This window comes from Triturus cristatus, chromosome 3_2, assembly GCF_964204655.1.
Source record: "Triturus cristatus chromosome 3_2, aTriCri1.1, whole genome shotgun sequence".
NCBI classification, from domain to species: Eukaryota; Metazoa; Chordata; class Amphibia; order Caudata; family Salamandridae; genus Triturus; species Triturus cristatus.
In genome coordinates this window covers 306,025,635-306,169,813 of record NC_140584.1, presented here as the reverse complement: position 1 = coordinate 306,169,813, position 144,179 = coordinate 306,025,635, and the positions used below count along the sequence as shown (strand labels likewise).

At 46.6% G+C, this 144,179-nt stretch overlaps 1 protein-coding gene across 2 annotated transcripts; it reads left to right on the top strand.

The window, feature by feature from the left end:
• The first annotated feature begins 34,777 nt into the window (after positions 1 to 34,777).
• On the top strand, positions 34,778 to 121,719 carry PIGV (phosphatidylinositol glycan anchor biosynthesis class V). Of its 2 annotated transcripts, none has more exons than XM_085647727.1 (4): positions 34,778 to 34,905; positions 60,645 to 60,807; positions 78,101 to 79,261; positions 117,848 to 121,719. In XM_085647727.1, exons 2-4 carry the CDS (start codon positions 60,727 to 60,729, stop codon positions 118,148 to 118,150), a joined length of 1,545 nt encoding a protein of 514 aa, XP_085503853.1. In that variant the 5' UTR covers positions 34,778 to 34,905; positions 60,645 to 60,726; the 3' UTR covers positions 118,151 to 121,719. The 2 variants fall into 2 exon arrangements, with proteins under 2 accessions (XP_085503853.1, XP_085503852.1); XM_085647726.1 differs by lacking the exon at positions 34,778 to 34,905 and adding an exon at positions 42,502 to 42,598.
• The last annotated feature ends 22,460 nt before the right edge of the window (positions 121,720 to 144,179 follow it).

Here is a 144,179-nt window from a genome sequence, read left to right as displayed (position 1 = left end):
CCCCTTGTCGCCGCTCCTGTTTGCACTGGCCTTGGAGCCCTTGGCGGAGTGGCTACGGTGGCACCCTTCTATCCGTGGTCTCCGCTGGACCCCCGAGCATGAGGACCGCGTGTCCCTCTACGCCGATGATATCCTTTTGTATCTCGCCTCCCCGCGTAAATCGCTGATTGTCCTGGTTGATGTTTTGCGCTCCTTCGGTCGTAACTCAGGCCTCGTCATCAACTGGGCGAAATCCTGCGTATATGTGCTTTCCGGGGAGGCTCCGGCCCTACCACGGGACTGCCCGATCCAGATTGCCTCCCAGGGGTTCCGGTACCTGGGTATATATATTACTCTAGACCCGGAGGCCCGCTATGAGCGGAACTTGCTACCCCCCCTCCAGCGCTTGAAGGAGGACGTTGCGCGTTGGCGGCGTCTTCCGCTTTCGCCGCTTGGCCGAGCGGCCTTGTTTAAGATGATGTCCTTGCCGCGCTTTCTGTACGCCCTCCAGAACACTATGGACTTGGTTCCGGCGCGCTACTTCCGTGAGGTGGAGAGCCTCCAGCGGCGCCTGTTCTGGGACGGGAGGCCGCGCATTGCTCTGGCTAAATTGACGCTCCCGTGGTACGATGGGGGGGTCGCCCTCCCGGACGTTAAACGGTATTACTGGGCCTCCCAACTAGCTGCAATTAATCATGGCCTTTACGGGCCCGCCTTGAACCCGGCATTTGAAATGGACAAGATGCTCCTGCCCGGTGGCGATTACAATCGAGCGCTCTACTCTGGCGCGCCCGACTCCCGTCTGACGGGACCGACGCGTGTCATGGTGCGTGTCTGGCACGCGGCTAATGCAGCTATGGGGTGGAAGGACCGTTTGACCCGGGCGTCACCGCTATATGCGTCTGAGAGGTTGGGCTCCCTGTGGACATCGAAGGGCTTCGAGAAGTGGGACACGATCGGAATCAGCACGGTGGGAGATCTCTGGACGAGGGGGGGATTCAAAACTTTTGAGACGCTGCAGACGGAGTTTCAGCTGCAAGTCAGTGAGTACTTTCGGTACCTACAAGTCCGCCACGCGCTGGGCTCCGTCTTTCCGGATGTCGCGTCCATTCCGGAGTCTTCCCCCCTGGAGGACAGAGTGCTGGATGGCCATGTCCCAGACAGCACAATCTCCCTGATATATAAAAAACTGATCAACGACAGATCGTGCCTGCTGACTAGTCTCCGCGAGGCCTGGGTGGCCGACGGGCTGGAACTGGACGACGAGGATTGGATTTCCGCGGTGGCCTCTCCGAAGGAGGTGGCCATCCCGGCTCGCCTTCGCTTCGTCCAGCTTAAGATCCTTCACCGGGTTTACGTGACGGGGCCAAGGCTTCTACGTATGGGCTTTGCTGGTGACGGATTGTGTAAGCGTGGCTGTGGTGCTTTGGCAACCTTCATGCACATACTGTGGGAGTGCCCAAAGGTGGAGCGATTCTGGCGTGGTGTGCATGAGGTTCTGCGTGTGGTTACGCGTGTCGCGCTGTTGCCTGAAGCGAGGAGATGCTTGCTGAATGTGTGGGAACCAAATGACTATTCGGTCCCGCAGACGCGGTGGGTGACTCTGGGATACATGATAGCTAAGCGGGATATTGCTCAATTGTGGGGATCCCAGAGGCCCCCGGCGGTGTTGGCCTGGAAAGAACATATGGATTGGTGCATGTTTCGTGAAAAGGTGGTGTATGTGGCGAGGGGTAAGCCTGGGGCGTGGGTGAAAATCTGGGGCCCCTGGAACGCCTACCGTGGGAATATTTGTGAGCCGCCACTGCTACCGGCTGCCTCGCCAGCTCCGTCCCCCTAGCCGACCCCCCTCTCTCAGCCGTGGGCACGTGGTTCCCTAGTCCCTGATCTACTCCCATTCCCCTCTTCAGAGTTTTGCTGCTGGTTGGGATCCCCCACTTACGGAGCACGTGCCGTCACTTTGGATTGCGGGTTGCCTTGCGGGTGTGGTTTTTTGTGTTGTTCTGTTTTGATAAAAGGAAACCGTATTGTGGGCTTGGGGTTATGCGGCATGCGCTATTGATGTCTCCTGCTTTACCAATCTGCACCGCCAAGAGACTCTTCCTGTATGTATGTCATATGCTTTTGTCACTCTAGCGGCCGGCCGGGTGGTTGTAGGCCCATAACTGTAACTTTTTCAAAATGCAATAAACGGTTTCAAAAAAAAAAAAAAAAAAAAAAAAAAGATATACATTGCAAGTAACAAAAGGATGCCTCTTTTAAACCGCTGACCTATTCACATCATACGCATTCTGAAATCTACTTGGCACACGTTCTTTGCAGCGGGCATATTAACCCTCTGCACTAACTACACCGAAGTCAAATCCTCCACTATACAATTCCTGATCTCTCTCCCGGAAGATAACGAAGCACCCGAGTTATCATAACATTTAAGTGAGGCCTGGAATTGCAGCGGAACGAAACGCAGCTTCCGGTGCTTCAAAGCATAATAAACATCCAATCCGGCAGGAGGAGACGGCAGGGAACCGCGACAGAGGACAAGATAGTGGAACATGGTGGCAAGTCAAGAAAAAACAGAGATCGGAGGTGAGCCCCTGAAAGGAATAACTGTCTTATGGGCGCAGCGCCTGCTAGGTGTGAGGGAAGTGTGCAGCCTGCCCTCAAAAGGATCCTGTCAGAACAGTGTGGAGTGGGTTAGAAGTCACGTATGGAAGGGTGGACCCATTACAGCGAGGTACACTCAGCGGCACCGGGGCAGTGACGTAAGCGGGGTTTGGTTCTCCTCTACTCACCAGGGGTAGCACTGACAAGGGGAGAGGGCCCGAAAAATTGACCCTTGAACAGGGTCATAGGGACTGACCGTGAGCCAGAAGAAGCAACCCTTTCTATGATAATGACGGGTTCCTGACCCCCCCGCACCCTCATAACGGCGTAATCTCAGCAGGGTTTGTACTTCATCATTCAAAGGCCGATAACATTGGTACCATCACGTTGCGAAACAAAAGCAGCTATTTTAAGAGCCAAGCGTCATTTTAGTTTACGCTCTACATCATTTCATTGTTTATCAAAAACCACTTTTGATTATTGCTTCGACGTTGCTTATTCCTGAACTAATCGTAGGCCGGATAAAGAGATTGGTAAGTGACGGAGGGACTAGGGCCATAGCATTTTCGCCCACGGCTACATTACATATTACAAATACAGGTACTACGCGGATGTTTCCCATTCCCATCATCTGGCAAAGCAATTGTGTAGCGGTGTGAACTACAATGCAGATCAAAACCGGAAAGTTTACATTTAGCCACTTCTAACAATCACCGCAGAGCTGCGCGGTGAAGTGTTGACAGCTGGACAGGACAGGTACACGTGTAGGTGGGGACAGAGAAAAGCAGGGATGACGCACTCAGTGTGACAGGTAAAGCCCTGGTGGCTCCCAGTAGCGGGTTGCGCCCAAAACGTTGCAACGTCGTTTAACCGGAGACATGCCGACTGGGCCCCCCTGTGACGAGACAACTTACCAGCAGTCCTACAATAAAGAACATTGCAGCAAAATGTTATAACCATCACGCGGCGAGCGCGGGAAAATTTAAAGAACGCTTGCCGCCAGAAAGCCAGGTGGAAAACCACCCATGAGCAATTACGGGATGTGCCATGCGCTGGACCACATTCACTTATTTATGCATTCTTTTGCCTGCCATACAAACGGAATTGGAAACCAGTGTAGGAGCTATAAATCATAGCGCCATTGCCTCCAGGCTAAGCTTAATTTATAACCATAGCGCAAGGCAATATAACCCGATAGCCTCTTACAGCTAAGCATTATCAGGAGACGGTTAGTATTGTATAGAAGAGTATTGCTGCAATTATAACCGTCACGTGGCGAGCGAGGCAAACCTGTAAGGAACGCTCGCCGCCAGCAAGCCAGGTGGAAAACAAACCATGAGCAAATTACGGGACGTGCCATGGCCAACGGAAGTGGAATTATTTAAAAACATGTCGGACAACGGCCGCCAACAGCATGAGCCACGAAGAACGCTTGCCGCCAGAAAGCCAGGTGGAAAACCAACCACAAAGCGCCCAGCTGGTTGTATTTATTCAGTGTAGCGCTTTACACTGCCGTTATGTCTGCCCTCACTATGCACCATACGTGTTCGCTGTGCTCGCATATATTACCCGCGCGCACAACTGATCCCAAGGTGGTAAATTCAAAAACCCGCTCGACTGATGGCGCCGGTAAACTTTTTTCAGCGCTGTTGCCTAACTCCCCAACGCAACTCTGCTCCGGCTGCCGCGCCTAACACCTAGCACCCGCTGGTCCCTAGATGCAGTCGGAAGAATGGCCCGAGCCCCCGAGCAGCTTCTCAGGCAACCCCCGAGGATCGACTGCGCACTACCCAAGTAAGGATTTCTGGGTCAAAATTCGCACGCTCCAACCCACGGGGGCCGCCAACAGACCCGCCCGAGCCCCGACACCTCACCACCGTCCACACGGGGACCAGACTGCTATCCCCAGCACCGCACGGCTCTTCTCCCGGGCTGACTACGCGAGGTCCCGCGGCGCGTCTTGTCCTTTTGCACCAACGCGATGTGCGCGAAATCCTGTCGACGCTGTCCTACGGAAATGCTGTTCTCAAAATGGCGACGTCAGCAACCAAAAAGTTAACAAACAGCGCACGGCCAGGAGCGTACCCAGGAAGCAGAGGGCGATCTACAGGGGCGGGAGGCTTAAATAGGGCCTGGCCCCGCCCAGCCCAGTGGCCCGCCTCCCCCAGCAATGCCTATTGGGGCCTCCCCCCCCAAGGCGCGGCCTCTCGAGAGAGATGGACCAGGGAGGGGGGTGGGGGGGAGGCTTCGACGGGTGGCCACTAGAGAGCTGCCCTGCTGATGTCCCCCTGCGTGGGACGCGGGCAGCGGCCTTCCAACCGGCAGAATCGCAGCCAGCGGGTGTGGATCCGCCTCAGACTTGGTATATGGTATCCTAGCATCCGGGTGGTACCAATGTCCGGCATAACTGCACTGAGCCACCAGCTAGTAGATACAGAAATCTGGAACCCCCGAAACCCCCTCGTTCGTATAGAAGGGTCAAAGTGTCCCAGCTAACCATTGGTTGTCCCCCCCCCCCCCCCCCCCCTCACACTAGACAGATTAATAATGTACGGACTGTGGCGATAAATGCCTTAGTTAGTGGGATCGAGATGTTGGTATATAGATACAAGAACCGGGGCAATATTACCATTTTGATAATGGCTATCCTTCCCGCCATGCCCAGCGGCAGCTTTAACCATCGCTCTATCCGGGTCGTTCGTTTTTCTAGCGCTGTCCACATTTAAGCCGTAGTATTTGATCGGATTCTTTATGATCCTAGACATGCTGACGCACTGCACTGCTAGTGTTGTTTTTTGTCATGCTTAATGTTGCTGTGCGCTCTACGTCCAAATGAGTGCACATTAACTAAACTCTGAGTCACATCAATGACACTGCAATTGGATGTTTATGCAACAGTATGTTATGAGATGTTATGTATATGCACGGTCATCTCTCGTTTTCCTCCCAATGTACTTTGTTTTAACAAAAACTTATAAATAAAAAAAGAAAGAATAAATCCACACATGTGAAAGAACATCAATCACTTCTATCGATGCTCAGATATGTCTTATTGTCAGTCGTGTGAGGGGGCGATGATGGATTGTCTTTAGCATGTTTTTAATGTATGAGTTTCACAGTTTTGGAAATCCACAATCATAGAGAACCTGAGAAGAGCCGACTACAATATGGCATATGGAACATTTAGAGACTGCAGCTTCTTCTTGATTAACTGAAGTTCTTTGGGCCTCCTGCACAGTGGCTGTAAAGTCTGGGAATAATGTGAGGGCTGCACCTGCATAGTTAAGAGGATGCCTTTCACAAGCACATTTCAGGGCTGTATGTCGATGACTTTAATGCAAGAGTTGGGCGATTGTGGGCTGTGACGGCACAGGCCTAGATGCCAGAGACCTGCGTGCATATTCAGGCCTCAGAATAATATATTCGTCCTGACTAATGCTTTTGGCCCATAAACTGGTCTCAAATTGTGTGATCCTTGGATAATATTTTATTTGCCTAGCTGCCTTTGTCTTCATTATTACATATGAGAGCAGCTTCAAATATGCGTATTCAGCATGTCTGATGTAAAAAACAACTTGTTTGTTGGATGTAATAAACTAAAGCTTTTCTCCAAATATAATACAAACGCAGTCACATTTAGGGTACACCTGACCTGAATCTTAGTTCACGAACAGCATTCTCATCAGGGCAGGAATGTTTATCAGTTCATGGTTAAAAACTCTCACTTATCTGGCAGTGCACTTTATTTACAGTCAGCACATTTTCCAATAATATGGACACAAAATTACCCACTGACATGCAGTACAGCAAACAAACGATAATGTTTGCAAATCTGGTTTCTGTACATCAAGTAAAGTTTTCTGATTTGTTTTGATCCTATTAAAATCTTCTGAATTACAAAAAGGGCTTTCCTAACTGCTGATATATTTAGGAATATTTGTACTGGTATTTTACAAACTAGACCTGTATGTTGGTAGTGGATCACCACTTGCCTGCCCCAGTCGCACTCAGCATACGAACCAACAGGTTCCGCCTCAAAACTCTTTTAGAAAATTCAATAAAACTCTTCCAACATTAATGTTCAAGTCTTTGTGTTGTTCATTCACAACAATCCTGTATACCTTCTTTATAGACAAACTCTTTATGAGGATTTCAGTATTGATGTTTGTTAATTCATCAAACATATCCAATAAATCCAAACATATGAATGCCCATTACCCAATGCATTTCGGGACGGATGACCCTTCTTCAGGGGTCTATAAGAAATGAAAAGATTAAATCTGTCAGCACCGGAGACAGTCTTTTTACTCTGTTCATTAAGATCTGAAGTGAACTCACTGGGTGTTCAAAAAAATCCAAAACTTGTCCACAAAAGTGCAGCTTTTTAAACCGTCCAATGTAGTGCTCCGTGTTAAAAGCAGAATCTTCTTGATATAAGCACATACATTGTCCTGGTCTCTGGGAAAATGTGCACGCCCTTTCTATACGCTTGTACACTATGTGGTACCCACAAGGGTTTTTACGTGGTCACTTCAGAAATGTAGCACGCATCTTTTTTGTGTTTTTTGCACATTGGTCGGTTTCTAAACGAATTTTGAAGCAGAACCTGTTGGTTCGTATGCTAAGTGCGACCAGGGCGGGCAAGTGGTGATCCACTACCAGCATACAGGTCTAGGAATTCGGGGTGCAATATTGGAGGTATTGCACATTCCTGGTCAGCACAGGTGAAAAACTGGAACATTTACATAATTAAAAAATCATAGAGTGTATGTTTGGGGCATAGTCCAGTTAGAAAACAAACTGACATCCTACTACCTTTCGCTTCACGCTTCCTGTACTTCAATACTATTGTAAAACAGTTCACTTAACAAAATCCTCTACCTTTGCAGGCAAAGAAACAAAAGTAAACACCAGTCTCCAGGATAAAATAAGCAGCAATTTGTAAGAAGGTATAAGCTGACATTTGGTCCTCTGTCTTTGAACCACAGCAAATGTAACAAGATACAAACCAGATTTAAAGGCATCTCTATTGCTCATTCTCTTTTTGAATGACCAGAACACCTGCTCTTTGCCAGTGAGCTCTCTTGCCAGAATGGGCAGGTGGGCCTTAAATATAGTTCACGCTGATAAAACCTGACACGCCAAAGCGAGTAAATTTGTTAGGCCCGAGACTCAACAATAAAGACAGGTGAGAAACTATCCATGACACACAAGTTAGACAGATGCCAGATATATCAGGTTTATACTTCCAGAGCTTTGTTTTTAGTCTTTATGACCCCAAGGACTTGTTACATTTTAAGACACTTTCCATTGTGTGTGGGCATGTTATTTCCGATGTCAGAGATGTGGTGTTCAACAAGGTCTATTCAGAAAGCCTTCTTGTCAAGGTGCTCAGACATGTGGTCCATATGTGTTGTTAAGGTGTTGTTTTCTCCTTTGATTTATCCAAACTGTGCCCCATGTCCCGAAGGATACTCTTAATGTCCTAGTCTTCCAGGGAGGGAGATGACCAAGAGCCACCACCCTCCAAGTGAGCCCTGATCCTTTTCAGCTGACCTGGCAGAGCACCTAGAGTTAAACGAGAGCTTAACCTGCATGGGACCAATTTGCTCCTTGCCCCATCAACAGCACCACAGAGACAGATAAAAAGCCAGCGAGCACAAGAACTGCGGACAACCAGGCCCGAGCATTCAGGGCCCTGCAGCAGCTCAGTCATGCAAGTAGCCACCGGGGAGCAGCCAAACAAGGTCCCCTATAGTACGCAAGGCGTTACGACACCGTCAATACAATGCTATCCTATACTCAGCAAGCAGAATGTAACCCCTATGTCACCGGTCAGTTCACTTGCCCGTAACGCTCCCACCACTGGACATCACCCGCCTAGCCAGCAGTCTCCGTCAAACAGGTGCCACCATGTACCGAGCCTGCACCAGGAGAGCAGCGCCTCAGCCACAGTCAGCAGCAGTAAGGTCATAGAATCACAAGTGCTGCAGAGACTCCACTCATGCCCGCATGAAGCAGGCAGCCACTACACAGCTCAGTGCCAGCCAAGATCCAGACACCACACTTGTCCACGATGTCAAAGTAGGCAGCGTTTCACTGCTCCCTTAGGGTGGCCGTCACAACTGCAGTAGGATCCTCGGCTGGCAGCAGGAGCCCACTCGGGGAGCCACCACTCACCTCATCCAAACAGAGCTGAGCACCGTCAGCCACACACGCAGGCCCCACTGAGCTCAATATTTAGCCACTGGAGTACCAGGAGACACCCAACACTGCCAGGAACAGGAAGCGCACGCACGCAGAGCATCAACAGTCGCAAAAATCCAATGCACCAAGACAGACGACTCAGACCCCAGCCAGGGAATGCTCCATCTGCCTAGCCCCCGCAAATCTCCTCCCAAGGGGGCAAAAAGTCACTGGCAACACATCGGTCAAGTTGGTCACCAGTTTATGCCTGCGATGGCCTCTCATACTGCTCCTAGCTGCAGGATATTGACAGCAGCCAAAGGTGCCATACTACTGTCCGTCCATCTTCAAACACACCCAGCTCCACGTCCCCAGCAATACCACTGCCCCTTCAGCCCTCAGTGCTCCTCCCCTCAAATATGGAGGCAAACAGGAATAAGTGGAGGACTTTGAACTTGCACTGAGGAACTTATCTCGCACTTGCGGGTTTGGAGAGCAGACGGATTCTTTTATGAGGGATCAATTTGTTTGCTGCACCAACAATCCTAAGGTGCCGGGAGAGGTACTGGCAAAGAATCCTAGTTTGATACAAGCTATAACTATTGCTAAGAGTATGTAACAGAGAGCTGTGTGTGTATGTGAAGAAAAGTAACTGAAAAGTAACTGATATTTCAGAAACAGGACATTCCTGTGAGGGAATATTCTAGGTCAAAATCAGGAAGTGAAAGGAAAGTGAGAAGTTTTAAATGTGGGAACGTGGGCTAAACATCAAATAATGCAATTTGTTTTATGAGTAGCACAGCGTCTAGAAACTGCGGGAAGTAACGACAATATACCAGAATAAATACAGTTCTTCTGGTAAAAGGGGAAAATAATCAGGGGGAGAAGTCTGTTCAGTTCAGTCACAAACTTTAAATAGTTTTTTTGATGAACCATAGAAGTCACATATACACACAAAGATGCCAAGTATTTAAAAAAACAAGTGAAAGACATAAAACCAACCATCAGCAGCTAACCCAGGTAAACACATAAAAAAACGTTATCAGTTATCAATTTTCAAGACACCGGGCCTCAGCAATAAAAACAGTTGTTTTTCAAAGTGCATAGTGCCATTTTTTGTGCAAACTCTTAACAAGACAACAGTGAGTGAGCTAGAGCTTGTAAACGGTACATAAAAGTGAATAATACATTTCCACTGAATCTACAGGTTTCAAACATTAGATAAAGTGTATGGTGGCTTTCCACTGAGGCTGACAGGTTTCAATCAAAAATAATTCATTTTCTTAATGGTAATGGCTTTCAGGAAAAATTTAAAATGCAGCCCATGGATAAATGCTGGCTTGAAATCAGTCATTCATTAAAGTGCAATAATGCTTAATTAACAAAACCAGAACGATCAATAATTACAATGTAGAAATCTTCCCTACGTGTAGATGATCAATTTGAAAAAACAAAACAGTCTCAGAGGATAACAGATAAAACATGATCTCAAGTAAAAAAGATCCCTTATTTTCCAACTAACCTCCTTAAGCGAATAGCAGCAGCAATGAATCTGTATATCATTTCGCAAATGTATTCTGATTGGAGTAGTCGGAGATAAAACAACGCTGGCCTGCATTTTTTGAAATTCAAGACCCTCAAAAGTGGTAGAATGTATTCCCTGCGTGGTTTAGTATATAATTTGCAGAAGAAAAGAAAGAGCAGCATGTTTTGGCCTGATTTACAATCACAAGGGCAAGGATCCAGAAGGGCCTCGTGGTATGTTTGGCTCGGGTACAAGACCAATAGGCGAGCAGAGCCAAATCTAAATCTTGTAGGGTAACACATTTTAGAATGACTAAAAGGATACAAAAGAAATGGCTCAATTCCTTCGGTCATGATCAGGGATAAGTACTCGGCTACCTGCTTTTTGCTGCGCTGCTTATATTCTCTGTGATCTCTTAGAATATTCAAAAAATCTCTTATTAGTTGTGATTTTGTAACAGAGATAATAAGCTGGGGGTTTTCAAAGACATCCTGCCTCCCCACCAGAGAAGTCAAAAGGTTCTTTTGCAGGTGAAACCATTAAAAAAATCATCCGATTTTTGTGAAGCTGCATGTGGCCCATCATTAATTTCTATAAGAGGTCCGCATGCTCTTGTACAAGAGGTAAAATTTGCTAGCAACTGTAGGAGAGTAGGGTCTGCTTTCTATGTTCACCCCCACTTTTTGCTTTTGCTTTACTGGTTTTCGACTTAGATGTGGCTGTGGGCCTGCTAATCAGACCCACAGCCCTGCTGTTCTCTCTCTAAATTAATACTATGTACTTTAGGTGCATAACCCATTTGGATAGGATCACCTTATTGGCCCCTGTACAGTGTACCCTAGGTACCCAGGGCATAGGTGTACCCTAGGCCTACCAGGGGCTGCAGCATGTATTATGCCACCCCTGGCCTGGCCTTCCATTTTGACACAACTGGCTGATCACTCAGCTGGGGCAAGGTCGTGTAATCACCCCTTGCTTAGGTGTAGTATTCCTATACCTAACTTACATATAGACACATGTGTACCTATCAGTCACTCCTATGGCAGGCCTTGACAATCCTGGAGGCAGAGTGCTTGGTAACATGTGAGATGGTGCTCTAGCAGGAGCTGAGCCTGTCTGCAGCTTTCGGAACCTTGTCCTTATAGCTGTTCTATGATATAGCCTACCATATACTCTTAAAGTGCCTTATAATCTTAGACGGTTATGGTAACTATGGTTTGGCTTTATCAAAACATGTCGTGTAAGGTGTCTAACACTAGGGAATAATACCCCCATGCCATTTCTGGACATGAGAATATTATTCCCCCCTTCTAGAGGGAAAGACATGTTAAAATCATACTTCAACTGTTAGCCTCTGACCAAAGCCTCAGCATCACAAAATGGATGCTGCTGCCACGACACAAGTCTGACCTCCTGCAGCTGGGAGTGATCCCAGCCAGGGAGGCCTGGACAATAGGTTTCCTGCTTGGGGAGGTGCTAGCACCTCCCCAGACAGCCTTTAGTGTATTGGGGCAGGGTGGGCTGAAAGGAATGAGACATGCCTGGGGCACACAAGGTGTTCCTTGCATAGTCCAGTTCAAACCGGCGCTGGGGCACTCCAGCCCCAGCTCTGGCGCGAAACTGGACAAAGGGAAGTGGGTGTAACCACCCCCTCCCAGGTCCCACCCATAAGGCGTGACCTAGCAGGTATCCCAGCCCCCCAGATTAGTATAAGAGTGGGAGTTGGGCCTCAAGACTTTAGATTATCCTGAACCTGCAAAACTGAACAGAAACTCTGGACCTTCGACATTCGACGAAAGAAGAAGACTGAAGAATCTCCCTTGTAGCCAAGGAGTGGCTACCCTGTGCAAACAGGCACCATCAAGAGACTACCCTTTGCTTTGCGACCGTTCTACGAGGAACCGACTGCAGAGCCCGACCAGAGCCTTGACTTCCAGACTTCTCCGACCCTCATCCACATCTGCAGCAGAGCTGAGATCCGTGGAGGCGACGAGCGACGTGGGACCGGCTACCAGGGAAAAGTGGCTAGTAACTTACAGCGCAGCTTCTGAGGTACCCTCGAAGTTGTGCACCGGGGATTGAGAAGCCCCAACCCCAAGCACCATCTGCACCGAAGATCAGCCCCCCACACTCCACGAGTCCTGCGTGGGGCCCTTCAGCATTTTCCTGCTTGCCGTGTCTGTCCGGTTGCTTGCCCGCTGGCTAGTGGCCTCTGTGACGACGCACCCTGAAATCTTCTGCGCTGGTTTGGCTCCTCCAGACTGGCTCCCGCTTCTCTGCAAAGAAGAAGCACCCCAGACCTTCCTGGTCTGCACCAGAAGCAAGTCCTTTGTTCTTCGTGGGTTCCGCTTGCCAAGGCTTGGTGAGTCCTAGTCCAACTTCGACGCCGCCGACAGCAAGAGCCTTCGTGGGACAGCTCGCCTCCTGGTCCTGGTCGTCCTTGACGCTTCCTGGTCCTCCTGGCTGCAGCGACAAGCTTCACCTTCACCTGCAACTCTTCACGACATCGCCTGGTTCCTTCCTGGTTCCACGTGGTCACTGGCTAGTGACCTTGACTCTGTCCCTTCTGCTTGCAGGTTTCTTCTCTTCTTGATCCCAGCCTTGGGATCCACCGGACACTCTTCACTGACTGCCTGTCAGCATCTTTCTTCAGGCATCCATAGGAGTCGACGACGAAAACGACGCAGCTTCACCCCTATGCACCCGCAGCCTGTGGGCTAGGTAACTTGGGTACTCCGGTGCTCATCAGGATAGTGACTATCCTAGTGTCTAGTTTTCAAGTCTCAACTTCCTAGCTACTCCGGAAGTGTCCTAAATCTACCGTTTTCTAAACTGTACTATTGCTATTGACTTTTACGCATTACGCGTGAGTGTTTCCACTCTGCACACGAATCCCGTGGGCCTCCCACTTCCTAACTAACGCTAGTGTAGTGCAGCCCCAGCGATTCCCTAGGCCTAGGCCTATTCTATTTCCGTGACAGTGGTTCTTATACCACTTACTTAGTATATGGTTTGCGTGGCCCCTAGGGCCTAACTGTATTACTTACCTGTGTGACTTACTGTATGCATTAATAAGACTGTGTTGTACTTACCTCTAATCTCATAAAGAGTGCTGAGGGTTTGCTTAGAATAAATACACTTTATTTTATATATATATCTGTTGTGGTGTCCTTTCATTTGGTATTCAAGGGATTATATATGGTATCACAGCTGGCTTCACATGCCATTCAGAGTTTAGCCTAAGACTGCTCTTGTCCATGCTACCACTAGGATAGCTGGTCTATAAGGTTGACTTTACAACCAATCACCATAAGGGTATTTGGACTGATATAAGGTGTCCACTATAACTAGTGACATCATACATCAGGCCAACTTCTCACAGTGGTGAGCAGCGGTTGGGATCTGAGCTTGCTGTTGTAATACCATTGTAATCTTGAGATACTAAATTGAAAGATCACACAGATATTGTCTAGGTACATATAACATAGATTATTATACTTAAGTCCTACTGGACTCTGTAGTTGTAGGTTGAAGGGAGTAACACACCCTGACTACAACTACTAGAGAGGTTTAGTAGATACAACTAGTGTAGGTAGGTGCACACACCACACCCTCACTAGATCATGTCTCTGAGAGTAGATCAAGTAGATGCTCTCTCAGGAAGATCAGGTCTGCAAAAGATCCCCTCTAGATATGATACCTTAACATTCCAGGAGATGAGACACTTGTGTACCTCCAGAGGAATAAAACAGGGTGCAAACCCTACCCTCCTTCAGTTAAGACAACTCCTAGAGGAGTATGATGCTCATAGGGCATCTCAGGCAGGTGCCCTAGGCACAGAGGAGGGTCTACCCACCACAGAGGAGTCAGATGGGGCTTCAGATGGGGAGGTAGACAGCCAGAGCCAAGTAAGGAGACTTAGCCAGGCTAACCTAAGTTTACATGGGAGTTTGCATGGGGTCCCCCCATACAGACCCCCAAGTAGGCATTCAAAGAGAAGCAGGAGGGACCGATCCCCTTCAAGGGAATCCATCCACTCCCATGTCTCTAGCATCTCTAATGCTTCCTCTCACAGGGGAATGACTTCACCTGAGAGAAAGGAGCATGCAGCCAGAATGAGGGAGGCTAATCTGAGGATTCAGAGGGAAGAACTTGCCCTTGCCAAAGAGAAGCTTGCTCTGGCTAGAGAGCAAACGTTAAGTGGGTTAGAACCCACTGGTGGCAGCAACATTCCTAGAGATAGAGACAGGCACTATGATAATAGAAACCTGAGCAAGATTGTCCCTCCCTACAAGTGTGGGGATGACATCCACAAATGGATAACTGCTTTGGAGAGAGCTTGCAAAGTACAGCAGGTACCCCAAAGTCAGTGGGCAGCTATCTTGTGGCTCTCCTTCTCTGAGAAAGGAAGAGACAAGCTCCTCACAGTTAGTGATGAGGATGCAGATAATTACACTGTCCTGAAGAGTGCTCTGATTGATGGGTTTGGCCTAACCACTGAACAATACAGGTTGTTGTTCAGGGATACCCAGAAGACACAGACTCAGGACTGGACTGACTTTGTAGATTGTGCCACTAAGGCTCTGGAAGGCTGGCTAATGGGAAGTAAGGTTAAGGACTATACAGGATTGTATAATTTGATCATGAGAGAGCAAATACTTAACAACTGTCAAAACCAGCTATTGCATCAACACCTGATTGATTCTGATCTGACTTCTCTCCAAGAATTGGGAAAGAAGGCAGATAGATGGGTCAGGACTAGAGTTAAGCAGAAAAACCAGAACCAGGGCGGTGATCAGAAAAAGGCAGACCAGAAGGGTAATGAGCAGAAACAAAAAGACCAGAAGTCTTCACCAGGCCCCCAAAAGGCTCAGGGGGAGGGTGGTTCCAAAAAGGATAAGAAGAAAGATGGCCAAAAGAAACCATGGTGCAACTATTGTAAGTCCAACTCACATTGGTTTAGTGAGTGCACCAAAAAGGATAAGCCCCCAGCCACCATTGCCCCTAAGGCAACTGTACCCCCTAGTTCAGCTGTAAGTGGTGGTTCCCAGCAAAAGGGTGTAGTAGGGTTAACCCTGGGAACTGAGGAGGATTCTGGCCTAGTCAGAGTACCTACTCAGGCTGTTCTGATCTGTGATGGGGACTTAGCTTTGTCCTCTACTGTAGGCCCCAGTAACCTGGGCAAGTACAGACAGACACCTTTTATCAACCAAAGAATGGTTCAGGCCTACAGGGACACTGGGGCTAGTGTCACAATGGTGACACCTGCTTTTGTGGACCCTGGACAGATCATACTAGGTGAGAATTACCTAGTGACCAACGCTAGCAATGCCACTACCTCCCATAGTGTGGCTATTGTTAACTTCTCCTGGGGAGGGGTAACTGGCCTCAAGAAAGTTGTTGTTAGTTCAGACCTTCCTGTAGAGTGTTTACTGGGCAATGATCTTGAAACTTCAGTTTGGTCTGAAGTGGAGTATAGGACCCATGCAGAAATGCTGGGGATAGATGCACATGTCCTTGCTGTGACCAGGTCACAGGCCAAAAAGTGCAACACTGAACAAGTGCTGGATCCTGAAACTATGGACCAGTCACAACCCAAGAGAAAGAGCAGTAGGGTTAAGGCTGTGCCTTCCCCCCTGCCTCAGGTGGTGGATCAGCCCTCCCAGGAGGATGATTCTGAGAGTCCTGAAGGAACTGTCCTAGAAGAACTTGAACCTGATCAGGTTGAGTTTCTTGGGACAGGGGGACCTTCCAGGGCAGATCTGAGGCAGGCTCAATTAGACTGCCCCTCTCTTGAACCCCTCAGACAGCTGGCTGCTGCTGAGGCTGCAGGGAATGCTCAAGGTACCCATAGAGTGTATTGGGATGAAGGGCTACTGTACTCAGAGGCTAGAGACCCCAAGCCTGGTGCATCCAGGAGGTTGGTCATACCACTGAAGTTCAGAGGCTTCCTTCTAACCTTGGCCCATGATATTCCCCTTGCAGGACATTTAGGCCAGAACAAGACTTGGGACAGGCTTGTCCCTCACTTTCACTGGCCCCATATGTCAGAAGATACTAAGGAGTTTTGTCGCTCCTGTGTCACCTGCCAAGCCAGTGGCAAATCAGGTGGCACCACAAAGGCCCCCCTCATACCACTACCTGTGGTGGGGGTCCCCTTTGAAAGAGTGGGCATAGATATTGTAGGACCAATGGACCCACAAACAGCATCTGAGCACAGATTCATACTGGTGATAGTGGACCATGCCACCAGGTACCCAGAAGCAATTCCCCTGAGGACCACAACAGCTCCTGTTGTGGCAAGGGCCCTGCTTGGAGTATTCTCCAGAGTGGGCTTTCCAAAGGAGGTCATTTCTGACAGAGGTGCCAACTTTATGTCAGGATACTTGACTGCAATGTGGAAGGAGTGTGGTGTTAACTATAAGTTCACCACACCCTATCACCCACAGTGCAATGGGCTTGTTGAGAGATTCAACAAGACGCTAAAGGGAATGATAAAAGGATTACCAGACAAGCTTAGGCGAAGATGGGACATCCTTTTACCCTGCCTTCTGTTTGCTTACAGAGAGGTCCCACAAAAGGGGGTTGGCTACAGCCCTTTTGAGCTTTTGTTTGGGCATCCTGTAAGAGGACCCCTGTGTTTGGTGAAGGAAGGATGGGAGAGACCTCTCAGACAACCCAAACTAGACATAGTGGATTATGTACTTGGTCTCCGCTCCAGGATGGCAGAGTATAGGAAGGCGGCTTCTAAAAACCTTGAGGCAAGCCAAGAACTCCAAAAAGCTTGGCATGACCAAAAGGCTGTACTGACTGTTTACCAGCCAGGACAGAAAGTGTGGGTGTTGGAGCCAGTGGCCCCAGCAGCACTCCAAGACAAATGGTCTGGACCCCACACTATTGTTGAGAAAAAGGGAGAAGTCACCTACTTGGTGGACCTTGGGACTCCCAGAAGCCCCCACAGGGTGCTTCATGTCAACAGATTGAAGGCATATGTTGACAGGGCAGACATGGGGCTACTCATGGCTACAGATGAGGGGCAGGAGGAAGAGAGTGACCCTCTCCCAGACCTGTTGACTCAGAACCCTGATGATGGCTCAGTTGATGGTGTGGTCTTTTCTGACAGCCTCACTGTCCATCAGCAACAGGACTGCAGACAAGTTCTGCAAGCCTACAGACATATGTTCTCTCTGACCCCAAGTCAGACAAACTGGTGCACCCATGAGGTGGACACTGGTGACAGTCTGCCTGTGAAGAGTAAAATCTACAGGCAACCTGACCATGTCAGGGACTGCATAAAAGTTGAGGTACAAAAGATGTTGGAGCTGGGAGTCATTGAACCTTCAGAGAGCCTTTGGGCTAGTCCTGTAGTCCTTGTGCCAAAGCCTCACACCCAAGATGGTAAGAGAGAGATGAGGTTTTGCGTGGATTACAGAGGTCTCAATGCTGTCACTAGGACAGATGCCCACCCAATACCTAGGGCAGATGAGCTCATTGACAGACTGGCAGCTGCTAAGTTTTTGAGCACATTTGACCTAACAGCAGGCTACTGGCAAATCAGACTAGCTGAGAGTGCAAAGGCCAAAACTGCTTTCTCGGCCCCAGGAGGACATTATCAATTTGTGGTAAAGCCCTTTGGTTTGAAGAATGCACCTGCCACTTTCCAAAGGTTGGTGAATGAAGTCCTTACTGGGTTGGATGATTACTGTGCAGCTTATCTTGATGATAGTGCTGTCTTTAGCTCCACCTGGGAGGATCACCTGGTCCACCTGAGGAATGTTTTAGAGGCCCTGCAAAAGGCAGGCCTCACTATCAAGGCCACTAAGTGCCAGATAGGGCAGAGCAAGGTTGTATACCTGGGCCACCTAGTTGGTGGGGGGCAGGTTCAACCACTGGAGAGCAAGATCCAGACCATAAAGGACTGGGCTCCTCCAACTACCCAGACTCAGGTCAGAGCTTTCTTGGGCCTGACTGGGTACTACAGAAAGTTTGTTAAGAACTATGGGTCCATAGTGACACCACTTAATGACTTGACCTCCAAGAAGATGCCAAAGAAAGTTCAGTGGACAGTAAGCTGTCAAAAAGCATTTGATGACCTGAAGCAGGCCATGTGCAGTGCACCTATTCTGAAAAGTCCAGACTACTCCAAAGAGTTCATTGTCCAGACAGATGCTTCTGAGTTAGGTGTGGGAGCTGTTCTTTCACAACTGAATGTAGATGGTCAAGACCAGCCCATTGCTTTTATAAGTAGAAGGCTGACCCCTAGAGAGAAACGTTGGTCAGCTATTGAGAGGGAGGCCTTTGCTGTGGTTTGGGCCCTGAAGAAGCTGAGGCCATACTTGTTTGGCACTCACTTCAAGATTCAGACAGACCATAAGCCCCTCTTGTGGCTAAATCAGATGAAGGGTGAAAATCCCAAACTTCTTAGGTGGTCCATTTCCCTACAGGGGATGGACTTCACAGTGGAACATAGACCTGGGACTGACCATGCCAATGCAGATGGACTCTCCAGATATTTCCACTTAGAACATGAAGACTCAACTGGTCAAGGTTAGTTTAATGTCCCTAAGTTTGGGGGGGGGGGGGTTGTGTAGAAGAGTAGGGTCTGCTTTCTATGTTCACCCCCACTTTTTGCTTTTGCTTTACTGGTTTTCGACTTAGATGTGGCTGTGGGCCTGCTAATCAGACCCACAGCCCTGCTGTTCTCTCTCTAAATTAATACTATGTACTTTAGGTGCATAACCCATTTGGATAGGATCACCTTATTGGCCCCTGTACAGTGTACCCTAGGTACCCAGGGCATAGGTGTACCCTAGGCCTACCAGGGGCTGCAGCATGTATTATGCCACCCCTGGCCTGGCCTTCCATTTTGACACAACTGGCTGATCACTCAGCTGGGGCAAGGTCGTGTAATCACCCCTTGCTTAGGTGTAGTATTCCTATACCTAACTTACATATAGACACATGTGTACCTATCAGTCACTCCTATGGCAGGCCTTGACAATCCTGGAGGCAGAGTGCTTGGTAACATGTGAGATGGTGCTCTAGCAGGAGCTGAGCCTGTCTGCAGCTTTCGGAACCTTGTCCTTATAGCTGTTCTATGATATAGCCTACCATATACTCTTAAAGTGCCTTATAATCTTAGACGGTTATGGTAACTATGGTTTGGCTTAATCAAAACATGTCGTGTAAGGTGTCTAACACTAGGGAATAATACCCCCATGCCATTTCTGGACATGAGAATATTATTCCCCCCTTCTAGAGGGAAAGACATGTTAAAATCATACTTCAACTGTTAGCCTCTGACCAAAGCCTCAGCATCACAAAATGGATGCTGCTGCCACGACACAAGTCTGACCTCCTGCAGCTGGGAGTGATCCCAGCCAGGGAGGCCTGGACAATAGGTTTCCTGCTTGGGGAGGTGCTAGCACCTCCCCAGACAGCCTTTAGTGTATTGGGGCAGGGTGGGCTGAAAGGAATGAGACATGCCTGGGGCACACAAGGTGTTCCTTGCATAGTCCAGTTCAAACCGGCGCTGGGGCACTCCAGCCCCAGCTCTGGCGCGAAACTGGACAAAGGGAAGTGGGTGTAACCACCCCCTCCCAGGTCCCACCCATAAGGCGTGACCTAGCAGGTATCCCAGCCCCCCAGATTAGTATAAGAGTGGGAGTTGGGCCTCAAGACTTTAGATTATCCTGAACCTGCAAAACTGAACAGAAACTCTGGACCTTCGACATTCGACGAAAGAAGAAGACTGAAGAATCTCCCTTGTAGCCAAGGAGTGGCTACCCTGTGCAAACAGGCACCATCAAGAGACTACCCTTTGCTTTGCGACCGTTCTACGAGGAACCGACTGCAGAGCCCGACCAGAGCCTTGACTTCCAGACTTCTCCGACCCTCATCCACATCTGCAGCAGAGCTGAGATCCGTGGAGGCGACGAGCGACGTGGGACCGGCTACCTGGGAAAAGTGGCTAGTAACTTACAGCGCAGCTTCTGAGGTACCCTCGAAGTTGTGCACCGGGGATTGAGAAGCCCCAACCCCAAGCACCATCTGCACCGAAGATCAGCCCCCCACACTCCACGAGTCCTGCGTGGGGCCCTTCAGCATTTTCCTGCTTGCCGCGTCTGTCCGGTTGCTTGCCCGCTGGCTAGTGGCCTCTGTGACGACGCACCCTGAAATCTTCTGGCTCCTCCAGACTGGCTCCCGCTTCTCTGCAAAGAAGAAGCACCCCAGACCTTCCTGGTCTGCACCAGAAGCAAGTCCTTTGTTCTTCGTGGGTTCCGCTTGCCAAGGCTTGGTGAGTCCTAGTCCAACTTCGACGCCGCCGACAGCAAGAGCCTTCGTGGGACAGCTCGCCTCCTGGTCCTGGTCGTCCTCGACGCTTCCTGGTCCTCCTGGCTGCAGCGACAAGCTTCACCTTCACCTGCAACTCTTCACGACATCGCCTGGTTCCTTCCTGGTTCCACGTGGTCACTGGCTAGTGACCTTGACTCTGTCCCTTCTGCTTGCAGGTTTCTTCTCTTCTTGATCCCAGCCTTGGGATCCACCGGACACTCTTCACTGACTGCCTGTCAGCATCTTTCTTCAGGCATCCATAGGAGTCGACGACGAAAACGACGCAGCTTCACCCCTATGCACCCGCAGCCTGTGGGCTAGGTAACTTGGGTACTCCGGTGCTCATCAGGATAGTGACTATCCTAGTGTCTAGTTTTCAAGTCTCAACTTCCTAGCTACTCCGGAAGTGTCCTAAATCTACCGTTTTCTAAACTGTACTATTGCTATTGACTTTTACGCATTACGCGTGAGTGTTTCCACTCTGCACACGAATCCCGTGGGCCTCCCACTTCCTAACTAACGCTAGTGTAGTGCAGCCCCAGCGATTCCCTAGGCCTAGGCCTATTCTATTTCCGTGACAGTGGTTCTTATACCACTTACTTAGTATATGGTTTGCGTGGCCCCTAGGGCCTGACTGTATTACTTACCTGTGTGACTTACTGTATGCATTAATAAGACTGTGTTGTACTTACCTCTAATCTCATAAAGAGTGCTGAGGGTTTGCTTAGAATAAATACACTTTATTTTATATATATATCTGTTGTGGTGTCCTTTCATTTGGTATTCAAGGGATTATATATGGTATCACAGCTGGCTTCACATGCCATTCAGAGTTTAGCCTAAGACTGCTCTTGTCCATGCTACCACTAGGATAGCTGGTCTATAAGGTTGACTTTACAACCAATCACCATAAGGGTATTTGGACTGATATAAGGTGTACACTATAACTAGTGACATCATACATCAGGCCAACTTCTCACAGCAACTAGCAGTATTTAGGCAGCAATTGTCTTTATAGTACAGTTTCTCTTTCAGTGAGAAGGAAAGGAGCTTGGTAGCAGACTCCTTGATGGATGGCTCAGCAGACATTTAAAGCTAGCCCAGGATGTTAACAGGCTCCTGGTGCTGAAGTTCTTGCTTAATATATGAAAAATTCTAATGCAACAGATGATGGACGGGATGCTGAATAAATCAAACCTTCACCCCCAGCCAAAAGATATGGGTTAAATCCATTGTTCTTTTTCTCACTAAGCCACCCCAGTTTGGACCTAGCCATATGCAAATCAGTCTTGACCCTGCTCCTCATGGGACCAGTCCAGCCCAAACTGCTAAGCCAGGTCCTCCCTGGACCAGAAACAAGCATCCTGGGACCGGGTTCAGGGTATCACCCCTCATCATCCAGGCTAGCTTGAATCCAGTGGCACCTCAAATGTGGGTCCCACCCTGGAACAGACTTGTGACGCCCTCATTCAATACCCGGGGCTGCACTGCCGACGAGCTGGGCGGGCTGGGTGACGCGCTATGTGGGGCCCGGGTCCAAGCTGGGCTGTCTCCACCTGTGGCACACTGGGCGGGGGGGGAGGGGGGGCAACTTTGCGAATCCACCGGTGTGGGCCCTCAGGCACTGCAGATGTTCTGATTGCGGCTCCTGGCAAATTAACATAATTTCTGCCTAAATTCTACTGAAGGATATTGGGCCATCACTAAAGAGCGACACTCTGCTGCTCCTCTCTAGGCACAGTGGACGAGATTCGCTAAACTCTTGAACACTTGAGGTGCAGGCTGCTTTCGTGTCTGCTTTTAGAGTCCCAGTACAGCCCTGACCTGCTATGAGCTCATTATACGCTGTGAATGCAGGTTACGGACTCCACATACTCTTCTTGTCTTGAACCCTGGTGGCAGGCCTTTCCCTCTGCTTGGGAGACCTGGAGCTGCCCGACCCTCGTGCCTTATTTATAAGGTATAAGGGACCCTAGTGATTGCTTCTACCTTTCTTTCCTGCACAGAGTGGTGCTGGGGGAGACGCCATTGCGGAATTACCACCGCCTTACAGTTTGCCGGACTCCCTTGCCTAGCGAAGCAGAGGGTCCTCTGATTATGCCTAATGTTGAGTGGGCTGTGTGTTATCATTTACCTGCCCTGCCTGGGCCTGTAGGCATCACAAGACTTGCTAGATCCACACTGGGCTAGGGCTACCCCCCCCAAAGAAAGATGGCACATTGAAAGACTTATTCTCAAAGGCACCAGTGAAGAAAGAGGACCAACCTAGTGAGACTCACCCCGCTCGTATTCAAGATCAAGTGGCAGGGGACGCTCCTGTGACGTGCTCATTTTTAGAGCAGCTCTTTAGGAACCCTTAGAGAAGGCACTGCTGCCCTGAAACATGATATTACATCAGAGGTCAAGGAGCTTAGAAAGGATATCGGAGAACCGGGCCAGAGGGTGGATTCCCTCAAGCGATCCCGCAATACACGTAAAGAAGAAATGGACTGTCATCGTTAAACTCCTGGAGACAAGAATTTGGAATTGCAAACCCAGCTTGAAGACTTTGAAAAACGCTCATGACGCTCCAACATCCGAATAAAGGGGTTCCCATAGCGAGCGGTCACCGGGAGTCTTGAGGAATTTACTGTACATCTCTTTCGCCACGTCGCACCTGAGCTAGATGAACAGATCATCCTTGAACGTGTCCATAGGGCTGGTCGCCCATCGGACTCGCATATTCAATCACAGAACATTCTTAACTGTTTACATTACTACAAGCAGAGGGTGTCCATTTGGCGTTGGTTTGCGATAAACATGTTATTGACTTTGTAGCTTCAAACTAAGCCTCTAGCGGGATCTTTCACAGCTAACATTACAACAACGCTGCGCTCTCAGACCCTTGACAAGCATCCTCCATGAGAACGGTATTCAATATAGATAGGGCCACCCCTTTCGCTTCCATTTTGTCTGGATCAACAAAACTTGGATTGTCCGCTCACTGGATGAAGCACAGCTCCTACCGGGCATGCCTAATTTTCTGGAACTTTCTCAGGCCCAGAATTCCTCACGGTTCCTCAGCTCACCATCTGCTGGCCCTCAATGCTCTACACGCCAGAAAAAGGCTAAGGTGCGTGGTCCCTTGGAAGTGGAAAGCTGTAGAGAACGAGCCACACTATTGCGACAACTACAACGCAAAGACAGCACTTCTGAAGCAGACAGTGATCATTGATGCATGAACTCTTTGATATTGCCAGATGTGAAGGATCCTGAATCTGTGGTATCAGTGTGCAAAGTTGCTTTCCCCTAGTCCACTAACTTTACTTATAAAGAACACCACTCCCCTTCATAGCGGATTCTCCCCTGGTAGCTCCACTCCACTCCCCCCCCCCCCCCCCCCCACCTCTCACCCGGGGACACCATGTCACCAGAAATGTTCTGAGTAAATCACATGAATCTATACAACTTCTCTGGTTAGATTCCCACGCGGGAATCATTCTGTTTTACTATTTCTGTTTTTTCATCCTTCCTCTCTTCTTAATGCGGACTGTCTGGGCTCTATCCCATTGCAAGGGTATCTGTTGAGTCTTTTGTTTCAGGGGGGATCTGTGGGCTAAATGTTAGAGACACAGATGATATGACTAATGATTAACGTTGTTAGTCTTAATATAAGAGGTTTAAAAGAGCCTGTGAAGCAGCTGGTACTACTCCCTCTTCTCAGAGAGGTTACATGTGATATCTGCTTGCTGCAAGAAACCCACTTGCTTAAAGAGGATTAGAAGAGGTTGGGATCCCGGTGGACCGACCAACAGTTCTCCTCCTCAGGCCCTCACAAGGTGGGGGTGGCAATACTCTTGGGGACACACTTCCTTGGCAAGGTGACACAAACTCATGCAAACATACCAGCTAGCCTCCGATTGTTACGTATCAATATAAAGAGATACAGATTTATATTGGCCACGGTGTATGGCCCTAATGACCAAAACTAATCCTTTTTTAAAGAATATCTGGGGAGTGTCCTCACCACCCCCGATACAGAAGTGATTGTGGGAGGAGATCTCAATATAGTAAGAGAAAGATACACTAGCGGGCAGGTTCGGTTCCGACTGGCGCAGTGACTGTTGGTTTTAAGCAGCGGCTACATGATGTCGGTCTCTCTGACATCTGGAGATAAACCCGTACTACTATTCATAATTTTACCTTTTTTTCAGCAGCACACCAGTCATATGCTGGTCTAGATTCATTTCATCAGCCACAGCAACAGTGGATATTGGAGTGGCCACCTTAACCGATCACTCGCCCCTCACAATACGATTCAGCACACCCAGTTTCACTGGTGTCTAGTAACTAGCGCCTTAACTCTAAACTTCTTACCTATGTCTCTACGCTTACTGAGATTAAGGATGCTCTAGATTCTTTCCTCGCTGAATGACACCAGACACCCCCCCATTGCATTGTTGTGGGACACATTGAAGGCTGTGGTGTGGGTCACTTTATGGCCATAGCAGTGAGATTTAATTATTAATTCTGATAGACTAAATAAGTGACTGAAACTAGTGGCTGCTTTTACGGAGCTTGAAGTCACCCACAAGCTTACAGGTTCGCTGGCATTCCAGCGCAAAATCACAGTGGCCAGTAAACAGCTAACAGGACTTGATTTTGATAGAGCAGAATATGCTCTATTACGAGTCAAACAAAAGTATTATGCGGGAGACAAGAAGGCGGGGCGTCTCGTAGCCCAGCGACTTCGCGCTCAAGCAGTCCACCAGAGAGTGACTGAGCTATTGAACACTGAGGGTACTTTGATCTCTCATGATGATTTAATCGCCAAAGAATTTGAGAGGTTTTACACAAAGCTATACTCAGCAGAGGCCCTTACTGAGGAGAACATCCAGACATATCTGGATGGTGTCACCCTGGCCCAGATTCCCGCCAAAGATGCTAAGGAGCTAGATAAGGACATAACTCCCACTGAGGTCCTTAAGGCAATTGAACGCTTGCAAACTGGTTTAAGGCACCAGTCTGTGATGGGTTTAGCGCAGAGTTCTATAAAGTTTTTGGAACATCCCTGGCTCCTATTCTGGCCCGACTTACAATGCATTTAGCTCTACAGGTTCCCTTACATCTACCATGCCATTAGCCACAATTACCCTCATCCCTGAACCTGGAAAGGATGCTAGGCTCTGCTCCTCACATAGGCCCATCTCTTTATTGAATATAGACGCCATCATCTTTACTGGTACACTGGCAAATAGGTTAGTCCCCTATCTGCAGGGTTTGGTGGATTCAGATCGGGCAGAATTTATACCTGAAAGGTGTTGCGGAGATAACACTAAGAGATATTGTGATCTTCTTGACAAGGCACAGCATTCACACATCCCCGCCTTGCTCCTCACCGTAGATGCGGAAAAAGTGTTTCATAAAGTACATTGGGCCTATCTCCAAGCAGTAGGAAAACTTTTTGGCCTTAGACCCCGGTTTTACCGCTGGGTTCAGAGTAGCTGCGCCTCCCCTAAGGCGATGGTGAGGGTTAATGGGCTTCTATCCCAAACTTTTCCGGTCGAGAGGGGCACCCGTCAGGGTTGCCTTTTATCACCTTTATTATTTGCTTTATATATGGAGCCCCTCGCTGAATGCATTCATAGTAACCCACAAACCTCTGGCATTCACATGAGAGGTCGGTCCCATAAGGTAGCGCTCTACGCAGACAATGTAATGTTTACATTGACAGATCCACACACATCTCTAACCGCAATCAGGGCAAAACTTTAACTTTTTGGTACAGCTTCTGGGTTTAAAACTAATCTTCAAAAATCATCCATTCTCAATCTTACCATCCCTGTGGCGAGCAAATCTTGGTAATGGATAGTGGACTGCCTGGGGCTGCGAATATACCCCATTCCTGCAGCTACGGCTGAAAGCGACTACTCTATGTTGATAAGACGGGCCCGCTCTGAGCTAACTCAGTGGCGAAGGTATGGTCTCTCATGGTTGGGTGATCTGTCGGCCAAACAATTGACGGTGCTACCGATCATATTGTACATTATGCAAACGTTGCCGCTAGAGCCTCCACCGAGAGCTTTGGACACACTGCAGGCCCTTATCCGGGAGTTTATTTGGAATGGGAGAAAGGCGAGGATGGGAAAAGCGCAGGTTACCTACTCCAAGCAGAGGGAGGGTTTGAAATTCCCCACTTAGTGAACTATTCTCAAGCGGCCAAGTTAAGGTACATGGTAGAATGGTCTCGCCCCCATTCGAAAGAGCACTGGTGTTTTATCAGCAGGAATCCACATTTGGAAAATACCCTGATTACCTAGGCAGGGCTCAAAAAATCCACTAGCAGGGTCGCATTTGCGAGCCAGATTCAATTAGGGCCAGCTATTTTTAGGTCCTACTCGCCCTTTCTGGCATGTAGGAAGGAAGACTGACGTTTGACCTCTGTCTCTGAAAGAAGAGCAAATATGACAAGATAGCAAGATTTAAAGGCATCTGTATTGCTCACAGTGAATGAGCAATACAAATACCTTTAAATATTGTTAACTTGACAGATTTGCTCCGCTTCCAGAAACTGAGGTCAAGTGCATTTTTTCGTTTACTAGACCTGCAGGCCTAGTAAAAATTAAATAATTTTTCAAGCCCTGCTAGGGCATATCGCCATCCGAGAGTTTACATCTCGCCGGTGCTCCGAGCTACATTTGGGGTCTGGGACAAAGTCCAGGTGTGAAAGGGACTGTTTACTCCCATATCTCCTCAAACTCCACTGCTGAGGTACCCTCATTTCCCACCTGCATTACTTGGTTCCTTTTATAATGATTGGCAGACAGCTAACTCAAGAGACTGGAAAACCTCTGATATTGGGGGGCTTATGGATTTCTCTTGGCTGCAGCAAGCCTTTGTTCTCCCATCTAAAACCCTCTGGCAATACATTACACTAAGTCACTAGGTCTCCCAGCCTTTGCACGGCTCCATGCCAGTAGACCGCTTACACCATTTGAGAAATGGATTCTTAGTCGCTCTTCCGACAAGCGCTTGCTTTCAGATATATATGCCTTCCTCATTATACCCTGGAAGGAACTAAAAACATCTGCACAACATAGATGAGAGATAGAGTGTGCGGCCGCTCTTTTACAGATAAAAAGTGGCGGACATATTTCACTGGGCCCGCGCTTCTGCACGTAATACCTCCAGCAAAGAGATGTTCTTGAAGGTTGCACTTTACTGATTTTATACTTCAACAAGACTTGCTCATTAGAAGGAGGGCGGGGACAGCCCATGTTGGCGACAGTATGGACAGCCAGGAACATTAACCCATATCCTCAGGCAGTGCCCCAAGATTGACACTTTTTGGCGGGAGGTACTGGATGCAGTAGATACCATTTTTGAAACAGAAATTCCACAATATCTTAGTTATACCTTATTGGGACTCATGAACCCTAAAACATTCACCTTGAAATCTGCGAGGGGCCAGACTATTACCTTAGCATTGGGGGCTGCAAAACCGCTTTTATTGGCACAATGGGGCACAAGTAATGTTCCGATATATAGGGACTGGCTCTATAGACTCTGGGAACTGTTAGGGTTAGAGAAATTGCAGCAGCAGCAACACAAACACTTCCAGCCTTTGATAAGATGTGGGCACCTCTTATACAATATCTCTCAGACGAATTTCGAGAATTAACTCGTCCCACTTACCTTCATATACTATGTTTGACCCAAATCGTCTACGACTCTGTGTGATGGAACTATCCCTTAGGTGTGTTTCATGTTCATGTTTACAGTCTCCCCTCTACAGACATGGGACCCTATGAAACATACTCTTCCTCACTTTCACTCTTTCTCATCTCTTTCCCTTCTACTCAGTACCTTCTTTTTGCTTTGTTTGGTCTAATTTCATGTTACCCCACCGGCCAATGGATGTAGGTGGGAACTGCTGTACTTATTGAAATACCTAAATAAAGAGATCTTACATCTACAACATTAGTGTTGTACGCAAAGTGAAAAACAGAAACAGCAAATAAAATGTAGAAATGCCATGAATTTAGCACATGCAGACAGAAAATGGAATGCAAAACTGACCGTCACTGGAGCATACAACAGTCAAAACTAAATATCAGTCACTATAAATAAAAATGAAAAAGGCTATATACTCATACTATGCAAACAAAGGATTAAACAAAAATATTGTCCAACCATCCACAACCCGTCTGCTGTGGTCATTATATGCCTCTAACAGAAGCACCAAAGAAACTTGAGAAGTTCATTGGCCACTGTGTACCAGGCTGCAAATAACTAAAGCAGATCAGGGCAAGAAAACATTGTAAGGAGAGCTTGACGCCAAAAAAGCACATGATGAAAGACTTCCCTAAAGAAAAATGATAGCATTATATTAAACAGAGCGTGCTTGCCATAAAGGAAATTATTACTATGTGTAGATAGGCAGCTCAGGATTACAAATACAAGGAGCATCCATTGAGGCTTGCAACTGCTGCCAAACTGCACAACTAGAATCAAAGGCCACCCAGGAATTTGATAACATTTCAGAATAATGGTAACATTTAGCAGGGAACCCCAGAATGCACCTCCGAATTGCCCAATCCTTAAGCACCTATCACAAGCCTGTAGTTTAGGGAAGGAAACAGAGGGTGGTCACACTGGCAGAAAGGCTCCCCCTGCCGTGGGTGGCAAGTATGTGCCTCTTTAAATGGTAGAAGTTTCAGGACCTGCATGCCCTGTTCCTCAATTAAGAGTGCTACCATGGAACTAGAAAGCTAGGTGGATCTGTGAAGTGAATGTAATGGAGGAAAACTAAAGCGAGGCGAGGGAGGGAAGTCCCTAAATAGTGTGAGAACATATCGCTGTCAAAAGACAGCTGAGAATCCAAAATAAGCCTGCAATATCAGTAAGATATTTTTTGTACCTGAAACAAGTTCTTACATATTTTGCCAAATGGAACTGCCAGTTGAGGGAATAGGGACAAGGTGAGTAAATGATTCAAAGGACCATAAATGTTTTGTAGAGCCGAGGGGCTAGGACAACAGCGCTGAATAAGCATTCACACATCTCTTTTCTCTAAAAGTCCGGACAATTAAGGAACTCCACTGTTTAGGACATTTAAATCACCTCATCCCCTTGCTGCAGTTCAGTGGTGGACAGCAACAAATGTCTTGGAGCAAAATTGTACAGTGGGAAGTACTATAGACAGACAGCATTTCCTCAACCTGGAACAACATTGACTAGCCTCTCTCCAAGGCTATTTATGTAGTATCTTCTAATATAGTTCGAAAAGTAGGCATCTTATGGCCAAAAAGCAGAACGTCTTTCCTTAGAGCACCGAGTAGACGTAAATTTGAGTTCCTGCTTTGTCCAACTGAAGACTCTGTAGAACATCTCACCACTTCTCAATTCAAAATAACATATTCTGGTGGTCAATGCAATTATTCCTACTGAGAATAGATCACAGTAATAGTGTCTACTGAAGTACAACAGAAAACATCCTAACTCGTCTTCAACTCATTCAAAATTCAGCAGCGCGTAAATAATGGACAGAAAAAGTGATAACATATTTTCCTGACTCTCTCTCTTCACAGGTTACCTGTACACAAAACAATTATGTTTAAACTTCTGCCAATCTTATACCATGTCATCTACGCTGCTTCCCTTCCGTTTCTAGCTGCAGAATTCAAATGGCATTGGCATGTATAAAACGGTATGATTAGCTATTAATTTTTGCTACATATTTCACAAATGCATAAAGTAAGGTAAGGAAATAGAGCATTTACTGTAGAAGCACCAAGGGGTATATTATCAAGGACGGCGTTAAAAATTATCCAATAGAAGTCCATGTTCTGGTGTGAACATGGGCTTCTATTGGAATTCTCCAGGACATATTATCAAGCCCATTATCGCCAAAACTGCCGCTAAACCGGCGATAATGTTAACGCCGTCCTTGATAATATGCCCCCAAGAATTTTGAATTGCCTTTCATTTCAACTAGCCCTGTCTGTTCACTTTTAAGGAACAGCTAAAAGCCTGGCTCTTCACACTATAGTGTAGATATGTGGTCAAAGCTCCAATAAACGTTGGTGCTAATACGCTCTACAAAAAACTAACAAGAGTAATGTCCTTAGAACTTAGGTAAGGGGCACAATTTTTTCACCCATCAAAAATCACAGTTTGAAGGCAAAAGTGTATGAGATTATATTTGACATGTTGGAAATACACATTAGAAAGAGTTGTGTAGCAGTTCCTGGAAGCCATACGAGTGGATGCACACACTGCGCACTGTATTTCTGATAACTAGTGATCAGAACGAACTGGATTCAGGGGCCTTCTACCTAGTGGTCATTACTGCAGTCAACTATCTCGGATAACTAACATATTCGTCACCTAATGGAAAGGAACAGGGCAAGCACCATGATGATTGGCATGCCATCACAGCCCGACTGCAGAATCACCTCCCTCTTCACAAGCAGGTTTCATATTCCCATTGATGCATGAACATCTCCAAGCATGCCCTAAACTTATTTGTGTATGGCGGCTCTGAAGCTGCAGCAGAATGTATCATATTTGCAAAGGTTTGATACGCAGAGTCAAAAAGGGAAAGGATTACTGGTAACATGTAAATGTACATATTACAGAGAAGTGAGAAAACAGAAAAATATTAAAGAAAACCAATGTCAGTGGACAACCCACAAACCGACAGAAGAAAACTAAACTACCCAAGTGTGCTTGTTTCATAATGCGTATTCATTTTGGCAGTGGAGAGGTTGGATGAAAGCAGTTTATGATGGTCAATGGTGTTAACCACTGACCATAACCAAGCATGATAATGAAGTTATTTACTGGAGAAGCCTGAGCCTTTTTGAGAGTTATTCTACATTATAAAAATAAAACATCCTGAGTAGCAACATGCTCTACCGAACAGAGTAGGTTTATCAATGGTATCTAATATAAATGATTGAGTAGTCCTGTCATAACCTAGGAGAAATCAACAATAGATGTATTAAATCTACTCTATGAAAGTTGACCCAGGAAAGCTTGTAACTGCTAGACTACCCAGCATACAATTTCAGAGGTGCTAAATGACCGGTCTAGCCTAGCTTTGGGGATGGGGACAGCAACATAGAAGCCCCTTGGGGGTATGCATGCCATGAAGAACACAACAGGTCTCGGAGGCACGTGCATGGCGGTCACAAGAAATGGTACCTGGCCAGAACCTCATGCCATGTCAAGGATAAGCCAATGTAGCAGAAGGATTAAACTTGAACTAGCGTCACATAACAAACACACTACCCAGTGCAGTGGCAACCCTAAACATTTGGAGCAGGTGCAGCACCAAGACTGGGATTGCATAGCACCTAGCAATTCAAAACCTTTTTGTAGTGGATGCCAACTATGTGCCTGTTTAGAGCTTAACTACTTCGGCGGCGCAGCTCTAAATAACAATGACTTACAATTTAACAGCTACTTCTCAATATGTGGAAAATGTGGGACTTTCAGGATGTTGATGTGGAAAAATCACCTGAGAATGATGTCAGAACTCGCATATTCGCTCACTCATCCACCTATAGGTTCAACTCAGTGCATTAAGCACCCGCTCCAGAGATCCGCACAACTACTGTCTAAATTGTATATTTCCTGTGATGAGGAAAGCTTGCCCTGCTGCTGCCCTGCCTACCAATGTTTGCCTCTGCAGGACGGAAGCTTGCACTATTTCTATCCAAAGTGTAGCTTTTCTCTGAAGAAGGGGTGTCTCCACTGCTTTTGAAGGGGATAGATAGAATGCACTTGCATAACATGCTCTATGAACAGTGCATTTACCATTCGAAGTGAGGTGTCTGTAGTCCTGATTTTGTTACTGTCCCCAGAAGGGGAATATTCGAATGCCAAAACATGTTGAAAGAAAAGTGACACAAGGACTGTTGATCAACCCTGTTTTTAATCTTGAAGCAGGGAGACCTCAGGAACACAATTTTAATATAGGTCTGAGAGTTTAACAAAAGGGGAACATTAATGCTGACCTAAGAGACAAAACCTTGTAAACACTAGGGAGCCCATATCTAGAAGGCTGTACAACTAATGAACAGTTGTACTCTTGGATGATGGTACTTTTGGAACCCACAGATGAACCATACCACACCAGGTAGGTGGGTTTCATCTTATGAGAGTACATGAAAGTATGATAATTCTGTTAGCGGTTTGGCTCTTTCATCCAGGTGTGTTGTGCTTCTTGTATGCTTATGTGTGTTTACGAAGAGTGTAGAGTAGTTCTTGGCGGCTCCTTCGCGGAGGCACAATACTCCACTGAGCAGGTCAAAAAAGGAAAAAATAAATTGATAACTCATTGTTATTATCATTTTAATGTTCCCCTTGCTCAGCTGGGTAGGGCAGGGTTGCTCTGCTTACAGTGCAGGGCAGGGGAGGAGTGGTTTGCCCACTCCAAGTGCGCAGGACGCTTTGGCCGACCGTCTCTGGCCGGTCGAACCGTCATGCGCACTTTGCAAGTTCTCCATGCAAGCTGCATTACAGCCTGCATACAGAACATGCCCAGCCTGGCGAACCACAGCACTCAGACCAACCACAACGCTGCATTGCAGTGTTGTGATTGGCTATCGGGAGGCTGGGAGCCGGGTACTTACTGCTTCCTGCCCTGGGAGTGGGCGAAGAACGAGAGGAGGTGGCGGCAGCGGCGGCGGCAAACAGTGAAGTGTTTATTTTTTTTTCCTCCTCCCCCCGCTCCCATTGCCGTTATATGCCAACCGCCACTGCTCACACTGCCTTTTAAGCGTGTTAGCTGCCTGTCCTGTATGAGTGAGATAGTCACTGCTACAGACACTTAGCCTTTACTTCTTTTTGACGCTAGGGAACTGTAGTATCCTGCTGCTCAGCCAGAATGACTGCCTGATGGAATGTTAGTGTTTGGAATGTGTGCGTGCGTGAATCAGTTGGATGAAGGGCTGAGCAGCAGGGAAGCTGCTCCTGGTGAGGCTCCTACTTAGAATCTGACTTTATCTCTCTGTATTTAACTTTACCACATCAATAAATCTACGTGGTAAACTACTGGCTTGGAGCGTCTTTTCTTCAATACTACATTTGGTACCAGGAGTGGGGTTACCACATGAAGAAGCCATCATCCCACGCTCAAGGTAAAAGACTCTCTCCAAATTAAAAAAACTACACATTTTAAAGTTTACTGGCACCCTGAGCCCCACCAGTGACGTTCCACCGGTCGCCCACAACGTTTCTATGCCAGTTCCTTTCTGCCAACTTACTACCTATGTGCTATCTACTGCCTGCTTGCCTTTGCTGCTGCCCTGGAGCACTATTCTGCTACCTGCCAATTCCTGCTGCCTACCATTTCCTGCTGTCTCCCTGACCAGAGCTTTAACGTGACAAAGAGACCAAGAACCGGGAATGAGGACGAGACCCGGTCAGTGCTTGGTTCCTGCTCAGGTTAAGGAGCAGATTGCACAGTGCCTAGAACGGGAAAAAAATCTGAACCGGTACTTTCAATAACAGCAAAGGAAATCTGAAACCGGAGAAAGAGATCTTTAATCGGAGATTTTATTGGACAACAGGCCATGTGAGAAGCTCTAGAGCCGAGCTGTTTTGTCAATTTCACACTTGCAATTTAAACGGTGCTCTAGGAGTTTCTAAAAACTGAACTGTATGGTCATTTTCTGCCATCTACTGGAGGTTAGTGGGACTTTTATTTGCCTGCATTTTCATTTTGTTAAAGGAAAACGTTTCCCGAGCACACTTGAGTCCTAGTCAGTTACCGTTAATTACATGCGTAATTTAAGTCGGCGCAGGGGCTGTGTTTGTGTGCTGTGAGGAGTGAGACTTTCAAATATCTTGCAGTGAAGGCAACATTTGTATTTGCTCATTTTGCCATTGCCAGTTTGACCGCTGCTCTGAACTTTGAAATTAAACAGCGCGCGATCGTACCTACATCCTCGAGCCTTCACATCTAATTCATGATGTCATCAGGCAGTCTCCTCACTTTCCGACTCTTGGCATTTTATCCCTGCTCTTGGACGCTGATTGCACAGACACGCTGTGAGCCACCCGGCTTAGCACCACCGTGCGTACCTCCATTTTGGGATTTTCCCAATATCTGTGTATGCCATCCACAATGTCTTCTGGGCTACAATAAACTTAATTTGAAGGTGCGGTGGAAACCTACACTGCTTGCCGGTGGTTTCTCTTCAGCCACAGTCCTCCATTCCTGATTAAGTGCAACCTTTTCCTGCAGCATTGTAAGCAGTCGTCACCACAGCCAGCTTGGATCTAAGGTGGGACTAAATGTTTTGTTTACCTGGTGCTTTTATTCTACTAAGCTGCAGCGTAAAGGTTAATGACTTTGGACAAGTTGCAGGGCAAGATCCCATAGTAAAATATAGTTAATTTAAAATATCTTCTACACGTTGTTCCTTCTTGTTCTGCTTCACCTCAGTTTGGTATTCAAGATAACGGAGAAGTAACTATCGTTTACTTGACTGCAATGTGCATTTGGGTCTTTAACTTTACCTGCTGCGCTACAATACTTCAACTTGCTGCGCTACAAGGCTTCAACCTGCTGTGCTACAAGGCCTCAACCTGCTGCGCTACAAGGATTATTCATTATTATTTAATTTTCAGATGTCGTAAGCAATTTATATTTACATGCTACATGTTTTGTTTCCTTTTAGAGAACCTTTCTTTGAGTGATTTGTATTTCTGCATACGCCATGTGCTCTTGTGCTTATTTGCTTTGCATTTTATTTTATGCCGTGTGGTCTTTCTCCACACATTTTATGCTGTGTGGTGTTTCTCCACACCTAGTTCTCTTTGAAATTTTACATTTCGTCATGTGGCCTGCACCCACATCTATTTCGTACATTTTGCATTGTTCCATGTGCTATGTTCACACTTTCATGTGGTAACCCCACATCTTTTGCGCATGTTGCATTTTACATTTTTTGCGTTGTGCTGTGTGGGTCCCTCCCACACTTTTTTTTCCTTTACTTTACCGTACGTTGTTTCATGTGGTTCATCCATATTTATATTGCACATGTTGCATTTTACAAGTTTACCTTGTGCTGTGTGGGTCCCTCCCATACCTTCCACCCAACCTGCTTTTGGGGAAGTTCTATAGTGTAGCTCACCTCTCCATTTCCACCTTTGTGAGCTTGACACCCGTTTATTTACTGTGTTTCATACCACTGCTGTATTCTGCTTGTGTGAACGACAGCCTTCTTTTCCCTATGCTTTTGCTTTACTTGTTCTATCTACAGCTGTCTTCCACCCTTTCACTGTTTTCTTGCTTCTGTGTTTCATTCTTTCCTTCACCTTTTTGCTTATGCCCTTGTATATTTTTGTGTTTGCCTGGCCAGCTTTCATATCTTTGTACTTGGGTTCGTTTTGTTATTTATGTGAGGGCGGATGTGGGTTTGTCTTTCTGTGAGAAAGGGTGTTGGTGCTTTAGTCATCGTTTTCTTTTCATCTTTTCTTGTTTGCATTTCCTATTTTTCAATTTTTTATTTTTAATGCTTCTCAATTCATATCCACTTTATTTCCTCTGCTTGCTCTTTCCATATTTCATTTTCATGCCTTCTTTCAGTGTACCATTCACTATATTTCATCCTTTTATTTTCTTGCCTCTTTTTGATGCCTTTTAAATCTTCCTTCCTTTGCGTTCTAAAGGGGGGAAGATATGTAGTATCCTGCTGCTCAGCCAGAATGACTGCCTGATGGAATGTTAGTGTTTGGAATGTGTGCGTGAATCAGTTGGATGAAGGGCTGAGCAGCAGGGAAGCTGCTCCTGGAGGGCCGCCTACTTAGAATCTGACTTTATCTCTCTGTATTTAACTTTACCACCTCAATAAATCTACGTGGTAAACTACTGGCTTGGAGCGTTTTTTTTTCAATACTGCAGGAACTCTGCACTGATACACTCCTTGTATCTTTGCTGTGTCATGGAGCTCGGTATAAAACTTTTCACCACACAAAAGACAGAACAGTTCGTATAGCTGTAGAGTTGCGGTCTAGTCGTCGCGCTGACGCGATGACGTAGGCGCGCAGCGACCATTTTGGGCTCAGTAGCGCTCTCCCTCCGAGAGTAATTATAGCTGATATAAGGACTAAAGAGATTGTTATTTCCACCTACCTGCGTGTCCCTGCAATCATTGTCCCTGCAAGTTACCCACTACAAATGGCGACGAGGGCTGGGACCGACGAACGACGCGGGGAAAGCCCATAGAGCCTGCACAAGGAGCACACGTGGCCGGCAACAGGAGACACACAGGTATGCCGGAGGGAGAGCGCGGCAGTGGGGACGCCGGGGTAGCGAGCACCACCCAGGGAGGCATATGAGTTGTGACTGCACGGGGGAACCCCAGAGCCACGGGCAAGAACCCAAGTCACGTGAGAGGCACAGAAGAGGAAGGTGGCGCGAGTGCCGAAATTGCGGGGAGAGCAACCCACGTGGCAGGCAGAGGAAGGGAGGACCGTGATCCTCTCAGGCCGCCGCAGGAGGCGCAGGCCCTCACAAAGTCACGAGGGGAGGCGCCCAAGACGCAACGACCCTAAGCACGTACCGGGGCCAACACAAGAGGTACAGGGGAGGCCCTGGCGGATCAGGCAGAGCGCGTCAGTGGCGCTGGAGCGGCTGCACACCAAAGCCCCCCACGCCAGCAGAGACGGAGCGCACCAGGCAGCCCAAGGGGGGAAGACGAGTCGCCGGAGAGAAGATCGGCAATGTGTGCCCAACCGTCCTCACTCACGACGCCAATCCCCTTCCTACCCAAACCGGGAGAACAGTCGATGAAATGGGAGGATTGGAGGGAATACTTTATGAATTACATGGAAGCCCTGGAAGACGAAGCGTTGGAAGCATTCCCCAGCAAAAGGAAAAGAAGGATCCTGCTGCACCACCTGGGCCCAGATGGAATTAGGGTGTTTCAGAACATTTCCCCCACGCCGAGGCAAGCAGCGGACGATGATGTCTTCCAACACGCGATAGACGACTTAAACAAGCACTACAGACCAGCGGTATGCATGTCTATTGATAGATATAACTTCCAGCAAAGGAAACAGGTGGAAGGAGAGCCCATAGACGAATACGCGGTGGCATTGAGGAAATTGGCCATCACCTGTAAGTTTGGCACGTTGCACGACGAATTTATAAAAGACCAAATTGTCATGCACACCACCAACTCGGCGATACAAGATAAGTTGTGGGTCAATGGCGATGCGACGTTAAAGGAAGTGATAGCCATGGTGAAGAAGGCGGAGCTATCGAAGAGATGCACGGAAGCGGCAAAGAAGGAGGCTGCCCCGAAACCCATGGTGAACAAAGTCACAGAAGCCGAACCGCCGGAGAGAGGCAAAGGAGCAACGGGAGACACGAGGACACAGGCCAAGTGGTCACCCAGGCCACCTCCGGGGAAGAAACCAGTCACGGAAGGCAAGGGCATGTGCTACAGATGCAGCAGCAGGTCGCACCCAGCACACGACAAGCGCTGTCCGGCATTTAAGGCTAAATGCATGTTTTGTGGATTAATCGGACACTGCGAGAAAGTGTGTCGCCGCAAGCAGAAGACAAGAGCAGTCAAATATGTCGCACAAGAGGTGGAGGAAGACGTAGGGAATGAAGATGACGATGATGACAGCGTGCTATGCATAGACGAACACGTGATGGGGATAAACTGCAACCGATCGAAGAAACCGCAGTGTGACCTGGTGATTGGAGGGGTACAAATTCAGATGATAGCCGACTCCGGGTCCCCCTACACCATCATACAACGCAGCGTCTGGGAGGAACGGTTTAAGGACCACATTGGAGACCACCTGGAGCCCCCGGACATCCGCCCGTCACCTTTACAGGAGAACCCATCCCGATGGTGGGATACCGGCGCCTGGAGTTTAAATTCAAGGAGCGGCAGGCCAGTTGCAAGCTGTACGTAGCGAAGAAAGGTCCATCGGTCCTAGGTTCGGTAGACCAAGGTGATCTTGGAATACAGTTGAACCCAAGCGGAACCACCCAAGTCTTAATGACCAGTGAAGAACAACGACCAGACGTGGGGAGGCTGAAAGCAGAATTCCCCAACGTATTCGGAGGCAAAGTAGGAAGATTAACTAAATTCACGCACAGGATTGAGCTCAGAGGGGATGCCCGACCGGTATGCCACAAGGTGAGAAACATCCCCCTAGCAGTCCGAGACCAAGTGCAACAGGAACTCCACAGACTGGAAGAAAACGGCATCATAGAACCGATCACGAGTGCAGAGTGGTTGGCCCCGTTGGTGGTCGCCATGAAGCCTAATGGGAAAATACGGTTGTGTGTGGACTTGAGGGAGCTGAACAAAAACATCATAGTTGAAAGGTTTCCCTTGCCACGGATAGATGAGATGCTGGCCAACACCAAAGGAATAAAGTGGTTTTCAACAATTGATCTCATGTCCGCCTACCACCAGATTGCGCTACACCACTCCAGTAAGAAGCTGACGTCCTTTATAACCCCCTTCGGGTGCTACCAATTCCGCCGCATGCCGTTTGGGTTGGCTTCGGCAGCAGCCGTATTCCAGAAGCTAATGCACAGTCTATTTCGCAAGATCGAGGGAGTGCAATACTTCCAAGACGACATCCTGATAATGGGCAAAGACAAGGCGGACCATGACACCAAGTTATCCACCGTCCTCCAAGTGTTGGAACACAATGGACTCACGGCGGAGTAGGAGAAGTGCCGGTTTGGGATGACGTCAGTTACGTACCTGGGGCATGTGATCAGTGACCAGGGGATTACCCCCAAACAGTCCAATGCCAAGGCGATATGTGATGCTCCACCACCCAAGTCGAACGAAGACGTAAGATCGCTCCTAGGCATGGCGGAGTTCTATAGCAAATTTGTTCCCCACTTCGCCACGAAGACGCACCACTTGAGACAACTAATACGGAACAAAACCAAATTTGAGTGGACTGAGGATACACAAGAGGAGTTCCGCAGGATAAAAGCGGACATCAGCACAGCTGTCCTGCTGAGCGGATATGATCCCCGGGCCGGGACGATCCTGACGACGGATGCCAGTGACCGGGGTCTGGGAGCAGTCCTTATGTAGGAATTGGAAGGCGGAGACTTGGCCACCCTCAGCTTCGCATCCCGATCGCTGTCTCCCACGGAACAAAAGTACAGCGTCATAGAAAAGGAGATGCTAGCAGTAGTATGGGCCATGGGCAAGTTCCGCCAGTTCTTATGGGGAACGAGATTCCGATTGAGGACAGATCACAAGCCCTTGATCAAAGTACTAACATCGTCAGGACACGCCACAGCGACGCCCCGCATCGCGAAGATGACGCTGAAATTGTTGGACTACAGATATGATGTGGAGCACATCCCAGGGCAAAAGAACAAAGTAGCCGACTACCTTAGTCGAGCAGCGGCCATGGAGGAAGCCCCCAAGACATTGGAAGACGAGGACTGTAAAGTAGCATTCATGGACGATCACGAACAAGTGATAAGCATGCACGAATGGAGGGAAGCGTACAAGACAGACACAGACATGGAAGCAGTCAAGCAATGTGTCCTAAGGGGATGGCCGGAAAAAAAGCACTTGGGAACAATGCTTAGGAAGTTCTTTGAAGTGAGAGAAGAGTTGTCTGTCTGCGACCAAGGGATTTTCCTGAGGAGAGGGGAAAAAGTAGTCCCCCCGTGCAAGTTGATACCACACCTGCTGACTCTCATCCACGAGGGCCACCTGGGTATCGTCAAGACAAAATTGAGAGCGAAACAAGTGTATTGGTGGCCGGCGATGGACAACCAGATCGAGAGGCATGTGCGGGAGTGACAAGATACTAAAGTTCCTAACAGCAGTATTTCTCAGGGAAGGCATCCCACGCTCCATCCTAAGCGATAATGGGCCTCAGTTTGTGTCCGACAAATGGAACACGTACATGGCGAGGAACGGCATTAGGATAAAACACACGTCGATATACCACCCCGCGGGAAATGGTCAAGCCGAAAGATTCAACCGTGTCATCATTGGGTCGGTGCAAGCGGCGATTGCGAGCGGAAAGGACTGGGAAAAGGAACTGAAGAGTATGGTGTGGGCGTATAGGATCACACCTACCAGCACGGGGTACAGCCCCTTCAAGATCTTGAGGGGTAGAGACCCCTTTACGAAAGATAATGTGGCGTGGAAGGAGCGAACCATCACGAGCAAGTGGTCGCCTGCTGTAGTACGTCACAACCTAGAGAGCTCAAAAGGTATATGCGGAACACTACAACAAAAGGAGAAGTGTCAAAGAGACGGAGCTCGAGAAGGGAGAGTGGGTGCGTGTTAAGTTGGCCCAGTTGCGAAGGAAGGGGGACAGCAAATTTAGCGCACCGATGCTGGTGGAAGAAGTTTACAACCGTTCTGCCCTACTCAGCGATGGGAAGGTGTGGTCGCAGGACCGCATGTCCAAGTGCAACAAGATCATGCAGTGGGACGGACGGGAAAATGGACAAGTGATACCGTCCCGGACCCAAGTCAAGGCTGGCAGACAACACATCAAGCAACCCAAGAGACCGTGGAGGAGAAGCGGATGTAAATGATGATGAGGGTCTGGGTAACTCGGAACTTTGGGGAAGCGGTAGCAGATCTCCGGGGGAAGGAGTGATCCCAAACACCGGGAGGGAAGACCAGAGAACCTCCCGAGAGAGCGCCGTCCCTGCCTCAGGCACTCCTGTGAGGTGTACCCGGAGTGGAAGGACTGTGGTGAAACCTACGAGGTTTAGAGACTTTGAGATGGAGGACTGATGGGGAATGCACGTAAGTATAATTTTCTGGTTATTAATGTGTAAGGAGAAAAGGGAGAGATATGCACGCAAATAATAATTTTTTCTTGTTGCTTATGTATAAGGAAAAAAGGGAGATATGTAGAGTTGCGGTCTAGTCGTCGCGCCGACGCGATGACGTAGGCGCACAGCGGCCATTTTGGGCTCAGTAGCGCCGAGTCTGTGCACGGGGAAGACGGCCCCCGGCACTCTCCCTCCGAGAGTAATTATAGCTGATATAGGGAATAAAAGAGATCGTTATTTCCACCTACCTGCGTGTCCCTGCAATCATTGTCCCTGCAAGTTACCCACTACAATAACCAATGCTTGTTTTAAAGCATGACATGAATGTGTGATCTCTTACTAAATATGTGAGCTGAGTAGACTTTTGCTTCAAGTGTGAAACAACCAATTTTTTACGTGAACTATTAAACTTTGCAACATTTTAAAACATACCTGACAAGTGGCTCCACGTTACGTATAATACCTTCAGTCAGTTCTAGAATTTTAGCCAACCCATAAGAAAGTGTGAAGGCAAAAACGCAAGCTCTAAAATGGGAAAGATGGCCTTTCAGATGCAATGAGGAACATCTCACTGCTAATGTGTGAACATAAACGCTTCTTTGGGGAAAATGCCATGCTAAAATGAAAATACTTTATTTACCATACCAATGTGTACAGACCATGACGGGAAAACATCAATCCCTCTCGCCACCTGTGGGAATGCTCCCCTTCCCCTTGTTTTACTCTCTCCCCATCCTGCCGACAAATCCTGGCGGCATCACCCTAGCTTATTAGATTGAAGTCAGACGATCACCGGCCAGTGAAGAACTCGTCGCCTCTGGCATAAAAAATATTTCAGGTTCTAAACTGCCTCGCTCTTAACAAAACGTGCGACATCCGTCTGCTCAATGAAGACGGGTCGAATAAAGGCACATGCGCGTTCCGCAGCCAACCAGCACATCGGCATTCTGTATGGGTACTGTGATTGGCTGAATGCAATGAATGCTCCAATCCTAGGCCATTTTACATATTCTCTATCAGACAACGTAGGATATGTATTGGTTCCAATGCGACCCGGAAGTGCTGAAACTTTGGACTAATGTCAAAGCCGAAAGATTAGCCGCCACTGAATGCGGATATTGGTGAACTCTCGATGGTCTGTTTAAATAATGGACAGGTGGTCACCGTAGGTACGAAGGGGTATATAAATGCAATTATTACACACAGTATACATCTTTGTAAACACGTTTGCTTTCTGACTGTTAGCTAATCCTACCCTGGGGCACGTGAAACCAACCGGGACATGAGATTAATTCATTAAAATTTGCTGGGACATATGGTGAAAAAACAGATATGTCCCACCAAATTCGGGACATCTGGGGAGCTTACCAAATATGTGAAGAAGGTCACCAACAGATTGATTGTCACTTATGAAGCAAGTAAGTAATTTTAATTCATTTTCGATTAATTAAATTCATTACATGTCTACAACATATAATATAAAATGACAGATACTTCAGCCGGTGACTTCAAAGCCAAGTTACAGGAAACAGTTAAAACAAGGTAAAAGTCAGTGTAAATAGTTTTAGCACCTTAGAGCATGAGAAGTGTCCGGGGTTGTGGAAGAAAGGAAAAAGTGCACGCAGAGTGCAAACTAGTGAGGCTCGCGATGTTTGGGCTCAAGCTGCTTAGCAACGGGCCAACTCAGGATGTTTTTTATCTAGATTGGTTGGATGCCCCGTTCACTGCTAGATGAGGTTCACCAGTGATGGTGCCAGATGAGGGTGTGTTCAAGGCTGGCGATCTACAGCACACGAGGCCGCATGGCCATGGTGAACGCTGAAGGTAGCCAGTGATGTTGTCAATGCAGGTTGAAAGCTGAATGCTGAGCCTGTGGTGTACCGCCGAGAGCTATTGTTATACAGAAGTGACTTCAGTAAGTGAGAGATGAATAAGGCTTGTAAATTTCCCCAGTCTGGCTACGGTGCGTGGCATGTTTTCACAGAAGCACGGATCCACAGCCTCCCTGCAGTGCCTAACGCCTTTAGACCAAAACAAGGGAAGGAGCAGGCGACGTCGCTCCTCGGCCAGTTTGGAGCAGCAGCACAGCTGATGGAGCCAAGATTCTTTGTGATAGTTGCATAGCCTGCATGAGCTTGCCTCCTCTTGACGGGACCAATTAGGATTGAAGTTTGAGATTGACAAAGTGATGAGCCTCATGAAGAGAATTTTCCTTCCAGCCTAGGCTGAAAGTGCATGTTGAAAATAAGACTGTGCCTTCCCCGGGGTGTAAGATACATCCAACGTTTTGGTCATGGGGCTGATGCCTTTGCTTTGATATATAGTGAACACTTAATCTCAGAGGCTATTATGTAAATTAGTAATTAATTTAACACATATTGCCTCATAAGCAGAAAGTTTGTCATTTTGAAAGTGAACAGGATTATATTCTTAAAAGGAGCCAATTTTTCTACACCATCAGCTGTTCAGCCATAGGAGCTTTTCAGTCCCTTAATGCCGGAAGGATTACCAACCCAACACATAGGTTTATTGTGGGAATAGGCAAAATGCATGGTGATCCACAGGGTAAAATGATTGCTATCTGACCTTAAACATTTTGTAATCCAATATATGCCTGTAGGGCTCAGCTAACGCCAATGTGTAGTCTAGGACTGCCTATGATTGTTCTCAGATATAGGTGTATTGAGGAGTGGCATCTTACTGAAAGTGCTTCTTTGAAGGACGCAGATTCAAGGTGAGATTAGCATTCAAGGCTTGTTCCCACAGTTTGTACTGGTCCTGAGTTGGTTGATTTCTTTCCGTAATGTCCCAGAAGATGTTTTCTGCTAATTGCCAGTCCTCGTTTGAATTGCTTCAGGATAAATCTGTGTTAAAGTTGGAATAGAACGGAATGCATTTATAGAGCACAATATTTTGAATGAATTTAGCTTTTATTCGATATGCAAGATATCTTGTAAGCACAATAAAACTACAATCATTACAATATACAAAAAACAATGCTACAAGAAGCCAGTAAGAAATTCATAAAAAGATAAAAGGACATAAAAAGCCCGTTATTAAATTAGCTAAAAAAGAATTAAACAGCTACTGACAATCTCTTACAGCGAATAAGCCAAAAAGACTTTAGAAATTTTGCTGTTCCACAAACTATAGGGGGGGAAGTGTCCATAGTTAGGATACGCAAGGCTACTAGGTGGCTACGTGTGCCCATATTACGACAGAGGGGTTTCAACCAGGAACTCCTAGGCCTTGCATAATCCGGGCATTTAAATAAGACATGCGCAATGGACTCAACCCTACTCGGGCAACATGCACAGTTGGGAGAAAAACGGGCCGCTGATGACCAACTCGATACCACTGCACCCAGGGGGAGGGATCCAACTCTAAATTTAAAATATAGGGCTCGGTCAAAGGGGAGAGTGATCAAGTCCAGGTAAGGTTCAAAAGCCACAATGTCTTTAATTTGCAAAAAGGCGACAGTGGACTTGCAGTGGTTAGAGTTGGTAATTAGACGCTCCACAGTCCATTTCCAGAAAAGCGCCTTAACAACTTCTTTTGGAGGGGCTGAACGTGATGACCAACAGCCTCCTAATCCGATCATCTCCAGAAGCTTTTTAGGTTCTCTTAACCACTTTATCTTCGCCCAGCCCCCCAGACTCATTATTTCCCCCAGGGCATCAGCATAGGATTTTAGTTCTTCACCCCTCCAGATTCGTGTCCATAGCAGGAGCGGGCGAAGCTGGGCCTGGTCTTTAATGTTTTTACAGCCCGTGTCCAACCGCACTGGTACAGATGGTGTGCTCAGTGGAACGGAGATAAAGGATTTCAGAAGCTTGCTCTCCGCTGTCTCTAGGGCGTCCAATCGGCAGTGGCCCCACAGTTCTGCCCCATACAAGGCTGATGACACTACTTTGGCCTTGTAGATATCAATTACTGGGGTAAGTGATCTCCTAGGAGAGGCCCTGAACTCCCTCATGAGGGCACCTCCTACTCTCCTATGATTGAGAACCATTTTATCAATATGATTAGCCCAAGACAACCTATCCGTAATTCGAATACCGAGGTAATCGAATTCGGCTACTTTCTCTAAGGGGATCGAGTTAAGTGTGGGTGGACGGCCCAATTTCTTAGGAGGATTTAGGACTAGATATTTAGTTTTGTCCACATTTATTATTAGTCCTTTTGCAGCACAGAACTCCTGAAAACGCGTTAGTAATTTCTGGAGGCCTTGAGGGGTCTTCGAGATCAGGAGCGTATCATCCGCAAAAAGCAGGGTGGGGATACGAACTCCTCCGAGACAGGGGGCGTCGGCTGGTTCTTGTTGTAGATGTTTAACCACCCCGTTCACATATAGTGAAAATAGGGTGGGTGCCAAGACACAGCCCTGTCTTACGCCCCTGGACACTGGAATCTTCTCAGTGAGTTCTCCGTTTTTACCCCAGCGGACCTGAGCAAAGGTATGGGCATGTAGGCTAATGAGAAGGGACAAGATGTAAGGGGGTAGTCCCAACTCATAAAGTACCCTCCAAAGATCTTCCCGGGGGACTAGGTCAAAGGCAGTCTTCAGGTCTATAAAGGCCAAATAAAGACTACCCTTGCCCAGTTCCACCACCTTCCACCCCAGTAGTGCCAGCCTAAACACCTGTTCTATTGTCCCCATACCAGCCCGTAAACCTGCCTGAAAGTCTGATAGGATTTTTTTCTCCTCCACCCAATCGAGAATCCTTCCAAGGATAGCTTTACCAGCTATCTTTTGGGTGGAGTCAATCAGACTTATAGGGCGGTAGTTCCCCGGTGTTTCCCTGCACCCTTTTTTATAGATCGGGACCACCACCGCCCCTTTCCAGGATTCTGGCACTGCCCCTCCCATCATGATATCATTTAGAAGAGCTGCTATGACCCGTGCCCAATCCGCTGGATATGCCCTCATAAGGTCCCCCGGAAGGCCGTCGGGGCCCGCTGCCTTGCGAGGGGCTACCCACCCTATAACCCCCTCAATCTCTAAGGGAGTGAAGAGATCATAGGCGTGAGGTTCGGTTACTCGTGTGAAGTCCATCCCCACGTTGCGTTCCCCATCTAGGGGGAGGTATAGGGTCCCAAAATGTTTTACCCAGCTTTGAGGCGGGATGTTGCAGGGTCTCACAAATGCATCGGGGTTTTTCCGCGTGCTTATGAGATGCCAAAAGGCCCTAGAGTCCCTAATTTTACTAGCCTGGAGCAGGTCTTCCCAGTATTTATCTTCCCACTCCCTCTTGGCAAGTTTAATGGACTTATTGTAGGCCTTCCTTGCTTCCTGTATCACACTACGGGACTTAACTTTGAGCGCCTCAACTAACTTAGCCTTATGAGCCCTGCATGTTTGGGTATACCAACCATCGACTGGATTTTTAAAGTCTTTGTTACCCGACTTGTTATGGTATAATGTAAAGACGTTAGTTAAGGCTTCTACCAGGGAGACGAAAAGCCCACTCACACTACCCGCCCCTTCCAAGGCGGTTCCAAGAGTTGTTACCGCGTGGTTTAAGTGAAATTGAATTTCCCCTACCTTAGCCTCTGATAAAACCAGTTTGGCCCATTTTATTCGTCTACCACAAGGGGAGACTTCAGACTCATCCAGGGGTGCGGCTACCCGGTTAATGTTATCCTTACTTGAGGGGCGCCACCACTGGACCATACTTAAAGAGAGCAAGTTGTGGTCACTTTCAGTCGAGGGGACCACCTGCATGTCCCTTACATAAGGCCATAGGTATACGTCTATTAGAAAATAATCTAACCTAGAGGTATGTCCTGGCCTATTGTACGTGTGGACACCCAGCCTATCCGAGGATGTCCTCCCATTTGCTGCCCTTAAGTTGAATTCAAGGCTCAGGGAGTATAACAGGAGCGCCACTTCTGACCACCTTCTAATCGGTGGGATTTCCAGTACCGGAATCCCCAACCTGGTATCCTCCTCGTCTTGGTCGAGGGAGACGTCCGAGCCCAAGGGCTCGAACGTACAATTCATATCACCGGCAACCAATGTACGAGACTTATATGGGGTATTATTTAGCAAGGTCTCGAGGAGAGATATTACAGGGGACTTTCTCCCACCCACGGTTCCCCGGGCATAAACATTATAAACATTTAGGACAGTTCTTCCCCTTTGATCTATTAGGGTAATGTTTTGTATGTCAGGGGAGCCTGTGGGAAACTCCAAGACTCTGCAGTCTAGAGAAGCCGCGACCCAGATGAAAAGGCCACCCGCTGGTCGCCCTCTCCCTGTTTCCGAAACCTGCGCAGGGGAGGAATAGGAAGAAAAGCCCACCCTATGGACCGGTACACAGCTCCATGTCTCTTGGAAAAGGCACAGGGAGTGCTCATCAACCGAAGCAGTAAAATCCGGTAGTGCCAATTTTCTTGCAATCCCTGCGACATTCCAGCTGTAAACCTTAAAGACTAGGTCCGTCACAGCTGAAGAGTCCCTGGGCGCCAGAATGCCCCTGTCTATGGACCTCCTCGGAGAAATATGAGGGGAACAGGGATCATGTGGGGTGGATATAAAGTCGCCTATCCCACTTGTAAGATTTATTTTGGTAGGAAATACTTCAGCTGGGTCTGCTCTACTCCCAGTTTCCAGTCAGTATGGCCCTGGCGCCCACAATTGGTTCTCCCTTTTATCCCCTGAGACCCCAGCCCAGTTCTGACCAAAAACAGGGGGACTTAAACTTCCACCAGTTGATCCAACAATTTGCCTAGGGTAAAAATAAGAAAGATCTACCACTTTAACCCCCGGAGCCCCCATACTTTTAATAGGAGTACAGATCGATGGTACTACTCTTGGGTCTTGGAAGTTTATGATTATACAATCCCCTTCCTGCGTTTTTTTCCCCTGCCCTACCCAATCCACTCTGCGGACACTTAAGATAATACCATCCACACCCAGCGGGATTGGTTTGTTTGCCTTCAGCCAGTGGATACACTTGTTCTTGAGTGATTGATGGTTTTCCAACTGGCCTTCCTTTAGAGGGGGCACATTAACCATGACTGCAACAAAAGGTTGACAGTCTGGTGGGAGGTTTACTGGGGGGATCCGTCGAGCTGACTTACTGGGGGCCGGTGAGAGGGTAGATGTGGCGGTAGGTTGGGATGCAGACCTAGGGGCTTTCTCTAGCGCTAGCCCATTAAAATTGCTATGTGCCCCTGGTTTTTTGGAGACTTCCATTTTACCACTAACAGTCTGTGGCTGCTTTTGTTGAAGAGGCTTAGGGTTATTTTTGTCAGGCTCTATGTGAGTTGTTGAACCCTTATGTTTTGGCCCTGTTTTGGGACGGGGGGGAGATATGAGAGCTGGAATTAATGGACTATTGGGAACAACCTTGTTAAGACATGTTGGGTGCTTAGGGTCTCTCTGAGGCAAAGGCTCGTTCCCCTTTGCACCCAAGTCCTTGTTTTCAGTCACTCTAATTATTTGTTTAAATGTTGTTTTAAGTGAGTGAAACCCGTCAAGGGTTGATTGCTCAAGTTTGTCTATCCTTTCCCCTAGACCCTTGACTTGTGTTAGTAACGGTTTCAAGAGGCTGTATACCTTCTCAAAAATATTTTCAACCGTTGCTAAGTCAGGGAGCTTTGAAAACTTGACAGTGTTTGCGTCTGGGTCTAGCCCCTTGGAAGAGATCAGAACATCACCATCTATGTCAATTTCATTCGATATGGGCTTACCCCTTGTGGGTTTCGTACCAGATCCAGAAGGCTTTCTTAATCTTTGATAAAGAGCGGCCTGTCTCACTAGGCAACCCTTTTTACGTTTCCGTAGCTTTTTGCTTAGGGGCCTATTCTCCTGTCTAGTGATTGGAGTTTGGGAGTTCGGGGAAGACCTAACTAGCTCCCCTTCTGATAAAGATAAGGGCGCAGTGAGCGGTATTGAGGCCTCCAGCTCACTGATAGCTTCGCTTGGGAGATTAGTTGATAATGATGTGGACAGCTTACCAAGGCCATCGTCTTCCGCTGTAACTATAGGGATAAGAGCAGCCAAATTTTCCAGCCTACCTATATTATGCTCTATACCAGCCAACTGGGGGGGGTCTGTATAAACACCAGGCACACTAGATGGAGAAGCGGGTTGAACCTGGGGACTGGCCGGTATAAACGATTGGGCGTCGACCCCCAAGGATGAGCGTCTTGAGGGGAGGTAAACCTCAGATAAACGCCGCTCAGACATAGCAATCTCCTTTTCAATCACCGCCGCCACCCTGGTGATGAAGCGGTCCATAGTTCCTATGATAGGGCTCGCCACATTTGGCCCCTTTTCGCCTTCGTTCCTTAACAGCTTCCCGGAACGAGTAGACATCCTTTTCCGGTAACAGAGCGGGGACACACACCGAGCGTATGAACTCACAGATGCTGGAGAGAAAAGGGACGTGGCCCAGCCCGGCCCCCTTCGGCCACAGACGGTCCCGCCCTTGTCCCGGGCTTCTCCCTGCGTCCGCCCGCGCGCTTCCCGCGACGCGGGGGAAGCAGCGATGTTTTATGCGCCTCCGGGCGCTTGGATGTCGTCAGGGAGCGCCGGGGCACCTGGGAGTTGCAGTTTTTCCCGCTCCGGTCAGCGCGACGAAGCGGCAGCCCACAGCCAGCGAGGGAGCACCACCAGAGCACCAACAACGCCAGCGGCGCTACAGAGAGGGCAAGGACGGCACCCCCGCCGAGGAGCAGGACAGCCCGGTAAGGTTTTGAATTTCGCGCTTTTCCCACCTCATCAAGGAAGCAGCGATGTTTTATGCGCCTCCGGGCGCTTGGATGTCGTCAGGGAGCGCCGGGGCACCTGGGAGTTGCAGTTTTTCCCGCTCCGGTCAGCGCGACGAATCGGCAGCCCACAGCCAGCGAGGGAGCACCACCAGAGCACCAACAACGCCAGCGGCGCTACAGGGAGGGCAAGGACGGCACCCCCGCCGAAGAGCAGGAGCAGGACAGCCCGGTAAGGTTTTGAATTTCGCGCTTTATTCATCCAAAGGGCATCTCAACACATAATAAACTCTAAAACATGACTTCGCTGTGCCATAAAGAAAGATTGAGCAAAATAGGATTTTTTTCAATGATATCCTGAAAGAGAGTCGAGAGTAGATAGGTTTTATTCACAATTTTAGGGTGTTCCCCAGTTGGGGGCCCAGCAAGGGAAGAGAGTGGTTTCCTTTCTTAACTTTTTTATGCGTGTGATATCACTGAGATTTGGAGCCAAAATTTGTTTTTGGAGAGTAAAGCTTGAAGTAAAACATAAACAGAGATTTTTCCAGCCCGTAAAAACCTCCCTGGAGAAAGCATAGAGCTTTAAATTTGATTATTTGTTTTACTGTTAACCAGTGCAGGCCAACACAAGGTTGTGTAATCCTGTCCAATATCTTTTGGCTGAAGGCTCCTCTTGCTGCCATATTTTTAATTAGTTAAATTTGTCTCCGTGATTAATTGGGCAAGCCATGAAAAAGATTGCCATAATCTATCCTGGCCAGAACGCAGGCAAAATTACCTTAGGATGTAACTGGGGGCTCAGCAATAGGAGAATCTTTTAACTGTTTCTAATTGAAAAAACAAGCGACTTTGATCTGATGTTGCTGGGAACACGGGGGCGGTGGCTCAGTGAAGAAACAAAGTGATTTAACTTTGGTTGATGGCTCAGGAACATTACAGAAATAAGTGGACTAAAGTTCATCATGCCACGTCTCAGGGTGGTTGCCAGGTATTATAATTTTTATTATGTTATTGGCATTGAGCTGTAAAGAATGGTTGCCATCCAACCCTGAACAGCTGATAGATATAAAGGCAGATTGGTCCAGGACTGAGCGGCGATAGCCAAGCCACACGATAAGCTGGGTGCCATCAGCATTAGAAATTGCCAAGCACCAAAATGATCTGATGAAGGAAAACAGCAGGTGTGTATGTATGTTAAATAACATAGGACAAAATGAAGAGCCATGGGCGACTTGAACTGGGAATGGATGTGGAGGCAGCATCACTGACTGTGATTGCTCTTTAAGAAAAGAGTTGATTGCAGCCATACTCCTTAAGCAGACTGAGAAGAATCTGATGGTCCACATATCAAAAGCTGCGGACAGGTCGAGCAAAAGGGGCACAGTAGAATCCCCTTGATCCACATAGAATCTCAGTTCATCAAGTGCCCGATCCATGTCTGTGTCTGTGCCGCTTCCTGGTCGGAACCCCAACTGCCAGGCATCAAGTTAGTCTGTTTCTTATAAAAACCCTGATAGTGATTGGTCTTTAATTCTCTACCTTGGCTCAGTACTTTTTAACAGTAGTTTAACCACACATTTCTTCGAAACCCTAGCTGTAAGATTCATGTTTGTCAGTACAGGGGTGTACAGTAGAGCAACAACAGAGGGTCCCTGGAAACTAAGACAATTTAGAAGGGGGACTAGCCAGGGAAAACGACATATTAAACAACGTGAACAGTGACCCCCCAATAAGTTTATACATAGCAAGGTATACCTCCAGCCAGATATATATACACATCCTACAGAACATGTACTTGTGAGTCCTTCATCAGGGCGCAGGATTCAACATAATTTTTGAGTAGTAAAAAGAAATAGCAAAGGGGAACATAAACTTCTACAAATTAGATATTACAGACTATCCCCCACTTGCAATCAATCATAGGGAAATATAGATGCCCTATGTAGAGCAAAGCCTCTCCACCACCTCTTCTGGAGTCTCTGTTAACGTGAAAGAATCTGTAGTCTTCTGGAATTACCATAGCTAAGTATAGAGTTAAACATTAATTCATCTTGAGTTCAAGCCTGTCCCTGCAACAGATCATAAACATGCACCTTATGAGCTGAAAGAGAGCGCACATTTAATAATCCTTCTCCTGTAGTTTAAAGATAGTTTAAAGATAGAATTCTTTTATAAATACATTTTGAGGATTCTTATTAGATTGCCAACTTCCAGATTTTATTATATAGCTTCAAGAGGGCACGTTATCCTTCCTCCCCGCACAGTCCCCTCTGTGCGAGGGCAACTCGCTGGGAAGACTAGCTCTCAGAGGTGGATGCATAAAGTGACACAAGTATTTACTTGGCTATCCAAACCAACAGTCAATATAGAATCTGTAGAGTTTTGAGGACTAGTCAAATCTGTTGATTGCATACTGTCTGTCACAAGTTATTACCTAAGACAGAGATCTGTGTCTCTGCTCATGACTGAGGTAAGAAAGAGGAAAAAGAGGAGTAACGTGACTTCCTTGATCCACAAAAAGGAGTAGCGTTATCACTCTGTGAAAGTAAAATATGTTAATAACAACAGTGTGCTTGGTTTTAACGTCCTGGCTCATTTGATATTTGCAACCACAATTTCTTGTATGGTATCTGGTAAAAGAGGAAAGAAGACTGCTGCTACTTCCAATATTTTATCCTGCACATAACAAGTCCTACCCTTGGCGAGAAGGTGACAATCTTGCTGATATGGATCAGAATCCTGCATGGGCTTAGTGCGAACAGGCATAGACTGATTTACTTTTGGCGTGCCAGTGGTGCTCCGGCTTCACGATTGCGCACATCACTACTTTTATAGTGTTCCAAGTGACTGCACATGGTGAGAGGCACGCGGAGAGACTAGAGCGAAAACTCTTAAAGGGCACTTGCTGTGTCCTCACCGCACAACCACCAGAAGGTTAGGGTGCCATAAAGTGATCAAAAGCTCAAGACTTAGAACATACAAGGCAAAAACACTTCCCAGGAATGGGCCAAAAATCTATATCACACAATGCCAAGGTATCAGCTGAAATAAGTTCTATGACCGTGGTTGCTAGTTTAAGCTTATTTGAGATGTAGATTGATTGACCCCAGATGCATGACCCTTAGTTTTAATGTTTAGCGCAGGGGTGAAAAATACTTACAGTAAGTGGCCATTTATTGTCTCTCTGTAATAGACCAGAATAACTATTGCCAGAAATGAACCTGCTTCCACTATATACCTAAGCATGTATAGGACGTCAAGCATGGCAGATCACTCCTGAGTGACATGATGTAATTTCTTGTGATGGTGTCACAATCTCAGTGATCATGTGACGTCCGTTATGATGTAGTCGTCGTCTTGCTCATTAGTCATTCTGAAACGTGAAAAATCTACTTCTTTGTTGGTCATGATATGTTGGAAAGTATGCGTGACATGAATGATCGACTCTTCAATAGAATTACCCAAGTTTGAGAGATGAGTTTCTCATGTGGCTGTCTATAACTTAAAAAGCCTTACCTGCAAGTGAGCATGCTAAAATGTCTGATTAAATAAAATCATTAATTTAATTATAAAAATGTACTCTTGAAACACCTACAATTATCGTAAATTGTCAAATGCTTAGAAAGTCATTAAATAAGTCAAACTTTATATTACTTTTCTGAAAGTTTTAGAAAATGAGGGCATCATAAAAGCAAGCCCTATTTTTATCATGTTTGATTTTGAATCAAGCACTATTTGTTGGGATACGCTTCAAGTAACAAACCCCGCATCTTAGGTAATTTTTTACAGCTCTTGATCCTACCAGTAGCATAGGCTTGTCTCGTATCGTATATTAAGCCATGTATGAGTAAGTACACATGGCCGATATCGTGAAACTGGGAATGGCTTATTAAATCAGTTATGGTTCCTTTGATTGCTCCATCTTTTATTTGGATAACTGTGGTAATTCCAAATCTAATAGATGCCGCCAAGAGCTGGCCTCCCGGGATGCATGCACTTGTACAGCTCTGCAACCACAGGGGTGATAACGACCTCACGCTTTGAATGCAGGACCTGCTTGCTGGACATAGACTATGTTTTGAACGTAGAGAGCACAGAGTGTCCTGGGTGGGATCAAAATGTTTCAAGTCGGGCAATCCGTTGGCAGTGCTTTTTGCAATACATGTTAGTTACATTAAATTAGTAACGCCTTAAGTGAAAACAAATTTAAATAGCAGAAAAGTCATGGCAAAAGTAGAGAGAACACAAATGGAGGGATTACCTATTTTTTTTTACTACATTGGCCATCTCGCAGGGAACGTAATTTCTTGAAATGTCCGACTGTACGTTAATGATTTCTTTGAAGAATTAGAGGGTTCCTAGCAGTGACAACGTGTCAAACACTAAGTCCATGAATTTACAGTCATGTATTTCTGTAGCCAACCCCATCTACTTTACTATTTGGAAATACAATTGTCATCAGTCTCATCTTGTTATTCATTGTACCAGTGACATTGAATATCCAAATTATCTAGAATTCTACGCTGGTAGTCAATGTAAAAAACGAAAAGCCTGTCAAAAGATGATATTGACACTGTAATGATCTGAAGGTTATCATGAGGACAGCTTTTCAGTTGGTATCCCATACACACCCAAAGGGGTATAGAAAAAGGAAAAGTGCAATGGACAAGAAGAACAACAACATAGCTTGTGTGGTGGTGACAATGTTGAACAACATATGTTCTAGGAAAGCTGATCCAGCTCCACCATTGTTTAATTCCATAGGGGTTTTATGTTTATGTACCCACGGAGAGCTGTTGTATGACTGTAGTTGGAATGTTACTCTGCATTTTAGTGTCCATATACTGGTGCCCCTTACTAACCACAAATACAATTACAACTATTTGAGTAATCAACACGCAGACTTTATTCATCATGTTGATGTTATAACTTAATATGAATTTTGATTTTTATGTGTGCTAGAGTACAGGTGAACCCACTTTTAGTTATTAAACAAAACTTGTGCAACATTCACATACTTTGCTAATCTATAGACATTTTCTAAACCACAAAAACATAATACATTAAGATTACATTAATATGATCAAATAAATGTGAATTAAAAAAATAGGTTGTTTAAAGATCCTATTTTGTGTCCCAATTGAATCAGTCTGCCAGTCCTAGAAGTTTTGTGTACACCTGGAAACTCTTTTGTTCAAGGTCCATCTTGTTTCAATCGCTGACTTGCTGGTGTATTCTGTTACTCCCCTTATGTTCATTTTTATTTACTGTTTGCCGTGTCCACTTTTTCTTTCCGTTTAACCTACTGCTATGTTAACAGTTATTTGTAATTTTGTCATAATAACTCCACCAGGTTAATTCTGCAGAGCTCTGGTTCCCTTAGTAGTTTCAGGCCATAAAGATCTTTAAATAAATATAAGTTCCTTCGGTTAGCGATGGGTGGACAAGCCCACCAAGCTGTCCTGCAACAGGCCACTCTACCACCTCTGGGCACAAAACAGTCTTTCTGCCCTCAGGGGAAGCATGTTGGTGGGTACAATTCACCACAACACGGAGCTCAGGGTGGACAGAATGTCCATAAGATGCACAGGAAATGATACAAAAAAATAGTGTGCTGGGTGGCCGTCCTATTCTGGCTTTCTGCTGACCTCTCACCCCTGGGCCCAAGACAGTCTTTCTGCCTTTTTGGGGTGGCACATTAATGGGACCCATTCTGCCTACTCCAGATGGGTAGGAAAGCCACTAGACACCAGAAAAGGAATTTAAAAAGGATTCAAAAAGACTGTCTGGTGCCCGTGGTGTGGATTGAAGCCCAGTGCCAGGACAGGTAATCTCACACCCATTCTTTTTCTTACTTTTTTCACTGGTGAGTTTTTCTTTCATCCACTTCTTGGAAAGGGTAGATTGTAGAATTTATCCTGTATCGTCCCACTCGAGGGGTAAGTGGACAAAAGCCCACCAAACACCAGGGGGGAAATAAAATGGTGTAGGAGCCTGGGCAGCTGCCCCTTTCCCAGTCCCCCAGGCCACAGTCTTTCTCCCAATCCTTCAGAGAGTCAGATTGGGGCATTAAGCAAATATTTGCCTAGCCCAGGAGGGCAGAAAGTCAATGAGACCACCAGAGGAAAAATGTGAGAAAAGGATGGAGTGGAGTGACAACCTGTCTTCGCAGCGGCCACCAGACAGTCTTCCTGCTGCCCACAGGGAAGGCTGAATGGGGTGATTAACCCTTTTTTGCTGCCCATATTTTAAATCTGCGCCCAAAGAAATCCCAGTTTTCTTTCACCTGCAGTAGGAGACAACTGCAGTATTCGAGCTGTAGATAGGTTGGCACCTGTGGCGATCTACGGGGCAGGGATTTGGGGCAGCGCACGAGTCTCTTCAATTCAAAAAACAGAGAACTCCTTCCTGAAATTTTTGCTGGCAGCCCCGCGATCCACTTCAACTTTCAACATTCACAGTGAACTGGGCCTCCCATTTATCACAGACGTAATACGAATGCAGCCAATTCTCTTATGGCATCGCATCTGGTCCACACCGGAACTAAAATTTACACAGTCACTTATTTTAGATTGTATGAAATTGGAATACGGATCACGCATTACTTGGCTCACCTATGTCAAAAACTTTCTTACTGACTTAGGACTCGAACACTTTTTTACCAATCCCCTAAATACTAAACAAATCTCAAGAAAGAAAATACGTGACATATGCTCAACCCACCTAACAGACCTACGTCTGGCACTTGAATCAAACAAAACTACTGTGCAACCGTTTCTTCACATCCAGACAACAGATCAAATAGAGCCTTATTTGAACTCCGTCTTAACCAACTACGAGAAGTTCTTATTGACCAGATTGCGCTTGAACATATTCCACCGCTTAATTACATTCCCTGTGACAAATGATTGGTCAGCCCAATTGGCTCTATGCCCTTGTGACGACTCCTCTGTTCAGTCGACCCTGCACATAATTATGTTTTGTAGATTTTATACCGAGGCAAGAAAGCTATACCTGATTCCTGTTTTGAAGCATCTGGGCTTAACCCAATGTAGACCAGCCTTCATGACTCTTCAAATGTTAGAAACAGAAATGTTGGCAACTAACATGGCGAAGTTCCTAAAATTTTGCGTGCGACACAGAGCAAATCTCTAAATGAAATTTCATCCAGACGGCCCCTCGAGTCACTTAATTATACCCTACGATGAACTGGGATTAGCCCCCCTTGCACCCTGAACCTGCAACAGGGGGGTTCTGTTTTTCGAGCACCGTCTGTACATTTTCACATTTTTAATGTTTTAAAAATTTGTAAGGAATTGTGATCAATTATTTTATATGTATATTTGTATGTGCTTTTATGGTATGCAATTTCCTTACCGAATAAAGCTTTTCATTCATTCATTCAGTGATGAAAATCAAAACACTAAGATCAATATCAGGTACAGCTCAGTTGATGGCTTTGGGTATCACAGGTTTGTGGAAAATTGACAAACACTATATATCTATGCAACCGCACGTGTCCGATGGACATAACAGGATATTACTTTTGTAGATCTGCAGTTATTACAAACAATTACAGATGAAAATATTGCCATCCATTTCTGTTTTGTCCTACATATTTCTGAAAACTGGGAAGAGGTTCAGCAAATCTTTTGTATAAGTGATTGTTATAGAAGAAAACACTTTTTAGTAAAGCCCTTTGTTACCATTGTTTGCAAAAAATGACACATTTTCACTGTTTTCTAGATTCCCTCTGAGTAAACCACAGACCCAGGGTATCTTTGCAATACCCAAATGTGGGGAAAAAGAGATTCAAATTTGGCCTGCATATATTTTGGGAAAAAAAGTTATGAAGGCATAAGTTTGAACAGTAATTATTTAAAAAAAAATAGGCTTAACATTGTGTGTAGGAAAAGGGGGAGTCGTTTCAGCGAAAGGGTTAAAGCCTCCGAATCAGCAGCAAGAGTTTATGCTGAATCTGTGGGGGTAGTTAGTATTTATTTAGAAACCTGTTTGCCACTGTGTCCCGCTCTATATTGGTGAGATGCAACGTGTACAGTACAGGCATGGACACATTCAGCTTTTAGAACCTTTGGCCCAATAGTTATTCATGGTGGCATCTCTGCTGATAGACATTCCTAAGACTGCACAGTTTTCTGGAGCGTCCATTTTAGGCTCAACCACATGTTAACTTTAGTGGAGAGAAAGCTTTGGAAGCATATAATCTTCAACTCCAGTTCTGAATAAGATACAATATAGAGTAGTCAAGATAAAGGAACAGAAATCTGAGCATCTATTTAGGGCAGTGGGGCAAGCAGTATCCCACCCACTGTTATAAGACCAATGCATCAGTTGTAAAAATGTTGTGTTATGACCCACCTGGGATACTGTTAGTTATCATTACTTTGTGTTTTTGCAGAGGTTGAGATTAATCAAGCCTGAATACAAAGATGGTGTGCATTGTTAAACTAACTGGTAAATATATGATGGTCTTCTAGTACTATACATCTATTCAATTTGTATGTAGGAGAAGCAAGATGAAGATTAGGCAAAAACAGAAGCTAACCTGCAGTGGAAAGAGCTTGGACGAGGGACTCAATTTGTGCATTCTTAGCATATTTCACAGTTTTGGCTACAGGCCAGATACCTGTTTGTCTGGATTGTGTAGTCCTTGCTGTGGTTAATTTTGTTGGTGAGTGTTGACTATTAGAAGAAATGGATGAGATAAAGCATTCTACCCACATTTAGTCCGGATGTACAATTATTCTTTTCTGCACTTTAACTTGCAAAATGTACATTCTTGATAGCGCTGAAGTTTTTAAATAGTTATGGTAATGTTTGGTAGGAGTAATCCCTCTTCTGAGGAAATCAATTGTTTAGCTTGCCTAGGTCTGATGTTGTGGTGAAACTGTCAATTTAGGATGGGTGGAAATGCGGGCTGGTGGCTGGGGTGATGACTTTGGGACCTGGGTTTGAATTCTCGCCTCCGCTCATGACAGAAAATCATGTATTTCTGAGCAAATCTTTTACTCACCCTTTGCCTAAAATGTAAAGATGTGAAATGTCTCTGTGTAAAAGTATGTAATATTGAATCACCTCTCAACACCCCTCTTCATGTACAATGGGCTTTTACGTTCATACAAAGAATGATGAGATCTAGGACAATTAACTGTCCAGTTGGATATGATAGTCTTATATAGTGGGTTTTGTCAGCATAGGTTGGCGTGAAATGATCTCTTCTTACGATAAAATAGTTGGCTTGGTCACTACTAATTGTTGATCTTGTGCTCATGATAATAGTGATCATTTACACATGTTGTTTGATTGCCCTCTTGTTAAAAAGTTCTGGTTACAAGTTTGGGATAAATTGAATGACATTTTATCCGTATGTTTCCCCTTTGATGTTATACACATCTTTTTAGGTGGTTCCTCCCCCCTTTGGACTTCTCAGCGGATGGTTGGGAAATTTGTTGATATTTGCTTAAGCATTTCAAATAATCACAGCTAATTGGAAAGATACATCTAAAATTTCATATATGGCATGGTGGAACCTGTTATGTCATCATCATCGTTTAGATTGAGCCCATGCTAACTCTCTTCCTTCAAAAGTTTAAAAAGATTTATTGTGGTCACCCCTTACTTCATTTCTATCTAGATGCATGACCCGATCCGTATCTAAAGTTTGTAATTACGTGCCTCCTTAAATTTAGAATGGTTTATTTGTTATCCATTCATAGTACCACATAGTTATTAGCTATTCGCTTGTTCAACCTTACAGTACATTATATTTTTTTTTTCTTCCTCTTCCCTCTTTTATCTTTGTCCTGTTTCTTTCTTCCCTTTTCTTTCTTTATTTCTCTTTCCTTTCTCTTTTATAAAATGATTAAAATGCACTTGTTTTAGCATTACAGTTATGCATTTCAATTCAAGTTTCTTATGTTCATAATCTATTGTTATAGGATATGTTTGTTTTGTTCTACTCTTTACGTTTATTATCTTCCTTCTATTATCAGAAAGTTATATTATTCACTTTGCATGTTCATAAATTAGCTTGGATTGTCTTTCAGATATCTACTTGTAATAGATGTAATTGCCACATGTTCCTTAATTTTCTTCAATAAAGCATTTTTTAAACTTAAAAAATAGTTGGCTTGGTGTATTTACCATCTAATAAGACTATTGTTTGAGGGTGGTGAGGTCCTGTTGGTGTTGATGCTTATGGTGGTGATCTAGCTTTGTGTAATAACTCTCTTGTACAAGCGTGACAAGCAAAAGGCTGTTGTAGTGTGATGATGTCTGTTTTGGTGGTGGAATGCTTGGGGAACCAAATATTACATCCTGTAATAGAGGTCTAAAAGAAAATAAATTATGTGTCTGTTTTTCTATGTCAGGGATCCTTCCACCGAAGAACAGTGTTTAGGGTCAGCATTCATCCACAATCTACACAACAATGAAAACGGTAGCAGTTTCTGACCTGCCTCTCTGTGTTTTATTTAGGATTCTGATGCAGTAGGCATTGTTTTGGCCACAACAGCTCTGATGCATGGAAGACTTTTAAAGATCCCCCTGCCTGAGTAGGATGGAGCTGATAAAGGATCCGTTCCTACGTGAGGTGCTTTGGTTTTCAGGTTGCTGCCGTGCTGTGACATTCCTGTTGCAGGTAAGGCACAGCTGAGGTATTTCACAGCTTAATAAAACATCTTGCGAGCAGCAGCAATGCATACATGTACTCGTTGTTCACAAATAGTTTGGTATTGTTGCCCTTTCTGTAAATCTGTTGATGAGAGATTATCATACCTTACTCATGTCAATGAATACGCAACTCTTCCATTGAGCCAGGGCTCCGTAATATTCTGAGGAGATCCACCATAGTGTTTGTTACTTTGTGTTCATGATCAAACTCATTTGGAGTTCTAACTCCATATTTGACAGCCTCTCTGACAATCTGTGGAAGGTTAGTGGCTCATTTCCTATTTTGAGATTCAAGAAGTCAAAGATTGTCTGATTTGTAGACAATGTCACACAATCATAGATTCAAAACCCCACTCATTAGAAATACAATGTATTGATAGTGGCTGAACACTACTCGGTTATCAACATAGACAGCAGATATTTAAAGCTAATTCATTATAGCTTTCTTGCAGAGTGGCACGATGTACACTGCAACTGCCTCCTGCCTGGGGAGGAATGGGAGCCCCAGATTTTGTGCATTATCACTTGGCTGCCCAGCTCCCTTGGGTAGCCCAATGACTGGCGGGCCACCATACGAAAGAAACCCAAATCCCTGGGTGAGTGTCTGGGGCCATCTTGCGCCACTTCTCCTCCCAAGGGGTCGGTCGGGGGCCCCTTTCCCCTGCTCCTGCGCATGGCCCAAGATTACCTGCATAGGGGTTTTCTGGAAGCCACCACTACGCAACCTTATACACCGCTGCTACCACTGCAGGGATTACCCTTGGAGGAGAAGGTATGGAAGGCTGCGGGTAATGTGACACTGGGATACCTCTGTACAGGGGGAGAACCCAAGTCCTTCCAGGAACTCCAGGAACAATACGCCTTGACTGAAGCCGAATTGCTGACTTACAGGGCAGAGGCTTGGAACCCCCTCAGCAGCCACTACGCCAAAAAGGTCACGGGATACATCTTGTAACATGACTCTATAGAGCCTTTGCGCTGGAGCCACTGAATGCACATTTGAGCTTACGCCAGGGTGGGGAGACTCTCTGAGGCAGCCGTTCCATGACTCAGACTGGCTAAAAGTACCAGAACACCCTAAAAAAATCCCCTTGAGCCCTCGGTTCAGATGTATACAGTTCTGCCTCCTCCGCAGGGCCTGCCTCACCCCCCACTGGCTCCATTCCATTTACCCTAAAACTCCAGATGAATTCCCCAGATGTAAAACTGAACCAGCACATATGGTACATATTGTCTGGCTCTGCAGACACATACCCTCTCCCCAAGACGAAGAGTGGCATGACATGCTTTTCAGACCTGGCGCTTCTCCTGGCAAAAGAGCTTTAGCGAACCAGTGGAAATAGGCTGCTTCCCTCTCTATCCCTCACTGGCATGCTGAGGTGTCCAAATGGGGGCAGGCGGAGAGCACTGCTCTCCGCAGATAGAAATTTCAGTGTCTTCGAAAATTCCTCATAGCAGATCAGTGGGACCTCATCCATCGTGATTTCTTGTTCCAAGCGGAAGACGATTCATGGTAGCTTTTTTTAAAAAGGTCTTGTGCTGAATCACTTACAGAAAACACTCCTAAGACAGTCTACACAGGGCAGGCAAACATGGGTGTTGCAGAAAGGCTGCTGGCTGAAGGGTGCAAGAAGATGTGTGAGTGAGAAATAAAGCATGACATCAGGACTTACAAAGGGCAGATGAAGAGGACAGTGTGCCAAGGAAACATAGACCATACGTATTTCAATTAGCTTAATTTCTAAACATTCAAGAATGTTGAAAATAAATACAGTGACTGCAGATTGAGGTCCTCTCCTCGTTATTATGTTTGGCATGGATCTTAAAAATATGAATATTATTTTCACTGTTCTTTCTGCATGTTTACCCTGCAGATTCTACCTCCCTTTTTTCTGCAGAAATTTAAAAATATTTCTACAGATCTTTACATATTTTTCAGTAGGCAAGGACTTCCTAAACTCATGGGTCACATTTTTGTGAGACAAATGTGTAAGGGTTGGGGACTCTTCCAGTTGTTTGTTCATATAGGATTTAACTCTAATATCACGCCACACAGTGCCACTCCACGCCACACAGTGCCACTCCACTCCACACAATGACACTCCACTCTACAAAATGCCACTCCACACAGGCCCCCACACCACTTTACACCTCGTAATGCTACTTCACTCCTCACAATTCCACCCAATGTCACGAAATTCCATTCCACCCCACTTCACACCACACAGTACCATGCCACACAATCCTTTTCTGCTCCACGCCACAGTTTTGTTCCACTCCACACAATTCCACTGCATTCCACACACTTCCAGTCCACGCCACACAATTCGATTCCACTCCACTCAACTCCACACACTTCCTCTCAATTCGACTCCACGCCACACAATTCCACTCCATGCAACACAATTCCACTCCACTCAGTGCCACTCTACGCCACATAATGCCTCTCAACTCCATGCCACTACACACCCCACAGTGCCACTACACTCAGTGACACTTTACTCAACTTGACTCCACTCAATACCACTCCACTTCAGTCAATGCCACTCCACTCCACTCAATGCCACTCCACTCCACTCAATTGTAATTGTATTTATATAGAGCTTTCTGCATGGCACTTCACTCCACTCAATACCACTCCACTCCACACAAAGCCACTCATACACAACACAATGTCACTCTACTACGCTCTACATAATGCCACTCCAATCAACACCGCACAGTGTTACTCCACTCCATACATCACAGTGACACTCCACACAATGCCACACAATACCGCTGCACTCCACGCAATGCCTCTTCACTTCACTCCACACAACTCCACTCCACTCCAACAAAGCCAATAGATCTCACATAGGCTACACCTACTAGCTTTGTCAATTGCTTGTTTTTACTATTGTGGGTAATACATTCAGAATTAGTGGTGGATCTCAAATTATTGAGACTACCCTTTCATTTGTAATTTTGCACAAAACCATATACCAGTATGGATTTAAGACTGAGCTACTGGTGAACCTAAGGATCATGTCTGCTGAGGGGGGACTGGCATTGTGTACAGAGTCTATCAGAGCCCAAATTTGGAAACCATTTTCCACTTGCACTGGGTGTCATAAAAGTCAAATAATACTTTATGTTGGGGAAGTCTTATTTTTAACACAATGGAAATTCGAGTAGCCTTACCAAGACAATCTGAAAACCAGTTTTGAATAATTTTATTTTTCCACTCTGATATTTGTTCTACTCTCTGAGTATGCTGATCTTTTAGTTTTCTACAAAAAGCCAGGTGATATGTGTAGATCCTAGATTGTGAAGATTCATACAAAGCTATCCAATAAATATAGATGGATCTGAATGATTCAGGTTAATGTATTGTCAAGATAGTTGAAAACATGTAAATATTTAAACAAAAATTCACTTCTTGAGATTTAAAATTCACTTAATCTCTTTAAAAGATTTTGAGAACTCTTGGTGATAAAACTGGTGTAATAGTTGTAGACTGGATTTTAACCATAGTGAGTTATACAAGTAAAGCATATGGGACATTCCTGGGGTGTTCCAGATTGGTGAATAGCTATGAAAAAACGGAATTTATTAAATTGATTCACATCATGTCAGATGTGGCATAACTCTGCAAGTCTCTTTTAAATTATACATATCTGAGGTGGTATTGAGGCTCTGAAAATCTAAAATGAAAACCTGGTTGGGGAGAGTAGCTAAAAGAAATCTTCATAAATGTAGGCATTCCTGAAAAATCACCCATGATTATTTGTTTGCGAATGATGCTCAATTGTAGGAATGACGTTCAGGGAGAGCCCAGCCTCCTTTCATTACTGGTACCTGCAAATAAATAAATGCTTTCCTTCTTTTTTTGATGTAACCAAATGAATAAAAACGGTAGCCCCGCGTCCCTTAAAGAAGGGCGGAAGAAGATAAAGAGGTAGGGAATTAAAAGATCTAATTGCTTAGGGAGTAAAATCATTTTTATTAGCTTGATGTGGCCGATCAATGTCAAAGTAAGGTTTTCCCATTGTTTAAGTAATTGTTCAGCCTCTTTTACAGCTGGTTCGTAGATTCTGGGATTTTTGTTTCTTGTAATTAAATGAAAGCCATATTGATAGGTAAGTGAGCTTGAGGTACAATAGATGGTAATGTGGTATCACTTGGACCAATTGGGAGTATTTGTGTCCTTTCCTTATTTAATTTGTAAGCTGCTATTGTGCCAAATGCTGTTGCCTGTAATTGCATAGTAGGATTGTTCAAGTGGCATCAGTGGTAGTGATCAGCACGTTTTCAGTATTTTCCATGACTTTTAAGCTCCCATAGACAAGTATTATTGAGAGCATATCTGTATCTTTTTTGCAAGTATGTTAGAATAGTTTCCATATATACAGAATATAGAAATGGTAATAGGTGTTGGCAAGTGCCCCTTGAGATGCTAAAGGTGGCTGTAGAATGTCCATTAATTATTACTATTGTCTGGGAAAGGCGTAAAGTGTTCTAACTCCGCTTATAACCGGCTCTATGAATCACAGCTGTCCCATCACAACCCACAAGAATGACCCTTCCTCCCGGTCCAAAGCCTTCTCATTATCTAGGGCAATCAATTATTTGGGCCCGATCTATCAAAGTGTCAGTAAAGTTAGTATGACATGGGGTTTCTCTCCCTGGGAAAAATCCACGTTGCCAATGTGAAATAAGGTCTATAACAACCTTTTGTAATTAATAATAGCTTATAGTATAGTGCAGTTCTTACTATCTGCAATTAGTGAAGTAGGCTGATATGAGCCTTGTACTGAGTCAAAACTCAATTTTTTCAAGAAAATGGTTTGCACTATGTGCGAAGATGGAAAAATTGGCGCACCTTCTATGAAGCTGAAATATGACTGGTATGATATTGTTCTAAATATAATATCAAATTTGTGGCGTGGCCAAAGAAGATAGTGGATTAAATGTAAAGCTAATCGCTCCAGACGCCCCACATTTTATCCTGCAAAATCACAGGAGAGCACTGTACCACGGTCACCCAAGTCTGCCTCCGTTGGCGTTCCTGCCGCGAGGGCTCCTGCTGAGACCATCCAGGGTGGGTTCAGGCCTAGAGGTAAACTGTCGATAAATTGCTGCAGCCACATCTAAAGGCTCCGAGGCCATGCTGATTGGGTTGCGCAGCCTGAGATTGGAGCTGCAGCGGGACTGCCTGACACGGGTGTGACCCGCAGGTCTCTAGCTAAGCTGGCTGTGACAACACATTGGCCACACGAAGCCCGCGCCTGCCCCTGAACTCCTAAGGAGCCATGAGTGCTCTGCAGCGGGACCTCCAACTGCTGGGATGCAGGGGACTGAGGAGTGATGTCTTGCTTCTCCTGCCTTGCTGGTTAGAAGATGTCGAGTGGGCCCCTGTAGCCTTAGCAGTTACAAACCTCCTTGACTATTGGCTGGTGCACTGTGGCAACCAGGCTGAGGAGTGGCAGTAACGGACTGCTGAACAGTGCCTGGTGGTTGCCACCTGACCTTGTTGTTGGAGATTGCAGGGAAGAGGAGTGCCCAACTGAGTGGGGGAGACCTTGGAAGCACCAAATATACTATGAGAGCACAGCCTCTCCTGGCATTGCCATGGGCAAGGAGAAGACGACTAAACCACAGCAGGGCAATACATGACGCGGCAGGCTGCCGCACATCAGCCGACTCAACAGGCAGAGTCTCAGAGGACACAGGAGCAAAAGGCTCCCCTAGAGGAGCCCTAAAAAGCAGAATTGATGGCAGCAATTCATGGCTCTTGAACAGCCCACGAGTGGAAGCTAGAGATTTTTTTTATCAATGCTTACCTTCTGTGCTCATATCTGCACCAGATGGGGGAAGAGGATCCACACTGTTGAGGGCCCAATGACAGAGCTCCAACTGAATGTCAAAAAGCGGACAGACCAAATGGCCAAGCTACCTGCTACAACCAGGATTCTTGAGGATAGTTCGGAAGATGTATAAAATCGCTCCCACCGCAACAACATTTGCTTCCTGGGATTCCCTGAGTTTGCAGATGGGGAGAGCACTGTATTCTTTTTGGAAGACCAGATCAGACGAGATCTCTCACCTAAGGGCCTGTTGCACATGTTTGCTGTTGAGAGGGCTCATAGGGCTCTTCCAGTGCGTTCTCCTCTGATGGCAGCCCCTAGGGCCATGATTATGCGGGTTTTAAACCATAAAGACCATGACTGTAACCTGAGAAGCCTGTAGGTTGGCAGCGCAGAGCACCTTTGAAAATCATGCAATAAACATATACCCCGACAAAATGTCCAGGCACAGAGAAAAACTTATGTGGATGGATAACAGAAACTCACAGCAATGGGCCTCCACTACATGGTGCTCTTTCCGGCCGCCTGAAAGTTAAGGCTCAATGTAAGAGTCACTTCTTTGACAAACCTGAGTATGTGTGGGGCTGCCATTGTACTAGATTCGTATAGTCCGGGTACAGATGCACCTCATGCCATTCTATAGTCCAGGGACCAGGTTTCCTTGTCCCTAAAGTTAATCAATCTCACTATGATCAGTCGCGGATTCGCTCCTTGCAGTGGAGGGGAGGATGGGATTCTGTGCGCCCTTTCCACAGAGAAGAATCTTGAAAACCTTGTAGGAAAGTCTTTTCCATCCATTTCTCTACAAAGAGTTTGATACCCGGCCCCTCTGACTTCTTCGACACACCTATGATTCTGACGTTGTGACAGTAGAATATGCCCTCCACGTCCTCCAGTGTACTCGCCAACAGGATCCCCTCCTCCTTGGTGACGTATTTCCAAGTAAGATCTTTCACCTGCAGCAGGGTGGTAGTCAAATGCTCCTCTGACTCCTTCACCCGGTCCGTAGGTTTCCTGTGGTCCTCTCTCTGCAGTCCCACCTCGCTCATGACTGATGCTATTTGGGTCTCCAGTGAAGTTTTGGTATCTTTTATGGTTTGCAGTATGGTTTCCGTATGCGCTGCCAAGGAGTCACTGCCGCTGATCACCTTTTTGGGCCCCTCTGTCCCAGGGTCACTGGCTCCCTTGTCTGGGGGGGTCCCTTTGGTATTGCGCTGATATACCATGGTCTAGGCAGGCACTCAATCCTAACTTTTGTGTTTCGAACACCAACCTGAGAGTTGGACGTGCAGCATCGCCAGACTCCACCTACCCCAGGTATGTCCGAGTTTCTTCATGGTCTCTCCACCTCGGCGTACCAGCACCTCCCCCTCCACGCACAGATCCAAAGCCCACCTCCATGTCAGAATGCAGCATGGCTCCAAAGTCTCTTCTCCCCCAACAGTCTGGCTCCCCACGCACACAGGCTCCCAGGGGTGCAGACAGGAACACAGTGATGACTTACCAGCGGCAGTGGTATCAAGGCAGTTCCAGAGCCCCTTATCCTCAGACTGGGGTTGACAGCAGAGGATGCATGGCCCCCGCCCGACATGGCTCGCTATAGTCTGTTTGAAGTATTGCCTCCTCTCCAGGAAAGCATGGCCGTTATTGCCAGCCTAGCCGGAAAGTGTGTATTGGATCGTGGCCCAGAGTCACGGCCCAATGGGCTCCTGCCGCCCGCCCCGTCTCCTGTCCCCAGTTACCCTGTAGCTGTTAGTGTGCATAAAGTATCTAACAAAGGGTAGCGAGGTGGGAGGAAAGATGGTCCAGGCAAAGCTGCCGCCCCCACTGGCTGCCTCACCGTTCCACTGCTCTGGACGGGCGCCTTCTCCCTTGTTTGCCTCCCGCAATCCTCTCTCATGGGGCTCTTCCGCTCCTGTCTTACACCCAAGCCGGTCCTAGGAGCCGCAACCCGTTACCCGAGCACAGGTGGGCTCCAATCTCCACCCCGCCTCACCGGCACAGCCTTTCCGGGTCTTAGTAGCTCTGTAGTCGCTGGAGTGCCGCTCGACACACACAGCTGTCCTCTCCTTCAGACAGGGTGGGGGGTTGGCGGGGGAAGCCTCTCACCAGTAATCGCTCAACTGCTGCACTCCCAACTCGGTCGCTCCCTGCTTCAGGCCTCAGTGGGCTGCGATCCTTCACCCCACGGACGCGGCTCGTTGGTGCGTGCCATTTGGCTTCTTGGATGCAGTGAGAAGGGTGGCTACATATCCCCTGCGGCATGCCGTTAATACATGAGGCTGGACCACTTAACTCTGTCCTTCAGGTGCACAAGGGCCTTGTCCCCCTGTGGCTTGGTCCAGAGCGTCTTTAATCAGGATATTTAGGCTCCGGGTTATCCGCTGGCCTCAAGAGCTCAGAAGATAACGTTCTACAGCATCGACGGTCAAGCCCCGCCCCGCCAAAGGTAGATACTTGATTGTTGTCAACACTTATGTGCCGGATGTTGACGTGGGTCTTTTTTCACCTATACGGTGAGGCTTATCGCCCCGTACTTGAGAATGCAAGTTATTTGGGGGCGGGGGGGATGAAGGGGCATTTAATTGTATTCAAAATTAGCGCATGGACAAGTTTCCCTGAGGGAGGGCTTCAAACCCGATATGGAGACCTCATTGAAGGGGGGTCATGACAGACCTACAGTTACTGGACCTGTGCCGACCTCATTACCCGGTAGCCAAAACCTACTCCTACTATTCACCGGTGCGTGTTGTATACAGCCTGTTCGATGACACACCGGGGAGAAGGGAGGATATTGCATTGTACAAAACATCAGCATCTTTAAAACGTTTCTTATCTGATCATTCACCACTGCTCCTTACTCTGCAGCTAGGGTGGGCCATACCCAAAATCCCGGTGTGAAGACTAAACACTTACGTGTTGGCAGACAAAGCATTTGTCAGCCACATTAGAGAGTACACAACACTGTTCTTCTGAGAGAATCATGGCTCCACGGACAGCAGGGCAGTGAAATGAGAGGCATATAAAGCTGCCATGAGAGGGGAGTCCAGGTTGTTGGTGTTGAGCAGCAACTGGATTGAGAATTAATGGAGTTGGAACAGTTGCAGATGCAGCTGAACAATCAAACAAATGCCAGGCCAGACGGGCCTCAACAACTTGTTGGGGTTACTAGACAAGTAGAGGACTATGGTCCAGACTGGACGAATACACACGCACACATTATAGACAGATATGGTTTCGGAAGGGGGATAAATCTGGCACATTGCTGGCATGGCACCTTAAAAAGGAAAAGCCCCATGCACAAATATTGTCCTAACCAGGGGAGGGGAGGGTGGACACTATGGATAGGTACCAAATAAATTAAGCATATACTGCATATCTACGAGAGGAGTTTGATCAGCTTCATGTGATGTCAGAGACTACCTTGCAGCGGTTCCTTCAAGAGACAGAGTTACCCCAACTTGCAGCCAACCAGCGGCAAAGTTTGGATAGTCCACTGGAGGTAGAAGAATGTAAGGAGGTGCTGTCGGAGATTATGCGCGGTAGGACATTGGGATCAGACAGTCTCCCCATTGAGCTGTTTCACACCCTTCTTTCCATATTGTTGGAAAGCCTACAGGGTGTTTTTATGAAAGCTAGGGAGAAAGGTTTCCCTACCGCAGCCATTAGAGAGGCTGTGATGGTACTGATACTGTTAAGGTAACAAGTCGCTCTTTCTCTTTAAGAGCGACTTGTTATTCACGCGCTGGCACTTTGGTTTCTCGAGCGTCTTCTCCGCGCTCTGTGTATCTTTAATATGTCCCGTTCATTCCATGGTTGTCGTTGTGGCTGCCTGTAACTGTTCATTCAGGCAGTTGCTTCGGGAGCTGTTGGGTGACCGGTTGTGGGCTTCCTTCTTCTGTACTACGCTACTTCAAATAAACACCTAATCTTTCAAGTGCAACTTTCAAGAGAATTTCTTCAACTTTACACTTGGCGACAAGGATCCATTTAAGCAAGCCCACCAATCGGAGACAAGATTCAACAGCTTTTCACCAAAAACTCACCGTGTATCCACGACGCTGCAGCAATCTTCCGCCTCGACCTCACGAAGGATTATATTTCACACGACGATTTGGCACCTCCCCTCTGACGTCGTGACGCTTCTCGCGTATACGGCTAGAGGGATTGCTTCAGCATTTCCTCTGTTTTGGGCTGAAATGCACTCCATATACAAAACGGAAGAGTAGGTTGCCTAGCAACACTACCATCAAACGCTGTTCCTCCGTTTTCGAGACGTTTTACACAGGAATTTCGTCCTGCTTTCAACGCGAAGACAATTTCTAAGGCGGTAAGATTTGCCCATCCATCGGTGATGGGCACACCATTTATTTAATCATTTTTAAGGGAAGTTTTGCACAATTGCTAGCCTGCATGAGTTAAAAACATAGATACTTGGAGCTAACAGCACTTATTTCTGCCTGTACTTTCAGTGACAGGCACACTTTAAATATATCCATTTGGGAGATTGGCATTATTATTCACTATGGCATCAAATAGTCACCTGCTGAACATTTCTGACTTTTTACCTTCACCAGGCAAACCGATTGTTCCCTGGAAACATTGGCTGAATCTATTTCAAAACTATCTGGTTGCCAATGACGCAAATGAATTTGATCCAAAAAGAAAGTTTGCGCTCCTGTATGGTCATTTGGGCTTTGAAGGTCAAAAAGTATTCAATAACCTACCACAAGTCCAAACCCCAGCAGGAGCTCAAGAAGGTTGGAATGTGTATGCTGAAGGTTTAGCGAGACTCTCAAGAAAGTTCACAGAAGAACCAAGTATACTTCTTGAACGTTTTAATTTTATGAAGAGAAAACAACATATAGATGAATCTGTAGAAGATTACATTTCAATTCTGAGACATTTAGCATCCACATGTAATTTTGGAGCCGTATTAGACACATGCCTAAGAGATCAATTTGTGTATCACTGTGCGTCTACAAAAATACAAGAAAGGCTATTAGGGTGCAGAGACCCAACATTGAGTGAGACAATAGAAATAGCAAAGGGAATAGAAAGGTCCATAATCTCTTCAAAGGTTATCTCTAATGATCTTCATTCCCCAAGCCCATCAGTATCAATAGTTTCAAATGACGATGTTCAAATTTCAGCCATAGACACCAGAAACAGGTTTAACAAGGTTCCCTTTAGAAAACCTAATAATTTTTGTTTTAGATGTGGATCTCGAAATCACCTAGGCAATAACCCAAGCTGTCCGGCCTCATTTAAATGCTGCACAAAGTGTGGCAAATTGGGACATTTTATGTCAGCTTGTAAGTCTGGTAAAAATATTGTTAAAGTAAGCTCAGTTGAAGTCACACCCAACACATGTGCTCAAGATTTGGGTCAGATGTTTCTTACAATTCCAGATGACAACATAGAAGATATTTCTATAAAAGGACCATTTTGTCAAGCAACTATATCTAATATTCCCATTGAGATGATGGCTGACTCAGGTGCACCCATCACGATCATTTCTGATGTTTTATTCGCAGAAAAGTACAAAGATAGACAACTCTCTCAGTCAGACGTTCATCCTAAAGCATTTGGAGGTCAAAATATTGATATGTCTGGTTATTTTATTGATATCCTTTCATGTTTAGGTAGAAAGATTACAACAAAAATATATGTAGCTATCAGAGGGCAAAACATAATTGGTTGGAAGGACCTGGCTAGACTAGGTATTATGCTTATCCCTGGGGCTGAAAACCCAATTGTCCTTGCAGAACAATCTATCAACTTCATTGAGAGTGAAGTTGAAACCGATGTTGCAAACGTAATCAACAAGTTTAATGAAGTATTTTGTGAGGTCATTGGCAACATAAATAAGTTTGAGCACCTGATTAAACTCAAAGAGAATGCATCTCCGGTGGTACACAAGGTAAGGTCTGTCCCTCTTAGTGTCAGGCAGGATCTCAAGACCCTACTTGACAAACTGTGCAAGGAGGGTATTATTACAACTACTGATTCATCAAAGTGGGTCAATCCAATTGTTATTGTGAAGAAAAAGACAAACGAGATCCGCTTATGTGTGGACCTTCGCACTCTCAACAAAAATATTGTAATTGATTGTCATCCTTTACCCAAGGTTCATGATCTTTTAGAAAATCTGGGCAAAGCAAAAGTATTCTCACTACTTGATCTTAGATCGGCGTATCACCAGATACCACTTGCCAAAGAGAGCCAAGACCTGACAACCTTTATCACACCATTTGGCGCATTCAAATATTTGCGCATGCCATTCGGTCTTGCCTCTGCGGCAAGTGTATTTCAAAAATTCATGGACACCATTCTCAAGGGCATATCTGGAGTACAGGCATTTCAGGATGATGTTCTTATTTTTGCAGAAACCAATAGGGAGCATAATCTTATTTTAGCGAGAGTGTTGTCTGTGTTTAAAAATGTTGGCATTATTCTTAGGAAGGAGAAGTGCAGATTCATGGTTGACAAATTAGATTACCTAGGCCATAGTATCTCAAAAGATGGTATAAGACCCAAACTCTCTCTTATTTCTGCTATCAGAGATAGTACTTCCCCAAAAAACAAGGACACTCTCCGATCTTTTTTGGGACTTTGCAAGTATTACTCTCGGTTCATTCAAGGTTATTCTGTGATAGTCCAGCCACTGAGAGAATTATTGTGCAAGGGAAATACTTTTGTTTGGTCTGAAGAAGCACACACATCGTTTTGTGAAATCAAAACTTTAATTACCTCTGAACCTATTTTGGCACCCTTTATTTCTGGTCAACCCTGCTATGTACCTGTAGATGCCAGCCAATTAGGTTTAGGTGCTGTCTTATCGCAGCATTCTGAAGGGAAAGAACACACTATTGCCTATGCCTCGAGATCTCTCCTTGCATCAGAAAAAAATTACAGCACAATTGAAAAGGAGGCACTGGCCTGTACATGGGCAATCGAGAAATACAAAACATTTCTTTGGGGAACTAATTTTTACATTTTTACTGACCATAAACACCTCATTTATTTGCTCAATGGAAATGGCACAGGCAAGGCTTCAGCTAGATTAGTGAGAATTCTTTCAAAATTTAAAAATGGCGGTAAGAATGGACGGGCAGATTGTCTCTCAAGGATGCCCATTGATGACACTTCATCAAGTATCCATGATGAAGTGGAATGTGTTGTGGCTCTCATTGGTGACATTTTAGTTGAGAACTCTTTGGTCACCAAAGACTCATGGTTGGCCGCACTTTCTGATGACACTATCCTTCAAACTGTCATGTCTTATATCAAATCAGGTTGGCCTCATGAAAGAAATCTATCTGCCTACATTAAACCCTATTTTCAGGTATCGGATGAATTGTCTATTGTTAATGAATGTTTACTCCGACATGATTTTTTGGTCCCTCCTACAAATTTTAGACATCTTCTGTTCAAGAAGAGTCATGAAGGACATATGGGTGTGTCTGCCACCATTCGTAATCTTAAACAGTTCTATTGGTGGCCTGGTCTGGATTCGCAGGTGAGAACGTGGATTTCAGACTGCAATACATGTCTTATTTCTGATAAGCATTGGAGGACATTTGAGCCTAACATTCATATGGTCCCATTACCTGATTCGCCCTGGGGAAAAGGTTGCTGTAGACTTTGCAGGTCCATTTGATCTGCTTCCTGCTAGTAAGAGACATCTTTTGGTATTGATTGACTATTTTTCAAAGTGGGTCTATTTTGATTTGGTGTCCTCCCCTGATACTAATGCTGTTATCAAATTTTTGAGAAGTGTGTTTGATATTGAGGGTCCTCCAAGACAAATTGTGACGGACAATGGAACACATTTCAGGTCTCATCAGATGTTAACATTTGTGGAGGATTTTCAAATCAAACATCTTACTGTGGCACTTTATTCTCCTTCCTCTAATGGACTAGTTGAACGCATCAACAGGTTCTTTAAGGAAGGAGTTCAGACTGCTCTGTCTTCTGGTTTACAAGTTGAGGAATTTTTAAAAGAAAAACTGTGGACCTTTCATAATACTCCTCACAGTACCACAAATATATCTCCTTTTAAGCTACTGTGCAACAGAGTACCAAATTCACATCTGTGTCCCTATTGGGTTAAAGATATTACTAATGCTGATGTTACTCATATGGGGAACTTACAGAGAGTTCAGGAACAAGAAAAATGTAAACATGATGCTATTTCTTTACATCATCACGATTCTAAACACACCAAAGACATCCCATTTTTTGTTGGTGATTGGGTACTCATTAAAAAACCAAAGAGAGTCAAGAAAGGAGAGTCCAGATTCACACTACCTGTCAAGGTTATTCAAGTGGCAAAAAGTGCTATTTTATTAAATGATAGGGGGTGGTGGAATAGGAGAAGTCTTGTTAAAATCACAAATGATCAAGCTTTGAAAATCATCTCTACAAAGAAGAAAAGTTTTTGTGCTTCAGACTTTGATGGATTTAGTTTTGGCATGGACTTTTTCTGTGACAACTTTCCCTCAACCTCTTCGGACAGAAACAACATTGCATCTGGAAATCTCTTACATAATGATTTTCCTACTGTTATTGATTCAGAAACCGCTTTGTGTCATGATCCTTTACCCAGTGTTTCGTCCTCATCCAATATTCATTCTGCAACGGTCTCTTCTAGAGTTGCACATCGTAATGTTTCTGTTCCTCAAAGATTTAAAGATTATTACTTAATGTAAGTTAGTTTGCACAGTAATAGGTCCTTTACTACTTTAGTCAAATGTTTAGTTTCTTTATGCTAATCATTTTTTCCTTAAGTATTTTTTATGTGATTTACTTTCTTTCCTGTTTTGTTTAATAAAGGAGAAATGATGTTAAGGTAACAAGTCGCTCTTTCCCTTTAAGAGCGACTTGTTATTCACGCGCTGGCACTTTGGTTTCTCGAGCGTCTTCTCCGCGCTCTGTGTATCTTTAATATGTCCCGTTCATTCCATGGTTGTCGTTGTGGCTGCCTGTAACTGTTCATTCAGGCAGTAGCTTCGGGAGCTGTTGGGTGACCGGTTGTGGGCTTCCTTCTTCTGTACTACGCTACTTCAAATAAACACCTAATCTTTCAAGTGCAACTTTCAAGAGTATTTCTTCATCTTTATAGATACCTAACATCTAACTGTTGTGCAAAGTTTAAGCTAATAATAAGGTCGGGGCAGGTATTTTATACGCTGGTTCCCCTGTTCAGATGGATTTTATCCCTGGGAGGAGCATAAGGTACAATATTAGGTGTTTGACACATTATGCATGCTGTCTCATCTTCGGTGGAAGGCATGGCACTGGTAATTCTAGACCTGGAGCGCACCTTTGACACAGTTGCATGGCATTATATATGGGTGATCCTACACCGAATGGGCTTTGGCATTGGGTTCATTAAATGGGTCTGGCTATTGTATCCTGACTCTGTAGCTAGCATGCGAACAGGGAGTGTAGCCACCATGCCTTCCATAACGGCAAATATAATAATGTATACTTTGTCTCACAGTGCTTGACTACAGAGGGCATCCACAGTATTCCCTCTGTGGGGTCCCTTTCCAGCCGCTGTTGGGTAAGAACAGATGCGTGAACTTGACAGACTACTAGATTCGCTGCTTATACGTTTTATACATGTGTGGCACTTTTTCTGGGCAATGGCATATGCATGTGTTAGCAGTGGGGTGATGCTAGCATTTATCCTCACTTTTGAGCACCAGTGTATGATATGAACCTTTAAAAGTGACAATTCTACTTTCTGTGTTGTGTTCTCTACACCATTTGGCATATTGTCACAGATTATCGATTATGAGTGAACACACAACAAAAAACAAGTACATAGAGTGTGTGTGTGTGTACTTTTCATGTAGTTGCTTATTAGGATGAAATTTGGAGCAAGTGGGTTTCAAATTTACAGAAGATAGGTATCCAGTTAATGGGAAAAAAAACCCAGACCTTTCATAAGGCGTATAACATACTACTGAAACATGTTTAACAGAAGAAATCAACAATCCCTCTACACGTCCCAATGCTTTGTTTTCTTTTTTCTTTAAATTCCCATAGGGAACTGGAACGAAGTTAGCCCTAGTCACCTACGGGTATTTTCACTGTCTTATGTGGCTCCCACTATCATTTGTGTGCAGCAAGCAAAAAAGATCTCCACAAAGAGCTCCAGGACAAAGGAGTTCATCCACACTTTTAGTAAGTTTGGATGAGGAGCAACCTGATAATGAAACATGCCTTCTAGGTTGGTGACTCAGGGTTTACATCCTTTTTAGTTAACACACCCAAATAGGTAGAAACTGTTGCCTCTAGTCAAGATAGTACGGATTAGGTTCTTTGTCCGCAGTGTCTTTTTGAATTTCACTACTCGGGGTTACACAGTGCCTGATGGTGTCTAAATTAATTCATTGTTATTTCTGACAAGGGTGGGCAGCAAAGGTTCGGGTTCTCTGCAGCATCAGAGAGCTGCTACTCTGCCTTGCTCCCAGTCACCATATTGCCTCCGGAAGTAGCCCTTTTTAGGTCTCGCCTGATCCAGCGCATGCGCTGGTCTGGCGAGACTTTTTGTGAGGGCTCAAAAAAGTGCTACCACTGTAGCCTAGAGCTACAGTGCATGTGCGCGGGCGCGCGCGCCTCCCTTTCGCGGCCGTACGGCCACTTTGATGTTCTCCGTGAGCCAGGTTTTTTTTTCTCCTATTTATTACTTCTATGTAGTAATGTTGGCACCCGTGCGCCGCCATAACTACAGAGCAGTAATAAACAGAAACAAGCATTGGCATAGCCAATAGGTCTCGCTTTTGGGACCTTATAAGTATTTAGTTATGCAACTGTTGCATGGCTAAACACTTATAAGGTCCCAAAAGAGAGGACTAGTGATGTAGCAAAATACTTTTTTATGTGCTAGAACTAATTGGTAGATAATTGATGTATAATCACAAGGACATTAATTGTTTGCTGTACTTTGTCACTTTGAGCATTAAACATTTTCGGTGATGCGGCCCAGTAGGGTGACCCGGTAGCATAAAGGGGCGGTCTTCTTTTCTCTGAACCCGTGCTCTGAGAGGTCATTCATCATGGAGTGTTTTCCTGTACCAGGGCTATAGATTGTTTGGCAGTGGACAAGTGTCTGTACAGCAGCAATGGGAAGCCACTCAGTATGGGCAGTAGACATCTCTGTACTGGGACCCTAGAAAGAACATCATGGGACGTGAGCAGTTTCTATTCCTGAGACAGGTTGTGTCATGAGACTTTGGACGTTTCATTGGACTGGTAGGTGACCCATCATGATATTAATGCTATTTTACTTTATTGGGATCCTTTGGTTGTGACTCTGATGAAGCAGTACTGTTCTGTGGCTCTGGGAGATGAGTGCTTCCTCTCTTTTGATCTTGATATAATGTGTTCTGTCTTTTACAGGTGCTGTTTAATGCCATCATCCCAGATCATGCCGCAGATGCCTTCTTTCCTCCACGCCTTTGTGAACCAGGCCTCTGTGATCATCTGGTGGAGTGGCTTCTTGGTGGCTTCACACGCTGGGATGCAGAGCATTTCCTTTTCATTGCAGAACATGGGTACTTGTTGGAACACAACTTTGCCTTCTTTCCCCTATACCCATTTAGCGTACGGGCTGTTGCCCAGTTCATATTGTGGCCCCTCCAGGACCTCCTGTGCCTCCGCAGTCGCCTGATCCTTGTGGCTGTAGTTTTGAACTGCTTCTTTGCCTCCCTGGCTGCAGCCGTTCTTTACCGGCTTGGCTGTGTGGTGCTTCAGTGTCGTAGAACCGCCTTCCTCTCCGCCTTGCTCTTCTCCCTCACCCCAGCTAATGTCTTCATGGCTGCTGCATACTCCGAAAGCTTCTTCGCCTTCCTTACGTTCAGTGCCATGTGGAAACTGGAAAAAAGGCAGAGTTGGCTCAGCTGCCTGCTTTTTTCTCTGGCAACCGGGGTGCGCTCCAATGGAGTAATTAATGCTGGCTTCATCATCTATTCACAATGCAAGCAGATCATCTGTTTGCTTCAAGTTGGCCAGATGTCCTTAGGCAGGCTCCCTTCATTACTAAGGCTGGTTTGCAGGGCTATAGTCTCTATGATGTTCTCATGCTTTGTTATCGTACTGCCTTTCATCCTCTTTCAGTACTACGCCTACATTACCTTTTGCAAGCCAGACACCAGCCCTGAGCAAGCAGTTCCAAGTCCTCTGATTCAACTTGCTCTGGATGAGGGATACCGAATGGCTGACGTGAATGGGACCCTGCCAGAATGGTGTGCCTACAAGTACCCTTTAGTCTATTCCTACATCCAGGATGTGTACTGGAATGTGGGATTTCTGCGCTACTTTGATGTTAGACAGCTCCCCAACTTCCTGCTTGCAATACCAGTCATCATTCTGAGTGTTTGTGCGGCTTGGATGTACGTGGCTACTCTTCCATGGTACTGTTCAAGACTTGGACTCCTGAGGAAGCGGGATGTTGAGGACAATGAGACTTCCTTTGTAGGATTTCAAAGCCACAGGCTCTTTGTGTATATTGCACACAGCACCGCACTGCTCCTCTTCGGGCTCCTGTGTATGCACGTACAGGTAAGAGGGTCTGTTACCAGGGTGGAAATTAGGAAATGGTAGATCTGTTGGACAATCAATCAACAACACAGTGGCACTTTAACTGGCATATGTACTGCAGATGTCTTACAATGCTACACTTGTAGAATGCATAATCAATTGTATGTCTGTTACAGTTGCTGCTGTATATCGCATGATCTGCAACGTCCTGCCATTTAGTGTTCGGGTGGATATTTGCAAATTGTTTGTTTCCGAAATATGTTTCAGTTTATTTATTTATTTTTATTTTGAAAGTTTTATAGAGCGCGAACAAGATCCTTGCGGATATTAAAGCGCTATACAGTTAGTAAAGTTCTTTATACACCAAATAATGTAAATCAAAGCACGTATACATAACGTCTTGTAAAAGCAAAATATTAAGGTACAACACAGAAACTATCCCGTTGTGTAAGACAGAGGGAAGATATAATGTCTAGGTTGCTTAGATGGTTCCTTATCAACATAAGGTTAGTAGCGCGGGTGCGATTGGTCTCGAGATTAGTATAGATTTCTATAGACCATGCTCAGGTAAATTTGGCCATGAGAAACGATTTTTACTTCCTTTTTGAAAGAAGCAGTGGAGGGGTTAAGTCTGGTTTTTGGGGGTAAGGCATTCCAGATTCTGGGCGCCATCCCTGAGAAGGTTCGGTTATAGGTTTTCTTCTTGTTGAATCTTTGCGGTTTCAGTAGTAGGTTTTCCGCACTTCTTGAAGCTCTGAACCCACCAGAGATCGTCAGTTTCTGTGCCAGATAGCCGGGTGCATTGTGATGCATGGCTTTGTGCGTCATACACACTATTTTCAAATGAATTCTGGCTTCGAGAGGTAGCCAGTTCAAGGATTGTAGATCTGGGGAGATGTGGGAACTCCTTTTAGAACCAGTGATGAGTCTTGCTGCAGCATTGATTGAAGCTCTTAACGGTGCCGTTGAGGCTTTGGGTAGGCCACAAAGAGAGACACTTCCGTACTCCACTCTAGGTATAACTAGAGCTTGTACTGCCTGCTTGAAGTCATTGAATGGTAGGACGGGTTTCAGCTTCTTCAGTGTGTTTATCTGGAAGTTTGCTCCCTTTGTAGCATTGCTGATGTATTTTTGCATGTTGAGGTTACTGTCAAGAGTTATTCCTAGTGATTTCGCTGAGTCCACGATGGTAGGTTGAACGTTGAATGTCGTAAGATGTTTAATCCAGTCTTGCATTATGAAATGCAGTGTCACAACCCAACAGAGTCGATGCTGGTCTCCTGACTCAAAAACCTCAAAGAGGACTTATTGTGAAAGGAGAAGGCCAGTCTGGAATTATAATAGGCCAAGCAAACCAATTCCTGAAACCTTGTCCTCCGATGCTTTCAATGTTGCGGAAGAACATGCTACAGGGGCCCTCTGGGAAACCTTTACCCAGGACATTGGCTACACTGAAGACACCCAAACCCCGTCTAGCATCAGAGTATCGATTAAACACTTCGCCTTCCTCTATTCCCTCGCCGCGGGGTTTAACCTCAAAAAGAGTCTCGCTTGGAGTCTTCTCTGGACCACCTCTCTTGAGTGAGCCAGGCATCGGGCCTTGAACCCGTGACCCAGAGACCTCAACAGACTGCTTCTGCCACTGCCCCAATTCCCACTGATAGCCTACCTCAGTTACAGAAAACCCTTGATTCAAAGGCTCCGAAACTCGACTCCAAGATATGTGTTTTCAACCCAAGGCTGCAACCCTACACCTGTGGTGCCAAAGTCGGCTTCAAAGCCGGTTCTGAGACAACTCTCAACTATGTCCTCAATGTCGAGAAACACAAGCCCAGCTATTGAGCTTCCAGAGGTGCCGGTCAGGCAATGGAAACTTCACACCCACCCAAATGCTGGGAAGATTCTGTCTCGGCTTCTACAACACAAGGCAGACCCTACACTCCTCATGAAGATGAAACTCACATTTTAGGAGGCAGTTTCAGAGGAGCTCCAAACTTACCCCATCCCCAATAAGCACATTACCCTGCTCCATCCCCTCCACTGAGCCCTATTCACCCACTACCACAGTCACCACGGAGGTCACTTTTGCCACAGAACTCAGCCCACACACACTGGCTCTGATCATGATAGCCATTTTGATCCCAGGACTCCTACTTTGAAACAATTTCACCATATGATGGGGAGGATCCCTTGTAGGACTACTGTGTTGATCTTCAGAACAACATGAACATTGAAGGCTTCCCCACCCAATGACAAAAGCACCTTCTATGAGCAGCTGATGATGGTGAAGCTCCATGTGGTGGTGGAGGAGGACTTTTTAGTTGAGACCTTTTCGAAAACAGAAAGGTCTGTGCAATTCCTGCTGATGCTCAGGAGCATGACGAGGTGCATGGCAGAGAACTTAAAAGAGCTAGTTAAAGTCAGGGTGATGACACCAAAAAATTAGGAACAATACAAGCCAGTTCAGGATGACCCTATCAACATCGGGTCATATAGCTCCAGACTCATTGTTTGTCCTCACACTTTGCAAGAGAGCATACCCACATGGAACAGGAGACGCACCCCCTCCCGACAAAGAAAGCTGTAAAATTGACACAGTTGGAAAGCCGGTCTGCTGTGGGGGTGACAATGCAGTAGCACACAGCCAAATGTGTTGGACTTCTCTCACGGTATGACAGATAACATTGGAAGGCGATGGAGCATCTTGTCAAACATATCCCTGAGGCATAACTCAAACGCGTAAGGGTGCTAGTTCAGGACAGGAAAATCACCAAAGCAATAATGTATTATGTACTAGATGCAGCTGATGCTGCTTCCAGCTAAGGTAATACCAACATCATCTTCCATAGACAGACTTAGCTCAGGGTCTCTAGGTTTTGTCCAAAGGTCCGATAACATCTAATCAATATCACCATTGATGGTGAGCACCTCTTCGAACCCCCAGTGGACACAATGTTGGGAAAGATCAATAAAGACCCTGATACTGCAATAGCCATAGAAACACTGCAAACATAACTTGTTAGGTGTGAAATTTGGTGGAAACAAGTGTGAGGTAATCTGAAAGCTGCAACACTGCAGAATTGTGTGTTTCAGCAGCTTCAGCGCTTTTAGAAGGGACAGTCCATAAGGGCAATGGTCGAGGAAGAGGTAGAGGAGGCTCTGGAAAGCGTGCCCCCTCCTCTAAGGTGTGACTTAACAACCACCCCCCTCCCCTTCCGCCCCAATCACACAAAACCTGTTGGTGGTGGGGAAGGGAGGGAAATAAGGCAATTCTTTCCCCAATGGGAGGAAATTACCTCAGGCAAATGGGTCTTATCTGTAGTAAGCAAGTATACTGCTCGGAGTTTCACACCATGCCCCTAAACGATCCCTCTCACTGACATGTTAGTTAGAAACATCGTCTGTTGCAAGAGGAAGTACAGGCACGCCATAGCAAAGGTGCCATCAAACTGATGACCCCACACCAGTAGGGCCAAGGGGTGTACATCCATGTAATTAACCATCCCAAAAAAAGATGGCACCTTGCAACCTATCCTTGACCTCAAACCACTAGGGCTGTTAAATCCACTTGAGGTATTTGAAGATTACTTAATTCCGCTGCCCTACTCAGAAGATAACCTGGTAATCCTCAGTCTCAGAGACTCCTCCTTTCACATCCCTGTTTATCCGGCACGCCATTGCCAACTCAGGTTTGTGGTAAGTGGACACTACCAGTTTTAAGATCTATTCTGTGGGGTCCCAAGGGTCACAGTGCGTCTGCCATACAGCGCCACACCACATATTTGGACAATTGGCTGATAAAGAGCCGCAGCTGTCAGCAATGTCTAGCACACACTCTGACAGTCGTTTTGACAGGCTAGGATTTACAATTGGTGCCTAAATGTCCCATCTCTGCCCTCAGCAAATATAGTCCCTTTAAGGAGCAGTCGTGAATTCTGTGACGGGCACAGCTTATCCCAACCAAGCAAGGGTGGTGGCTTTTCAAATGCTGCTTCCGTTTTCTCAGACATCACGCCCTCTACCAGTGAGAACGGTCATGCAACTGTTGGGATGATGACCTACTGCATTGCCATAGTGCCACACACGTGGTATTGGCAGAGGCCAGAGTTCAGCACAATCTCAAATGGTGGAAAAACAAGAACTTATTACTGGGAAGACCGTTTGTGGATCCTCAGCCGCTGCTGACACTTACCACAGAGGCCTCACTTACAGTGTAGGAATCACAATCAAATTGCCACTGGAATATCTAAAACACAGATCCAGCTCTTAGCTGGCCATCTGTGAAGGGTGGAAGACTTTGCGGACCTGTTTAGCAGGATACATCAATAAGTACACAAATAGAAAATGAACCCCAGGTACTTCAGCAGTACTTTTCAAAATGGATGACGCCCACAGTCCATCTGTTCGCCACTGCAGGAAACTCTAAATGCCCATGCTACACACACCCACAGACCATGGGCAATGCACTATGAATTAACTGATCAGGGATATTTGCTTATGCTTTCCCTCCGCTACCTCTGATCCCTTATGCAGTGAGGAAGCTGAGGCAGATGTCCATGATGCTCATTCTGCTAGTCCAACCAGGGCAAAGCAACCTCAGTACTTAGGGCTACTGGAATATCTGTCCTCCCCCACAAGACATAACCCATCAGGGTCAGCTATAGCATCCAAATCTCAGGGTAATGGACCTTGTGATTTATCATCTGAAGTCTTTGAGCGTGGTTGCTACAGTTACTTGAGAAGTGTATGCATATTCTGTGCGAGGTTCACAACCCAATCACGCAAGCTTGTTATGCAGCACAATGGTAGCCTTTTGTCCACTACTGCATAAACAGAAACCCTGAAAGCATCACTTCAGGAGATAATGTGCCGTTTGTTATACCTTGAAAAGGCGGCATTGGCATACACATCCAATAGGGTTCATTTAGCAGCAGTGACTGCTTACATGCAGTACACACAACCTAAATCTTTATTAAAAATTCCAATCATCAAATCTTTAATGGAAGGCCTTAAGTGAGTCATTTCTCTAAGGACACGATTGGTCCCAAAGTGGGACCTTAATGTAGTCCTCCAATATAGGTCTCACTAGACTCATGGGACCCCCTTTTTTGAGCCTTTAAATACTTGTGAAATGCCGTATCTTTTTTGGGAATATAGCATTCTTAGTGGCAATCATTTCCTTTCATCCAGGTTCACAAGGATCGAGTTGTCCTGAGGACAAATCCTAATTTCCGGACAACTGGGGTCTCCCCATTTCAGGTCACTTATACTATTAATTTACAGATTTCTTTTCATACTTCCAAACAATGGCCAAAAGAATTATACACACCTTAGATTTTAAGGGCTCTAAAGTTTTACATTGACATCCATTCGTAAAACAAACCAGCAGTGTTAAGTTTGCACAACCCTTCTCGAGAAATCCAGTTTCATAATTTGGCCTTGTGAGATGCATAGTCAAGTGCAGCCAAGTCTGTCATACCAAAGCAAAAGGAACTCTGCATTCTGTGCTCACAGCACATTCTTCTATAGAAAGGGGAGCTACAATTTCTTTCCTAGGCAGCATATCGCTAGCACACACTTATGAAGTTTCTACATGGGCAAAACCGCACATTTTCACCAGGCATTAATGTATAGACAGCCAAGCCCGGCACAACGCACAAGGTGGGCAAATGGTACTTAGAACTTAATTCCAAACATTTGGTTCATTTGCTTGCTAGTCACTACTAGGGGGAGTGCCCTTCTTTAAAGTATATGTAGAGCAGCAAAACATAAATTGTTACTTATCCTGTAACGATCTGTGTGTAACTTATGTAGATTCACATGCAACCTCCTCGGAAGCAGGTTCATGCTTAAGATATTTTCACATTGCATACATTATAGTTTCATTAACAATGCATATGTAAACTTTTACTGTCCTGCTTCACTTTACTCCAGTTATCTCTCTCACTCACAGAGTGGAAACACACAATCTGAGATGGAGTTTTTGTCCTGGTGCATTGTGCGCTTTGTGGCCGGGGGGGAGGGAGGGGGAGAGGGTCATGCGTTCTCTCGAAACCAAAACGTATTAATTTATAATTTGAAGAAAAACAACTTACAAGTGTCCACACCCAACACTAAATGGCAGTCGGTTGCAGTGCAGTCACTCAATAGCACAACAAGCTATAAACTGTTTCTTACCATGTAATCAACATATTGTTTCTTTCCTTTATTTATAATTTGTTAGTCTGACTTTAGCATGGTTGGCTTTTTACTGGGGCTCCCTGAATGTTCCACTCTTTATCTTTTCTTCTTACAAGCATTGTGCAGTTTGGCCCATATGTTTATTGCTTTTTGTGGTAGTGCCTGTTGTCTCCTATATGCTACTAATTTCTGTCTTGTACGTGGTTTCCCAAATAATTATTGGACCATGTATTCCAAGTACCACTGCGAGAGACTGCTTCAAGTAAAAGGCTGGATTCGGTCCTATATTTCTCCAGTATTGTATCTTTTATAGATTCACATGCTTGAATCTTCCCTGTCATCATGGTGGGACTCCCACCGTGATGACGGGTAAGATTCAAGCATGTGAATCTATAAAAGATATCAATACTGGAGAACCACAGCGTACAGGTAAGTAACTTGATTTTTCTAAATACCCACTTAGCCCCTTCCCAAGTGGTTGGAAATGTGTGCAGCTGGAGGAAGGATTTGAAAAAAATTCCAAAACAATGTTCTCAATGTAAAGAACTTTAGTGGGATCCTCATGCAAGCATTTCTCTCTTATACATTAGTCACAAAGCCGATCCCTTGCAGTCCCTGCTTTTAAAGCACATTTGCACGGATAGCCTTGCAGCTTCATGTTTTTACCCTTTTTCGTGTTTGTTAAATTTCCCCTAGAATGGATGGTTTACCAATTCTCCTTTAATTTGCTTTGAGAAGGCACTGATATTTTATGCAACGTGCAGTTTCCAAAGGCACTAAAATAAGGCTTTTTTAGGATAACATTTTTTAACAGCTGAGTCCCCATGACCCAATGCTATTATTTGGGCAATTTTCATCCAGGAACAGCATTTGTTTGTTTGATCAGAAATTCGGCTGAGATGCATGAAGAATGAATTCCATTGATGTGTAGGAATGAAAGTATACTTACTTGTTTTCTGTCCCTTGCATTTTAATGTTATTAATAAACACTTGACTATCCCACCTATGGGCACAATACCTGACCACTTTTTTTAATGAAGAAATTATATCTTTGTAGAAAAGAGGAGCATATACCTATGCCTCTTGTGTCAGAAAGTGCCGTCTTTCTTGCATGGTATGCCCCCACGTTTTGCTGAATTGCTGATGTTCTTTGACTGAGTGTGCCCTGGGCTCCTGCTAATCAGGTACCAAGGGGCCTATGTTCCTTCCCTAAAATTGCATTGAAGCCTGAACCCAATTGGCATCTTTGGCCACATGTCATCCCCTGGTAAATGGTACCACAGGTACCCAGGGCACTGTGACCAGAGAAGGCCTCTAAGGGCTGCAGCACGTATTGTGCCACCCTTAGAGGTCTTGTACCCAGACACTCACACACTGCCTTTGCAGGCTGCGTGTCTTGGTGCAGAACAAAATGAAGAGTCGACACGGCACACATCTCTGTGTGCCAGTCCACAAACCACTGCCCTGGCATAGATCAGTCACCCCTCTGGCAGGGTGCACTATACAAGTGGTGAGGGTACAGGTGCATGAGCACTGTACCTGTACAGTGCCCAAGTCCATACTAGTGCAGTGCTGCCATTAAGAGTATATGGTGCTTACGAACTCCACAACACCATAATGGCTACACTGAAGACTGGGAAGTTTGGTTTCAAACTTCTCAGCACATTAAACCCACACTGATGCCAGTGTGGGATTTAATGTAAAATGCACAACGGAGGGCATCATAGATATGCCCCCTGAAACTCGACCAACTTAGTGACCTGACTGAGTGGCTGCTTCGTCTGCCACAAACAGATATGTTTCTGGACCCCTGGGTCGAGAGCCTGCTGATCTTGGGGGCCTGAAACAATGCACATCCTGGGACGAGGTGCCAACCTCCTCCCCCAGGATGGGCAGGGTTCACGAAGGGGAAGCTTCAAAGGCATGCCGCCTATGTGAGCCTCCCCAGACTATTTGCTGCTTTCAGCAACTGGTCCCCACTGGTTCTACCCCCCACTTTGGGCGGGAGAGCCGTCGGGAAATACAAGTGAGGAAAAGAGGTGTGCCCACCTCTTCCAACTCCACCCCTTACGTGGGGGAGGCGAGGTGAAGCACAACCTCGAGTCCCCGCCATCTTGAGGATGGGGGGACCCAGCCAACCAGGGACAGGCTCCTGCCCCCCTCCCACTGGAGAGTGGCAGAATAGGGGGTGTACCCACCCCAGGGAAGGGACCCATTGGTCCCTGCTCTTGACCTACCTGTAACGCCCCTAAATTTAGTATTTAGGGGGCACCCTGAACCTTGCTTCCTCAGATCCAGCCTGACAACAAGAAGAAAAACGAAGAGCCGTGCAGAACTAACAAAAGGGAGATGCCCACTGACTTAGCCCCAGCCCTACAAGCCTGTCTCCCCTCAAACCTGCGAAATCCCGGTGTGTCCTACAGTCAGCAACCTCAAAAACCCCGGAGGACCTGCCTGCCTTCCCTTCCAAGACTGCTTCTCCCATGAACACCGGGCTTGTTCAAACTGCAGCTTATGGCGCCGTCCGGAGACCACGAATCCAGCCCACTCTGCACCCGCCGAACCCGACCCGAGTGAAAAAATACCACAAGGAGGTCACCCTGGTAATCCTGACCCGAGATCCGGCAACTCCTGACCTGACTCAAGCCTCCAGTCGACGCCTGCAGTCTCAATCCAGAGGATCCCCTCTACCGCGACCAGAGCGGGTAAGACTTTCCGACGTCCCAAGGCACCCCTGCACCCGACGCCCCACGGCCTTGTGTGCCCAAATCAACGGTGCCGAACCAACCCAAGACATCCCAACTTACCCCTCGAAGTGGTGGTCGCACCCAGAAGATCCTCGTCCCCGAGCCTGCAGTGTTTCTTCTAACCGGAGGTTCTCCATTGAAAACAACAGGGCACCCTACCTCAAAACAGCACCCTGCACCCGGCCGCCCTAGTGCCGCTGAGGGTGCACCTTTAGTGCTAATTTGGTTCCCTTTTTGCCCTGACCTAAACCCTCAGAGCTTTGCTCTCACAACCCAGTGGCCTGCTTGCCAGCATGGACCAACCAGAGGCCCCCTATCCCCCATTGGATAACATTGGGCCTCAACACTCTTCACTGCTTCACTGACCCTGGGGGACCCCTGCGTCTAACCCCAGAACCTTAACTCCCACAGTCGATTACTTACCTGTGAACCGATAACCTGTTTTTCGTCCGTAGGATAACATTGACAATTTTCTTCCAAAAAGTTTCTAAGTGTGGAGTTTTGAAATCTAAAAATATTCTTTAAAAATCGCACAAATAACCAAAACGTATTTACTTACCTGTTTACAGGAAATGTCCCAGTGCTGAATTCAGGTATCCAGCACTGAGTAAGAAAAGTAACGTACAAAGTAACTTACCTCTAATTTACTGAAAAAGCCTATTCATTACAATGCACTGTTTTTCTTCCAAAAAACGACTGTGTGGAGTTTTGAAATGTAAAGATATTCTTTAAAAATCATGCAAATAACCAAAACATATTTACTTACCTGTTCTCAGGAAATGTCCCAGTGCTGAATCTAGGTATCTAGCACTGAGTTAGAAAAGTAACTTACCTGCAATTTACTGAAAAAGCCTATTGATTCCAATGTACTGTGTTTGCTAAGTGTTGCAACCTACTGCATCCCATGTAAATCAAACAAAGTACACATTCTATTGCATTTTCAAACTGTTCTATATTCAGCAACTTATTACTGAAAAGTATTTAATGCTTACCTGTGCCAGGCTTGTTTGGTTCTAAAAAATAAAACAGTATATTTCTTTATACAAAAACAATTGGCCTAGAGTTCAGTTCTTGAGTGTGTGAATTCATTTGCTGACTGAGTGTGTACATCAAATGCTTAACACTGTCCTCTGATACTGCCTTACTGCTCGACAACTCTACCACAAATAGAGAGTAAGGTTCTATCTAACTTTAACCTCTGCCTACCTCTGGGGTCACTTGGACTCTATACACACTTTACCTCATTTTGGTGTAGTATATATAGAGCCAGTTTCCTACATTGGTGGCAGCGGTGGGATATACAACTTGCATTTGTTGGACTACTTAGTTACCTCCTGATCACACGACAGAACTCTTAAATTGCCTTTAGAATTCTGATTTTGTCAAATTGGCATTTTTACCAAATTACTAAAAGTCTTGGTAGGGCTTTACTTAAGTCCCTTTAGAATTTTAGAAAATAAAAAGTCACTGTAGTCAAGGGTAGAGGGGTTAGAACCTTTTTTGTTAGAATGTCTCAAAATAAGAACCCAGCTATTAGTGAAGATAACCATAATGACATACAGGACATGGTCGAGGAGCTTGACCTCACCCCTTACCTTCACTTGTATTTCTAGGGAGTAAGGTCCTTATGTAAAATTAAAAACATAGCAATGGGCCCACATCCAACCAAACAAAGGCTCCAGGAGCTGTTGGCTGAGTATGCAAAGGCCCACTCTTCTGAAAATGGTGATGACCCACCAGAAGAGGAAGGAGGTGAGGAGGATGGATATAGGTACCCCCCTCCATCACTTCCTAGGGAAGGAAGGGACCCTGTACCCTTACTTCCAAGAATTAACCTCTGGGGACCTAGAGGCCACACAGGTGGTTCAGGTCCTGGTGAGGATATTGAGGGCAGCCTCAATGAGGACAGCCTTTTAGCAAGGCTGGCCAAAAGACTGGATCTAGAGTCCAGACTCCTGGCTAGAAAGAAAGAAAGAAAGGAGATGGGTTTAGCACCCATCAATGGTGGCAGCAATCAAAATAATAAGGATAAAGAGCAATCTTATGATCCTAAAATCCCCAAAGGGATTGCCCCTAAATTTGTGGAGGGCGATGACATCACTAAGTGGTTCACAGCCTTTGAGAGGGCTTGTGACATGAGAAAGGTGAAGACACCTCTCTGGGGGGCACTCCTGTGGGAACTGTTCTCTGGTAACTGCAGAGACAGACTCCTGACCCTCTCTGGGCCAGATGCTGGATCTTATGATCTCATGAAGAGAACTCTGATTGAGGGATTTGGACTCACAACTGAGGAGTACAGAATTAGATTCAGGGGGCTTACAAAACCCAAAAACCGTCCTGGATTGATTTTGTAGACTACTCAGTGAAGACACTAGATGGTTGGTTAACTGGACACAATATGCATGACTTTACTGGACTTTTACAATTTGTTTATGAAGGAACATATTTTAAGTAATTGCACAAATTAAAAGTTACATCAGCATTTGGTAGACCTAGGTCTAATTTCGCCCCAAGAATTGGGAAAGAAGGCAGACCACTGGGTCAAGACTAGAGTGACCAAGACAACCCCTTTTGTCTGATCGAAAGAAAGGGGTTACAAAACCTCCCCAGGGGAAAGGCGGTGAGAATCCCCAAGATAAAAAGTCTGAGTCTTCTAAAGGGCCCCAAAACCCTGCACAGGGGGTGGGTCCCAAAACACTCCCTATACTCCAAAACCATATAGGGGAAAGAACTTTGATCCTGCAAAGGCCTGGTGTAACAACTGTATGAAGTTGGGACACTTAACTGGAGACAAGGCTTGCCCTAGCAAAAAGGCCCCTAGTCCTACAGCTACAGCTACTCGTGGTGTAGTAAGTCTCCAGATGGGATCAACAGTGTGCCCAGAGCAAATCAGGTTGCACATTGAAGCAGTTCTAGTTTCAGAAGGGTAAGTTGGGTTTGCCTCTGTAGCTGTGTCGCCACCCAACTTAAAGAAATACTTACAATACCCTTGGATTAATGGAACTAGGGTAGAGGCTCTGAGGGATATAGGTGCCAGTGTCACTATGGTGAGACACACTGGTTTCCCATGAGCAATATTTGATTGGGCGTACTTACTCAGTCACCAATGCTGACAGTGTTACCACTAACCATGCAATGGCTACGGTGAGATTAGAAAGGGGGGGGGGGTTACTGGCCTGAAACAGGTAGTGGTCTCTCCAAAGCTACCAGCTGCATGTCTGCTTGGCAATGACCTGGAAACCTCACCCTGGGCTGAGGTTGAACTAAAAACCCATGCAGCAATGCTGGATATCCCTGAATTGGTGTGTGTAAAAACAAGAGCACAGCGCAAAAGGCAGTGTGAAAAAGTGTTGGAGCCTGAAAGTATGGCCCAACCTACCAAGAGAAAAGATAAAAAGACTGGGGAGCCAGCTTCTGTTCAGCAAAAGGATCAGGCCCCTTCTCCTCAGGGAGAGGACTTGGACACCCCATAGGGAACTGAGCCTATAGAGCTTGACCCTTACCAAGTTGAACTCTTGGGCCCAGGGGGACCCTCTAGGGAAGAACTGTGCCAGGGGCAGCAAGACTGCCCCGCTCTTGAAACCCTGAGGCAGCAAGCTGTTTCAGAAGCAAAGGGAGATGTCAGTGGTACCCACAGAGTGTATTGAGAAGAGGGATTACTGTACACTGAGGCAAGACACCCCAATCCTGGAGCCACCAGGAGAGTGGTAGTGCCACAGAAGTACAGGGAGTTCCTCCTAACTTTAGCTCATTGCATCCCCCTAGCTGGCCATCTGGGCCAAACCAAGACTTGGGAAAGGCTAGTTAGCCACTTTTACTGGCCCCAGATGCACCAAAAGGTGAAGGAGTTTGTCAGCTCCTGTATTACCTGTCAAGCCAGTGGCAAGACAGGTGGCCACCCAAAGGCCCCCCTGATACCACTGCATGTGGTGGGGGTTCCCTATGAAAGGGTAGGTGTGGACATAGTGGGTCTACTTGAACCTCCCACAGCATCAGGGAACAAACTCATTCTAGTGGTAGCAGATCATGCCACTAGGTACCCTGAAGCAGTTCCACTTAGGACTACTACAGCTCCTGCAGTAGCCAGGTCCCTCATTGGTGTCTTCACCAGGGTAGGGTTCCCTAAGGAGGTGGTTTCAGACAGAGGTTCCAACTTCATGTCTACTTACCTAAAACACATGTGGAAAGATTGTGGAGTGCAGTGCAAGTTTACTACACCCTATCACCCACAAACCAATGGCCTTGTTGAGAGAATCAACAAGACATTGAAAGGCATGATTATGGGGCTCCCTGAGAAACTCAAGAGGAGATGGGATGTCCTCTTGCCATGCCTGCTTTTCACTTATAGAGAAGTGCCACAGAAGGTAGTAGGGTTTTCCCCCTTTGAACTTCTGTTTGGCCATCATGTGAGGGGACAACTCTGTCTTGTAAAGGAGGGTTGGGAGAACCCTCTCCAAAAACCCAAACAAGATATTGTGGACTATGTGCTTGGCCGAAGGTCCAGAATGGCTCAGTACATAGAAAAGGCATCAAAAAATCTTGAGGCCAGCCAGGAGCATCAGAAGCACTGGTATGACCAAAAAGCTGCACTGGTTGAATTTCAACCTGGGCAAAATGTGTGGGTTTTGGAGCCAGTGGCACCAAGGGCACTCCAGGACAGATGGAGTGGCCCTTACCCTATCCTAGAGAAAAAGAGTGAGGTCACCTACTTGGTTGACCTGGGCACAAGCAGGCCACCCTAAAGGATTATCCATGTGAACCTCTTAAAGCTCTACAATGACAGGGCTGACATCACCATGCTGATGGTGACTGATGAGGAACAGGAAGCAGAGAGTGAACCTCTCCCTGATCTCCTCTCCTACAGCCCAAAAGATGGGTCAGTAGATGGAGTTGTCTTTTCAGACACCCTCACTGCCCAACAGCAGACTGACTGCAAGCAAGTCTTGCAACAGTATACTAAACTCTTTTACCCCAGTATTGGAACTTTCATAGATTCTCATGCTTTGTATCATTCCCCGTCGTCGGAATGGGAGCCTCGGTAAATAAAAACATATATATATATATATCATAACCATAGAAACAAAAGAGAAAATAGGCCTAGGCCTCATCTCATTTTGTAGTATATCACCCTCTTTGTGTAAAAGAGTCCAAACTTTTGCCAGGACCAATCAGCACAGCCTCACCCCTTGGAACCTTCCTGAGAGAGCTCAGAGCCTCAGATTTTTCTACCGCACGTTGTGCTAGGGAGTCTCCACTGAGCTCTGCTCAGTTTCTCAAAACTTTTACTATTAGACATCTTTATTTGCCATCTTTAGTGACATTATGCCAGAAAAGGAGAAGAAAGCCTTATTCAGACCTTGTGCTTCTTGTGGGAAGAAGAGACACTTTGTGGAAGATAAGCATGACAATTGTATTTACTGCTTATACCCGGAACACAAGGCCACAGACTGCAAAATTTGTCGGACCTTCTCTACCAAGACCTTGAGGGACAGAGAGGGTTGGTTGCTGACATGGCTGCAGAAGCTGAAGACCAGGACGGAGGTTCTCTCTTTGGCTGAGGAGGATTCAATTTCTGGCACCTCCTCCAGGAGATCTAGGAAGAGGGGTAGGTCATCTCCCTCCATCTCTGCGGAACCCCCTGTCAAAGCCCCTCACGGGATCTCTGAAAGGTCTGAGGAGGCTGGTCACATGAAATCTCCTCACGGAAGTGTAAAGGAGAGGCAGGGACGGGCTGCTGGTGTGGACGTAGCCCCTAGGGACAATAAGGAGGTTTCAATATCTTCTCCTCCGTCCCAAAAGGAGAAACCTGTGAAGAAACACGCTGCAGGAACTCCACAGACAGTTCCAGTGAAGAAACAGCGTCCGTCGACGCTGGCTAAAGCAGGTACGTCGACGACGATCTCCATAGTAAAGACTGTTTCCATGGGGTCGTCGACGGGACCGTCGACGATATCTACTTCATCGTCTACGACGGCTTCTTTCTCGTCTTCGACGGTGGTGTCGGCGACGAAGACCACGACGACGATGACGACGACGACGAGTTCGTCGACGAGACCGTCGACGGTTGTCCCGTCGACGATGAAACATGCTCCGTCGACGAAGAAGAAGGCTCCGTCGACGACCCTACCGTCGACGACGATTCCTGTATCGTCGACGACGTCATCGTCGACAACAATTCTCGCCCCGTCGACGACGGCTACCCTTCCGTCGACGATGTCATCGTCGAGTTCCTCGATGCTTGGAATCCCTTTGACGACGACTCCGTCGACGGGACCGTCGACGACGAAAAATTCAGGATTTGCCATCCAGAGGTTAAAAATTACACCGGACATGACTTCACCTAGGCGGGTCACGCCTTTGCCACCATCCATGCTTCTCGATGACTCGGAGGAGGAGGAAGAAGATGGGCAGTATGGGGACGCCTACAGCCCTTCAGATCTAAATGTGAAACAGCAGGACACGGATACTGAGGAGTTTTATGGTCCAGAGGTGCAGGAGGAGGGACAAAGCTTTCCACAGGAAGTACATCCTCGCTCTCTGAGGCAGGATATGATAGCCTTACCAGTGGCTCTAGTGACGGATTTGCAGATGATGCTGCAAGACTATAAAGCCCGTTTTCCGTCACTCCCAGACGTCCCACCGGTGCGCCCATCTACGTTGGTGGTACCGCGAGACTTGGCAATGGACTTGCCACCTCTGCCTAAGGACATACCTCGTACCGCTTCAAAAGTGGTACCAATAGTGGTTCCTCAGTCTTCATATTCGGAACCTGCCAATGAGGACACACAAGATATGGATACAGATGATGACGATGAGGGGCATGTGATCCCCCTTACTGATCAAGGGGATCCGGATGGGGACCCTGATGACACTGGTATGCAAGATCCGGATGCTGTAGGCCGGGAGACGAATGTATCGCCCCCAGCAGATATTGGGGGGTTCCATAATCTTATGGAGCGTGCCTCCAAGAGGTTTGGTCTGCCTCTTACAGTGGAGCAGTCGGACTGTTTCCTATATGACTTTAAAGCACAATATAGAAAGTCGGTCAGATCAATTCCCATCATAGAACATGTCTGGGATGAGGGGATTAAGACAATGCAGAACCCAGCGACGGTCATCCCGGTTCTTCCCCGGCTGGAGAAGAAATACAAGGCCCCTGAGGGCAGTCCTGCATGTCTTCTAGGACAACCTAAGCCGGATTCCGTAATATCTCAGGCCGCGCAGAGCAAGAATCCGTCCACTCCGTTAACCACGCCTCCGGATAAAGAGGGCAGGCGGCTGGACAATGTAGGAAAAAGATTCTCCACCATGGCCAGCTTGTTGGTCCGGGCGGCAAATTCTTTGGCTATTCTAGGCAGGTACGACCGCCAGATGTGGTGCGACATGGAGCCTTTTATGGACCAACTGCCAGAGTCGAGTCAAGAAGAAGCCAGGCAGGTTCTCATGGAAGGGGAAAGATGCTCTTCGGAAGTCATTGACTGTGCTATGGACATAGCCTCTACTGCTTTCAGGGCTTTGGCAGGGTCAGCGGTCTTGCGCCGTCAAGGCTGGTTGAAGGCGACCTGGTTTCGCCAGGAGGTCCAGAATAAGATCTTGGACCTTCCCTTTGACGGAGAAATGCTTTTTGGTAAGCATGTGGATGACGCCCTCCAAAGCATAAAGAAAGACACGGACACAGCTAAGTCCTTGGGATCCTTGAATTATCGTAAGGTGCCATTCAGAGGAGCACGTGGTCGAGGGTTTTCTACTTACAGAGGAAACCAACGTCAGTATTCCACACAATCAGGACAGTCCTATAAAGGTCAATACTCAAACCAACGCCAAGGTCATTCGGCGTCTTTCTCTCGTCAGTCCCAGAGAGGACGTCAGAATCGTCAGGGACGAGACAATGCCAAGAGGCAATAGCGGCCTCCTGGCTCTGGCTACTGTTCCTCCCCTACCAAGAACACCGGTTGGGGGCAGGATCTCCTTTTGACTGGACAGCTGGGTCCTTTTAACATCGGACCGGTGGGTCTTGAATATTGTTCAGAGTGGCCATACGTTGGAATTCCAAGATCTTCCTCCAACGAGAGCTCCGGACGCCCGTCCCTCAAAACATCTCCGACTGTTGCATCTTGAAGCCCACCAACTTTTCATCAAGGGGGCGATAGAACCAGTACCTCTTTCGCAGAGGAGCAACGGGTTCTATTCCAGGTTCTTCCTGGTTCGGAAGACGGAAGATACATGGCGTCCTATACTAGACCTAAGGGAGCTCAACACCTATCTCATCAAACTCTCCTTCAGGATGGTCACTCTCCAAGATATTCTACGACTACTGAATCCGGGAGATTTTTTGGCGTCCCTAGATTTAGAGGATGCATACTTCCACGTTCCGATCCACCCAGCTCACAGGCAATATCTACGCTTCACAGTAGGCAGGAGCCATTTCCAGTTCAAGGTGCTTCCGTTTGGCCTTCGGTCGGCACCTCGGATATTCACAAAGATGCTGGCACCAGTCGCTGCTTTTCTAAGGAAGCAGTCCTTGGAAGTGTTCCCATACTTGGACGACTGGCTCGTCAAGGCTCCGTCGTTCAAGGCAACTTCTCAGGCCGTGTCAACTTGCATTCGGTTGTTCGCCCACTTGGGTCTTCGGCTCAACAGGTCCAAGTCGGTGCTGATACCCTCCAGGTCACAAAAGTTCCTTGGGGCTATTCTGGACACAACACTATGCACGGCTCGTCCGTCGGAGGAGCGTCAAGGCAAACTGACCACCTCCGCTCGTCAAATGCTGCACAGGAGATATGTATCGGTTCGACGGTACAAGTCCTTACTCGGATCGATCTCATCCTGCATACCTTTAATACCGCATTGCAGGCTTCATATGCGCCCTCTGCAGGAGGAGTTGGACAAACAATGGCGCCAGGCAGAAGGGTCGTTCAACGACAAGGTGTGGATAACACCTGCTATGCGCAAAGCCTGCGAGTGGTGGCTGGTGAAGGAGAACATCGCAGGAGGATTAACGTTTCAAACCCCTCCTTCTCCTATGGTGGTGACCACAGACGCCTCCTTAGAGGGCTGGGGAGCTGTACTCCAGGAGCTTCAGATCAGCGGTCACTGGAGTCCAGCAGACAGCCTACGCCACATCAACCTCTTGGAGCTGATGGCCATTCGCTTAGCCTTGCTGGCGTTCCTTCCCAGACTTCAGAATCGTGCAGTGCTGGTCCGGACAGACAACACGACGGCCATGCACTATATCAACAAGCAAGGGGGAACAAGGTTGCGGACTCTGTCCAAGGAAGCTCAGACGATCTGGGATTTTGCGATCTCTCACAAGATCACCCTGCAAGCCGAGCACCTAGCAGGGTGCCTCAACATCACGGCGGATGCTCTGAGTCGTCAGACGGAAGTGACTCACGAGTGGGAGTTGGACCAAGCCACGCTGGAGGGAGTGTTCGAGAGATGGGGTACGCCGACCATAGACCTTTTTGGGTCCCCGGAGAACGCAAAATGTCGATTTTACGCAAGCAAGGTTCACCATCGAGGATCTCTGGGGAATGCCCTTTCGATTGCTTGGTGCGGCGCATTTTGCTACGCTTTTCCTCCCATTCCTCTCATTCCTCGAGTTCTCAGGAAGGTCAGAGCGGAACCATGCAGGATGATTCTCATTGCTCCAGCGTGGGCCCGGCAGTTCTGGTTCACGGAACTCCTGCTTCTCTCCCAGGATCGCCCAATTCGCTTGCCGCTGATTCCATCTCTGTTGTCGCAGGATCAGGGACAGGTACTCCATCCGGATCCAAAGTCACTACACTTGACAGCGTGGCTCCTGAATACAGAGAATTCCGTCATCTGAATCTCTCCAGGGAGTGCAGGGATGTTTTGTCTCAGGCGCGGGCGCCAAGCACTAATAAGACATACAGGGCAAAATGGAAGAGATTTTGTCTGTGGTGCCAGAGGAATAACCTCCATCCTTATAACTCCCTGCCACATCAGGTTTTGCCTTACATCCTGTCACTGGCTAAATCAGGTTTAGCGCACTCTTCGGTCAAGGTACATCTGGCTGCCATATCCCGTTTTCGACGGAAGACATCGGGGCCATCTCTATGGTCCGCAAGGATTGTTAAGCAGTTCCTTAAGGGGTTATTTCGGATGTATCCTCCGGTCCGACCACCCCCTCCTATCTGGCAGCTTAACCTAGTACTGGCTCAACTGATGAAAGCGCCCTTTGAGCTAATTCACAGGGCGGACTTGAAGTTCCTGTCGTGGAAGCTAGCCCTTCTCTTGGCATTAACTTCGGCTAGGAGGGTTAGTGAACTCCAGGCTCTGTCTATAGTGGAGCCTTTTCTGCAGTTCAAGAAGGATGTGCTGATTTTGAGAACCAACCCAAAATTCATCCCGAAGGTGCCTTCGGATTTTCATCTGAATGAACCCTTGATTTTGAACTCCTTTTTTCCGCGTCCTTCCACCCAGGCGGAACGAACATTGCATTCTTTGGATGTCCAGAGATGCCTGAAATTCTATCTCGAGCGCACACGCTCTTTCAGGAAGTCTACACAGCTATTTATTGCCTACAGTGCACCACGGAAGGGGTTGCCGCTGGCTAAGAGTGGCATTTCCCGCTGGATTTCCAGTGCAATACAATACTGTCATCAGACTGCGGGCAAACCTTTGGATAGAAGGGCCCGGGCTCATTCTACGAGAGCGATGGCGTCTTCAGCGGCTCTTTTTGCTGGAGTTACGATCAAAGACATTTGCAGGGCAGCAACGTGGAGCAGTGTACACACCTTCACGAAGCACTACTGCCTGGAATCGGTGGGACGAGATGAAGCTGCTGTTGGTCAAGCAGTCCTCCGGAATCTTTTTCGATGAGAGGTGAGCTTTCCCTACAATCCCTCCATCCTGGTAGCACATTTGGTTTCAGTAATGATTGTTTTTTCATGTAAACTGAGATGGTTTTGTAAAGCCATGTGTTTTCCAAAATGTGCTTGTTGTGATTTACTGCTTGCTATTCTGATACAAAGCATGAGAATCTATGAAAGTTCCGATACTGGGGTAAGAAAACAAGTTACTTACCTGTAACTTTGGTTCCCCAGTATTGGTAACTTTCATACATTCTCATGTGCCCACCCACCTCCCCGGGGAAAGCTCTGCCGGTATTACTGAGGTAGTGGCTGTTTGCACAACGGCTACGAAAATCTGAGGCTCTGAGCTCTCTCAGGAAGGTTCCAAGGGGTGAGGCTGTGTTGATTGGTCCTGGCAAAAGTTTGGACTCTTTTACACAAAGAGGGTGATATACTACAAAATGAGATGAGGCCTAGGCCTATTTTCTCTTTTATTTCTATGGTTATGATATATATATATATTACCTACTGGCGGTCGCCAGTAGGTAGTTATAGTTAGGACCCCTTTTCCATAGGAAATCCGCAACATTCTATTTTGAATAACTTTGGCGCCGGTCGACGAATCCTCGCGAATTTCTCAAAATAGGTGGGGCGCTACGCTCCGCTCCTACCCTGAAAGTCTCGGGGGGATTCGACAAGCGGGGGCTGAGATAAAAGGGGGGTCCCAAAACGCGTTTTTCCCATGCATTTTTCCATAGGACCTTTAGACAGGGCTACAGCCCGAACGGCTGAACAGAATTACTAGAAATTTGGCAGAGAGGTAGTCCTCAGGTCAAGGAAGTGCCTTTTGTAGGTTTGGTGTAAATCTGTTCAGTAGATTCTGAGAAAATAGCCTTTAAATCAATATATATATCTGAGCCAGCTTACGGTACGCTTACCGTAAGCTTACCGTACGCGTACGGTGGCGTGCGCGAGCGCGTTTCTGATTGGCTCTTAGATCTTAGTAAACATTCGAAACAGCCGAAACCAGGAAGCGGCGGCCGCCATTTTCTCGCTCGCACTGAGAGCTAGGTTGTTAAATAAAACCAATAAACATATAAAGGGGCTGTTTAGACAGCTCCCACACACATAGCCATGTTGAGGGAGTCCCCAAAGACCCCCCAAGGCCAAAAATGCAATTTTAATTTTTTCGCTAATTTCGGCGATTACGCTTACCGTACGCGTACGGTAAAAAATGTAAAAAAAAAAAAACACTATCCACACTCTCCCCACCCTCTGTGCTTTTGGTTGCCGCAGGCCACCAAATGTGCAGGGCCTATTTAAGGTGTGAAAAACCACAATATTTTAAACAAAAATAATAAAAGAAAAAATTAACAACACTCTCTCCACCCCGTGTGCAAATGGTGCCCGAAGTGCACCATTTGTGCATGGCTTATAAAAATTACGAAAAATTAAAATATTACCTTTCAAAACGAAGTGCATCATATGTCCTCCATGTGCGCACGGTGCGCGAAGCGCATCGTGCGTACATGGCCCATCTAGTGTAACGTGGGCACGCGGTGCGCGTAGCGCACCGCGTGCCCACCGTGCGTGCACGGCACTAACTGCGTAAAGTGGGCGCGCGCACGGAACGAACTGCGTTAAGTGGGCGCGCACGCCACGAATGGCGTAAAGTAACTTAGCATTTAAAAAAACGTACAAATTCACTGAAAAAACCATAGGTTTCACACACGTTATAGTTAGGAATTAGCATTTAAAAAACCTTGCAAATTCACTGAAAAAACCATAGGTTTCACACATGTTATAGTTAGCGGAAATTTTACTGATAAAAAACCAGTGAAATTCCCCCGTTATAGTTAGTGTAGGCAACTATAACTCACGCGACCGCAATCTTCTGCTGATGACATATGTGTCTTTATGAAAAAAAAATATTTGAAATATATGTATAGCTAAAAATGTATGGAAGAAGACATGGGCAAATAAGTGTCTAAATACAGTATTAGCATCAGCAGAGGATTGCGGTCGCGTGAGTTATAGTTGCCTACACTAACTATAACGGGGGAATTTCACTGGTTTTTTATCAGTAAAATTTCCGCTAACTATATCATGTGTGAAACCTATGTTTTTTTCAGTGAATTTGCAAGGTTTTTTAAATGCTAATTCCTAACTATAACGTGTGTGAAACCTATGTTTTTTTCAGTGAATTTTATATATATATATATATATATATATATATATATATATATATATATATATATATATGTTTTTATATACCGAGGCTCCCATTCCGACGACGGGGAATGACACAAAGCATGAGAATCTATGAAAGTTACCAATACTGGGGAACCAAAGTTACAGGTAAGTAACTTGTTTTCTTCCTTGTCCCCTGGTCTGACAAACTGGTGTACCCATGATGTGGACACTGGTGACAGTGCACCTATCAAAAACAAAATCTATCGACAGTCAGACCAAGTCAAGGAAGGCATCAGAGCTGAAGTCAGCAAGAGGCTGGAGTTGGGGGGCAATTGAACCCTCTGAGAGCCCCTGGGCCAGCCCAGTGGTTCTATTCCCCAAACCTCACCCACAGGGTAGAAAGAGAGAAATTAGGTTCTGTGTGGAGTATTGAGGGCTCAACCCTGTCACCAAGACAGATGCTCACCCTATCCCAAGAGCAGATGAGTTGATAGACAAATTGGGTGCAGCCAAATTTCTAAGTACCTGTGACTTAACTGCAGGGTACTGACAGATTGGCAGGCCCCTGGAGCAAAAGAGAAAACCGCATCCTCCACACCTGATGGGCATTATCCGTTCACTGTTATGCCCTTTGGTTTAAAGAATGCCCCTGCCACCTTCCAGAGGTTGGTGAATCAAGTCCTTGCTGGGTTGGAGTCCTTCAGTGCAGCTTATCTTGATGATATTGCTGTCTTTAATTCCACCTGGCAGGATCACATGATCTACCTTGGGAAGGTTTTAAAGGCCCTGCAAACTGCAGGACTAACTATCAAGGCATCCAAATGCCAGATAGGGCCGGGAACTGTGGTGTTCTTGGGCCGCCTTGTTGGTGGAGGCCATGTACAGCCCTTACAGCCCAAGATCCAGGCCATCCTGGACTGGGCAGCTCCAACCACCTAGACCCAAGTCAGGGCATTCCTTGGCTTGACTGGGTATTACAGGAGATTTGTGAAGGGATATGGGTACGTTGTGACTCCCCTCACAGAACTCACCTCCAAGAAAATGCCCAAAAAGGTTAACTGGACAGTTTGTTGCCAAAAGGCTTTTGACACCCTGAAAGAAGCAATGTGCTCAGCACCAATTCTGAAAGCTCCAGATTTTGCCAAGCAGTTCATAGCGCAAACTGATTCCTCTGGGCTAGGGATAGGAGCGGTCCTATCCCAGACCAGTGATGAGGGCCAAGACCAACCTGTTGCTTTTATAAGCAGAAGGCTTCTCCCCAGGGAGCAGCGTTTAAGTGCCATTGAGAAGGAGGCCTTTGCTGTGGTTTGGTCCCTGAAGAAGTTGAGACCATACTTGTTTGGTACTCACTTCCTAGTTCAAACAGATCACAGACCTCTCAGATAGCTAATGCAGATGAAAGGAGAAAATCCTAAACTATTGAGGTCGTTCATCTCCCTACAGGGAATGGACTTTGAAGTGGAACACAGACCTGGGACTGCCCATGCCAATGCAGATGGACTTTGCAGCTTCTTCCACTTAGGCAATGAAGACTCTCTAGGGAAATGTTAGTCTCATCATCTTTCGTTTGGGTGGGGGGTTGTGTGAGAAAGTGCCCTCTTTCTTGCATGGTATGCCCCCACTTTTTGCTGAATTGCTGATGTTCTTTGACTGAGTTTGTCCTGGGCGCCTGCTAATCAGGTACCCAGGCCCTATGTTCCTTCCCTAAAATTGCATTGAAGCCTAAACCCAATTGGCATCTCTGGCCACATGTCAGCCCCTGGTAAATGGTACCACAGGTACCCAGGGCACTGTGACCAGAGAAGGCCTCTAAGGGCTGCATCACTTATTGTGCCACCCTTAGAGGTCTTGTACCCTGACACTCACACACTGCCTTTGCAGGCTGCGTGTCTTGGTGCAGAACAAAATGAAGAGTCGACACGGCACACATCTCTGTGTGCCATGCCCACAAACCACTGCCCTGGCATAGATCAGTCACCCCTCTGGCAGGGTGCACTATACAAGTGGTGAGGGTACAGGTGCATGAGCCCTGTACCCCTACAGTGCCCAAGTCCATACTTGGGCATTGCAAGTCCAGTGCTGCCATTAAGAGTATATGGTGCTGGGAGTTTCTCATTATGAACTCCACAACACCATAATGGCTACGCTGAAGACTGGGAAGTTTGGTATCAAACTTCTCAGCACATTACACCCACACTGATGCCAGTGTGGGATTTAATGTAAAATGCACAACAGAGGGCATCTTAGAGATGCACCCTGAAACTCGACCAACTTAGTGACCTGAGTGAGTGGCTGCTTCGTCTGCCACAAACAGACATGTTTCTGGACCCCTGGGTCGAGAGCCTGCTGATCTTGGGGGCCTGAAACAATGCACATCCTGGGACAAGGTGCCAACCTCCTCCCCAGGATGGGCAGGGTTCACGGTGGGGAAGCTTTAAAGGCATGCCGCCTATGTGAGCCTCCCCAGACTATTTGCTGCTTTCAGCAACTGGTCCCCACTGGTTCTACCTCCCACTTTGGGAGGGAGAGCCGGCGGGAAATACAAGTGAGGCAAAGAGGTGTGCCCACCTCTGCTAACTCCACCCCTTAGGTGGGGGAGGTGAAGCACAACCTCGAGTCCCCGTCATCTTGAGGATGGGGGAACCCAGCCAACCAGGGACAGGCTCCTGCCCCCCTCCCACTGCAGAGTGGCAGAATAGGGGGTGTACCCACCCCAGGGAAGGGACCCACTGGTCCCTGCCCTTGACCTACCTGTAACGCCCCTCCATTTAGTATTTAGGGGGCACCCTGAACCTTGTTTCTTCAGATCCAGCCTGACAACAAGAAGAAAAACGAAGAGCCGTGCAGAACTAACAAAAGGGTGACGCCCACTGACTTGGCACCAGCCCTATAGGCCTGTCTCCCCTCGAACATGCTCCTGCAAAATCCTGGTGTGTCCTGCAGTCAGCAACCTCAAAAACCCCGGAGGAACTGCCTGCCTTCACTTCCAAGACTGCTTCTCCCAAGAACTTCGGGCTTGTTCAAACTGCAGCTTATGGCTCCGTCCAGATACCGCGAATCCAGCCCACTCTGCACCCGCCGAACCCGACCAGAGTGAAAAAACACCACGAGGAGGTCACCCTGGCAATCCTGACCCGAGATCTGGCGACTCCTGACCTGCCTCAAGCCTCCAGTCGACGCCTGCAGTCTCAATCCAGAGGATCCCCTCTATCGTGACCAGAGCGGGTAAGACTTTCCGACGTCCCAAGGCCCCCCTGCACCCGATGCCCCAAGGTCTTGTGTGCCCAAACCGACGGTGCCCAACCAACCCAAGACATCCCAACTTACCCCTCGAAGTGATGGTCGCACCCAGAAGATCCTCGTCCCCGAGCCTGCAGTGTTTCCTCTAACCGGAGGTTCTCTATTGAAAACAACAGGGCACACGACCTCAAAACAGTACCCTGCACCTGGTGCCGCTGAGGGGGCACCTTTGGTGCTAATTTGGTTCCCTTTTTGCCCTGACCTAAATCCTAGGAGCTTTGCTCTCAAAACCCAGTGGCCTGCTTGCCAGCAGGTACCAACCGGAGGCCCCCTATCCCCCATTGGATAACATTGGGCCGCAACACTCTGTACCCGGCCGCCCTAGTGCCGCTGAGGGTGAAACAAAAGTGCATCACTGACACTGGGGGACCCATGCGTCTAACCCCAGAACCTTAACTCCCACAGTCGATTACTTACCTGTGAACCGATAACCTGTTTTTCCTCTGTAGGATAACATTGACAATTTTCTTCCAAAAAGTTTTTAAGTGTGGAGTTTTGAAATCTAAAGATATTCTTTAAAAATCATGTGAATAACCAAAACGTATTTACTTACCTGTTCTCAAGAAATGTCCCAGTGCTGAATCTAGGTATCCAGCACTGAATTAGAAAAGTAACGAGAAAAGTAACTTACCTTTAATTTACTGAAAAGCCTATTGATTCTAATGTACTGTATTTGCTAAGTGTTGCAACCTACTGCATCCCCTGTAAATCAAACAAAGTACAAATTCTATTGCATTTTCAATCTGTTCTATATTCAGCAACTTATTACTGAAAAGTATTTAATGCTTACCTGTGCCAGGCTTGCTTGGTTCTAAAAATAACAACAGTATATTTTTTTTATACAAAAACAATTGGCCTAGAGTTGTTCTTGAGTGTGTGAATTCATTTGCTGACTGAGTGTGTACAACAAATGCTTAACACTGTCCTCTGATACTGCCTTACTGCTCGACCACTCTACCACAAATAGAGAGTAAGGTTCCATCTAACTTTAACCTCTGCCTACCTCTGGGGTCACCTGGACTCTATACCTCATTTTGGTGTAGTATATATAGAGCCAGTTTCCTACATCTTGGAACCCAATCTCTTTTAAAATACCCTTACAAACATGACAACATGACTGTTTTGGCTCTTTTTCGATGTTCCTATCGCAAGAGGAAATAATAAAGTACTGGGGACAGAATTTGTTTTCAGTAATAGAAGTTTTCTACATCACCTTAAGCGCAGAAAGCTGCATGAGAGATCCTTAATTAAAAACAGCAACACTGCAACATCAATATATTTTAACAGCCAAATGAGTGTTGGCAGTATCTTCAATTGCTTCATAGTTTTCCTAATGACTTTTATGGGTGAGTGGGTGGAGGACCATACACTACCACAGTTATTTGCCCTATCTGAGAATGACCATTTTTCCTAGTTAAGACTGGGGAGTTCTCTCATGATCAGCAACTCTGTACCAGTTTTTGGCACACATTAACCTTGGATTTGTTGCTTTTTCTGACCATTTTCTTCCCCCTTCTGTGGTTTTGGCAGCACATGCCTTAATATTCTGGGAACACGCCATGTTCACAGTAACACGTACATTTGTGGCACCTGACCTGAAGTACAATTATGTGGTCCACCCCTATGCTCTACGTAGTTACATTTGGATGATGTGTCTGCAAAATCATCTGGTCTGGATGCTGAGCAAAGAAGATGCTTATTTTTATTTTTTCATCATCAAATTGAAATGCAGCCAGAATTGGTTAGGTTAGACTAGAAAAGGAAGTACTGACTCTTTCTGTGTGTTCATGGATTCATATCTTTGGTAAACACCATAATATCTTCAGTCTTGAAACAGAAGACGACCTTCTGGATGGGAGTGCGGCCAAGTTAGATAAAAATAAAGACTCTCCTGACTCAACTCTCCTGTGCTTAATGTAATCCAATACTGATCTCCACCGTCTTTGTTTGGCAACATGCAAGGTTTTCAGTAAAGTCTTTCCCTTCTTCTCCGGTATCACTATTCACTGCATAATATCATGGATTTCCTTTGCATGCTATTTCAATTTTCTCTCTTGAATATCTGTGGTTTTTAATACAGACATCCCCCCCCCCCCCCCCCCGTTGGCTCTCACTACACACGCAGGACTTTGTTTGAATTTCTCCTCTAATCTCACTCTGCGAATGCTGTACAGGGTATCCATTCCCTTACCAGCTAAGCCTTTAGCAGGCTACCTAGGAGACCTTGTCCTCCATTAACAACAGAACTTTTAGTGGAGACCAAAAGCTAAGGACACAGTTCTCTTCCAGTTTCCCTTACTAGCCAGGGATTTGGAATGGCCATCTGCAGCGTCCCAGCCAACACACATTGCATTTTCAACAGCCTTATTAAGGCTAGGCATGGGGGAAAAAGGGACAGTGGCACTTGGCCTGCACTGCCTTCTTCCAGTAAAATTATTCTTTTGCACTTTCCCTTTCTTGGATATTTCCTACGTGCTTTGATGTGACAGTGTTTTGTTCTGTGTCCCATTATCCTCCTTTTTGCCAGGGCACTTATGGAAGAAACCACCATCATTACTCCTTACCCATTAATAAGTGTTTGACTATACCTCCAACAACCAATCTTAGATCGCCCTATAACAGTAACACTGTTTGTTGCTCACATACCATAGTTACATCCTATGGTTATTTTCAAAGGGAATGTAAAATTAGGCAACTTGAAAATCTTTTGAGCACCATAACCTTCCAGGCCATTCAGACTGAACTGTTACCATGAGGACCAGGGTCAAGACTGATTTAAATATGGCTTGGTCCAAACTGAGATGGCAGAGTGGGCGAAAAACGATGGCTTTTGATGCGGCCTTTAGCAATTGCCAGTGTTCGAGATTAATTCAAGCATTCCATCCATCATGTTGTTGTTTTTGCATTTGACACCCTTAGTGCGCCAGGTGTGACCAGGCGTGGGTCCCTAGCTCACTATGCCACTGGAACCTAGCAATATCTGGCTGAGTAGCCCAAATAAGGGTGAAACCAGCCCTGGGTTGCTTGTGTTGTGGTTCAGGGAGGACCAGGCCTGGCAGTTTGGGATGGACTGTTAGCATGAGAAGCAGGGTCAAGACTGATTTGCATATGGCTGCGTCCAAACTGAGGTGGCATAGTTGGCAAAAGAACGTTGTATTGGGATGCGGCCTTGGGTGATTGCCAGTGGTTGAGATTAATTCAAGCATTCCATCCATCACCTTGTTTTTGCATTTGGGGCCGGAACCAGGTCCTTGGACCGCATGGAATGTCCAACAGTGGTGCACACTTTAGCAAAGGTTCGCCAGCCCTACACAGTTAACCCTTGATGTGTTGGGCTAAAGGCCAGGCAGGCCCTGGAACAAACTCCATTGGGCGCAACCTTCAGCTGTGCACAGTCGAAGTTGGTGCAGGTTGGGTTCAATGCCTGGCCACAAGCCAGAGTCCTCCCACACCCCCTACTGAGCATTTCGAAAGGCCAGAGACACCGGTCAGTGTCCAGTGATTGGTCAGAGTAGATTCTGAGCTACCTACATCTCCGGAAGATGAGTCAGAGCTGCCAGCACAGATTAGAGAAGCCTGCCAGAGTTTTGTGATTTTCTAGAAATGGGAGGACTTGGAAAAACCGAGTTCGTCAAAGCTCATCCAGAGTATGTGACTGTGGAAGTGTTGGGCCAGAATCACTTTGCATACGCCGATGGAATGTCTGGCCGGATCACAGTTACATCAATAAAGGGCCACTCTACATTGAGCACCCCAAATCTGAATCCGGAAGCCAAGGTGAGGTTGGTAGTCTACTGGGCCCTTTAGAAATGCATAATGCAGTCTACATATGATACTCCCTTGTCAGGATAGTAGGTATTACATAAACCAAGAGAGATTATCATTTCTATTGGAGCATCCTGTGTCTGGTAGTCAATCAGTTTAGCCATACCTCTTCAACTTCTTAGATGAGTGGCAAGACTGTATGGTAGACAGACACCCTTTTCCTCTTCCATTAGTAAGAGTACCTTGTGAAACAATAGGGATCAACATCGTTGTTTTTCTGGACTGACAGAATAAATATATCTCAGTGGTCTTGGACAAAACAACAAGTTACCCAGAAGCTGTCTTTTGGCGAAGCATAACTTCTCTAGTGTTGTAAAAGGCTTTGCTCAGCATCCTTTCGCCCATCCACTCTCACCCATTTTGGTGAAGAGGAGTTGGGAGGCTAACACAAGGCTGTCTGTACATGACTTGTTTTTAAAAAGGCGAAAAGCAACCTTCGGGTGGGCCAGAAGCTAATGAAGGAACTGTATGACAAGAATGCAACACTAACTGGCTTCCAGGAAGGTCAGGAACTCCTGATCCTAAAGTGTTTGGGTTTATAAGCTCAGGGGGAGAAATGGACCGTACCCCTCGCACTTCTAGAAAAAGATCACTGGTGTCAATTATTTTGTTAGTTTCAGCTCTGGCTGTTAACCTCATTAGATGTCCATGTTGTGAGAAGTTGGCCTGATGTATGATGTCACTAGTTATAGTGTACACCTTATATCAGTCCAAATATGGTGATTGGTTGTAAAGTCAACCTTATAGACCAGCTATCCTAGTGGTAGCATGGACAAGAGCAGTCTTAGGCTAAACTCTGAATGACATGTGAAGCCAGCTGTGATACCATATATAATCCCTTGAATACCAAATGAAAGGACACCACAACAGATATATATATAAAATAAAGTGTATTTATTCTAAGCAAACCCTCAGCACTCTTTATGAGTTTAGAGGTAAGTACAACACAGTCTTATTAATGCATACAGTAAGTCACACAGGTAAGTAATACAGTTAGGCCCTAGGGGCCACGCAAACCATATACTAAATAAGTGGTATAAGAACCACTGTCACGGAAATAGAATAGGCCTAGGCCTAGGGAATCGCTGGGGCTACACTACACTAGCGTTAGTTAGGAAGTGGGAGGCCCACGGGATTCGTGTGCAGAGTGGAAACACTCACGCGTAATGCGTAAAAGTCAATAGCAATATTACAGTTTAGAAATAGATAGATTTAGGACACTTCCGGAGTAGCTAGGAAGTTGAGACTTGAAAACTAGACACTAGGATAGTCACTATCCTGATGAGCACCGGAGTACCCAAGTTACCTAGCCCACAGGCTGCGGGTGCATAGGGGGGAAGATGCTTCGTTTTCGTCGTCGACTCCTATGGATGCCTGAAGAAAGATGCTGACAGGCAGTCAGTGAAGAGTGTCCGGTGGATCCCAAGGCTGGGATCAAGAAGAGAAGAAACCTGCAAGCAGAAGGGACAGAGTCAAGGTCACTAGCCAGTGACCACGTGGAACCAGGAAGGAACCAGGCGATGTCGTGAAGAGTTGCAGGTGAAGGTGAAGCTTGTCGCTGCAGCCAGGAGGACCAGGAAGCGTCGAGGACGACCAGGACCAGGAGGCGAGCTGTCCCACGAAGGCTCTTGCTGTCGGCGGCGTCGAAGTTGGACTAGGACTCACCAAGCCTTGGCAAGCGTAACCCACGAAGAACAAAGGACTTGCTTCTGGTGCAGACCAGGAAGGTCTGGGGTGCTTCTTCTTTGCAGAGAAGCGGGAGCCAGTCTGGAGGAGCCAAACCAGCGCAGAAGATTTCAGGGAGCGTCGTCACGAAGGCCACTAGCCAGCGGGCAAGCAACCGGACAGACGCGGCAAGCAGGAAAATGCTGAAGGGCCCCACGCAGGACTCGTGGAGTGTGGGGGGCTGGTCTTCGGTGCAGATGGTGCTTGGGGTTGGGGCTTCTCAATCCCCGGTGCACAACTTCGAGGGTACCTCAGAAGCTGCGCTGTAAGTTACTAGCCACTTTTCCCAGGTAGCCGGTCCCACGTCGCTCGTCGCCTCCACGGATCTCAGCTCTGCTGCAGATGTGGATCAGGGTCGGAGAAGTCTGGAAGTCAAGGCTCTGGTCAGGCTCTGCAGTCGGTTCCTCGTAGAACGTGGGCAAAGCAAAGGGTAGTCTCTTGATGGTGCCTGTTTGCACAGGGTAGCCACTCCTTGGCTACAAGGGAGATTCTTCAGTCTTCTTCTTTCGTCGAATGTCGAAGGTCCAGAGTTTCTGTTCAGTTTTGCAGGTTCAGGATAATCTAAAGTCTTGAGGCCCAACTCCCACTCTTATACTAATCTGGGGGGCTGGGATACCTGCTAGGTCACGCCTTATGGGTGGGACCTGGGAGGGGGTGGTTACACCCACTTCCCTTTGTCCAGTTTCGCGCCAGAGCTGGGGCTGGAGTGCCCCAGCGCCGGTTTGAACTGGACTATGCAAGGAACACCTTGTGTGCCCCAGGCATGTCTCATTCCTTTCAGCCCACCCTGCCCCAATACACTAAAGGCTGTCTGGGGAGGTGCTAGCACCTCCCCAAGCAGGAAACCTATTGTCCAGGCCTCCCTGGCTGGGATCACTCCCAGCTGCAGGAGGTCAGACTTGTGTCGTGGCAGCAGCATCCATTTTGTGATGCTGAGGCTTTGGTCAGAGGCTAACAGTTGAAGTATGATTTTAACATGTCTTTCCCTCTAGAAGGGGGGAATAATATTCTCATGTCCATAAATGGCATGGGGGTATTATTCCCTAGTGTTAGACACCTTACACGACATGTTTTGATAAAGCCAAACCATAGTTACCATAACCGTCTAAGATTATAAGGCACTTTAAGAGTATATGGTAGGCTATATCATAGAACAGCTATAAGGACAAGGTTCCGAAAGCTGCAGACAGGCTCAGCTCATGCTAGAGCACCACCTCACATGTTACCAAGCACTCTGCCTCCAGGATTGTCAAGGCCTGCCATAGGAGTGACTGATAGGTACACAGGTGTCTATATGTAAGTTAGGTATAGGAATACTACACCTAAGCAAGGGGTGATTACACGACCTTGCCCCAGCTGAGTGATCAGCCAGTTGTGTCAAAATGGAAGGCCAGGCCAGGGGTGGCATAATACATGCTGCAGCCCCTGGTAGGCCTAGGGTACACCTATGCCCTGGGTACCTAGGGTACACTGTACAGGGGCCAATAAGGTGATCCTATCCAAATGGGTTATGCACCTAAAGTACATAGTATTAATTTAGAGAGAGAACAGCAGGGCTGTGGGTCTGATTAGCAGGCCCACAGCCACATCTAAGTCGAAAACCAGTAAAGCAAAAGCAAAAAGTGGAGGTGAACATAGAAAGCAGACCCTACTCTCCTACACATGTGAACTGGCTGAATCCTTACCACTGCAAGATGGAAATGCCTTTCATGAGACAACAACGAGGAGGTCCCACAGACTTTAGAGAGGTTCCTTTGAGGGAGTTAAGCTTCCCAGATCTGATTTCCTGTGCAATGTTATGATTATAGGGCAGTGCTGAAATATTTCTCAGACCTGTTATCGTTTGCTCTAGGGCTGGTGCCTGTGTGTCCACACAACTACCCTGGAAAAAGTAGAATCTACAGGATGCCATACAGAGTCCAGAGCTGCACCAAAACAGCAGTGGCTCAGAGGGTGAGCCTGAATGTGACTGAGAGATCAGAGTTCATGGATATATTCTATTATGTTAGATCCCAAGCAGGGTTCAATTGACTTTAGATTTTATGTGAATTATAGGGGTATGAATGAGGTGACAAGGTATAATGCCCCCTGTTAGCTAGGGGGTATAAGTTTATGGTTAAGCTTTGTCCTACTGCGTTAATGACCTACTTCTTTCTACCTGACAAGTGAATACTGGCAGATGACACTGACCACTAACCCTAAGCAAAACACTGGACTTGGGACCTCAGTGGACTTGTCCCATTTCACGGTCATGTCTTTCGGCTTGATTGACTACAACAAAATAGAACTTGGATTGGAGTTTCCTCATGGAGTACGCCTGCAGCACTTCAGCTGTCAGGGTTGAACTAACATAGCATTGCAGAACCAACATAAGTGTAAGTGATGCTAATATCCCCACTTCCTGAACCCATTGACAACCACTCAGAAGACATTTATGCTGGTCAGCAGTAGACCCTCAGAAAGAAGAACGCGACAAGAGAGAGAGAAACAGAGACAATGGACATCTTCACTTTGCATATTTTTACTGCTAGATTCAAACTGCACTGCAGAAGGGTTAATATCTAGAGTAGATATATGAAATAACTATAATAGGCATTTCTATAGATAGCTACATTCAGTAAATTGTAAATCAAGTGTTTGATCACTGATTCTCAATGTAACAGGTTCTTCAGCAGTAGCATAATGAATAGATATTAGTGGTGTGCTTTTACTCCTGGAAGTGTATATTCACTTTTCCACAACTGGCAATACCGTAATACCCTATATGACTCAAAAGTAATATAAACAAAGTCTGATCAAGTTACCTCTTGTGAAATAATGAGCACCAGAGCTTGTAATCCTTGGAAGGATAACACCCAATCCTTGATATCTGGTGTAACTCAGAATACTTCCTATATTGAGGATGTATTTGATAACTCTAGACGAAAGCTCCTGGCAGCCAGGTTCTGTCTGCTGCAACTAAGTATCTCAATTGACTAGCGAGGAACGCTCCAAAACACGAGGCACTTGTACTCTATGTAGCCAAGATGGTCACCACCATTGCAAATCCTGTGGCACTGCCTTGATGTGCTGACACATGTAGTTTGCCTTGACACTACTTGTGTGCTTCATGTAGTGCAAGTATTGCACCCATGAAGCCCAATCCAGTGAGAGCATCTTAAACAGCAATACAAATGTAAGAAAATAAAAATAAGACTAGAAAAGAAAGAATGATTAGTAGGTAGGAACTGAAGGAGAGGAGGTAAGTAGAAAGCATGAATGAAAGAAAGGAATAGTGAAAGGAATGATGGTATTAGGGAAAGAAAGTAAGTTGAAAGAGAGTAGGAAGACTAAAGGAAGAAAGGGTACAAGTTTGGATGGATATATAGGTGAAAGGATGGATGGAAGGGTGAAAGGTTAAATTGTTAACAGCATAATTAGAAGGGTGGATGCATAAATGGATTGATAGAAGTGGGGACAGAAGAGTGAAAGGATGAAAGAGTGAAATGAAGGAGTGAAAAGGGATGGGTGAGAGGATGAATTTGTGTGTGAACAGAATGCACCTTAGATGGATGGAATGCTGAAAGAAATGAAAGGCAAGTAGGATAAAAGGTGGATGAAGGTGGTCCAGATGGAAGCATTGACTGCTCAGTGGATGGCTGGAATGGGGAGTGTGTGGATGGTGGGATGAAAGAATGGATAGAAGGATGGAAAGGTGAAAGTTGAAAATGGATAGAAGGATGAATTGGTAGATAGGAAGTTGGAAATGCCAAGGAAACCATCCTAGAAAGAGTCAGGCATTCTTACTTTATTCACTCGTCAATAGATGTTTGGTGACACGTAGGGGGTATTTTAAAATTCTGCCTACTCCTTTGCCTCACACCATGCAGTATCAACACTCTGCAGCTGACCTCCTCTGCAGCAGAGTACCTATGAAGTTCGGAGAAGCGCATCTCCATGCCCACCAAACTACTTTACCCTTCCTTGCCACATACGCTCCTGTGTGCGATTACTTTGCAACTTGTGTCAGCATCACGGTTCATGAAAAGCATGCAGTTTGTGTCAGCAACAAGGTAAAACAATTTGACCCCCTTCCTTTCCCACTTCTCCTCATTCATGACTTGTACCCCCTAATAAAAAAAAACCCATAGCTAACTAACACCAGTGTGCTCTATACAATCTGTCACCATTACCTCGGATTGGAGGCAGTACCTTGTGCACCAATCTGCAACTCCAGCTGAAAGGTGTATGCTCCTAACCTTCACTAGATCCCTGGGTCCACCCAGCCTCCTTTTGGTAACATTTCGAGCCCAGAAAGCTTGCTCAACCTTTATCAGCATGGAAGCATCAGACAACATTAGGGAAGACCATAGACCCCCCACTACAGTGCAGGGGTCCTGACAGTTTCTCTCTACTGTATCCAACAACTCCAATTTCCAAAACTACAGTAAAAAGATTAAAAAATGCACCCCTGGTAGACCAAATGCAGAAACCCGTGTCACAGCTGATGTTTGTATAATCCTGAACACTACAATCACCAAGACCAACCTCCTTATCTTTACAAGTAACCTGAAATCATAGCTAGATACCCCCAGTCTTAACTCTCTACAAATAAGCTGTTTCAAAGTAACGGCGACCATAGTCTTGACATTTCCATCCATAGCGGAGCCTCCGAAAACTCACAATTAACATTCACAATAACCAAAACTATCTGCAAACAGAAATCTGAACACTCATGATAATTCAGAAATCTGAATACATTACATCTTCCTCTACAGAACCTCCACCAAATGCTACATCTCCTCATCTGCCAACTACCATACTGTGAAACATCACCACCACTAATCGCCCCACCTCATGCTACTGCATTTAGACCCCTCCTCGTCTCCTGCACAACCAGATCCCAGCTACTAAGTTACTCTGGGTCATGACCCTCCACTTAGACCAATCTCTCACTGGCAGCAGTTGACTCCACTGCCTCCACCATGCCCCAGGTCCTGAAACTCCCAAAGTTTAGGTACTTCGCCCACCTAGTCACAACACTACACTTGGTCACAACTCGTTCAAGCACAGAACCCCAATGACACATTTGTCCTAATTAACAACCACTAAGCTCTGAGACATTCATATAATATCCACAACCATCAGTCTGAATTTTATTATCATTTAGTCTGAGGCATGATTCAGAGACCACCCAATTAGAACCCTCGCTCATTTTTTCTTCTGGACCACAAAAACATTTTGAAGATTAGAAAGGGTAAGCATGTGGTGTAAATCTGGACAGCATATTCCCATCCTTTGAATGCACAGTGGCACACTGCCTCATCCATTCGAATCACCCCTACATTTCAGTACGCATGTTTGTATATATGTGCTATTTCTACAGTGTGAACCTAGCAAAAAAATAGCACAGTGCTGTACAAGTTCTAAGACAAGCATAAAGTCAACGAGTGAAAGTAGAGGTAGCTTGTTTGTGGTTGGTTGATGCATTGTGAAGAAGTGTTCTTTAAAGAGGTGCATCCTCCTATCGTTCCTAGATTGGCGCTGTGTAGGGGAGGTCCTGATGGAAACAGAGCCTTTGTATATGTTGTTGTATCTGTTAGTAATGGTCAAACAATCACCTAATCTCCTCAAGACAAAACCCCACCTTCAAGATGAATTCCTCGAGCTCATTCTCCGCCTGTTGACCAAAGCTATTAAAACTATGATCATGAGAAACTTTAACTCATGGATTGAGGGGGCCAGACACCGAACGTGCTTCACATCTCCTCGACTACAAGCAGGCCCTCAGCTTCAAATATGTAGTGAGTGGTCCAAAGCCCACAGCAGGCTACGTTATAGACCGCATATTCAAATACAACTGTGAAGTCTCTAACATGACAGTGCAACCTGAGATATGCTGTGGCCACTCCTTTATCTCCTTACCACCCACTCAAATCAGAAACCGCTCCCCTCTATCCCATTAATATCAAACATTTCATAAATATAAGGTTTGATGTACCTCCATCAGCCTATTGTGCTACCAAAGCTAACAATCCACAACAATGAGCCCCAATACATACCCGAAGATCTCTACCTCAATGTATCATCCGTGGTAGACATTTTAGCTTCTGCCAATTCCCGAAAACCCCAGGTGGACTTCCGAGCCACCAACACATGGTACACTGGTGAACTAGCTCAGCTGAGTCATGCCAAATGAAACCTGGAGTGACGGTGGCATAAGTCACAGACTGCAGAGGACTAATGCTGGTGCAAGAGAAACACTAGAAGTCATCACAAAGCCATAAGGAGACCCACAAACGACCCACTGTGACAAACACAAAATTAATGAATCTGTTCTGTTAGAGATACTTCAGAAGTGACTTGTTACCTTATCACTTCACCTCCTTAACTACAATCTGCCGTCACCTAGATCAAACGTCTGGAAACTAGTGAGGTTCTAAACTAGGCCCTCAATACAAATGTGAATATTTCCATTTTTCTATGACAAAAGTATGCTTTAACAGGTGACAGTAAGCCTCTGTTAAAATCACATGACAAAATCCTATCTATATATTATATGAAAAATCATTAGCATATATGTTATATAGGTTGACTATAATTGCCATAAGCCTTCTTGAAAAGAGTTTCATGGTCTGTATTAAATGTATAAATCACTGTACGCTTTACTAAATAAAGCATGCCTACAATAGTATTATTTCACATGCCAAATGCAACAATCAGAATCCCAATTTGTGTGGTAGTTCGTTGGTGGGTGCACATATTTTACCACTCGACTTTTAACAGATGCTCAATGTCATCTATTAAAAGATAGTTTTGTCAAAAATAAATGTGAAAATGATTAAAGTTAATTTATGCCAGTTTCACCTAATAGTGATATGTCATCAGCACGAAAAACAGTAGAATGAAAGGGAGTATAAAATCTATTCATGTAATTGCAGCACACGCGTAGGGCTGGTTTAGTAATATGAGTGTGTAGGTAATCTAATGAAACTGACCTCTGAGTACAAACTTTTTTGTCACAATCTCTAGAGCACGCATTTGCACGTACCTCAATGAGCCTTACAAATAGAGCAAAAGAGATAGATGTTAAAATAATCGTTGAGTATATTGTTTGATTAGTCTTGTCCGTATGCAGATATGCACACATGTAAAAAAAAAAAAAAGTGTAATAAAACTATTGTATGTGACTAATTGTACACTTCTGTAAAATTAATAATTTGTTCCTCTGCGGAAATCCTTTAGTCAATGTGAGACATCATTAGGGATTGTACTACAGTCCTAAATGCAGATGCTTGGAGAAAAATGTTCCACACCTAGAGAAGTGATAAGGTGTGCCTGCAATTTAGATTGGACCCTAAACGACAGTGAACCAGTAGCTGGGGTATCTGTATAACAGCATGTCTGGGAGCAGCAGTCTGTTTGGGCTCTGCATTATCTACTTGTACAACAAGGTGTGGGGGGACTGGCTCGTTGGTCTCTAGATGTCCCGCGTTTGTGGGTAACATTTCTGTATCTCCGCAGAGAAGCGTGCCTCTAAGCACTAGTCTAATAATGCCATGGACTCCCTGTATATGTTAGCATAGGTGGGAACAGCAGTCTGTGACTTGGATTTCCTATAAGGGATCTTGGCTCAGTTCCCATGGTGCATTTCATGTGATTTTCAAAATGGCCAGAATTTGTTTGCTGATATTTATACACTGTTTACTCTTCAAGCAAAGTGTCACTTAAAGGCCTGAATCTGCGTTTTAGGAACAGTCAATCAGCTCGAGTAGTATCTGAGTCTCTAACAAGACAACCTTTGTTTACTCCCTTAACTTCTCTGCTGCTCTTCCTTCCAGGTGCTGACGCGGTTCCTTGGCTCCTCCTCCCCGGTCCTCTATTGGTTCGCTGCGCACCTACTGGAGGCTGAACCGGGGTTGTGGGGCTCTTCACCTGACTTGCCTGGTGAAAAAGCGACCAGGAATCCTGCTCTTCACCTGCTGTCTACAGCGCCCACGGCTGTGGTGGTGAAGAACCCTGTTGTGAACATGCTGCTTGGATGGAGGCGCTGGAACGCGGTGACCAAGGCAGTCATGGGCTACTTCCTTTGCTACTGGCTCATGGGACTTGTCCTCTTCTGTAACTTCCTGCCATGGACTTGATGGAAAATCTCACCTGAGTGTTCAGGAGGCACAAGCAGCCGGACAAAGGATGGACATGCCTGCTCTACGTTTAACTGGTGTGGTTAAAATGATGGACATGCCTGCTCTCCGTGCAGCTGGCACGGTTAAAATGATGGACATGCCTGCTCTTCGTGCAGCTGGCGCGGTTAAATTGATGGACATGCCTGCTCCACATTCAGCTGGTGCGGTAAAATTGATAAAGGAATAAGGTGCAAACTGTGCAGGTGTCCCTGTGCCTCCACTGCCAGAGGATGGCTGTTCTCTCTTCACAGAGCCCTAGAACACTGTAGCTTTCTTTGAGGGTGCCATATGGTGATGGGGGCTGCCAGGGCACAGTACTCATTTTGTGTCACACCAAAGACTCTTTTATCAAATTGGGATCTGCACTGAAGAAAATCAAATGTTGTGAGATGAAACTCGTATATGGCCCCTTTTTCTGCACCTGGCACACCGGAAACTCCATGATGCAGAAGTCGATTAACTAAAATAATATCAGCTGGCTGGTAGACTCCATGAGAGAAAAGTGTACAAACAAACCCCTAGGCACCTAACCATTTACTTCACAAATGTGGATATATTTATATGAAGGCCAAGCGTAAGCCAAAAAAAAGGAAAAATTAAGCATTCTTTATTTTTACAAAAAAGCTCTAAAAACGATTTTCAATGTCTGTAAAGTTACATGACTAGTTAAAAACACAGTAAATTACAGTAGACATTCCTCTCATCCAAACATGCAGTCACTAATCAGAACAGGATTTTAATGACCTGAATACATAAATGATGTGTACTTATTTGATACCCTTGATTCAAATTACACAGACTCTGACACATATTTTATGCTCAATGAGAGACACCTGTCGTTTGGGGCTCAATTCCGATGACATGGACTGTGACTGTCCGTTTTCCATATTGTACTGCAATATAGGGTTTCACCTCATAAGAGGCTGGCTCTTTTTCCCCCCCCCAATACTTTATTGGTTTTAACAAGGTATACAGAAAATGTATAGCAGGGTACGCAAGGTTATCCCAGGGAAAATTTTACATGTGCATGTATCACGTGAGGGTGATACTCCTTAATGGATAACGCGGGCCTAACCCGGCGACCATTGGTAGCTGATAAACAGGACAGGCAAAGATAAGGAAAAGAAGAAGAGAGGGAGGATCCACGGTTAGGCGAACTATAGCATCTCATTTGCATGTCTATACACTTGAATGGATAAGGGTAATCTATATTGGCAACTTTACATAACATGACAGTCCATTGAGTGTACTCATGAAACATATCTCTTGAATACAGTTATACAGATGGTACGATAATAATGTCCCCGGATATGATTCCTTCCCGAGCTCTTTTATTCATGGGGGTTCATACAAGTCTAGGAACGTGTCTAAAGAGTTCCATAATCCTTGCTGTCGGTTACCATGGGGAGCTTTGTGAAGCTATGTTGTCGGCCCCTCTGAGATGGATGATCCAGTTTAGCCAGCTCTTGTACGACGTCTTGCTTGTGTCTTTCCAGTTGGCAAGAACTTTGAGCATCCTTCTTCACAGTACCCAGCTAGTTAAAAAACAAATTCATGCGGCATTATAGCTGTGTAAAACAAAATACGTGCGTGGCCTCTGCACATCTCTTGGACAGTAATTGTTAGATTTAAAGGTCCTGAGGTTACGGCAAGTGGCAAAAAAGACAAACCATTATAACATAGAAATGCAGTCCTAGTTTGGCATTATCAGGGCTGCTGGCGTTTGTGATTCTACAGCCCCCGTGTATTACACATGATCATGGATTCCCCACATTTGCTGCATAATTCACAAAACGCTGCACTATTTGCAGTTTTCAGCAAAAAAAACATTCCTGGCTCACATCAAAAGTTACTTAAACCATAAGCATCACACATGGTACTGAGCAGTGGCAGACATTTTGCAGAGGTTAACTAGAGTCTTCAGTTGGTGATTGCTATGTTAGAATTACAAAAATAGCAGCATAATAATGCCACAGGATGTACCTCATCATTGGCCTTTTCTTGCTGCATGATTTATGCATTCCTACCGCATAATTTAGCCCTTCGATGCAGCATAATTCCACTGGCTCTGGGCATAATCTGGGAAATTATGCAATGTACCCTTATTAGAACAGCTCCTGAATCGGGGGATATGATTAGGATTGAAAACATGGTTAATTTTTATAAATTGCCTTACAAGAAGAGATCTATATAAATTGCTAGGAAAGTGGCTTAGCAGTGTCCAGTAGTATGGGAGGCACTGAGTGATGTTTGGAGACGTGTTTCAAACTAGGTGCGGTGAGATAGTAACTGTACGTAAGCATGAGGTGTTGCAGAGACTGGAAAGAGATACAGTAGCACCTACTGTCTTTTTTAAGAGGTCTGTATTGTACAGTATACACCATCATTGATCAGCAAAGGACAACAAGGAGCGACCCATAGGATGGAAGGGTTAAAAAAACTACTGTATATGCTCTCGGGCATGTCATGTCCTGCATAGTTTGAGTGGCCACAGTTGGTAGATGTCATTAGCCCTAAAAGGAAATAATATGTGTCAAAAAAGGAGAATGGGCGGGTGCCTTTCACTTCTTTCTCTGAGTTATGCTTTATTGCATAGGGAAGATTAGGAGTCAGACAGCCTGTCAGAGCAGCTCTCTTCTGCAGGGGGTGTTGTAGTTTAAACCTCACCATGGTTCCCAGGAACAGATAACACACACAATAGTTGGTATTTTACACAGATTGGTTAGTTATTGTGTATAATTTGTAAGCAAATCGGATGTGTCATAATAATGATAATTATGTTAAAAATCTCAGGAGTCACAACTAAATGTGGATAAACCCTAAACATCCCTAGTCTATAAATTGAAAAGCTTTCTTATGCCAAATCATGTCCGTATCCTTGCATATGCAGCCACTGGGCCTGCAGTCGGAAATCATTCTGTCAGCATGTACCCCTCAGCAATTCGGCTTTCTGTCCTACCCATTCCTAATTTTAGCATTCTGCTAAACGTTTGTCTCCACTTATTATGTAGTTGGGGGGGCTCTTCTGCAGCTCGTTTATTGCGGCTGAAATATTAGGCAGGGCTTTCTTGAAGACATGAGCATGTTAAATTGTTTGATCTACATGAGTGCACTGACTCTCCAGTGTGAGCATGTTAAATGCTTAGGGCCTAGCAAACAAATGCTTTGAACGGTGATAGGCGACAGAGTGTGCAAGATCCCCATATTCTTTTATAAGCAGGATGAAATTAGTCACACTACCAAAAATCACAGAAATGCAGCGAAGTGGAAACTTCCATTCTGCTGCCTGGAGAGCTATGTGAAGTGAGCAACATTACAAGGTTATCCTGCCTGGCACAGAGCTAATGTGGAAGGAAGCGCGTTTTGATACATTTGCTTGCCTGTCGGATATATATGTAACCAAGTAGGTGTTCATGCATTGATGCCATTATAATAATAATAATAATAATAATAATGGGTCTTGTAGAGCGCAATGGTGACGCACAACGGCGTGTCCCCGCGCTGAGAGTGTGAGCGTGTTCAGAGGGAGTCCTGCGGGGAGGGCCACTATCTGGTGTACAGATATGTTTTCAGCTTGGCTCTGAAGATAAGCTCTGATGGTTCCAGACGCAGTGCTACTGGAAGTTTATTCCAGCATGATGCGGCGAGGTACCTGAAGGACCTGCCACCCATCCTTGCTCTGGACACCTTTGGGATAGTTAGGCGCCCTGAACCAGAGGATCTCAGCGCGCGGGATGGCTCGTATTGTGTCAGGAGACCCTGAAGAGGAGGGGGTGCCCTGCCATTAATGATCCGGTGACAGGTGCAGAGGGCCTTGAATTCTACCCTGCTCCTGACCGGAAGCCAGTGCAAGGCTTGGAGCGCGGCTTTGGAGGCTGATCTTCTAGGAAGTTTGAGAACTAGCCGAGCAGCGGCATTTTGCAGGACCTGTAAGCGGCTCAGATTCTTCTCGGGGATACCTAGATAGAGAAGGTTGCCATAGTCCATCTTGGACGTGACTAAAGCATGCACTAATGTTCGGCGGGCTCTAACGGGAAGGAGCTCCAAAACCTTCCTGAGAGTCTTAAGGATCCCGAAACAGGTGCCGACCACCCGGTTGACCTGGGGGCCAAAGGTAAGATCGGAGTCGAACCAGACACCTAAATTCCTCGCCTCCAGGCAGGGGGTAGGTGTTGGTCCCAAGCAAGGAGGCCACCACGCCGACGTCCACGCCGCCCGGTCTCCCCCTACCACCAGCACCTCAGTCTTGTTGCCGTTAAGTTTAAGGCAGTTGGCAGACATCCAGGCAGCAAGATCTTGCATGCATGCTCTGAAGATGTCCGCCGCAAGGCCGGGAGTACGCGATAGGGAGATGACCAGCTGCGTGTCGTCGGCGTATGACACCATGCGCAGACCGTAGCTCTCCACTATGGAGGCGACCGGGGCCACATATAGATTAAAAAGCGTTGGGCTTAGGGACGAGCCCTGTGGAACCCCCTGATCCAGTGCCATTCGCCTGGAGTAGCAGTCACCCTGCCTGACTTGGAAACCACGGCCCGAGAGGAACGACTGAATCCATTTTAGCGCTGCGTCACCCATCCCTGCTTTGTTCAGACACTGTAGCAAGGTGGAATGTGCTACAGTGTCGAACGCAGCGCTGAGGTCCAGCAGGATCAGGGCCATAGTGTGGCCCTCGTCGGCCCCCTGTCTGATGGATTCGGAAGCCATAAGGAGTGCTGACTCAGTCGAGTGTCGAGGTCTGAATCCAAACTGGGTGGCGTGAAGGAGATTAGACTCTTCCACAAACTGCATTAACTGCTGGTTCACCAACTTCTCCGCCACTTTCGAGAAGTAGGGAAGGAGGGAGATGGGACGCAGATTCTCCAGTTTTTCGAAGCTGATATTAGGCTTCTTGCGGAGGGGGAGCACCACTGCTTGTTTCCATTCCCAAGGCACAGTGCTGGACCTGAAGGAGATATCCAACAGGTGCCTAATGTATGGCTCTAGTGTTGTCAGGCTGTCGGCCAGCCGTTTAGGAGATGCTGGGTCCCGTGGGGAACCTGATTTCACTGATCTACATATGTTGATCAGGTCTTCAGCTTGCGGGGTAGAGAAATTGAGCAGCAACTTGTGACCATCTTCCTCTCTAACTGACGCCTCGAACTTTCCATCTGCCGCTGGTTGGGCAGGGAAGGTGGTATAGATTTTGGACACTTTGTCACTGAAGTAATCAGCAATGCGGTTGCAGGCAGCCACAGAGCAGTCCTCTGATCCCGCTGAGGATTTAGGGACAGCAAGAGATTTGTATACACAGAACAATTCTTTCGCTGAGTTCTCTGCATCCAGAATTCTTTCGGCATAGTGGGCAGTTTTCGTTATCCTGATAAGATTATGATATGCTCGTCTGTGGATGAGGTATCTCTCTCTCTCCTGATTGTCATATGCTTCCCTCCACTGCCTTTCAGCACGCTTACACTCCCTCTTGGCACCCCGCAATTCCTCATTAAACCATGGTGCCGATCTCTGTTTACGACCATCCTTCTTTGGATGGTCTAACGGGGCCGTTTGGTCCAGCGCAGCCGTGATGCGGTCGTTAAGTAGTTTGTTTACCGAATCCGCATCATCGCCTCCAATGGGGCCATTGGCTATCAGAGCCTCATTGAATTTGGGCAGAGAAAACTTCGCCCATTTGCGCCTGGGATGGTTATAGGGAGTGGGAGCAGTGTCCTTGTTCTTAGGGAGAGAGATTTCAAAAGGCACCAAAAAATGGTCAGTCCACGGGAGAGGCACTGGGGGGGCCACCCTAACTTCCTCCCAGTTTGCAAAAACTGGGTCGAGCAGATGACCATGTAGGTGAGTAGGAAGGTGGCCCTTTAGCTCTAACTGTAGTGCTTGAAGATCCTGCCGGAACTCCATCGCTCCCTTGTCTAGTGGATCTTCGAGGTGCATGTTAAAGTCTCCGAGAAGAAGAAACTTATCTCTCCGCAGCACCATCTCTGTGGCACATTCTATGAGAGTGCCCTTAAACCTAGCCAAAGGGCCAGGTGGTCGGTAGACTAAATAGCCCTTAACAGTTGTACCCCCATTGATTTTTATTGTGAACATCCCCACCTCACTTGCCGCCAGGTGGACGGATTCAATTTGACAGGCAAGGTAGTGTTTAAATACAAGTGCAATACCTCCTCCTCTGCCCTCAGGTCTGTCCAGTCTTACCATCAGATAGTCATCCGGCAGTGCCTGAATGATATCAGGGTCGGAGTGTGTATCCAGCCAAGTTTCTGTAAGAAATAACAGGTCCAATTGTCTGTCCACGAGCAGGTCGTGGATGTCAAACTTATTGCAGCGCAGCGACCTCACATTAAGCAAGCCGCACGAAAGGGTGGGGCTGTCCCGGGTATCAACCATTGCGGTGCAGAATCGGAATTGGCAGGATCTGCAACCTGTGTCCACCCCTGTGTGCATGCTGTGGAGCCCGTCACTACATGTGACGGCGGACAGATTCAACAGCTCGTCCCTACTCCACCGAGTCCGGTTAACAGGACCAGGGGCTATGGCCCTGGGCCGTGTCCGGTCGCGGACGGGCGCAGACGGGCTTGGCTTTGGCGCGGCTTCGGCGCGCGCCCAGCGTGCCCGCTGCGCTCGTCCGCTGCGCTTCCTTGGCCAGGGTACCATTTTGTAGAATCAAGGGCGGGCGGGTCTGAGCACTAGAGTGCTCGCCCAGCTCGTCCCCCTCACCCAAGATGGCGGGAGCGATGAGGAGGGAACGGGGGTTCGCGCCCTGCTTCTGCAAGTCCGTATAAAAACACAATGGAGCAGTTTTAACAAGCACTCAGTGTAAAATCAAATAGCAGCAATTTTAAAAAGATAGCAGCAATTTGTGGGCATAAAACAGTCCCGGCTTTCCGCCTCAGGACAGCACTCTTACCATGCTAACAATCAGCGGGGGCACGGGTGCAAGGAGCTTTTGTAGAGTCAAGGGCGGGCGGGTCTGAGCACTAGAGTGCTCGCCCAGCTCGTCCCCCTCATCCAAGATGGCGGGAGCGATGAGGAGGGAACGGGGGTTCGCGCCCTGCTTCTGCAAGTCCGTATAAAAACACAATGGAGCAGTTTTAACAAGCACTCAGTGTAAAATCAAATAGCAGCAATTTTAAAAAGATAGCAGCAATTTGTGGGCATAAAACAGTCCCGGCTTTCCGCCTCAGGACAGCACTCTTACCATGCTAACAATCAGCGGGGGCACGGGTGCAAGGAGCTTTTGTAGAGTCAAGGGCGGGCGGGTCTGAGCACTAGAGTGCTCGCCCAGCTCGTCCCCCTCATCCAAGATGGCGGGAGCGATGAGGAGGGAACGGGGGTTCGCGCCCTGCTTCTGCAAGTCCGTATAAAAACACAATGGAGCAGTTTTAACAAGCACTCAGTGTAAAATCAAATAGCAGCAATTTTAAAAAGATAGCAGCAATTTGTGGGCATAAAACAGTCCCGGCTTTCCGCCTCAGGACAGCACTCTTACCATGCTAACAATCAGCGGGGGCACGGGTGCAAGGAGCTTTTGTAGAGTCAAGGGCGGGCGGGTCTGAGCACTAGAGTGCTCGCCCAGCTCGTCCCCCTCACCCAAGATGGCGGGAGCGATGAGGAGGGAACGGGGGTTCGCGCCCTGCTTCTGCAAGTCCGTATAAAAACACAATGGAGCAGTTTTAACAAGCACTCAGTGTAAAATCAAATAGCAGCAATTTTAAAAAGATAGCAGCAATTTGTGGGCATAAAACAGTCCCGGCTTTCCGCCTCAGGACAGCACTCTTACCATGCTAACAATCAGCGGGGGCACGGGTGCAAGGAGCTTTTGTAGAGTCAAGGGCGGGCGGGTCTGAGCACTAGAGTGCTCGCCCAGCTCGTCCCCCTCATCCAAGATGGCGGGAGCGATGAGGAGGGAACGGGGGTTCGCGCCCTGCTTCTGCAAGTCCGTATAAAAACACAATGGAGCAGTTTTAACAAGCACTCAGTGTAAAATCAAATAGCAGCAATTTTAAAAAGATAGCAGCAATTTGTGGGCATAAAACAGTCCCGGCTTTCCGCCTCAGGACAGCACTCTTACCATGCTAACAATCAGCGGGGGCACGGGTGCAAGGAGCTTTTGTAGAGTCAAGGGCGGGCGGGTCTGAGCACTAGAGTGCTCGCCCAGCTCGTCCCCCTCACCCAAGATGGCGGGAGCGATGAGGAGGGAACGGGGGTTCGCGCCCTGCTTCTGCAAGTCCGTATAAAAACACAATGGAGCAGTTTTAACAAGCACTCAGTGTAAAATCAAATAGCAGCAATTTTAAAAAGATAGCAGCAATTTGTGGGCATAAAACAGTCCCGGCTTTCCGCCTCAGGACAGCACTCTTACCATGCTAACAATTATAGGAAAACTGAGCATCAATTCTCTCTCCCCTCTTCATAGAGAATCACTGTAGAGAAAGCTATAAAGAGACCTAAGAATTTGGGAGGGGCAAACACAAAGACCGGTTGCTGTGGGGGATAATGCCATCGAGCTGTTACCAACTGCAGGCCGGGAGCTTTCTCAAGGTATGAGGGGATAGTACATGGCTTGGCATAAAATAGTGAGGCAAAATACTAATCTCTCAGCCAATACTATAACTATGAGGTTAATAATCTAGGCATATGCTTTAGATCATGTTTAGAACAAGTATTACAGATAGTAGGGATGTGTGATATAAATTATTTTGAAGTTTATGATGTCCATCTGATTTTATTCTATGGCTGCTGAAATCACAATCATTTTTGTCCTTCTGATACGCAAGATGTGCCTGATAATTGTACATAATAAATAACTTTTCATTATAAAACACCAGCTGCAGTGTGTCTGCTGCTTTCAAAGGTCCAAGTGAGAGTCCACGCTTCTACAAATAACCCTTGCAGATAGGAGCTTCCCTGGCAGGGTTGCCTGACGTATAGCACTCTGGTCCAGATGAGCCCTACTCATCATAGAGAAGAGTGGGATCCTTGTCAGTTTTCCCTTTTTCCATAGGAAGTTGCAAACACCTACATTCCCTTTAGGCTGAGGAAATCTTTCTGAGTGTGTCCTTGGATTGGGTGGGTTGGCAACACTACCTCGGAACACTGACAACTTCCCTTTTCAAAAAGTGCACAGAAGGCTAGCAAATGTACGTATTCCTTCTCCCTCTACAGTCAGCTCCACAACTGGAATCACTACACGTAGCTATGAAACTTTCAGAAATCAGGAAGTTTCAATTTCTCTCTTTTGTTAATGCAACTATTGTCAAAATGTAATTCTGAATAAAATACGGTGATTGTGCATACATTTGTTTCAGTTACCATTCAAACAGCTAGTTTGCTTTCAAGGCCCCAAGTCTGTCACATGCATACTCTAAGAAATTATTGCATTCATGTAAACATGCAATCAGGCCTGGCTTGTATATAAGAAACGCGTTACTTACCTGTAACAGCAGTTATCCAGTATTGGTGTCTTTCATAGATTCACATGCCTGAATCATTCCCGTCGTCGAGACGGGAGCCTCCGGTACATAGAAAAGTAATGTCCTATAGACATACATAGAGAAAAATAGGCCTAAGGGCCTCCCCTTAGTAGCCTACCCTTGTAGGACCAAACTCTTAGAGCCAGCCAATCAGCTATCACCTCCCTCCAGAACCTTCCTGACAGGAGCCTCAGTCCCTCAGATTTTCGTACGCACCAAGCTAGGTAGGCGTAACACAGTTAGAGAGAGACGTGAGTCCTTCCAGGGGAGGCGGGAGGGTTGCATGTGAATCTATGAAAGACACCAATACTGGATAACTGCTGTTACAGGTAAGTTACGCGTTTCTTATCCAGTATTAGGGGTGTCTTTCATAGATTCACATGCCTGAATCAGAGTAGTTAGCAGTACATTATGCACATTTCCGATGTAATCATGCCATATAGTCATTTTAGATAATACACATATTACCATGCGACTTTGAAACATTGGCATACATCAATATATCATAGCGGCAAGAGATGTGCATACCAGGATGGCGGGATGTTGGAAGGCTCACCTCACTGGAATAGATGGCGAAGCACCGCCTGGCCCACTGCTGCATCCTTCATAAGTTCAGCATCCAGGCAGTAGTGTCTGGAGAAGGTGTGCGGTGACTTCCACGTCGTCGCTCTACATATGTCCAAAATCGGCACTCCAGCGAACAGCGCTGCTGATGTGGACATCGCTCTGGTGGAATGCGCTTCAACCTTAGCTCTCAAAGGCCGTCCGGCCCCGTCATGGCAGAATGCTATCGCTGAGGAGATCCACCTTGAGATGCTCTGTTTCGTTAGAGGCATACCCATCCTTGGCCTACTGTAGGCCACAAATAGCTGTGATGACTTCCTGAAGCTCTTTGTTTTGTCTATGTGCAACTTTAGACACCTTTTGAGGTCCAAGGAGTGTAGCGTCCTTTCTGCTGCGGTGGTAGGGTTTGCAAAGAAGGAACGTAGAACCATCGGTTCATTAAGGTGAAAGTCTGAAGGCACTTTCGGTATGAACTTGGGATTTGTCCTCAGCACCACCCTGTCGTGTTTGAACTGCATGAAGGGTTCCTGAGTGGATAGAGCCTGTAGCTCGCTGACTCTCCTGGCAGATGTTAGAGCGAGCAGCAGAGCCGTTTTCCATGAGATGTACTTGATGGATGCTCGATGAATGGGCTCAAAAGGGTGCTTCGTGAGTTGGTTAAGGACTAAATTGAGGTGCCATGTCGTTGGGACCCCTCTAGGTCTTGGGAAGGATCTATATAGTCCCTTTAGGAACTGCTTGATAAGCCTATTGGACCAGAGAGACGGTCCTTTGTAGGTCCTGGTGAATCGTGAAATGGCCGCCAGATGCACCTTTATGGATGCGTGCGCCAATCCTGACTGTGCCAAGTGTAGTAGATATGGCAATATCTGTTCGGGTGTGATATGGAGTGGTCTCAGGCCTTTCTCTAAACACCATGTGCAGAATCGTTTCCCTTTTAGAGAGTACGTCTTGTTGGTACTGTCCGCTCTTGCTTTTGCCAGCACGTCCCTGCATTCCTGCGGGATGTTTAGATGACAGAACTCTCTGTGCTCAGGAGCCAGGCCGATAACCTGAGCGATTGCAGGTTCGGGTATTGCACCTGCCCGTTGGACATTGTCAGCAGGTTCGGGTGCTGCTTCAGACGAATCGGTGTCCTGATGGAGAGGCGATGAAGATCCGAGAACCAGTGCTGCCTCGGCCAGAACGGGGCAATTAGGATCAGGGTACAGGGCTCCGCCTTCATCTTCCTGAGAACCCTGGAAATCATTGGAAACTGTGGAAAAGCGTACGCAAATACGCTGAACCAACCTATGGAAAAAGCATTTCCGAGTGACCTTGGTTGGGGACGCCAGCTTGCGTAGTTTGGGCATTTGGCGTTCTCCTTGGTGGCAAACAGGTCGATTCCTGGGACTCCCCATTCTGAGAATATGTGATCCAGCGTACTCTTGTCGAGCTCCCATTCGTGGGAGAGGGATTTCTGTCTGCTTAGGGCGTCCGCAATGGTGTTGTCCTTGCCCGGGACATAGTCCACCCTGAGCGTGATCCCATGGAGTACAAGCCAGTTCCAGACCTTTTGCGTTTCGCGTGATAGAGTGAGCGAACGCGTTCCTCCCTGTTTGTTGAGATAGTGCATCGTCGTGGTGTTGTCCGTTCTGACGAGCACCTGGGAGTTCTGGATGCGTGGTAAAAAGGCTTGTAGCGCCAGATACACAGCCCTCAGTTCCAGATGATTGATATGGAGTTGCTTCTCCTGATTTGTCCATTTGCCGCTTACTTGGAGGTCCTGTAGGACGGCTCCCCAGCCTTCCAGGGATGCATCGGTGGTGATCACCAGAGGTACTGCTGGAAGTAGGAATGGCAGTCCTATAGACACATTCTTGTGATCTCTCCACCATTCCAGGCTCTTGGATATTTGCGGTGTTATCTTCACAATGTCTTCGAAAGAACCTGTACTCTGTGTCCATTGGTTCGAGAGGGCTTCTTGCAATGGACGCATCCTGAGTCTGCAGTGAGGGATGAGGAGTATACAAGAAGACATCATTCCTAGGAGTGATTTGTAGGTTCGAACTCTTAGGGACTTCTTTGATGCCACAGCCGTGGCCAGAGATATTATTTTGTTTTCCCTTTCCTTTGAAGGAAATGCCCTTGCGCATTCCGTGTTCAAGGTCGCCCCGCGGAAGGTGATGTTTCTTGTTGGGGACATGCAGGATTTCTCGTGATTGAGAGTCAATCCTAGTTGTTGAAAAAGATTGATGCAGGCGTTGGAGGATTCGGCCGCGCCTGCAGCTGAAGGTGCCTTTACCAGCCAGTCGTCGAGGTAGGGGAAGACTTGGTGACCCATTTGACGCAGGAAAGCTGCCACAGGTGAAAGGCACTTGGTGAAAATCCGCGGTGCGGATTTGAGGCCAAACGGTAGGACTTTGAATTGGTAGTGCTGTCCTGACACCTCGAATCTCAGGAATTTTCTGTGCCCCTTGAGTATCGGGATGTGGTAGTAGGCATCCTGGAGATCCAAAGATGTCATAAAATCTCCTTTTTCTAGCATGCCTAGTATTTCTTGGATCGTCACCATCCTGAACGACTGACTCTTCTGGAAAGAGTTGAGTGCCCTGAGGTCTAGTATGGGCTTCCACTTTTTCTCCTTCTTGCGTATAAGAAAGAAGCGGGAATAGAATCCTTTCCCTCTTTGAGACGATGGAACTCGCTCGATCGCTCCTTTCTTCAACATCGCAGATATTTCTTGGAGCAGCAGTCGTAGATGTTTGTGCGGCAGCCTGCGGGGAGGGGTTGCAGGTGGGATGGTGGTGAACTCCAGGGAATGGCCGAATCTTATTAATTGGAGTACCCACCGATCTGTGGTGATGATATGCCAATTTTCTAGGAAATGGGTCAATTTTCCTCCAATCTTTAATGAGGGATATAGTTGCTGGACTGGCTGGAGTAATTGGTCACTGGCGTCCGCCAGTGCCCCTCTTCTGGTTTTTGCCCCTGAAGTTTGATCTCCCATAAGAAGTCTGACGACCTTGTTGCTGCTTCTGTTGGTACTGGGATTTATTCTGGTAGGAATACGAGGACCTATTTTGATAGGATCCCCTGTAGGAGGACTGGCCCCTGGATTTGTTGCCTCGAAAGGACTGATTCCTTGCCTGCAAGGTACCAAGTGCTCTAGCAGTATCAGTGTCTTTCTTGATCGCTTGGAGCGCCTCGTCAATCTTGTCCCCGAAAAGGTGTTGGCCGTCGAAGGGCATGTCCAGCACCTTCGTCTGCACCTCTTGCCTGAATGATGTTGCCTTAAGCCATCCCTGACGGCGCAGGACTGCTGCCCCAGCTAGTTGTCGAAAGCCCGTCATGGCTACATCTATGGTTCAATCAATGATCTCAGCTGCCGAGGTTTGACCCTCCGTAAGCAGTGCCTTGACCTCCTCCTGAACTGTGTCTGGCAGTTCCGCTATATATGGGGCTATGTCTTCCCAAAGCTGGCGGTTATAACGCCCTAACAGGGCTATGGAGTTGGCCACCTTGATGGTCATGGCCGATGTCGTAGTAAACCTTTTACCGATTGTGTCCAACTTCCTGCCTTCCCTGTCCGGTGGGGCTGACAGAGGAGAGGAAGGGTTGCGAGAATTCTTTTGGGCCGCCTGGGTTACGACCGAATCCGGTTTCGGGTGCCCATTAAGGCAAGCTGGCGCTGTGGTTGGAGCCTTGTATTTTTTATCCAGGCGTGGAACAACCGCAGGTACAGAGGCCGGCGTCAGCATCAGTTTCTTTCCCTGGTCCCAGAGAAATTCTATTATTGGGATCGACTTCGTTGTCTTCTTTGTTTGCTCCTTGAAGTCATGTAAGAAGCACTCGGTCTCAGTCGATTCCATCACCATATGAAATCGCTTCGCTGCTCTTTCCACTATTCTATGGAAACCGCCAATGTCCACTGGCGGTGAATCTGCTTGGCGCGGCTGGGGTGAAGCTGGGGAGGATGCCACATACTCTTCCTCCTCATCGTGATCCGTGTGGTCTTCTTGGACTTCCCCCTCTTCCATTTCTTCAACCTCCCCATCTGATGATTCTATCACTTGAGGTGGCACTTTCTCATGGCGGACCTGAGTAGTTGGCCGTGTCTGTTTTGGGGCTGCCGCTGGTGTATTTGTAGTAGGCGTCGGGCCCCCTGTCTCCGTTGCCGGTGATTCCGGGAAACGCTGTTTGTAGTCCTGGATAAGGTATTTAAGGTCATTTACAATTGAAACGGGAAGGCATACCATCGGGGTGACCTCCGTGCGAACCTGAGCTCGGAAAGAGTGTTCCTGGTAGCTCATCTCCTCCTGTTCTTCGTCCGAGCTCTGACATTTCACGTGAAGGTCTGAAGGGGAAGTAGCCTGATCCAGGAGTTCTTCTTCAGATTCCTCACTCTGGAGAATCTCCGTAGGCAAATGAGTTTGCACCTTACTTGGTGACGTTGTTTCTGGTGTAATCTGCTTCTTGGTCAGTTTGCCAGACACAGAACCTTTTGCAGGATCCCCTGCCGTCGTCATTGGTGTTGTCGACGGTGGTAGGGTCATAGACGAAGTTTCTATCAGCTTGGATTTCTTCCATGGCTCAGTAATGACCAATGTCGACGACGATTCCTCCGTCGACGGTACCCTCGTCGACGGTATGACCTTCGTCGACGGTGCCTCCGTAAACGATATTTTCTTCGTCGACGATGCGCTCGCCGACGATGCGCTCGTCAACGATGCGCTCGTCAACGATTCATTCCTCGTCGACGTAATCGTCGTCGACGTCTTCGTCGTCAACACTCCCGTCGACGGGGGGCTCTTCATCGATGATGTCGTCGTTGACGGGGCAATCTTCGTCGTCGACGAGCTTTTGGACGTCGACGACGGCTTCAGAAGTATTATAGATGGAATAGGTTTACCTGCTGACGACGATGAAGGAGTGGTCGTCGTCGACGAGAAGACCGACGACGCTGTCGTCGTTGACACAGTCGTCGTCGCTGTGGAGACATAAACTGGCGCCACAACTCTTTTTTGCGCTGAGGAGGATGTCGCAAGTTTGCTGGACGACTGGGTAGGCTTCTTAAAAGCCTGAGAATCCTTTTCAGACACTGAAGATTTTGTCGATCTTGCCTCTGAAGAATTCTTTTGTGCCTTCATAGGAGGAGTGTCTGAGGGGCCAGAGGACGCCACTCTTGGCCTCTTCAGGGAGACTTCAGAGGTCCTTGAAAAGCTTCCCTCTGAGGATTCCACATTATCCTTCTCCTTAAGCCTGTCCAGCTAGATGAGCAGGCGACCCTCTCTGTCCCTCAAGGTCTTGTGAGGGAAAGACCTACATATCTTACAGTCTTTAGGTATGTGGTCAGGATAAAGGCAATATAGGCAGAGGTCATGCTTGTCATCCACATGTAGCCTTTTCTTCCCACATGAAGAGCAGGCCCTGAAAAGGGCTTTCTTCTGGGATTCAGACATGCCAGAATTTTGAAGAAATAAATCACTTACTGCAGTGATAAGTGGCTTGATGTAATCCTGTTCAATATTTTGAAGAAAGAACTCACTTTTAAAAGTGAACAAGTTGGTTTTGAAGAGATCCTGAGGAGAACTCAGGCTGGAGACTCCCTAGCACAACGTGCGGTAGAAAATCTGAGGGACTGAGGCTCCTGTCAGGAAGGTTCTAGAGGGAGGTGATAGCTGATTGGCTGGCTCTAAGAGTTTGGTCCTTTTTACATAAGGACAAGGGTAGGCTACTAAGGGGAGGCCCTTAGGCCTATTTTTCTCTATGTATGTCTATAGGACATTACTTTTCTATGTACCGGAGGCTCCCGTCTCGACGACGGGGAATGATTCAGGCATGTGAATCTATGAAAGACACCCCTAATACTGGATAACAGGTATATATTACCAGGAAATCCTTGCCACACACAGCACCTCCTTCTTGTGCGACGGTCATCAGATAATCCTTTGCCCCTATCTTGTATACAATGTAACAAATAATTTCGGTATTACACCTATAGTTACGTATATGTAATGGAAATGCTTCATGAGCAAAGAAGCTCAATGTCTTTTTTTTTTTTTTTTTGAAGATCTGTTTTTATTGTTTTAAACAAGAACATTCCTTGGCATATGACACAATAGGTAAGCAGAGAGTTGAAAACATATGTGGGGGATCGCCCCGCATCAGGGTCAATAACTACTACTTTATGGCATGTAATCAGGCTTATTTGTGAACACTGTCCCCAGCGGAGTCATCTACAGTCTCTTTGACAGTTCCAGTGCAGTCTCATCGAGAGTGACAGTGTTAACCATACCTCAGCCAGGCTCCGTGCCTGTGCGCGAGTGCTTCCCGCCCCATTCAGGTAATGAAGAACAGGCAAAATACCCTCAAGGTCCAAAGATTATACATAACAAAACCGTAACAATGGCAGCATAAACTGTACATACAGGCTCAATACCCCCCCAGCTGTCAGTAAACCCCCACCCCTCCGCACCCCCCCCGAGGATCCCCCATGTGTGTGTGCCTCGGCTGTGAACAACGCCTTGCAAGTGTGGGTGTCGTGGCGCCAAGGGAAAGAAGCTCAATGTCTTTAAGCTGATACTCAGTGCTTTAGACCTTATTTCCTCCTGGTGTTATTTTCGTGAATCAGCAGAAAGCTGAGTAATAGCCTTCATGTGTTCCACAGGACAACTCTCAGGTCAGAAATACTCAGATGCTTGTCAGTTCATTACACTTGTCATTGAAGGTTGACAATCACACCCACCACTATAGTAGGAGCCAGACCTGTGAAAAAAGTGGAAAGTACATATCCTAATGCATGAGATGCTGACTAATGTTTTTATCAATATCCTCTTTCTAGTGGCTCTTAAATGTGTTACTATTTCTGTTGTGTTAGAACTTGGAATAAAGTTCCCAATCCTTCTATAAAAAGAAGCAGATTCATGATATACCATATTGTATTTGCACTGTGTTCAATTTGTGTTGCATAGGGATCTCTTCCTGATCTGGCACTAAATTTAGTCCTAGTAATAATGAATATATGCTTGCCAATTTGTCAAAATTTGCATAAATAACTTATTAGTATTTGTATTGGTACTGGAATTTGGACGTTGAACTGCAGTGACCACTTCTTGTGTTGGTGGATATAATTTATAACCACAACATTCAGTCATCTCACTCAGTCACTGCATCAATGTAGTCTCCTCTTAGTAAACAGCAATTTCTTGCGAACGTTACTATTTGTGAACCATTTTTCATTGTCAAACTATTTCAGTAATTTCTATGTTTGGTGAAACCTTTAGGGGCATATTATCAAGGACGGCGTTAAAAATAATCGCCGGTTTAGCGGCAGTTTTCCGCCGCTAAACCCGCTATAATTTTAATGCCGTTCTTGATAATATGCCCCCAAGTTTGCAAATATCATTTGAATTTATTGTGTTGCAGTCATTGTTTTAAATGTGTTTATATATGAGAGCTAGTCACGAAGTGCTTTTTTATTTAATAATACGGGTTGATCATTAAAGAAGTAGTGCATTGACTATAGATTTTTCCCAGGTATTTTGTTCAAAAGACTTCACTAGCTTTGTACACCGTCCTATGTTTTTTCTTGTGAGATAACTTTAACATTGTAAAACATTCATTGGTATTGTATGATATCCATCAATTTACAGTGTAATACTCTACTTTTTTTTAAGAAGTAAAAGGAGACAATTTAAACTTCTGCTTTAAGACTATACTATATGTTAAATCTCTTTTGCTTTACATTGTCAGGTGGGGACTTAAATTATTAGGATAAAAATCACAGAATCATCAAGAAGACTTCATGGTACTCTGTGCAACTTCAGCACCCGCAAAGAAGATTACAATGCAAATCTAATTTTATGCTGCTTTTATTGATGTTTGTAACTAATATCTTTTTCGCAATTTTAAAAGCAGTCAGTGCCGTCTCTGAGACTGAATAAAGAGTTTCTGTCATCCTTTTAAGGTCAACTTCTGTTACTTTAAAAATTCCCTGAATACGTTTAGTATCCATTTTCTCTAATCTTAATAGTTCCTCTGGCAGATTTCTGCTTGCAGACAGTTCAGTTATTGTTATTGAATCCCATTTAGTTTCTCTTTTTTGTTTTGGAAATTTAAGAAAAACGTAAATATTCATGTTCTCTTGTTATGTGTACACATGTTGAGCTATGCCTTAGCAAATCTTTGACATTTATTTCTGTGTGAATTCCTAATATAAGTTTCTTTTGATTCAGTAGATGCATACATATATGTACCAGTTAGAAACTAACATTTGCATTTTTCATCACTTAATTCTCTTTACCTTCTCCAGTTTAGAAATTGGGAATAATTTTCCTTTGGAATTGATAATTCCTCAGTTTTAGTGAAACCAAACATTTTAGTTTGTTGAATTTTGGCGTTCAGAAATACAAAATAACTAGCATGCAGGCAATAATGGAACTGGTCCCTGAATTTGCCAGCCCTCAGTACCCTATACTAATTTCACTTGTATTGTTGTATTCCAAACCACCATAGTTGGGTGTATTTTTCCAAGAAATCAAATGCCTATATTACGTGATGCCTGATAATAAACACTTGAGGTTTGTATTATTCTGATCGTAGAAATATGTTTTACAATCATGTTCATCTTTGAATATATTCCTGAAAAAATTAAGTTTTTCAGAAATATCAGGCTTATTTCTTTGGAACTAGGCAGTGTTCCTATTATTGATATCGCAATACTGCCCATTTAGCATTTGATATATGCAGGTACCAGTAAGCATATTAATTGTCCACAAGGTGATGATCTGCATCATTATTGACCTTGACCTGTTCTCAGGCCAGGACGCTCCCCCCACCGCCCCAGCGTTCCCTGCTGGTGCTGTGTCCTCTGGCTGCTGGCCCTCGCTGCTGCTGGGAGTTCGAGGCCCTCCTCCACCCGTAGGCTCCCGCCTGCGCCTCATCCCTGGTGGCCCAGTGGTGGGCGGTAAGTATTCGCTCTGATCTGCTGCCTGTCTCCCGTATTTGTATTATAATTGTTGCCTGTTTTCTCTGTGCGCTGCTCTACTGACTGTTTTTCGTATTTTCATCGTAATTGTTGCCTGTTCTCTCTGTGCGCTGCCTTAGTGACTGTTTTTCGTATCTTTACTGCATTTGTTGCCTGCTTTCTCTTTGCGCTGCTTTACTGACTATTTTTCGTATTTTCATCGTAATTGTTGCCTGTTTCCCGCCGCTACGTCCCCTACGGCCCGCCCCCCTCCTCTCCCCGCCACCCAGCTGCTCCTCCCTCCCTCCACCCCTTCTTAATGCAGGACACTGCGCGGCGAGGGTGCGAACCTTGACCTGTTCTCAGGCCAGGACGCTCCCCCCACCGCCCCAGCGTTCCCTGCTGGTGCTGTGTCCTCTGGCTGCTGGCCCTCGCTGCTGCTGGGAGTTCGAGGCCCTCCTCCACCCGCAGGCTCCCGCCTGCGCCTCATCCCTGGTGGCCCAGTGGTGGGCGGTAAGTATTCGCTCTGATCTGCTGCCTGTCTCCCGTATTTGTATTATATTTGTTGCCTGCTTTGTCTTTGCGCTGCTTTACTGACTATTTTTCGTATTTTCATCGTAATTGTTGCCTGTTTCCCGCCGCTGCGTCCCCTACGGCCCCGCCCCCCTCCTCTCCCATTCGCTCCCCGCCACCCGCCACTCCTCCCTCCCTCCACCCCTTCTTAATGCAGGACGCTGCGTGGCCGTGCAGTGGACGCGTGCAGCGTGCGTGCCGCTGGCGCGCCAGAGGTGCGCCAGAGGCAAGCCCGTCTGCGCCAGGACCACGCCCCGCGCCAGAACCCCTGGACCTCACGCACCCCACCGCACCATACCCAGCCTCAGCTACGACGCCGACTCCCTCCACGCTCTCAACACCGGCCGAGACCAACGCTGCAACCAGGCCGCCCCGAAACACACCCACGGACCCTTCTCCTGCCGCAGCTGCAGATTCACCTGCGACAGAACGACCAAACCATCAAGGACCAGACCCAACCACCTCCGCTGCATACTCCTCAACAACCACTCCGCACGCAGACACGCCATCGAGCTCTGGGACCTGCTCGACGCCACTGCCCCGGACGTAGCCTTCCTGTCCGAGACGTGGTGGAACGACTCCTCTGCTCCAGACATCGCCATTGCCATTGCCATCCCAGACGGCTACAAGATCTCCCGCGGGGACCGCGCCAACGGCATCGGAGGAGGAATTGCCATCGTCCACAAGTCCACCCTCAAGGTCACCACCCAGGCAGACGACACCCTCAACGCCGCCGAACACCTGCACTTCCGGATCCACACCGACCCCAACACCACCCATAGAGGAACGCTCGTCTACAGACCCCCCGGACCCCGGGCCCAGTTCAGCGACTCCATCGCCGACCTCGCCAGCACCCACGCACTCGCCTCCATGGACTACATCCTCCTCGGGGACCTGAACTTCCACCTCGAGAACAACAACGACGTCAACTCCACCACGCTGATCGGCAACGTCGCCAACCTCGTCCTCAGACAACTCGTCACTGCACCCACCCACGCCGCCGGCCACACGCTGGACGCCGTCTTCTCCACAAGCACCCACGTCACCTTCAACCACACCACCGAACCCCACTGGACCGACCACCGCTGCATTCCCTTCACCTTCAAAAAACCAACCATGTACCACCGCACCCAACAGATGCCTCGCCGCGGCAAAGTCACCGAAGACCAGCTGCTCACCACCCTCTCCCAGAACCCACCGACCGACCCCACCAACCCAGATGCCGCAGCCGGAACCTCAGACAGTGGATCGACGACTGTGTCAACACCCTCGCCCCACTGAAGAAACCCCCCCAACAGCCACGCCAGCAAGAGAGCCACCTGGTTCACCGACGAGCTCCTGGCCTCCAAGCACGCATGCCGGAAACTGGAGAAGAAATGGCTCCACGAACGTACACCGGACAACCACGCAGCCCACAAGGACGCCACCTGCAGACACCACCACCTCATCAGATCAGCCAAGATGTCCTCCTTCAAAGACCGCCTGGATAACAACGCACACGACAGCAAAGAGCTCTTCCGCATCGTTAAAGAACTATCCAACCCCAGCGCCATCCCACCCTCACAGGAACTGTGCGACTCACTGGCCATCTTCTTCCACCGCAAGATCGCTGACATCCACGACAGTTTCAACACCACGACCGACCCGACCACGCCAGACTCCAGCCCTCCTCCGAACACCAACGCCGCCAACCGCCTCACCTCCTGGTCCAACGTCAGCGACGACGAGACACGCAAGGTCATGAACTCCATCCATTCAGGATCGCCGACAGACCCGTGCCCACACCACATATTCAACAAGGCAGACGCAGCCATCGCCCCCCAACTACAGAAGGTCATCAACATCTCCTTCGAAACAGCGACATTCCCGGAAAGCTGGAAGCACGCCAAAATCAACGCCCTCCTCAAGAAGCCCAAGGCGGACCCCAAGGACCTCAAGAATTTCCGGCCCATCTCCCTACTCCCATTCCCGGCAAAGGTCATCGAGAACATGCAACTGACCCGCCACCTCGAAGACAACAACATACTGGACCCATCCCAATCCGGATTCAGACGAAACCACAGCACCGAGACTGCCCTCATCACCGCCACAGACGACATCAGGCGCCAATTAGACAACGGCGAAACATCAGCCCTCATCCTCCTGGACCTCTCGGCCGCCTTCGACACGGTCTGCCATCGCATTCTAAAAACAGGCCTCCAAGAAGCCAGTATCCAAGAGAAGGCCCTCGACTGCACCACATCCTTCCTCTCCGGCAGATCCCAGAGAGTCCGCCTCCCACCCTTCCGATCCAAAGCCACCGACAACATCTGCGGCGTCCCCCAGGGCTCCTCCCCCAGCCCTATACTGTTCAACATCTACATGGCCCCCCTCGCACAAATGGCCTGCCACCACAACCTCAACATCATCTCCTACGCCGACGACACTCAGCTCATCCTCTCCCTCACCAAGGACCCGCGCACCGCCAAAACCAACATCCACGACGGAATGAAGGCTATCGCCGACTGGATGAAGAGCAGCCGGCTGAAACTGAACTCGGACAAGACGGAGGTCCTCATCCTCGGACCCAACTCCTCGGCCTGGGACGACTCCTGGTGGCCGACCACTCTTGGGACAGCACCGACACCCATGCAATCTAGGATTCATCCTCGACTCCTCCCTCTCCATGTCCAAATAGGTCAACGCCGTCTCCTCCTCCTGCTTCAACACCCTCCGCACGCTTCGCAGGATCTACAAGCGGATCCCGACCGAAACAAGAAGAACGGTGACACAGGCCCTCGTCAGCAGCAGGCTGGACTACGGCCACGCACTCTACGCCGGAATCCCAGCCAAACACCTACGACGACTACAGCGCATCCAAAATGCCTCCGCCCGACTGATCGTCAACGTCCCCAGCCACAGCCACATCAACCCCACCTGACAAACCTACACTGGCTCCCCATCGACAAGAGGATCATCTTCAAACTCCTCACCCACGCACACAAAGCACTCCACGACACCGGACCAGCCTACCTGAACAGCAGACTCAGCTTCCACACCCCCACCCGCCAGCTCCGCCAGCCTCGCACTCGCCGCCATCCCCCGCATCCAACGAACAACCTCCGGCGGCAGATCCTTCTCCTACCTCGCCGCCAAGACCTGGAACACCCTACCTACCCAGCTACGGCAGACCAAAGACTTACTCGCCTTTAGAAGACTCCTCAAGACCTGGCTCATGGAGCATTAGCGCAACTCCCCCCCCCCCCTCCCAGCACCTTGAGACCCTCACGGGTAAGTAGCGTGCTTTACAAATACCATGATTGATTGATTGATTGGTGGCATATGATTGTAGATCTGCAAGTACGTGTTTCACTTTGTCGCTATCCCAATCAATTGTGAAGGGGACCTGGAGTTAAGATGTAATCTAGGTTCAGGGGAAACGTGTTCTTGATCAGTCTTTACTGGTGTCCCAAAGTCTGATATTCTAAGTCCACCCAGTACATGCCATCTCGAAAAAGGGTGACTATAAGTTTTACTAGAGACACTTCCATTGACCTAGCTTTTCAGCGGCTACCTTTGGATCCTGAAGCTTTGAAATGTATTCAGCATGCACCATGTGATGGGCGAATTCAGTAGTGACAAGTGTTAACTCTATTCACACATGAATCCAAGGTGACCTCATATATACTCTCATTGGTTACCTACCTTTTTCCCCAATGGCAATTGTCATTGCCTCACCTGATTGTTTGTCTAATTTATATTTCATTTTTAGGAACATTCTCATATTCTGATTCAGCATCTTGTCAGTTTTTGTTGGTGAAACATATTCGACTTTCATTAGGTTAATTTTCTGATTCTTTAGATGGTGCTGATGGCATTGCTATTTCCTTATCAGTCACTTCCGTGCTTACCGATTATTGATCTGTGCTGGGACCCAGTTGCTCTTTATCTTTACGGGGTTTCTGACTAGGACACATTCTGTGAGATTGTCGGCAGTGGCACAGTCAGCAGTGGCTTCAGATGTTGCAGTGGTCTGCTGTGCAGGATGGGCCACATGGTATGACTTTATAGTATCAACGGAAACCACTATTGTTTCCTTTCTCCAGGGCAAGGTGGTATAATCACTGTTCATGCTTCTTTTTTCGCTAGCACCAGCACACGTTCTTGCTAGGCAAGGTCAAACTCTTTTGTCAATCCTTCTACCATGAGCTCAGCAACATTCAGTGGCCACCTGGTCATTGGATTTTACTCTGGAGTACTTGCAGTCTGGCTTTGACTTTTGTTCAGGGCTGAAAGCTTACCTGTAATCCTGATCCGGTTATTCCGCTGTTAGAGGAAAGGGTGACTGTTTCTAGAAGCCACAAAGTCGCCACACACTGGAATATGTGGGAGGCAAGTGCTCTCAGAAAGCTGCCACCTTCTCAGGAGGAAAAAGCCAAAGCCATAAAAAAAAAAATCCTCCTTACTGATGAAGTTTTAACAAGATTGGAATAAAACAGGAGTCATGAATCCAGGCAAGGAAGTCCCTTTAAGCAACAGTCATGATCAGCAGGTGGAGGGAGCAAGAAAACAAGTTTAGGAACACAGCTTTTTTGTGGCACACCCTCCCACCAGACTGAGGCATTTAAATAGTAAAAGAACAGGAAAATGAAATGACATCAAACACCTCATGACAGGAAACATAATGGAATCGGGAAATTAAGAATAAACCAAGGGAGGGACAGCTATGATGGTAGGGAAAAGAGAACGAAAGCCTGAAGTGCACTAGCTTTGGAGGCGGTCTAAAATACAGCTGCAAAACCTCAGGCAGTTGATTGGCGTTGTGGAGTTGAAGACAGTAGAAGCAGCAGCCAGGAGCCCATGAGAATAAGAGGAAACAGGGCATGATGAGAGACTCCCAGCCTGCATCTGTGGATTTTGAATGCCATCTTCTGAGCCCCATGAACCTTGGGCTTTCGCAAAGTACTGCAGTGCTTGGGCACAAAGGCAGCCACCGACGCAACTTCTAGACCCGAGTTGAGAACACGGAAGGGATGAAGGCACACCATTGTGTGAAGGTACAGCAGTGGAGGAGGTTGGGGCGAGCACCACTACAGTATTGACACAGATAAAATATATCGATCAGGAATTTCCTAACCATTATGCTGAAAGTCAGAAGCCTCCAAAATAGGAAAAAGTGAGCCATCTTAGAAATATGGTCTACAGTGAACATAATCATTGATTTCCACCTGACAAGGGTAAGTCCACAGTAAAGTTGGTTGAAATTGTTTGCCAAGGATGCGGAGGAGAAACAAAGGCTGAAGTAAACCAAAGGGCCTATCATGGACTGCTTTGAACTGTGCGCAGACAGGACTTGACATAGAGGTCTAAATCCTGGCAAACAGTAGCCCATGAGAAGGAACGCAAAACAAGTTCTGAAGTAGCTATGACGCCACAATTGGCTGGCTACTGCCTAGTCATGACACATTTCCAGAACCTCTGTTTGAAGACTTTTAGTTCGAATCAACAATGCCGGCTAGACAAAATATAGATTCTGGCAGTAGGCAAGGAGCATCTGAGTCTGCACAGAATCAAGTTCTTCCGGAGAGATCTCAGCAGGAGCATCCCTCACACTATATGAAGGAACAGACAGATAACTTTGTCAGGTATTCAAAAGGACAGGTGTCTCGGAATCCTGAACCACAATGTTCCATCTAGGTAAGGCATGAGCAAGAATGTTCTGATTGTCGAGAATGTGAGTCATCTTGTGAAAAGAAATGGGCCAGTGAGATTGTCTGCTATTTCTAAAATGCAGGCTCTGCAGAAACTGCAGTTTTAGATGGTGTGTCTGAAACTCAAAAGGTTCAACTGTTCCTGTTAAATGATTCCGCCACACCATACAGGTATGTTTAAGGGCCAAGATCTTGTGTTCCAGAGTTGAATTCCTTTGCTCACAAGAATTCAAGATATGGGAGATGTAATGCTGCAATTTGTCCTCCCCCTAAAGCTGAAGCTTAACCACAACCACAGTAAAATTAGAGGCATTGGTTGCCACGATAATTTATTTGGATGGATCTGGGTGTCTGAGAATAGGGGCTTGTATGAAAGCCTTTTTGAGCTAGATACAGGCCACCGGAGCCTTTGTAATCTAGAAAAAACCTTTAGTTAGATTCTCCTTCTTCAGAGTGGCAGTTTTGTGACTAGTCATTTCAGCAAAGTTTTTAACAAACTGTCTATAAAAGTTAGCTTGTTCCAAAAGACTTTTGGTCTCATTGATTGACTTGGGGATGGCCAGTCCAAAATGTCGGAGATGTTACGAGGGTCCATTGATAATTTGCCCTATGACAGTTGATACCCCAGGTAGTCTACTTCCTTTCTTTTGAATTCACACTTCTTCTTCTCACAGGACAGATGGTTTTCCCTGAGACAAAGAAGGACTGAACGAACATGAACATGATGCTCTGTAAGAGAAACT

Coding starts and splice junctions, on each gene's coding strand:
- PIGV (XM_085647727.1), top strand. CDS start 60,727: ATGGAGCTGATAAAGGATCCGTTCCTACGTGAGGTGCTTTGGTTTTCA. Junction 60,808..78,100: donor CTGTGACATTCCTGTTGCAG/GTAAGGCACAGC, acceptor TGTCTTTTACAG/GTGCTGTTTAATGCCATCAT. Junction 79,262..117,847: donor TCCTGTGTATGCACGTACAG/GTAAGAGGGTCT, acceptor TCTTCCTTCCAG/GTGCTGACGCGGTTCCTTGG.